The 144,179-nt window shown below is 38.5% G+C and overlaps 3 protein-coding genes and 1 long non-coding RNA gene across 4 annotated transcripts; 3 read left to right on the forward strand and 1 right to left on the reverse strand.

Annotated features, from left to right (window-relative positions):
* Positions 1-1,447: 1,447 nt before the first annotated feature.
* LOC125231050 lies at positions 1,448-73,875 on the forward strand. The gene is made up of 5 exons (XM_048136394.1): positions 1,448-2,171; positions 6,281-6,748; positions 58,399-58,517; positions 62,065-62,158; positions 73,607-73,875. The coding sequence occupies exons 2-5, from the start codon at positions 6,596-6,598 to the stop codon at positions 73,766-73,768; spliced, it is 528 nt and encodes a 175-aa protein (XP_047992351.1). The 5' UTR covers positions 1,448-2,171; positions 6,281-6,595; the 3' UTR covers positions 73,769-73,875.
* LOC125231051 lies at positions 69,049-71,404 on the reverse strand. Its single transcript, XR_007177587.1, has 4 exons — positions 71,180-71,404; positions 70,846-71,093; positions 70,251-70,404; positions 69,049-69,113 (listed from the first exon to the last, which is right to left on the reverse strand). It is a non-coding gene; the product is annotated as an uncharacterized LOC125231051 (long non-coding RNA).
* A 29,322-nt stretch (positions 73,876-103,197) lies between the features above and the next one.
* On the forward strand, positions 103,198-105,679 carry LOC125231350. Its single transcript, XM_048136796.1, has 4 exons — positions 103,198-103,303; positions 104,031-104,214; positions 104,623-104,725; positions 105,626-105,679. The coding sequence occupies exons 1-4, from the start codon at positions 103,213-103,215 to the stop codon at positions 105,677-105,679; spliced, it is 432 nt and encodes a 143-aa protein (XP_047992753.1). The 5' UTR covers positions 103,198-103,212.
* A 3,461-nt stretch (positions 105,680-109,140) lies between these two features.
* Positions 109,141-120,112, forward strand: LOC125231469. Its single transcript, XM_048136947.1, has 5 exons — positions 109,141-109,331; positions 117,280-117,460; positions 118,623-118,676; positions 119,352-119,513; positions 119,983-120,112. Exons 1-5 carry the CDS (start codon positions 109,223-109,225, stop codon positions 120,020-120,022), a joined length of 546 nt encoding a protein of 181 aa, XP_047992904.1. The 5' UTR covers positions 109,141-109,222; the 3' UTR covers positions 120,023-120,112.
* The last annotated feature ends 24,067 nt before the right edge of the window (positions 120,113-144,179 follow it).

The raw sequence follows: 144,179 nt of genomic DNA on the forward strand, positions 1-144,179 counted from the left end.
TACCTATGTAATTCATTCGACGACAGTCGAACAATACAATACTGATACATACCGATAATATATCGATTTCAAAAGTGACATTTCTTTAAACCAAAAACGTCACTTAAATCTTTAAAGCTTCATTCGAATACAATAGTCAGATTCAAAACCCATTCAGTGCTAATCAAAAAAATATAATATAATCGTTATGTCTCTACGACCCATTTTCGCTACATACAGGAAAATCCATGTTATCGGCTACAACGTAGGGCTACATAAAAAAAAACGATAAACGCCGTGCGTGCGCGGGTGCTACGCCGCCGTAGCACGTAGTCCTATTTTCCATGTTGTAGCGAAAATATTGAAGGCCCGTGAACAGACCTCGCGGGCCTTCAATATTTTTTATCATTATAAATCATATTTTAAATTGTATCAATGCCAGCAAAATGGACAAATATAAATAAGATATGGATCGGTCAAAAGTTTTTTGAAGAAAACCGTATCATTACCTATTCTAATCCATCTATTATCGTAAAATTTATGATCATTATAAAAATAAAAAAACTACCATATTTGGTCTCCGTTTTTGGTGTAATTGTAATAATTTCGTGCAATGGTAAATATTTCAAAGCTCTGTCGTTCAGCCTGGTTAAAAAATTGCTAACCTGGCTATTTTGGCTAACCCAATATTGTATTATCAGAACAACAAAAAAAAACATTATCTCTGTATCAGAAATACTATAAACTAATTTTAGAATAAGTACATTATATTTATAATAATCTAAACATTGTAGAACATTATATTTGTAATTACTCGCCAGTCGAAATTGGCCCCTGTAAGTACATTACTTAACATTTATTCGCCTCTTATTCAAAAATTGATTTACAAACATCTATTTATTAACATCGGCGTCTGTTGTTGAACACACGGCAAAATTTAATTAACGTCTAACATTTTGGTTTCGCCGCCGCCAGGACTAATTAGTCAGGTGTCAACCTGGTTGCCCGGAGATGCTCTACAAGCGAACACGAGCGTTTCCGCACAAAATATTCGTATTTCTCTTTTATCTTTATCCTTATTGGAGATAATAAGTTTTCCGTTCGTACTATATAACTCACAGTCACTGGCAAATGGCAATGTTTCTTGCTTATATAAGAGGACAATTTAGATGTCAGAAGAACTATACGCATGAGTACACAAATACAACGCGAGGGTTTTGTATTAGGTTCATTGTGGGCCCACTTATTATTATGCATGGAATAAAAAATATTTCAATTTTAAGTAAAAGTCATCTAATTAAATTCCTTATGTCCTATACTCGCCACCGTTAAGAGATTCGCTCGTATTAGCGCTTCACAAACTAGAGACAGAGATATATATTTATATAATTAATCTCCATCTTGCTATGTCAAGGTTCTCAAAAGCGATATGTTAACTCGTAAAGTGCATCGCTAAGAGGGGGAGAGATTAGCGAAACCATTAATTTCGCCAGGATTTAAAATGCATTTCCACGGATGTCTGCAGTAATCTGCATAAGATCTTTATAGCCGATCCGTCGATAGCTTACGGTGCGACGTGGTACTTTGTAGGGGTCCTTGACGGAAGGGTGAGATTAGGGCTCTGTATTTCTGACACGTCAAGGGCGGCGGCGACTGTGTTTGAAAATGTTTAGAAGTAGGTACCTAGTCATTCCCTGCTGTGGTGCGCAGTGGACAAAAACGGCCACTTTCGAACATCTGCGAACCGCATCTGCGATGCACCACAAAGATACCGCGGGTGACGTGTTACGTGTCAGAACGACCGAAGCCTTAGTGTAAAGGCCTGAGTGCACGCTCACATTGGGCGCGCAGCGGGGCGGGGCGTGCGGCGTGCGTGTCAAACAATTGAAGCTCATACAAGAGTCCTGAGTCGACGCTGCATACACACGCGCCCGCCCTGCCGATCGCTCCGCTCCGAGACTCAGGCCTTACATTCAGGAGGTTGCGTGGAGCTCGGTTATAAGGCCGCGACGGGCCGCCGGAGCGGCAGAGCGTTGCCGGCGCTCCTCCCGGTGCCACTGTGTTGCCTCTGTCGAACAACTCTCGCCTCCTAGGCGTTTGCGAACTTCGTAAACTTTTCCCGGGCTTTGCCGTTCATTTCCGCGCGTGGATTACAGTTGAGCAGAGTTACTCGTATCCGCTTGCCTGATTTGGTAAGATATCGATGTAGAAAAAGCATGTTTCTGTCTAATTAAAAGTTATGTTACTTTTTTATTTGTTGTTTTTATTTCGTATCTTTTTTAATTATAATCTAATTTAAAGTATTTGTGGCGTGACTTTTTGCAGACACTCACAGTGTTTATGTATTTTCATGTAAAGAAACATGTCAACTTGGAGTTAAGTATAGTTACTTTCTACAGTTAAAAGCTGCTACATCTTACCTACATAAATAATTATCTACAAATATTGGACAAGGATTTAGGTAAATAATTAATGATGGTCTATTTATTTTTCGATCTCTTTCTGATGTTGCAACAAAAGTACTTTGATTACACACCAAATTCATGTGCAGTGTTGCATAGAGCTGGGAAGATATTACGTTATGCTTGAACTGTAAAGAAAGTAAAAAACTTTTCATCACATAATTTACATGTTCGTAGAACTCCATATCTGGAAACTATGAATTTGAACAATACTTATATGTTTTAACGCCGAAAATTAAGTAAGGAACAGCGGCGCAAATCTCGTCTGGGGGTAAATGTAACTGGTCCATTTTTTCCATGTTTTGCAATGTTTGCATTATTAAACAGAGTGTCCACCGGTTATATATGGTAGGCGTGTTCAGTGGATACATGTCCATCTCCAATTCTCCTTCAATTGCTCAAAGGTTAACTGGAAGAGATCCCTTAAAGGGATAAGTTCGCTTTTGTACTAGATATAAGCTCTTTTTCTTGTGCGTTGTATTATTTTCTGGTACAATAAAGTGTTTTACTACTACTACTACTACTACATGTAGATATATACATCATAGTGTAATAATGGAAAAAATGCATTAGTTACAATTGCCCCCCAGTTGAGATTTGCCCCGCTGTACCTTACCTAAGTTATTAATTTATTTTTAAGCGTAGCAGTTGGTTAGTACCCAATGAAAATGATTCACAAATATGTAACAGTTTCCAAAGCGGGTTTTGACTTTACCGTGATGTTTGTTTACGATTTACGCTGTTTGTTAAGTTTAGTATGCGTAATAAAATTATAGTCCAATTACCATTATGATCGTAAGAATCGTATCAAAAAATCAAAAACTATGTAATAACTTGTTAAATATCCGAATAACAAGAACACCTCTTCATAAAATTCCTCTTCATAATATAGTTTTTTCTGTTATCGATGGTGTTTACACAGTGAAAAGCAAATTAGAACGTAATCCTGTTTTTGCTAAGCACCCACTCAGACGGTTGTAAACAAAACCTATGGCACGTGAAGAGAATAAATTTTGAATTGAATAGAGTCTGGTTTTGAAAACAAAACCCGCTTAATTTCCTCCGCTTTTCCTCACGACACGCCAGACGAGCACTCCATCGCTTAGCCTGAAACGCACTTGATTTTATAATAAAAGCCTGTTTATTCCTTGTTTGCGTCGCGACGCTCGGGAAAAAAGAAGCTAATACCATACCGCGCTTGCCTTTCATGTCAACACAGACTAGCATCCTAGGTGCCTATTTAGATTCGCAAGATAAGATACCAATATCATTCATACACCAATAGATCAAGTGCTAGTTTTATGATATTTGTATCGAATTTTCAAAAACTGAATAGGTATGCATTCAACGTTTTTTAGTACTCCATTCTATTTATGAACGTGTAAATAAAATTGTTGCTTATATTCTTGAGCACTCTGACGGCAAAGACTCCGTTATAAACATCAATCGAATTTTTTAACACTCCTTGCGATCTTTGATCTGTGTGATGCCGAATTTTATTTCGGTGGCCTTATTTTTAAACGAACAGGCTTTATTACGTTTATTAAGGGATCTTTCAATTAATTGGGAAAGCTTCTTATTGACGCTCGACTGACTTGATCTCGCGAAATTATTTGATAGGATATCTTTGAAGGCCTGCGACGCGGGAAAGTAAGTATTTATAGGTAGTGTTGCTGATTCCCTTTATATTTTGAATTTTAATGATCATCTGAATAGAAATCATAAATAATTTTCTTAATAAGGGTAAGTTATTAAGTAATAAGTATTATTTTATAGGTCACACTTATTAAAACATAAGTTTAATAAGGTATTGTGGTCTGCTTGAAACACGGTGAGAAAAGGGAACCACCGAAAACAAACGGTGAATGAAAATCTGAAAGTTTTGATGGAAATTATAATAATTAAACGCTGCAAATGCGTCGGGGGCTGTCTCATCAAAAATGTATAGAATTCCTATGATTAGCATAAAAGTCATTTTATTGCCTCGGAAGACAAACAGAATGGGATATTGGCGGTTGGAATGAATCCAAGACGCTCGCTTCTACCAACTGGGCTTTCGGACTACATTCAAAGCTCCATTGCGATTATTGTGAAACTGTAAATTTAATATTGGTGGTTTTTATGAGAAGTAGTAGTCAGTTTGCAGCTATGTAATAAATTTACATTTAAACATTAAATTTCTCCTACTATGTATTAAGGGCTACAGATTTTTTATTCTTTATTAGGAAGGCGACTAATGTAAAACCTGTCTGTATTCAAGAAAAATACTCACAGAGAGTTTTTATTACGAAAATTCTACTTTCTTCGCTCCTGAATCTTAAAATAGTCAAGAAATTCGGAAGAGTAAAGCGAAGGGGCTTTATTGTGTCACACAAAACTTTCTCACCTATATCAAACGTAAAGCGTCTTAGATTTACTTTTCTAGGTTTCTCGATTATTATTATTATATTATATTACGAGTGAACAACATGAAAAAATCGTAACCAAGATTCATAATTAAGATTTTTTTTAGTATTAATGGGTTTTAAATTAGTTACTTTGAAAAGCAATAAAACTTAACTCGTAGGAGTCGTAGGTACACATATTAAATGGTTGATAGTTATTATACCATTGTAAAAATAACAAACTCTCTACCTCTGGCTTGCCTTGGCTGGCCGTCCAGAGTGGAGTCGTTAGGGCTATATAGTACGCCTCTCGACGCCCTTGAGTTCTCACACCGGTATTGCCCTTGAGCCATCTTGGATGTTGTTTTTTGTAGGGGCCCATCTTGTGGGGACGAGTCACCGTCACCGTGTGCCGGAAATAAAATTGGATACCGTTTTATTAGGCAGGCGTCCGGTTTTTTATCCCATGGCGCAGTATTTAGTTCATCACTTTCATCAAAATAGCCCAGTTCATTTTAGATTCCATTAACTCTCAAATAGTCCTAACACCCGGGCGGGTGCTGCCTCTGCGTGTGTCCCATGATACGGGCAAGGACAGCATACGCTTGCGTGTACCCCTTACATTTCATTAAAGTGTCAAAAGGGCCTCTACGCGTTGGCTTCGGCCCCGCGCACGCCTCCCAAAGGTCCGGAACACCATAGTTCCGTGATGGGAAAGACATACAAAACATGTGCATATGCATCCTACCTAGCTAGGTATTCTCGACTTTACGTACATACCTACTTTGTTTTGAAGTATAAGGTACATTATTTGTCTTTCAAAATACAATCTTGCTAAGTACATTCCATAATTTATTGTTTACGCAGCAGGTAATAATTAATCACCCCAAAACGCAACCTTTAATCCATTAACGTCATCTTTATCGACCCACTGTACCTAGTCTCTCGGGTCACAATGTTGGTACGAATCAAAAACCAATCTTTTAAGACAAGTCCCGCACTGACAGTCAAATATAACTGGGTGGAACATTAATATTTAAGGAATCCCGAGATACGGGTGAAACAATACTTCGATGTTACTTCGCCGTTATACAGTAATTCACCCTTATTTAAACACCCGGCAAGAATTTTAATGAGTGACGCCGAGTTTGGCGAAGAATTCAATGAGCTTGCCGTAATAATGTGGAGTAAGTTTGCGCATTCATTAGTCTTGTTGTTTAATATTCATCAGGACGCCACAAGTAACATTTTTACTTAGAGACAAATCCCAAGTACTCGCGGGCACAAATTACATGTAAATTAGACCAAGTTCGAGAGTACTTCGCGGCTAGGAGTTGACTACACTAACTAAGGTTTAACAAGATTTGAATGTTTCTTAAGTTCCCGACGTCCGTAATGCTACTATGTAAATAAGTTAAAGGCTTATTGTAATGTTCGAAATTGTGCTTGTTTCAGATGCTAAGTCGGACGTTACGCTTCTTCAGATTTTCGTAGACTAGCAGTAGTAGAAATCTAACCTAGTCTTAAATACAGTATAGTACAAAGCTATCGAACTTAGGGTCTCGCGATAACTTACTTTTGAAGTACGAGTAACATAGGTAAACGGCTTGCCAAATCGCCTCTATTTTCCGTAATATATTACAAGATAGTGTTTATCGAGGAACGTTCGTAGTTTTATAGAGGAAAACAATGCCAGGGGTTCTCATAAAGCACCGATATCTGGGTGGTTGTGATTGGTGGGTAGCGTAGGCTGGGTAGGTAGGTGTCGTGATGTGCGAAGATAAGGAGGAGATGCGGAGCGAGGCGGCGCGCGCGGCGAGCCCGCGCCGGCTGTGCTGGCAGCGCCGCCCGCCGCAGCCGCTGCCGGACACGCGCGGCCTCTGCTGCGCCAAGCTGCTCCGCAAGAACGGCAAGCCCAAGAAGGTAAGTAATTTGGAATAGTTATGAACATTGTTAACCTGTACAAATTGAAATTATTATTTATTCTTGTTGTTCTAAAATTATTGATGGGAGAATAATATCCAATTATTTACATTAATAAATGTACATATTGAAATTAAAACAAACCACAACTCTTAACACTTTCTAAACCGGGCTCTACGCGGCGCTACGACATTTTCGCTACATACGGGGAAACCCATGTAATCGGCTACGCTTCTACGAGCGGTGTACCCGACAGTCGGGTTCTTGGTAGCGAAAGTGTTAATTATCTAGCTGAAATCTAAATAAAATAGGTCCTTGAGACATTGTACAACGGATTCAATGACATTTCCTCGCTGATACTGCTGCTCGCTGATACTAAAGCTGATACGTTATGCGACGAAGCGTTAACGGGATAGAAGTAGTTTTTAAATGAATGTAGAGTAAGAAGATCCTTACTTTCCTAGTTACCTATATATCGGATGTCGGAAGGATTTCAAAGCCAAAAATCAAAGACGGCGGCTTAAATGTATGAGATACCGGTCCTACATCCGATATCGGATCGGAAAATGTGAAAACGCACTTGGGCTTTAATGCATTTTTTAACGTTGTCTTAAACTTCATTCGGTAATCTATTTTTCACTCACTACACCAACAAAACTATTTCATAAAATACCCAGATCAACGCTCTATCCGATCAGAATTTACTTAGTGGGATAACAGTCCGGGCAGGCAATTAAGTCCCACTATCAATTAGGGTCCGCGACATTGCGACCCGGAATTCACGGGTGGATTCAGTCAGACCCGGACTAACGCAACGTGTCACATTTCAGTCCGTCACCTACCCAACCAAACTCGGACGTGAAGGTCACGGTATTTGTAATTGGGTTGTGCTATGAATTTGAGCCCATTATAATAAGGATGATATATAGCTTTTATGTTTTTAAATACATATTCTGAGTAAAATTTCTTCTTTTTACAAAGAGCCCTAAATGATAGACAGAGAATGATTGGTAGCAATAACATGATAAGTAGGTACTTATCGTCATAATTTTTTTTATCACCGTATGGGTGTATTATTTGCTTTTGAAGTAAATATAAATAAAAGCAAAGCTATTCGATCGATCATATAGATGTAGTGCGAAAAGGGTTTCCTTCGTATTATTCCGGAAACGTTCGTATTTGTCATGCTAGTTCAGTTAATGTCAGTACATTGTACTGAGACTAACTGAAATAGCATGACACGTTCGTACGTTTCCGTAACAATACGAAGGCAAATCTTTTCGCACTACATCTGTACCTTCTTGTAATATTATGTTACAGTATGTACATTGAACCTACGTATAATACGCCTAAATAATGGTACCTATAGACCTAAGTAACTTTAAGTTACAAAGTTACTTACTCTCTTAAGGTTACAGTAAAACCACAATATGTACCTTCCACTTCTAAAACCACAATATGTCCTTTGTTTGTCTTTTAAAGCTAAGCAAAGTTTCCACCCGGGACGCAATATCGGCGCCGATGCGGTCCGATACCCCATTAGGGTACCTAGCCAACGTCACAACCGCTTACGCTTCGTAAGCGTATCGTCGTAGCTACTCTCTCTTCTGCAGTGGCGCGACAGATCCAGACTACGTTTCAATCGCTACGTTGCGTCAACGATTGTCACTTCGGCTAAGGTTGCAGGCGACAAATAAACGGTTGAGTAACAATATTCATTACTTGGAGTACTTCTTAGGGCTCAAATAAACGTCAAACTTGAAGTTAATCAAAATCTTCACGCTTCCCTCGTTGGATTTCTGCCATCAATTTTATCTTTTCCTACTTGCAAGTCACAGTACCTTTTCATGCAATGCGTTACTTCGTATTGTTTTTTTTTAATATTAAGTAAGAAAAATGCATCGGTCGATTTCGACAGATAGACATAATTATGTTGTATATTCCTCTGATCATGTTCCACTTTCGGGGATCAAACTCGATCCCGCCAAGGCAATTACAGGCAAACATTAACGCCAAGCTCCGGTGAGTTCCGTCAGTCAGGTATCCATAATATTTCAAGGTAGAGCGGCTCCAGTCTAATATAATCGAAGTTTGAAGGCGGCCGGAAGTTTAGGTCGTGGCGGTTGAGCCGTCGGCACTTACGCCAAACTTGTTTGTCATAATGTTTTACGTAACCCGTTCAGAAAGTTACTAGATGACGTAAATTTAAAACTACGAGTAATTGCAATTACGATCTACGTTGTAGATATTCGTTCGTTAATAGCGCTCCGGGCGTACAAAAAAGTGGCCAATCATTTAAGTTCTGTAGCACAAATGAGTTATATCTCTCTGTTGCATTAAACGCGCTAGTAGCGTCCAGGAAACAATATAAATAGCAATACTAATTGCATCACAAATTATTTGAAACAACTGCTACTTATTTATGACATAATCAAGCTTAGCTAAACACATCTTTTGATCAAGTTGCATAGTGGCACGTCTTACTACAATCATTTCTAGCACAAATGAAGTCTCACCGCCAACTTCATTAAGAGAAATGCACACGGCTGCGGGTTCTCGCAAAGTTATTTGACAACCGCATCGACTTATTACGAGTTCAGACAATGTGGGGACAATATATGAACTCTATGAACACCGCTAAGTATTATAACTAGGAAGGCAAATAAGTTGGCCGCGGAAACCGAAACTTTAGATCAAATTAGTTCTGACGCTGGGAGTTTGATTAACCCCCCCCGGGAAAGCGTCAACATATATTAACATGGACTTTGCAATTATTTTGACGATGCTACACTGTGTGTGAGAACCCTTGTGCTGGTTATGTAAGACACAATTTAGGCACTTTGAGGGAAAATAATCATTATTAAATTCAGTATGATAATCTAAATGTAAGTCAATAGATAATATTTGCGCATAAATTATACATGGATAATGCTGTAACTGTACTTAAATGTAGAAACTGCAAAGGTTCGGTTTGGTTAGATAGTGTCATTTGAATATCTTCGTGGTTTTACTGCATGGAAATTGAACTGAAATGTCTTTCCCTTGAAAAATAATGTCCTAGACAATTTATGTAAAATGTATTAAAACTATGAGCGCGACGTCATTTCTTTCTAACTTTAAAACACTGCCACAGCGATTTCAAATTCAATTTATTCTTAAAAGAACCCCGAAATACTGTTTTTCTTTTGAACCAAACAGCATCGGAGAGTGGTTGCAGGCACTATTTGCAATTCTAAGTTTGGCAGAGAGGTTTCAATCCTACTAATGTGTCTACATATACAATATGTACACGTACATTACAGTCCCCGTTCATATCTTACCCATCATAGGTACTTGCATGGCGTGCTGAGACGCTGCGCGGTGCAGGAGCAATGTTTGCTGAGAGCCTTCTATTTCATCGATTTAAAACAGAAAACCTACGGACCTAAGCCCACATCAAATACGTTCTAGGTAGCATTTATTTGAAAAACAAAGAACTAAGTAAATGGAGGGTAGGCAGCGTGCTTCAATAAATGCTGCTCTTTGTTTGTTTTTTTTTTTTCAATCGAAACAGTGCCGCGATCATTAAGACTTGAAAAATGTTACGACAAATGCGTCAGCTATGAGACAGGATGAAAAATTATCTGAAAAATAAAATGTGAACCTCGGCTCACATCTAACCACTGAAGTGATTAATAACAAACCATATTCGTCGGCAAACGTCTCATTTACAACGATGCACGTGCTTGTTCTAGGCCTATCTAAGTTTACAATAATTGCATTTGTTCATTAGTATGTCTTGCATTCTCCATGATTTTTTTTTAAATCAACAGTAACATTTTTCAGAATAAGTATGTTCAGTAAACGACAAAGAATGGGGCCGGCAACGTGTCTGCAGAGTCGAACGTCATCGTTACCGCCCGAAATATCAAACCGCTCTTCAGGGTAAAGAATGACAATAGCGACTCAGCAGTTTGCCTCGCTCCGTTTTAATGAGTCAAACTATTTGCTTTTATCTTTGAATGAACTTTTATAGTGACGAAGCATATTTTTCCTCAGTATTTTACCAGTAAGTATAGTAAAATTACTAACCAAAAAACGTTTTTTTAATGGGAAATTACACGAAAATCCTGGGGTATATTTTAACGAAAAAACTGACGCAGTAATTAATTTACGCGTGGCCACCAAATTCGCCCACTTCATTAAGCTTTGCATAATAATTTATACAAAAACTGATTGGGCTGTTTAAAAAACGCTGGACTTAATTTTGCAGACGTTAAAATCCTTTGTCAACTCAACGCTGATGAATAAGTTTTAAATTAGAAAAAGTTAGGGTGAAATACGCTTCCCCAATTTGAGTGACGTCCATGAAGGAGAAAATGTAAGCCTGCAGTCATTCCACGAGTAGGGACCCTCTTTAACAACCTACTTTTAAAATGTTCAATATATAAAAGATGCTCAAGAGTGTAAAATATTTACTCCTACGTAGTCATAATTTGACTACTGACGTATATCTGTACTTATTATTTTATACAGTCATTTTCAATAGTTTCTGGTATAGAAAATGAAATTATTATAAACCAGCTTCTCAGCTTCAGAAGAGGATAGGGACAAACAGACCGACAGAGTTACTTTCTAATTAATTTTATTGGATATAATAAGCAAAGAAATCTAGGTACATATCTACGTAGTATATGTAACAGTGTACATAACTAGGTAGGTATTTAGTTGACCTACATTACAAATTCCTGCATATTTTATATCCATTGGGAATTTACTAAAGCATAAATAAGTAAAATGACCCCGACCTGCCCGGAAATATTCATTTCATTTACATAATCGGTAGATAATCCCGCTAGCTGATATATAATGCCTGTACCTATATTCTCAAAGTGTTTCTTCAGCCCCTTATTTAAGTACAAAGTTAGAGGATTAAACCCCTTTCCTTGTTCAGTTACCTCGTTACTTCCACTGATCATTTTAAAGTCGAAGGAAGGATACTCGGGATGGTGTAAGAGAGCGTACTTTTCGAGCTATATTGCAGTGAGCGGAGTAGGAAAATCTTTAAAAGTGACTTAACGATTTTAGAACCAAAGCCGTAACAGTATAACGTACAGCTATATTACATAAACTAGTTTATACTAAAGAACCTATAACCTTTCTCAATAAGTACATAATTGTTACATAAGTAGGTAGAAGAGCATTCGTTTATGTATACATATTATTTAACAATCATAGTTATGCTCCCAGGAAAATTCTTAATTCTTGAATCTCATAACAAAGTCCTCTCGTTGGAACTGCGCGGTCTACATTAAGTGGTATACGTAAGCTATAACAAAGTTTTTACCGATTTCGATAAAACAAAGGTCCTTAAAACCATTTCCTCGAACCGTTCGCGGTAAAAACGTAGTTAAGAAATAATATTTGGTTTGAGCAGAGCTCCGTTATAAATGGGCGGCGAACAGGCGCGCTGAGGGCAATAACTCAGCGCCGAGCGGCGTTTAAGCGATCCGTTCGCAGTTTATCCGTCCTCAAGAGCTAATTCTTCGTGGCCACTCGCGGGATATAAAACCATTTTACTCGCTTGCCAAATCACTAGGCCTGCACTTGTTGGAATTTTGATTTTTTGCCCGGCGATGTACGGGCTTAGATTGACAACACGAAACTAGAACACACGTCGTAACCCTGCTGTATTTAAACAATGCTTCTAAGATATGTGAGTAATATTTTCTGCAATATGATATTAACCATCTCTTGAAACTGAAGTTTTTTTTTTTTTCAAAATGAACGTTATTTTAACACATGACTTCCAAATCTAAAAATATTTGACGTATATTCAAGTTCGAACGGTACCGAGCCAACAGATATAGTAGCTGTTCGAAAAAAGAGTTGGTAATATGGCATAGGTATTTATGGGAAAGCCTGAATTATTTCAAGTGTATAATAACAATACAAAATCATGACGTGCTTATCGTAAATAATCCACGCATGATTGAACAAAAAAGAAAGCATGACGCAGACGACGGGCGTCTCGTCGGTGTCCGTCAGAAGAGGTCTACAAAAATATTGAATTCCCGCGATATTCCTGCAATTTCAGCGCTGGCATGTTAAAATGCATCTCTCGCAAGTTAGCCTTGATGCAAGTTCAAACATTCAACTTGTTCGGCATCTTATGCTAACTACTTTGACAGTTCTTTCTGAGAGCGATCCGGAGCACCCAGCTGTTCCACTACTTTTTATACATCTTACAAGCTTTCTTCGGGATATTGAATGGGATAAAGAAGATTGATTTTAAGGGAAACTTTGCCTTCTTTTACGTTAACTAGTATTGATGGGAAAATGGAACAGATAAAGTAGATAGGTATTCAAAGTTTTAAACTATATACCTAATTCATATTGAAATGTTTCATATTTGACAATACAATTGAAAACTGAAGCACATCACGCCCAAATGCAGTGCGAACTGGTATTATCTGTGGCAGTCGGCTTATTCGAATGTGGAATATTCCGACAATCCCCGTCCATCACTGTGTAGGATCAGCGCTAAACCCAAATAGTAGCAAACGGTAGATCTACATCGCGTCGATAACACCCATTGTTTCTCCTTTTTGTATCGAGAGAGTTTTTGTATCTAAACGTTTGTGGAGATTCGTTTGCATAGCAATATCGGTATCCGTGCTTGACGCGAGTGGATGGCGTGAACCAATAAGCTGCATTCCCGCACGACATGTATTTCCTGCAATTGGGATAAGCTTTTAGTCGCAGAATTGCTGTCGGGCTGTTTACGTCAATGGATACCGATTACACGCTGGAGTGTGTACTTATCTGTTCTTTAACTTAAGTACATGTATATTTAAAAAAAATGTTTGAGTTATGTTTTAATATTTACAATTGATTATTTAAAATTAAAAATAGGTACCACATACATGATCAAATTTACATAAGTACAGAAAATAAGACTAAGGATAAAACGTATTAGCTAGCTTATATCTCAAATAGGGCCTTCAGGCGTTGCACCAAGGATGCTAGCGACATTTTGAATTACATTGGGTGTTTATTTTTTCTATAAATAAATAATAATGAAACCATATGTTGAAGTTAACGGTAATCGTTTTAAACTGCAGTGGGTATTTACTTTGAGTCCTAAATAATTACTTAATATTTTGTCGCTACTACTGATAATAATGCAAAAAAATCACGAGTCAGATCAAACGTATATTTAAACAATTTAGCACAAAAACGTACAAAACAGCTATTCGCGAAAAACATAAAGCCAACATTGTAATAAATGCGCAACTCCCCTGGCGATTGACGCCCTGCCCTTGCATTTAGATGCTCCTGAAATAAGCCGGCTTACATGAAGAAGACACTTTAAATCACTATTTGCGACCATTCTGCCTCCCTCATGAGCTTCAACTTTTTACATTTTCCGTGAATATTTTAAACTTGTAGGAGTTTTAGGAATTGATTTACATAAATAGGAATTAGAGTTTCTTGATTATGTGTGGTGTGAGTGTGTGTTACACATCGCAGGTCGAGTTATTCTTCAACCGTGCCTTCGTGTGGCGCAAAATTCTCGGATTTTAAGTATTGTACTTAAACGAAAATAGAATAAATACTTCTTCTTCTTCTTTCTTGATACTTATTTAATTCGTTCTATATCAATGACAAAAACACAGAATAGACTCTGAAGCTGACGATTCTCGAGACCGCCGTGTCATTAAAATTAGTTACTGCATTGAGCCTGAAAAAAATTCGCATTCATCAGGTAGGTTGGTGTTCCAAAAGATCAAAGTTCCAAACCTGAAGATTTAATTTTTTTTCTTTCTTTCTGAAATAAGCTTATCATCAAATCCGCAAGTATTTCATTCCAAAGTTAAATAGTTGGCAGGCATTCGAGTCGTGTATCTTTCATCCAGTCCCTCGGGACCGTCATCAATATGGTGGGAGGTTGCTGCGAAATTGAAATCGTCCCGTCGTCTACGTGACGCTAAACCTACCTGTCTAGTGTTTAAGAAATATCAAAATAATATTTTTCCCGAGATAGCTTTCGAATTGGCTCTGCACTTCACACACGTTCTTTGAGGTGAAAATTGGTATTTTATTTCCCCGGTGCTTCACGCCGTGACTCGAGATTATGAACCGAAAAAGTGATTCTACTTTAATACTCACTTTGTAGTCTTTGTCTGCTTTTCCTAGTCTATTACGAGGCAAGTCACTAAGATCCGATATCTCTCAATAGGTAATCCTATCGGTATTCCTGCAGGATTAAATCCGCAATACTTATCTAGGAAATTCATTAAGCCGTCTCGAAACGAAATCTCGGGTATTGGGAGGGTATTGCGCGCTGCCATTATCCCATCGGACGTTGATGGGTGCAAAGCAAACACTCACTACTGTCAACCCTCACTCAAGCCTCTAGCCGGCACCGGCACCGACCTAGGCGTCCTTGCAATCGCATAGCGAGCGCACGCGAGTCGAACAACTAGTCTAACCACAATTGTACTTTTCATTTACTAGGGTGGTCCAAATCTTGACGTCAAGTATTTTTTTTAGATTCCCCACATCATGGGCTATTAGAATATATCCCATGTATATTAGCCGATTTTTTGTAGTTTTCGAGTTACGAGTTTTTGAATATTTTTCCTTGAAAAATATAAGTACATTGTGCAACAAGGGGAGGAAGTTGAATATTACTAACGAGAGTAAGTTAAAGACTCGAGTTAGTAATATTCATACTCCCGAGTTACACACAATGTTTTTCATTACACTCGCAATGTAAAAAATATGTAAATAGATGTAAAAAAGTTAAGTACGGTACAAGAAATTTCATTATTCCCTTGGGTGAACGATTTTTCTATAACTCACGCTCCGCCTGCGTGCAATAGCACATTTAAAGTGCGGGTGTGATGAAAACTTATTAAAAAAAACTGTTGCGTTTTTTTTCTAGTTTCGTTTTGCAGAATCATCACTACAAACAGCGCATTTACTGAAAAATAAATCAGCGTCCTAACTTTGATGCAAGTCGGGAAAAAAACCAACTTCAAAGTTTTACGTTCAAAATAGGAAGTGATACCTACTACATATTTTGAACGTAAAGTGAAGCTGGTATTTATTTATGCAAAACGATGATTCTTGTGGTCAAATTACACTGGTTCGACTGAGCGTTCAAAGTCCCTGCAATAGGAAATATTTGGATTTCATAGCATATTCAGGGGTATAGACGACGCTATTAGGCGATATAAATGTCGAAATGGAATGTGCCTTAAAGTCGTTCGAATTTTCACCAGTAAATGGAGTTGAGGTTACGTAATAAATTAATTGGTAAGTACCTACTTAGCGATAGCACTTTATTTGAAACGACGCTCGTTTCGTCTTGAGTTACACAGTAAATTATTTGTACAAAATTTAGTGGTAAAAATGGCTTACGCAATCCAGGCAACAGGACTTAAAGATCCCGTATTAAGATAGCAAAAACTCATATTTTTTTACATTTTGTCAGCGTCTAGTCCACTTTATGGTTTTTTTACAAAATTCACTTCAAAATAAATGTAACTATACGTAACTACCCACTAGACAATATATTCATAAAGGGCGCACTTCTTTTAATAATATAATTTTTGTAAAAACTCGTGGGGCGCAAACTGCTAGTTTGTTACTTAACCGAATGCTTTACCTTGAAAAACGAGGTTCCGTATTAGTGCGTTTTCACATTATATCCGAGACCGATATCCCATACATTACAGGCTCCATCTTGGATATTTTCTATTGAAATCCTTCCGACATCCGATATCGGATCGGATAATGTGAAAACGGCCTTAGGGTCCATGTTTTTTAACTAACTAATTAATAACGCCCTACAACCCTGTTTGCAACAAACAGAGATTGACATTACATCCCGTCACTCATACCAACCGCAAACTATTCATACAGATTTAATAGCTATGCAATTTAGTTCAAATAGTCAGATGTCAGTGTCTCTCGACGCGCCCTCATTTACTTTGATAAGTTCACTCGTGAATTTTGATGCGTGAAAGGAACTTTGAAACGTACCTACACATAATAAGCAAGCGAAAATTACGTTGTGAACGTTTTTGATTGTTTTAATTTTAAATTTGAACATTTTTTTTTATAAACTTTAATGTAAAGTAAATGAGTTTTTCCTTGTCCTATTATAAAATGACGTCGAACAGAAGGGCTCAAGAAAAGTTACAAAATTTTATTAAGGCAAGCGGGCCTGTCCAGAATGTAATTAGCTTGATCAGTCACGTTTTTTCATCGAATTTCTTTTATACTATCATGGTTAGAGGAACGGAGGAGCAGTAATTAATTTGATTGAAAGCCAGAGCGATCAGAATTGCAGATGAGCCACTCCGATAGATGACTGCCACCGTGCCACTAAGCGTCTACGTGAATCGTGGTTCTAAGCGTTATTACCAATATTACTTATTTATTTTTATATATTAGATAAAAATTATCAATAGATAAAAAAATGCAATCAAAAGTTATTTAAATTGCATTTTATCGCAACCTTCTTTCCGAAAAAAAGACCTCCCCGAGACTTATACAGAAAGATGTAATAATTTTAGCCAGCAATTGGTTAAAATGCATACTTATAAAAAAAAAACTCTGTACCTAATGGATGTACATAAGACAATCTCACTTCGTAGGAACATATTGACTAAGCAATGAAAATGAAAGTACACCAATAGAGTTGCGTTCTCTCGTGAAAGTTACGGGCTACGTTACCTGTTATTCCTTCCTTCCCTTCCCTTGTCCCGATGCGTTCGGTCAATAATACGAGTAGCTATAGTACTTACTGTGATGTGGTGTATGCGTTCGTACTGGTCCAAAATCACTTCTCGTGCACAAACTTCCTTTATTTAATAAACAAGTGCGGCCCTCGATAAAATCTTTACATGTGTAATAAAAATTTATGCGGTTCGCGGCGATACCCTATTTTGCATTCCCACGCGGCGCAAAAGTGTTTTTCATTGTCCTCGGATCTCCCGTCGTGGCAGACAGACGGCTCCTTTTTGTAACCACTGTTCCTGCCACTCACTGTTTGTAGGTACATAACTATTCACCATGTCTTTACTGGATTTGCGCCTTCGTCCTTTTTTACGGGAAACTATCGCATGGGCCGCGCTGCGAAGTGAGCGGACTTACAAACTTGGGGAATAAAGTACAGATGTTCCTTTGTGATCGATCTTTATTGTTGATTGATTTTGAATAGAGTTTTTTGGGCCATGTGTAAGTGAGGACTTTTGTTTTAGTTGACGTACCTGTTTTATGTCTAGGAATAAACAAATTAATATTTACGGTTAAATCTTAAAATCGACCGACACGACACACATATATGTATAAATATATAAATTATAACACACATACATACATACATATAATCACAAAAAAGCAAAAAGGGGTTGAAAGAAATCCAAATTGTGTCATTGCATTGTAACATAATCGTATGTGTTTTGAAGTTACCTCATGTTGAAGCAAAGTAAAGTAGCAAACACCCTCACCAAATTGGGATAAGTAATTAATGTAGGTAGAATTTTGCAAAGTTCACTAAAATTTGTGTTTTTGACAATGAGTAGGTCTCCGTAACCTACTGTCCCTGGGTGTAGACGCCAAATAACCTCGTGTTTATCCATTCTTTAGAATGTTTGAAGCTGCATTTTCTCCACCTTCTTATTTGAACATTTGTATGCAGTTTTAGACAATACAGTATCATATATGAATGTTAAAAACGAAGTAAAACTCGAACTCCAATTGACAGTAGAATACTAACAAAAGTAAAGTATCCACAAAGTATCCAAGAATACTTACCTGTTGTTTTGAAAGGAAAACATGTAATTCGAAATTCCACGTCATATATTGGAAACTTTCATCGCGTTCATGTACGAGTAAATGGCAATTCCCTTTAATAGTCTATTATTATATGATTGGACTAAAAGTGTTGTTATGACATGGGCATAATTTCCCGGCCGGTGCCGGTGCCGCTGCCGATGCCGGGCCGACGCTAATAAGCGGGGCCCATTTGTATGCGGCGGCGGGCTGAAGGGTTTGGCAATCGCGACACGGCTACATTGTCTTTGAATTTTTTTCGAACCTTAAAACTCGTTATAATTCAGGCCACGTGGCGACCGCTAATGAAAGACTTACTTAAGTAACTGCGCCGGAGACTGGAATTAACAAGTTCGAAATACAATTTAGTCCTTAAACGAAGTTCATTTTGACGGCGGTAAAGTGGAAAAGTTTACCCGTCTTCCTTTTTTAAGGGCATGAATGTAAAGTTTTTACGTCTTTTACGGTAAGGTGTAGTGGCTAAAAGGATTTAGTCGGAGCTTCCTTTGAGCTGAATTTGCAAGAAGCGTGTTTTAATTCAACTAGTATGGAAGCTTGGCGTTTTACGACCGCTTTAATAAATGCATTATGTTGATAGGTTTTTTTATTGCCGGCATTCGAAAGGTGATCTCGATAAAAGGTTTTTTAATGAGGGTAAAATACATCAAGAAATTTGACGCAAAACGAAATCGTGTTTTAATAAAAAACTGATGAGGGCTATAAATAAAGTCACGTTGTGGCACAATACTTCATGTTTTCATTTGGTCAAGTCGTTAAATAAATAATAGTAATTTGTGTAACAAGGCCGGCTGTAAAGCTCATCTGCGCGGCAATTAAGAAAAGCTCGGTTTTATTCCGCCCGGTGCCGGTGCGGCGTCGCTCGCGCCCGCGCCGCCGCCCGCGCCCGCGCCGCCGAGTCGAGCGCCTGATTGCTAATTTCGCGACAAAGAACGCCATTACTCGCCTGCGGCTAGCCACGAATAAAAAATCTTGGATACTATTCGTCAACCCTAATCAACATTATTTTTCTTTAACCAATTTTACGCTGTGCTACATTAAAAAGTAGGGCAATGTTTGGAGATTTTTTAACGCTGCTAACTGCATTACTGTTGTGGGTTCGTTATTGCCACCACCGTACTTCCTTAAGTAAATAAGTAAGTAAGTATAGTATGACGAACAGTGCTACAAGATATTTCACTGAAGATAATATAAAATATGTTTAAATTTCTTCGATCAATAGTTGTCTTAAGTGTGCCTTTATAAATGGACATCCCCTGAAAGGCGCTAAGATCCTCAGTGCGAGGTTAACAACCGGCTTCAGATTTTAAATTTGTTTTAACAGCACTGAATATTTAAAAAGTAAGGTGGATGTAAGTCACCGTTAATAACAAAGATTTTAAGCTTCAAAAATATTTAAAATTTAAACAAAAGTATTGCTTGATTTAGAAGATTTTCAGATTATGAAAATATAATACATTTTACACCTAGCCAATGACAGATTTTCCCTTACCGTGCGTTTTCACATTACCCGATCCGATATCGGATGTATCGGATGTAGGACTGATATCCCATACATTACAGGCACCATCTTGGATATTTTCAATTGAAATACTTTCGACATCCGATATTGGATCGGATAGTGTGAAAACGGACTAAGCGCTAATATGCTTGCGCTATTAACAACCAATACCAGTTATAAAGAAACAATATTTTATTACTTGTGACTATCGACTCAAATCACGAAAACTACTCTCAACTGGTCAAAAACTTATCGAAATAATCCCAATAAACCTTACAATACTCGCAGGAATGGATTCAGCCTGTTACATTTAATAGCTACAAAGTAGCCTCAGAGCCCGCTTGTAGCCGCGAGCTACGAAAAGTCGTAGCGACAGGCGCCACAGACAAGTCCGCAAGCTACGAATATCCGCCAACTTTTAAATTACCTCAAAATATGAGTTCTTCGCAATACCCCGAACGGCGCTCAACAATACAGTATCCGCATAATATATCAATCGGATTCCAGTGAGGACGAAAACAATCACGAAGTAAACATGTTTGTCTTCGTATTATTAAGAAACTGAATGGAATACGAATTGAAGCTTTGCGGTCGGATGTTGACAAAATTATCAGTAACCAGTGAACTCTAATCAGAGCATCGTTGTTGGTTGAGAAATACAATACCCTGAAATTGTGATGCAATTCATTAGAGGAAAACAAATTACAGAGCTCGGATTATGGTGGAGCAAAGACTAATTATATGGTAAGTACCTATCTTCTATACTGTGAATTATACAGTTCTGTTGGTGGTTTACGTGCCTTTAAGGCGTTCGATTTACCTACCAGTAATTTTGACCTAGGTTCCCTATTATTGTGGCATGTACACCTACCAATAACATTATTTCCTCGCACAATAAAACGGTACGAGTACCCATCATAGCTATCATTTAAAAACGTTAGGGGGAATTTTCTGGAAAATGCGAATTTACCCTCGATTTACATTCAGGAAGGACGCTGGGCTCGAAGGGACCAAATTGAATTCCTATCCATTCTCAGGCACAGTAGTCCGGCCAAAAATCTACATTAAACAAATTTTTCTGCGTGAAGTTTCCATACGAGAATTTTATTTGGAAATAAATGCCCGTTTTATTGCCATGATTTTGTTCCCTGACCGAATTGTCTCATAACAAAAATGTTCAGGAATATTTTCGATATTTTCCAATGGAAAAGAAGTAGAGTAGAGAACGACCGAAAATAATGTTTTCCGATGCGGATGAAATACTTACAAGTTTTTCCGTAAAACTCCCTGATACTACCATCTGGATTCCATCTCAACGAAATGAATAACAATTTTCGCGGAGTTCATTTTTTGAATCAATTTTTGTCGAGTTATATTTTCTTGTTTTACCTAGTGAACACCCAAAGTGGAATACAATGAAAATTGCAAATACTGTAAACAAACAAATTTGTCTTCATTGGGTACTTTGTAATCTTGCAGTTTTAAATGTCAACCATTATCTTCTCAGTTTATTTGCCTGTTTAAATATAGTGTGTGTTAAATGGCGAAATTTGAATGAAAACAACCACCGTAAAAATATTAAGCTATCAAGATAAATTCTAAATTATCTGACAAATTTGTTTACATTATGTTTCAAGTAAAAGCCCATCTTTATTTTTTTATTGTCTCCTGTTTACGGCAAAACTGGTAGCAAGGTGTCCCTAAGCCACTTTTCAAATTTAATAAAATGTTTATTTTTCTACATAATTTCCAATATTGAATTTGAGTATATTTAAAATAAAGTTTTAGTTTAATATAATGTAGTTTTCTGAAGGAGAACCATTGAATAGATGCCTTATTACTTATTATGTACCTACCTCTATTCAAAAAATTCAATATTTTTTTGTAAAATGCAAAAATGAGATATCCGTATTACAGTTTTATTAGATCTAGGCTGCAAATACTACTTTGACTAAAAAAATACATAATTACTAAGTTTTATGAATCGTACGTATTATTGTTTTATTTGTCCATGTTATTTGCTCCATACATCTTAAAACTGTCCAAGAATCGTTGCAACCGAGATTTATCACGAACCGGACATAAAGGAGTCGCGCATGAATTTTCGATCGCGATACTTCGTCCCGACGATTTGTCTAACGCGAATGCTCCATTGCATTGTATCCGACCCGACACAAAGGGGTGGATAAATCACATTACGGACGCGTGAATTGTAAATTGAACATTAGTTGTTACCTCCGGCCTCCAGCGGTCGAGAGATCCGGAGGGATACACAACTATCCGCTCGGAATTTTTACAATTTAACAGTTGCAATTCCTGCACAAAGCAGATGTAAATGAACACAAATAGAGCAACGCTATAGCTAATGAATCATCAATATCAACGAGGCTCTTTATGCAATTTGGCTTGTAAATTGATAGGCGCGTTTAGTTAAGCAACCTCAAATTGCCAGCAATGCTGATGATTCAAAGGGTGCTCATACTGCTGCCTACATTTTGTGGTGTGGTTTATCGGTATTTCACCGCAAAATGTCAACATCATAAATGTTGTTATTGCGATTGACTAATAATGATTTACTCCATTATTTTGCGCTTTTTGTTACGCTGCTATTAGTTAACATTCCGGAATAAAATATAAATGAATTATATAGTAAAATAGCAAGGTTAATTATTTTAATGGAGACCAAGTACTATTGTGAATGGTTGGCAATATAATATACTTATGTGTAAATTCTATAAACTGGCAAGGAATGTTATGCTCACAACGCTTTATTATTAGTACCTAATTCCATATAAAGCATACATGCGCGGAACTTCTACGACGGTTACGAACAGTTACGTATGTTCGAAATAAACACGTTATAAAACTCCTGACACATCTTGACAAACCAGGGCCCTTCTTCAGGGGTCGCGATCCTCAGCTTCTGTTTTTGATAGACACAATACACACCATTTACAAATGTATGATTTAATTTTATTTTCGTTTGTGAATAACAATACCGAAAGTTTACGAGAGTCGTCGCTTCGCAAAATAATCAAATTAAATATTAATCACGAAATAATAAGCACAACCGCCCAAATTAATTACGCGTGTAATTTTCACAATAAACACTGCTTAATACAAAAATAATCGACACAATAATGAATAATGAATAATTTTCATTCGAACTCGGACCAAAATTAAACAATTGGTACGTAAATTACCCTTCGAGCGCCGAAAATATTTCAATGAAACGTAAAATGCGAGTGGTGAAATAAGTGTTTGCGGCTACAGGGTATAAACAGTCGGTACACACTTACACAGGCCTATTCGAACCTACACTAATATCATCATGACTATAGTGTATAGCATTTTGCTCATGATTGCACTGCGCACAGTGAGATCTTTTAGTTATTGTTTTATCATAAATCTTGAAACTTAACAAATACCAGAGCCTTGGTAAAATCTAAGAGCCTGGAAACTTTAGGTTCATGGGGTCCTAGGGCGTACAAGTTTTACGCAGAAATCGCAAAGCGTCTGGTGGTATAAGCTAGGTAGGTATTAAGTTTTATGTATGTAAATTTGTTTATGGAGACAAATTATTATCAATGAGCTCATTCAGATATCGTTCTAATGTCAGTGCATGTTTGAATTGGCCCGATACTGTCAGTTATTTTCCTGCAATCAGCCCAATACCGATCAGTAATTGGCGCCCAGCGGGGACCTAACGAGAGAGATTGTTCGCTGATGCCACAAATACTGCGAGCCCTCTATTAAGCTGGGATGGGGTGATAAAAATAATGTTGTAAATATACTGCGAATGGTTACGGGCGGGGTAATGTTGTCTAAATCATGTTTCCTTCGATATTGTGTGGTTGGTGGAGAAAACTCATTTTGGCGGGACAAATGTTTTCGCGTATCAATTTTGTAATGTACCTAATTTTGATAGAGATTGCTTTTTTCTCAGTTCTGCCGTGGTTATTCCGAGTGCAAATAAAGGTTCCGAAAGCTATTGAAAAATTATTAAATCAAACTTATCAAACCGCCGTCAATAACGTATTATTATGCCACTTATCTTATACTTTGAAACGAGCAATTCTTATATGCAAACTTTATGCATACATACATATTTCAAGGATCTCGATTTCACCTAAATTTGTGTTTCGAGGGTAAAGACTCGATCTAGGATCTTTTCATCTCGCGGATTTTAGGGTTACGTTTTCCGAAGTCTGGTCTCCCAGATATTGAAGTAATGATGTTATTAAAAAGCTCTACTCAGTATTCTAATAAAAATAACACAATGTGAGATAAAACTGCGTATGGCGTCTGTGGCTCTGTGCCACACTTGACGCTTATTCGTTTGTTGCTATAACAGAGGGCACTCTTTTTATTTTACCGCCCTCGATACGACTCGTTGGTATCACACATAACTTTTATTGAATCCAATCTACTTTTATATGCACATAGTATAAGCGTGACTATCACTGTATATATGTTGAGTTATATAAATTAAGGTACAGCGGGGCAAATCTCCACTGGGGGGGCAATTGTAACTAGTAGGCATTTTTTCCATTATTACACTATGATGTTGAGTTCTACATGTATCCACTTAACACGCCTACCATATATAACCGGTGGACACTCTGTATAATAATGCAAACATTGTAAAACATGGAAAAAATGGACCAGTTACATTTGCCCCCCAGTCAAGATTTGCCCCGCTGTACCTTACGTGTTTTGTTCACTCGTTGTAATGTCTGAGGAATCATATATCGTTTCTTGATGACCATAGTATCGTTAAACTAAATCATTAGTAAAAACTTAATTCGAATTTCAACCTTTGAAATAACAGTCTACGTTATAATTTGAGGGGTTCTTAGAGTGCCACAATTCTCATAGCATAGGTACCTGTGTAATGGGTCATTTGATTATATTACTACTTATCATTAGGTACATCAGGTACATGTAAAGTTCAAAATTTAATATTATTTATCATAAAGTTTTCTAGTCTATTCCGGCCTATTATAAATAATACCTAATACTTACGGCAACCGACCGGCCGTAAGTACCTCTATAAGAAAGTGTCACAAAAACGTTCAATATGTTAAAATATCACGTAGCCTTAAGCCTTAAATAAAAGATTTGAATCGTTCAACATTCATTCTATGTAGCGAAGCCCATAAAATCCGGTCTGTCGTCGAAGCCAACTTATTTACTAAAATCGTTGGTAATATTGCGGGACGAGCGTCGTTTGTTTCATTTCCTCGAGAAACGGGCATGTGCCGCCTATATGTGGCATTCCATACCTATAGGGTCCCTTTGCTTCATGTACAATAAGGTCTATTAGATAAGTGTTTCTGTTAGGATTTCCAATAGCAAAATAGTCGAACGTTACGATACAAGTGCGGAAAAGAGAAGTTCAAAACGAGTGCCGATAAATTAAGTAAAATACGACAGAAGGGAGTTTTAAATCGACACGAGTTACGAATGTCTTCTTCGCACGTGTATTGTAAAGGTAGCATTCGGATCCCAGCAGTCGCGACCCGGCAGCCGCTGCCCAGCAGCCGCGACCGGGTCGCGCCGCACCGCTTTGTAGGGATTTATATGCGATAGTTTCCGACGCAAGCGACCGAGCAGCGCGGCCCGGCAGCGGCTGCTGGGCAGCGGCTGCCGGGTCGCGACTGCTGGGATCCGAATGCTACCTTAAGACGTTTTTCAGTACATATCGACCTTTTAAGTTTCGAGTGTTTCGACGTAGTGCATAAGCAACATGTTTACTGAAAAAAATCTCATTGCACATTTATTTTATTTATTTATTTATTTTATTTTATTTATTATCTACACTTACAACTATTTTTACAGGCTAACCTAATACAATAGTGTAACTATTAATAACTATTATCTAAAGTATTTCATTACGTCTACATATATGATATTATATCTAATGCTAATTTAGTAAATTCATTCAGAGAACATGAGAACAGGCAGGCAATTATGGTCGCGCGATAAGTGATAAAATAGCAGGCCATCCCTATCGCACTATTTGTAAGTGCGATAGGGACGGCCTGATATTTTATCGTCTATCGCGTGACCATGCTTCCCGTGCAGGTCAATATGTTCCGCTATTATGTTGAGGGTCCGCACATGACCCTTTAGGCGAGGAAAACCACAAAGTTGATATCGAGTCGAAGCGGCATCGGCCCGTATTGCCGCATCACACTCATTCATTTCCAATTTAGTTTTGATGAGTGCTATAACAACATAGGGACGCGCGCCAATATTTGGCTTGTTTTGATTCGTTTTGCGATGCATTTGACCGTGCGACCACGAATATCATTCGGCAAAATTGAAAATATCAAATATTACATTATACAGGATTTACTTATACCTAAAGATTACATGGCATAAATATTTATTTTGGATGTCACTCATTCATTTTCAATTTAGTGTTGATGAGTGCTTTAAAAACATAGGGATGCGCGCCAATATTTGGCAGGTTTTGATTCGTTTGGCGATGCATTTGACCGTGCGACCACGCGAATATTGCAAAAATTGGAAATATGTTTTTTTTTATTATTATTATAAATGGGCTTACTCTTGGCCACAGACTAGCCAAAGGCAAAGACGTGGCCTACGATGGAGTGAGCATAGAAATTTTATATTCTTCTTTTAGTTACAACCAAATCAATAGGACTCATATATAAAGTTTAATATGGAAATGTTAGAACACTGAATAGGTTACCAAGCAGATGTGAAGAAGCGTTAATTGTAACTCATTTGAATGTTAACGAAATGCGCATGATGTAGCCATACTCAGCACGTTTCGAGTGTTGCCAAAACTGATAAAGAATAAACTGGTACTAAGTTAGGTATATGTGCAAAGTTGGGAAGAGAGCGCAGCCAAAAATCTTTTGTGCCGACCCGGCATATTGCTGGCCAAGTCGCACTGAGATTGATGCGTGTTGTTTCTTGCTAGAAAAGTATGTAGTTATAGCTACGTAAGTTCCATTTTTGTAGTACATACCTATAATAAAGTTACTTTATTCTGCTGAACAATTACTTTGTTGCCGTGCCCCGTGATTTCAAAGATAACAATTTGAACAACAACAATAAGTAAACAAAGAGACATATTCTCTTATTGATTGCAATGTACCTAGAATCTTAGAAGATACATGCGCATATAAAGTATAAAAGTTTATCATTAAAGTGACCTATAAACAATGCAAGCCGGTGCTTCGCATTCTGCCCGCAAAAGAATACAAAAAATATCAGATTTAGCACGTATGAGGCGGCCCATTTGAACGAATGAACGAATAAATGAATGAATGGGTTCACAATGCAAAAGGAACGCAGTTTCACAGCCCGCTGCCGGCTGGGAACAATTGAATTATATTCAGTTATTAAACCTCTGTCCTGAACGGATACACCTGATGTTAATATGAGTAAATCGGAATATTTTGAATTTTGCCATTGTCATAGTGTCACTAACGTGCGAGAGTCGGTTTTGATAAACGAAGCACCGAACGCAGGCACATTTTACCGATCATAATTTATGACAGGTGCCAAAGCCTGTTATGCTAGTCTATCGTAATCTCTCGAGTTTCTGCATCGTGAATTTCCTATAAAAGATAAATTTAGATACATGTATCATTGGCATTTTGAAAAACAAGAGCTAAAACACATTTGAGACTAATTGAATTCCTAAAATTTATTCTATGAGCTATCGAAAAGTAATTCGGATATTAGAGCAGCAATTCCCGTCAACTTTGTACAATGCCACGTCAGCAAATTTTAATTGATCCTATTTTAATAATTAATTGAGATACGGTTGTACTCACGTTATTATATCGCTATTGCTGCGACATGTTTCGGGCCAATCGGAGGCCCCTCTTCAGGCGTATAGGAGTTCACGCGACGGCTAGACTCCGCAAACTGAACGCGCCGCTCGCCGCTCCGCCCGCTGCGCGCGCGCTGATAGGACGGGGGAGGGGGGCGCAGAGCAGTCTGCTGCTGTAGTTGTTGTGTAGAGTTCTGGCAGCGCGATTGTGTCGACCGATGGAGGTAAGCACACTGCACTCACTGTGTCCACACGATTGTCAAAACACATTTTCTGCTTCACATTAGGTATAACCGGTTTCCATGCTGGTGGCAATATCCAGCCTCCGTCCCGATTGAAATTAGGGCGGCGTCCGATTTCAATGGCCTCGAGAACTTTGCGTGGTACAAAACATTTCTCCCGTACCAACAACCTTGCTCTATCGAAGCGTATAAAATGGGACGCGCCGGTATCGTACGCGTGCTCTGCCACTGCGGAATTCCTGGTGTCGATGTTCTTCACGCTTCGTATGTGTTCCGACAACCTCGTGGAGACATTCCTTCCAGTCTCGCCGACATACGCTCTACCGCAGTCACAAGGTATCTCGTATACCCCGGGCTACCCAGTGGGTCCTTATCTTTAGGAGAGCGCAGCACCTGCCTTACCTTTGTGTGGGGGCGGAAAATTGTCCTCATGCTAAACCTACGGCGTAATAGGCGTCCAATGGTATCCGTTACCCCTTTAATGAAAGGCAAGGAAACAGGCGCTCTCTCGACCGTATGTGTTCGCCGTAACGTGCTCGCACTTGCCGCCCGCTGACTCTGTCTCCAACTGTACCCATTCATCTCTAACACCTGCCTTACATGCTGCAGCTCGCCTTGCACGTACTGCGGGTCACAGAGCCGTAAAGCCCTGTTGATGAGAGCGCGTGGCACCGAAGACAAATGCGCAGGGTGATGGTGCGAGTCAGCTTGCAGGTACCTGTCGGTGTGTGTAGCCTTTCTATGCACCTTATGAGTCAAAAGGCCACGTTCGTCCCGCTGCACTAAGACGTCTAGAAAAGGTAGAGCCCCATTACACTCTTTCTCTATAGTGAACGTAATCTTGGGATGCTGCGCGTTCAGGTGGGCAAGTAACGGGTCTAGATCTCCGCCTGTCACTACGGCAAACACGTCGTCGACATATCGCCACCATAGCCTAGGCTTATGTGGGCAGCTCTCCAACGCTCTCTGCTCAAAATTTTCCATAAAAAGGTTAGCCACCACTGGAGCTATCGGAGAACCCATTGCGACTCCTTCTATCTGCAAGTAGTATTCACCCCGCCACACAAAATATCCACTAGTGAGGCAAAACTCTATCATCTTCATGTACTCGGTGAGAGAGTCGTCGTGTTCGGCCATTCGTTTTATCAACTCTATAGTTTCCGCTACCGGTACATTAGTAAATAAGGAGGTTACATCAAAGCTCACCATTACCTCATCTTCCTGCAACATAACTCCCTCAAGTAATTGCACAAAGTGCGTAGAGTCTCGTACGAAGCTAAACGTCTTACCAGTTAGAGGTTGCAGGAGACTCGACAAAAAACGGGACGCCTTGTAGGTGGGTGAGTCTATCTGGCTAACAATGGGTCTCAGGGGCCAGTCATTTTTATGGATCTTGGGCAGCCCATAAATCTTAGGGGTAGTGGGATTCAACTGACGCAACTTCTTAGCCTGGTCTTTCGCAGATAGCGCGCCGATTAAGCCGTTTAACTTCGATGTTACGCGCGCCGTAGGGTTGTAAGACACTTTCTTATACGTGCTTGTATCTCCTACCAGCTGCGTAACCTTCTCCTCGTAGAGCGCCGTGTCCACAACTACAGTAGCATTACCCTTATCCGCCGGCAACACCAGGATGTCTTCATTTTCCCGTAGTGCCGAGAGCGCTAGTCTCTCTTGTTTGCTGATGTTGGGCTTAGGTAACTTACTCCGGCGCAACAGCGAGGATACATCCTGTCGAAGGCATTCCGCTTCCCTGTGCGGCACTCTATTGCGCACAATGGCGTCCTCTATATTCGCAACGATTGTCTCTACTGGGAGAGACGTTGGGGTCAGAGCGAAATTGAGACCTTTCGACAACACACTACGCATGTCAATCGTCAATTCTTGTTGCGACAGATTAACAACACTCCTGCTTTTTGCAATATCCTCTCCCAATAACTCTCCGGGCTGTGATTTGCTCAGTGTTTTTGTCAGGCGCTCAAACTTATTCCGGTGTGTGTTAATTGTCATCGCTTTGATCTTCTCTGCCCTGTTGAATGTCATTGCGTCAATCTTCACCCATATATCGCTACGTAAACACTGAGATAAGCCGATATGCAAATCGAACAACTCTTTGTTTATCACTGATATTTTACGGCGATAATCCCGGACTACCCTCACTATTAATTTGTAATTCGCCGTTCTAAAGAATGTTTCGTAATCCCAAATGCACTTCACAACTTGAATACGCGCAAATTTTGGCACTACACCATGATCCCGGCACCGTATCACATATTGTAGACCGCATTCGAGTTTGTTACGTTTTATTCTTAACGCCGCGAACCGTTTCACTCGCGTTTGCCATACCTCACCGTAAAGGTTTGCAATTATACACGTTAAACTTCCGTGAGACATATTCAAATAATTAATTGAGATACGGTTGTACTCACGTTATTATATCGCTATTGCTGCGACATGTTTCGGGCCAATCGGAGGCCCCTTCGGATCGGAGGAGGAGGAGCAGACTGCTCTGCGCCCCCCTCCCCCGTCCTATCAGCGCGCGCGCAGCGGGCGGAGCGGCGAGCGGCGCGTTCAGTTTGCGGAGTCTAGCCGTCGCGTGAACTCCTATACGCCTGAAGAGGGGCCTCCGATTGGCCCGAAACATGTCGCAGCAATAGCGATATAATAACGTGAGTACAACCGTATCTCAATTAATTATTTGAATATGTCTCACGGAAGTTTAACGTGTATGATCCTATTTTGTTACCAACATTTAGTAATATAATTTGACTTTCGTAAGATATATACAGGATAATTGTTATAATTAAGAAAATATAGATACTAGAGAACCTTAATGACGAAATAAAACTTAATAAAATCTCAATTAATCAACAAAATCTTGGTAACAAAATAGGAATTAATAAAAACAAATTTAACTTTTCCCTTAATTTTTGTACAAAGTTGACGGGAATTGCTGAGAGATACTTTTAACTACGAGTATCAACGTCGTTCTGAATATTAGAAATTATTATTTAAATTTCCTTTTCTCAAACATGCAATGAAATATTGTCTTTACGTTCCTTAAAATGGGCTGGGAAGTATCGCTTTTTGGGCGCAACAACTCGAGAGGACTGTAAAGGGATTTCATATTATTTTTTAGGCCTAGGCCTGCAAAGTAACTTTTTTTTATAAAATATTGTCCTTTAGAGCATTTTTTTTATTTCATTGTATGTTTGAGAAAAGCACTATACATGCCTCGGCGGGAAAACGGATTCCCGGCCTCGTATCCTATCCGGCCTCGCTCGCACGCTCGCTCGGCCGTATATACCCACTTGGCCGGAAATCCTCATTTTCCCGGCCTCTGATGTAATGTACTATTACATCCAATTTAAACATTTACAGCAAAAACTAATTACAGAGGTAAATGGGATTGTCGATGTCGTAAAGTAATAGGTAGGAAAAATATAGCAATAAACTTAGGTATTTGCACTATTTGCCTTGTTAGGTATTAGGGGTACTATATTATTTGAATCATTACTATCAAGTAATGATTCAAATATTTCAAGACTGACAGAGTTTTCACACAAAATTGTGAAATAATGTCTTTTTAGTTCTGCATACTTTTCACGAATATCTCTGTATAAAATTACTAACAGTAGGTACCATCCATGTACCATCAAAGGATCACCCTGATTTCACAGATTTTAAATAATATGCGACTTTCTGATTTTCCCACAACCGCCGTCAAAGAACTCTCTTCCTACTGTCACTACGTAATTTTAAACCGGAAAGTTGTAGGTGAAACAACAAAGTATTGATTACACAAAAAGCGCATTCGGGATGTGTGAGATATCTCAATTTTTCCGTGCGGCGCACTCCTTTGTTCCATCGGCACTTAGCACCCTTTGTGCATTAAACCCGCCCGCGGCGTCGACACCAACCCTCGGTGGCGAACTGTACAATTACCGGGACCATGTACTTGGTGTTATCGTTTGACACTGTTTTGAGCTTTAGAATAGTGTGTGAGTGGGGCCACAATACATTTGTTATTTCATGAAATATGACGTGTCCAGTATAAAATGAGCTAGAAGTGGATCAACATTTAAACAATTTATAATAATAATAAGTAGTTTTTTTGATTTTTGAATATTCCTTATTCTATTTAATTGGAATATCCAGATACTTACTTAACCTACTACTCGTAAAGCAGACATTACATTCTGTTACAGACTGAGAGTACTCGTAGGTAGTTCTGCCACTAATAATATTGACTTTCATTTCATTTGAATTTGAGCCAATGTGTACCTTCCATTAATAATAGAACTCAAGAAGAAGCGGTTTATAATCGAAGCATAATATTTTCACTATTATTGACTCATTATTCAGATTTGCAGTGGTAAAAAGCATGTTTATCCCAATTGCTTACTATTGTAATTATTACTGTATCAGTGAAAAAGGGCGCGTATATTTACTAGTAAAGTATTTGTTAAGTATAATTAATATACTTACATGGTAAATATTTTTATGTATTATACACACAGGTACACAAAATTGAGCTGACAGAAGAATAGGTAGTTTACTGTTATTTTTATTTCCTACTCGTACCTTTAAAAGTAGGTAAGGGAAGTCATCTATTCCATTTCAGATAAATATTAAATATTCTTGCTCGAAGCTTACGTTGCAAAAATTGTGGAGTCCGAAGTTGTCCGTCGGATGGCGGTCCCTATTATTGCAAGGGTTCCGCGGGGCATCGCTGGCTCATCGCCACGTACTACGCCCCGCGGCAAGTGACCCTCGATCTATTCCCAGAGAACCCTATAAATATTCCCACAGCCCTATGAGGTGTAATCAATAGAATAAGCTTTTATAAAAAATATATAAAAACGCGAGAGCTTTAATAGAACATTTTTTATGCATACAAGCAGAGAGCAGTTTTCCATCGTAAAATACGTTTTTAAATTGCAAAAACCCGGATAAAAAATATTGAAACTTGACTCTACGCAATACTATATGCACACCTCTTTTTAGTTTTTTATTGGTATTCCGGGATTCGGTGAATCGGTCATGATATTTTTTGTCATGCATTTTGATGTCATATCGCGCTTAGAAAACATAATATATACACTCATTAAATGATTACTCTTTCAGATGATTATAAAATCTTCTAATAGTTAACGTCATAACATCCTTTGACTAACTTTGAAAGTAACTTTCAAATTTCAATATCCAATATCCGCTTCTGATATTACCTACTCAATTTGTGTTTCGTTGAAAATTACGGCTTACAAGGAGCAGTCCTGGCATTAGATTAGGAAAAGCGGGAGTCTCAGTGCAATCGCGAAGTTTATGCATGCGTTATAAACCGTTATTAGTTGGCAACTGCTTGTTAACATAGCTTTGTAGTAGCATTACAATATCTGTGATATGCTGATGCGGCGAACTTTGGATGCCGGCGGGGCATCAATGTTCCCCTGCCACTTAATATTTATTGGGCCAGTATGAAGGGCCTTAAATATACTCTTGGAAGATGCTATAAACAAATGGGGAAATATATTGGAGTCCCTTTTTTTAGGAAATATGCCCGGTCAGACAGTCATTTTACATTGAAACTTTAGAATAAAAAAACCGGCCAAGAGCGTGTCGGGCCACGCTCAGTGTAGGGTTCCGTAGTTTTCAGTATTTTTCTCAAAAACTACTGAACCTATCAAGTTCAAAACAATTTCCCTAGAAAGTCTTTATAAAGTTCTACTTTTGTAATTTTTTTCATATTTTTTAAACATATGGTTCAAAAGTTAGAGGGGGGGCGCACTTTTTTTTCCTTTAGGAGCGATTATTTCCGAAAATATTAATATTATCAAAAAACGATCTTAGTAAACCCTTATAAATAAAATAAATAAATAAATAAATATTATAGGACATTTTTACACAGATTGACTGAGGCCCACGGTAAGCTCAAGACGGCTTGTGTTGTGGGTACTCAGACAACGATATATATAATATATAAATACTTATATACATAGAAAACATCCATGACTCAGGAACAAATATCTGTGCTCATCACACAAATAAATGCCCTTACCGGGATTCGAACCCGGGACCGCGGCGTAGCAGGCAGGTTCACTACCGACTGCGCAGACCGGTCGTCATATTCATTTTTAAATACCTAACCAACAATATATCACATGTTGGGGTTGGAATGAAAAAAAATATCAGCTCCCACTTTACATGTAGGGGGGGGTACCCTAATAAAACATTTTTTTCCATTTTTTATTTTTGCACTTTGTTGGCGTGATTGATATACATATTGGTACCAAATTTCAGCTTTCTAGTGCTAACGGTTACTGAGATTATCCGCGGACGGACGGACGGACGGACGGACAGACAGACAGACATGGCGAAACTATAAGGGTTCCTAGTTGACTACGGAACCCTAAAAAGAGGGACAAGAATTAAAATAAGTACTTTTAGTTAAGGTTGCTGAAGAGGAACCTAAACAAAATAAGTTTCGTTATTCTCATCGTTAGTTTGGTCACATACTGTCGCCACCAGGCCAGCTCAAGATACCATAAAATTGTATTATTGATATTATTATCCAATGTATATAAGTAACACATGCAAATTTTTAATATTAACGGAAACCGAGAAGTGGATCAAAATATGCAACTTGCAATATTTGCATTTTGCAGGTTACGTAAATATCTAAAAGCTTGTAAAAATCTTATATTTATATCCCTAATACCACTCTAACAAAAATCAATATCCATCTCTGGAATCCGGAAAGCAGAGGGTTAGAGGGACTACGCAATTCCTCTCGCGTCACCACTAGTTGCGGCCAATTATCTGATAAGCCACTTCACCCTTCCGGTAGAGCTTCCGACTGCTAGCTCTACATACTGCCAACGCGTCACCATGGCAACGAGCGCAATTCCGCTTGTATTTTGTTTTGACATAAATATAAATAGCGTAGACCTTATTATTTGTACTTATCAGAAAGATAAATAAATATGGAGTCTGAAACAAGAATTAGGCCGTTTTCACATTATCCGATCCGATATCGGATGTAGGAAGGATGTAAAATGTAAGATTTATGCGCTTCCAGGTCTTTATTTATGAATTTGATAGATCATTATTACTAAAAAACGATATAAAACGCAAAAATTGCGGATTTAATCCAGATGGCACTATCCTACGACAGTTTTTGTCCGAGGCACCATCGAACTGCCGATATCGGCAGGACGCTTCCGACATTTTTGGCATGCCGGACCCCCCGCTAGCTGTCGGCCGATAATATTTGTATGTGTGCGTATATAATGTAGGTATACGTTTGTAGTAGTGTGCGTGACAAAAATAGCGTCTATTAAACAGTTGTTAATGATGAATTTCTGTTGAAAAAAAAAGATTGGTATTCATCGGTCCGAATTGCGGATACTATTTTTTTCATCTTTTAGTAGATATAGTTAAATGTAAAATTATTTATTTTATCTGCCACTCTTGAGTATTTTTATGATCGTTATTTAAATTTTACAATAAAATATTTGAAATGTAGTGCGTATAATTATTAAATATAAAAAAAATTAAAAATTTTTTTTGATATAAAATCATACTTCATTGATTTGGAACAAAGCGTTTTATCGGACCGACATCCGACACTATCGGAAGCGTTTATCGGGTGTAGGATGTCGGTCCGACACCCGATATCGGATCGGATAATGTGAAAACGGCCTTATAATTATATAATATAGGATTTTCAACTAATAAGAATCGTACCTCGATTTTTAGCGTCACCTATTAAACTACTATCGTAACTACACTAATGATGCCTACAAATTTATTTTTTTCAAAATGTGTATTGACGTGATGGCATAATTTTAAAACAAAGAATAGAATAGAATAGAATAGAATAGAAAACGTTTATTTGGTGAAAATATACAAGTAAAACAACAAATATACAAGTAAAAGAAATATGTCATTTGTTGTTATAAAAAATAAAAACACGCAAAAATATTTGGGGAAAATACGATTTTTGCCACTTTCAGGCTGTGAAACAGCGCCATCTAGTTTTAAGCCTAAACGGCCCATACATTTATTTTATTTCAGGGGTACGCTTTTTTGTATGGGCTTTGTCAGAAATATTAAAATGTGTTGTCTAAATTCTTTTCAAAGTTTGTATAGTGTAAAATACTACTTATATAAAACATGGCTATCAACTATTAGATATTTTCGCCACATGCCTCAATTAATTAGGGTTTGAATGATGAAATTAATTTGTATTTTACTTATATTAACAATATTTATGGCAACAGCAAAATACATTAGGGAAGTTTTGTTCGTAATGAGTTTCATTATTCAATATGCAAAATTAGTTCAATTTTGATTTTCTAAATTGCTTAACTTTTGGCGAAATAACACTCAATTTAGAACAGTCTTGTACAAAACCGGTATATGTTTTATTAACCCTCATTCTCCCTCCCGCCCGTCCAAAACCAGCAAATGTTATTATTTCTTCCAATTTATTTCGGTCTACCCTCAATTAAAAGCCTCGGTTGTCTAAAATTGATTTGTTATCTTCTCGTTTGTAGGTAACGCAATTGTCTGGGCAGCGAACGTCTAGTTAGTTTTATTCCCCTGCCGCGGCGGCTCGAGATTCTCGACAACTTATGAAACTCCCCAGTTCGAGAATTCTTACGTACAGTCGGTATCAATAGTGGCGGATGAAACAACGCATCTAAAGTATGTGACAGTTTGCGGTCAAAGCCTGTAATTATAGCCGTTGACACTCCGTATCATAGTTATCACTGCTTTATTTTTTTATTTTCTTTTATGGGATAGGAGGCAAACGAGCAGACAGGTCGCCTGATGGTAAGCGATCACTACCGCCCATGGACACCCGAAACACCAGAAGTGTTAGAGGTGCGTTGCCAGCCTTGAAGATGGGTGTACGCTCTTTTCTTGAAAGTTTGAAGGTCTTCTCTATCGCTTTTCCGTATTAGTGCGACATACACCAAATAAACATTGACCAATACGGGTAGATCAATTTTATTTGTTGACCTCAAACTTATAAAAACGGCTATCGGTTTGTTTGGTGATGTTTACCTCTTCATCGACACTTCGCTGGGTCATCAGTCTTCCGTGACCACGGCCAGTGCAACTTGGCCGATCGGAACAAACGTAAAACAATGATAGTTTATCTTTGACCCGTGAGGAACTTTATAAAACGCAAGAATTTAAACTAATATTTAAAGTTTCATGTTAGTGTTAACACCACCACGAAGTGTCGACGATTGAACTCTTGGCTACAGGACCTAAATACTAAAGTCTATCCTATATGTAAATAGTAGATACACGCCTCTTCTCGTTTAGCGGTTACTGGATGGTAAAAAAATCTGAAGCGTTGTTTGATTCGCTACTTTGGCTGCTGACTGTACCTATTTATTTACTACGGGGTACCAGTTTCAACTTCTTTGCCTAGTTTCCAAATTGTTTCTCACGAATTGGAGAACAAACGAAAGACTTCTTTATTTCGTTATAGAAATACCTCTGGCAGGTAAAAACTACGAGTAGACTTAGTTACTTGTTTATCTGTTTTGTGTTAAAAACTTTTTCGACTTTTCCTTCAGTTTAAAGGTGGTGTATGTTACCGAGTGTGTTATTTGTTCTATTTCTTTAGATTCATGTCTACAATATAACTAAACTTCATAAATATACGTACTTACTTTAGATTTATTTATTAAGTTAAATAAGATAAATATTGTTGAAGATTATATACGTTTTCATTTGTTAGTCTCGTTAGTCAGCTAAATTGTATAACCCTTTGGATGGTATTTATTTCTTAGTATTTATGTAAGAACCTACGAATTTCACTACTGTTAAAAGTAGAAAACCCACACAAATGTTTCATTTATTGTGGAACTCAAAGCCACTGCACAATTCAATTAAGATTATCAAAAGCTATTGAAACAAAATCCCGTTGATTGACGCCGGGTATCGTTGTAAATCTGTATGCAGTATCAAAGCCCGCAGGTACCTTTGTGTCCGCTGGACAACCGGGATTCGGTTAGGGGTCAGCGACACAAGCTCTCTGGCACAAAGGTTCGTGTTTAAATGTCTTTATTGGATACCTTCTGTATCCAATACTGTGTGATTCTGATTTAGAGGACAAAATAGTATTGGGTCCAATATGGGAAGCTCGAAAAGGTAACAAATGCCCAAAATATCGGACCGAGTTTAATTTCAAACAATATTTTTCACTTTATACTGTTCCTAGTTTTAGAATAGTAAAATATAGGCTCCATGTCCATATTGTATAATATTGGCGTACCGTGCACCGTGCTCGTACACATTTCGTTTCAATGTTATATCTGCGAATAGCCAGTTGAACATTTTGGATCCAATCACATTCAATAAAATTAATCCCGTCTGCCTAGCCTAACTGACACTCGTTTTCAGAACGACGAAGAAACGCGTTCTCTTCCATGTTAGTGTAAAGCAGCTCACTTCATCTCAAACAACCGGCTATTTTACATTTGGTCTCTCTGGTTTCATCATGAATGTTTATCTTTGGTATTGTTAGTGTTATTTTCTATTATAACTTTTAACAAACGAAAGGAATCGGCAAATCAGCGTTCTACATTTCACGGTTGCACTCGGGCCTTTAGCCACGAACAGCACGAACACAACAGGACAACCGGAACCAGCCTGCCGACTCATCCTACAAATTGGCAGTTTAGGTTGTAGCCCGGTGCCATCGGACGAGGTGCGGGTGTTTGTACACAAGCGCTGGACGCCTATGAGGAATTTAAAACGATAATGGTTGCCTGGTTTCCTATCAAATCAATATTATAATTTTTACGCTTGAATAGGCCTCTTGATTTCAAATAGGCTCCATTTGTGCTACCAGAGAAAACGCAAAGTAATTATGATATCCAAGAAATTATTGATATTTATTAATGTTATTTTGTTTTTATGTTCATTAGTAAATCATAATTAAATGAACCAAATTGGTTCATTCATTTATGTTTTAGTAGTAGTAGTAAAACACTTTATTGCACAAAACAAAAATGCAAAAACGACTATTTTATCTGCTTTTATAAATCAAGTACCAAACGGTTTGATACCTTTTCAAAAATCACAATCAAGTATCGTTCAAAAGAAATAAAAATAAGTTCACACCTTAACAAATTGCAATTACACACTCTCAGAACTATTCGAGTTACGTGCCTCGCAACCCGTTAACGTGTTACAAATAGCGTGCCAGGCATTTTGTAACGAACAGTTCAGCTCGCGAGTGGAGAGGCTAATAAAACGTAATGAAAGCAACACCTCGCGCTCCAAGCTAGGTTAATTAAATTCTCGCATCAGTATACCTAGACAACGTCACAATAATGTAGTAAGCGTATCGTAATTAGCTCTCCCTATCGCTCTTCTGTAGTCGCGTGATCAGAGCCAGACTGCGTTTCGACCGCCACGTAGCGCCAACGATTGTCACTTTGGCTAGGATGGCTGGCTTTCTAGCCAAGAGTGCAACCGTTGACGCTCGGTATCGTATCATAGTTAACTATCTCCTCTATTGCTCTTCCGATTCCGTATTGGCGCGACAGATTCTGTGTGCGTAGCCGAATGCACAAATGTTCACGAAACGCTTACTATAATATCTCTTTCGTAGCTATATCTATCTCTATTGCTCTTGCGTATTGGCGCGACAGAGCCAGACTACGCTTCTGCGGCGCTTCGCATCGCAGAAATGCCATTCGGCTACGGGGCCTGTTGTGTATAATTCGCCACGGAGCATCAAACTTCTACATTTGGCTAGTGGGCCAGAATTGCTAAACCTAGTTAAGTCTAGTATTTTACAGGCCTAACAACTGCCAATCAAAAAATCAGATTAGTTCGATTGCTGACATAAACATGAACATTTTTACAAAATATCATATTTTATCGGCCGCTACTGAAATATCGAAGTTATCATGATACTTCAATCACATAAAAATGCGAACCAAGAATCGATGTCCGTGCCAAATCTCTCACAAATTACGACTTGTGGGTACTCATGTATACCATACCGTAACCCACATAAATATTGCGAAAGTTCCCATGTCGCATATGAAAAATTCTTCGCCTATGCCATAAATCAATTTCTTACAAGCGCAAGGCCTAAGTAAATGTCTTTAATCGAGCAAACATGGATGTAATATAAAATATAATGTCAGCACAAACTTCAATATAAAAGATAATGTCAGAACAAACTTTGTCCCTCGGACGGAGGAAGATTAAAGTGGACAGTGACAGCTTTACACAAGCTAGTTTAGTTATACCTACGTACGGCAGTGCGTAATAGTTTTCCATCGTAGTTTTTCGAAAACGTTCGTATTTTTCAGTATACGTCAGTATATCTTGCACTGAGACCGACTGAAATGACACAAAAAACAATAATTAACTACAACTGTAATCTGAACCTCTACAATGGGTTTTCAACGTTTAAGGATACGTTACTTGATAGTAAATAACGCCCCCAAGCGGTAACTTTTTTTTTCATTATTATGGACTGGGGATCGATTTTTGAATATCGAACGCATGAATTCGCCGTTCGAAAGTCTGTGGAAAACGACGTAATGCTATTTTTGAAAAAAGGACGGCTAGTAATTTTAAAACTAGTGGTAATGGCCACTCGTTTTCGATTCTGTTAGTAGAATTTAAATCGCTAGTAGTGGAGATCTTATTGAACGAATTTCACGAAATCGAATGGCCGAGATTCAAAAATCGGCCCCCTGATCGGCGATTGACCCTAGTCACACCTGATGGAAAGTGAAGACAGAGTCTAAGATGGAGATCACCGATTCAGTAATAGCCTATTCACTCTTGTTTTAAAGAGGTCTGAGGTCATATTTTTCTGGGAACGCCGATGGTGGGAGCGCATTCCATTCCTTTGCATCACGATCGGACCTGTGCTTGGTATAGGGAGATGAGCTGATTCGGCGTGAAACCGCTTCACCTTAAATAGGATACCAAGTTTTTGGCTGCGTTTTATTGAACTTGCTACAGCCAAAAATTACGTACATTTTCTGTGACATTTATATTATTAAGTTAGGTATTGTGAAATATCAGAAACACGTGGTAAGTATATGCTTTGCAGCTTAATACATCACGTAACCTGTGACAGCGAACTACTTACCTGTTATTACTGATGATACTGCCATACGTAGGTGTGTTTATCCAAGCTCTTGATTAGTAAATGGGTGTTATGTGATGTGATAGTTTACATGGTGTAAAAATTCCGGTTTTTTATAAAAGGACATTTCATAAGAGGTACCACGTAAAATTGTTTTTAAGTGGATAGGTATTGTTGAGACGAAGATTAAAATTTGTAAAGCAGATAGACTCTTAATATCAACGTGCTTTCCTTTTTAACAGAGATTTTGCTTTGCGTCGTTCACTTAAAATAGAAAAAAAGTGTTAGTTTTCATAATAGTACGAGTTCTTAACCAGATGTACAGTCCGGTCTGGCAGAAAGCATGACACTTGGCATGTATATAGCCTATAGGTTTATAAGAAAATATGGAAGTAGAAACACGCCGAGGTGTCAATGTTTCCCCTCTTTCCCCCCACTTTTGTATCCCTGATTTCAGTTTTTTAATATTTCCATGAAAACCGTGAAAGCTACCAGCACGATATCCAGGAGAAGTATATTCTTCATAAAATTCTCTACAATATTGTCTTTGGAAGTATAAAGCTAGAACTTATAATTTTCAAACTATGCTTTTACCTGTAGCGATGTCGCTTCACAAAATTGTTCCTTGGGTCAAACTGATCCGATTTAGCTCAATAGTCATGAAATCGCACGTCACTACCCCCCACAAAGACAAGGGGAAAGGGCCGGTTTCCTCGGTGAAATCTATGCATTACTTCTTTTTGCTCTTAGTGACTAGAGCAAATCGTATATCATTTTCGTGTAATATAAGGACGATTTAATCATTTCTGGAAAAATCGTTGCACCTTTTCATACAAAAATAACAATAAAATAATAATAAATCTATCTATCTATAGCAGCCTCTAAAGCGCCCGTCTTCGGACATAGGCCTCCTCTCCATTTCTCCACGCTTGTCGGTCCATTGCCATCCGCATCCAGTTTTCGCCAGCTAGTTGGCAGATGTCATCTCTCCATCTAAAATATAAATATCAAAAATTTATTACTAATATACGTAATTTATTATTCGGGCTAAAATAAAAAGCCACACAAGTTTAAATAAATACCAGTCAGTGAATATCGTGTTAGTTTATTCCATAATATAACTAAACAACTTGACCCACATCACATAGGATAACTACCGGGCAATTTCGTAAATTACGAGAAGCATATATAATGGGCAATGTGGTGAACTACTCGGGTGAGTACCTTTCGTACGGCTATCTGTAATCTGTAATGGCAGCTGTTGGGGCGGAAGTATGTTTTCATTTATATGTATAACTTGATGACGAATTAGTGTCAATGGATCAAGGAAGGAGATGAGGGCCGCAGCACTCTAGTTTTTTTTGTATGCGTTGACTTTTCCTTCCATAGATGCGTTTGGTAGACACGATATACCTACCAGCTATACTAGTATACAGGACGACCCAAGACTATGGGGCATGAAGGGAACGAGAGAAGACCTTATGTTATTTTTAAAAGTTAGTAATTCTGCATTCGAAGATTTTTCTAAGAAATACTTGATCTGGGAATCGAACGGACTTAAATGTAAAAAAAATATCGTAGTGGTGATATCTGATGCCAGTCGAAGGAATGACAAAAAATAATAATTATTCTTAAGTAACAGTATTCTAACAGAAAGGAATGATAAAGTTAGTTCTAATCTTAAAATAAGCATAGTAAAAGAAATCAGGAAAAAGAAATTTCATCATGCGTCGATTTGCGGGCACGTTCTTGCATTGTTACGACGTCAAGTATAAATTTGCGCTCTATCCTTCGGCTACGCACGGCCGCGTCTGATGCTACGCCGTAGGACGCTACAGTGCTCGCGCGGATGAAGCAAAATAAATGTGTGCTTTTGTTGACAATATTTTTTTCATTTCAATAAGTAAGCAAATAATCAGTTTCTATTAAGGAACATCATTTCCTGATTTCGTAAGCATATAAACTAAGAGTAGGCAATACGAGTAGAAAATCGGGAAGTTTTCTTTCTTGAAAAGGCAGCAAATTCGGGAATAAAATATTTTTGTAAAAACGCACATATTTGAGTCTATATTAATTATGTTTTCCAAGTAAAATTTCGTATCCCAGATATTATAATTAACATAAGTATGGTAGATGTTTCAAGTCGATTGCTCAATTGAGCCTTTGAACAGCAAAACTTGTTAACATGCCATAGTATCTACCTATTACATAAATGATATCACCGAGGTATTGAACTTAGTGTTACCTATGTGGCAGAACTATTGAACAGCCTTCACTGTGTTACGAAGTTAGCATCGGCAGTAGAAGGCGGCGTTAATCAAATCGCGATAATCGTCACGTGCTTACCCGGGGCCAATTACCGCGGCTCCGGAGCCTCCACCTATGGCGCCTGGAAATGACTACACATTTAAGATTAAAATTGTAGGTATGTACCACATAGTTAATACATTATATAGTTAGTTTTTCAAATAACTGAACTTAGTGATTCGTGTATTTATTAAATAATCGCGTGACTAAATTGTGTATTTTTAAGGAACTCTTTCTCAATTTTTATTTATAGATGACAATTAAGTACCTAAGAATTTAAATCTGTACTTAATACTTAGCCATAATAATTTGGATAAAACGACTCTTAGGTATTCCAAGTTTAGCTTATGAACCTATATGGGGGCGTTTTCCAAAATAAATCTCGAATATCGAATTTCACCAGATCTGGACGTGTTCAAGACTCAGAATCTCCTGACGATAAACAAATGTGTCCTATTTTTTTTCCTTTTACGTAACGATTTTAGTATGAACTTACTTATGTGCGTGACGTATTGGAAACTCGAATTTTGTATGGAAAATTTGGGACATATTTTTTTATCGTCGAGATCGAATCAGCTCGTGATTCTGAGAAGAATGAGCCAAACACGTCCAGATCTGGTGAAATTCGATATTCGAGATTTATTTTAGAAAATGCCCAGGGACATTTGCTAGATAAACCTCAGGAGGGAGTTAGAATCTTATCATTTATATTTTATGATTACATAATGGCACATACTGTTTTCATTTTGCTCTGTGCAATGAGAACATTAAGACATATTGTGCTTTTTAACGTTCTTCTCTGGGTGCAAGAACTGAGAACATATAACATCTAAAAACTAAACAAGATACCTAAGGGACTATCTACACACAGGCGACGCACGTCGTAAGACGCGGAGCGGACGCCAGCGCCGCGCCGCCTGAGTGTAATTTAAATAAAAAACCGGCCAAGAGCATGTCGGGCCACGCTCAGTGTAGGGTTCCGTAGTTTTCCGTAATTTTCTCAAAAACTACTGAACCTATCAAGTTCAAAACAATTTTCCTAGAAAGTCTTTATAAAGTTCTACTTTTGTGATTTTTTTCATATTTTTTAAACTTATGGTTCAAAAGTTAGAGGGGGGGGACGCACTTTTTTTTCCTTTAGGAGCGATTATTTCCGAAAATATTCATATTATCAAAAAACGATCTTAGTAAACCCTTATTCATTTTTAAATACCTATCCAACAATATATCACACGTTGGGGTTGGAATGAAAAAAAAAATCAGCCCCCACTTTACATGTAGGAGGGGTACCCTAAGAAAACATTTTTTTCCATTTTTTATTTTTGCACTTTGTTGGCGTGATTGATATACATATTGGTACCAAATTTCAACTTTCTAGTGCTTACGGTTACTGAGATTATCCGCGGACGGACGGACGGACGGACGGACGGACAGACAGACATGGCGAAACTATAAGGGTTCCTAGTTGACTACGGAACCCTAAAAACGTCTCCTTAGTACATTTTGTATAGGAAAGACGTAAGACGCGCCCCAAGCGACGCGGGCGCGAGTGTGAGTCGCCGCTAAGTAACGATGAGACTACTTGTAAAGAAGCATCCGAAACAGCGCTTCCTGCATCGCAAGGGCAGTGGCGATGGCGTGGCAAGTGGCGAGCACTAAACGCAGCGCCTGGCACGAGGCACGGGCTCTCCAGAGTCGAGGGCCGGGACGTGACGTTCGACTCCCGGCGCGATCTGCATGCACTGCAATCGGGAGAAACATCCAAATTGGATTTGGATGCAGTTCTGTAATAAAAAAATGAAAGGTGTAAGTTTTTATCGGATTGGCTGAATGAATCGAATGTACAATTGCAGACGAAATGGACGGAAAATATTTGCTTCTTATTTAATGCTAGGTATGTCGTAATCCCATGGACGCCTGAAACTCTGAGGGAATTTTAAATGCAGTAGGTATGTCGACCCTTTACAAACTTTTTACATCCCTGTTTTGAAAACCCCACAGCACTCAAGATAACCTGGAAAATGCTGATCAAGATAAAATAATGATAAGGACCATTAACCTTAACACATTCTCCCCTTTGAAAATAAATTAGAATCTGGCTCAGTCAGTTCGAATCCCGGTAAGGGCATTTATTTGTGTGATGAGCACAGATATTTGTTCCTGAGGCATGGATGTTTTCTATGTTTATAAGTATGTATTTATCTATTTAAGTATGTATGTATATCGTTGCTTAGCTTCCATAGTACAAGCTTTGCTTAGTTTGGGGCTAAGTTGATCTGTGTGAGGTGTCCCCAATATTTATTTATTTATTTATTTAAATAAATTCAATATTGGAAAGACGCATATATAAATATTTATCAACCATGGATGGGTTAATGAACTAAAAACAATTTGTTTCCCTCATTTATTAACTTCATACATAATTACTACGATCATTAAATATCATAACTCTTCAAAAACATAACGAATACGCGGAGTTAAAGTAGTTAGGAGTTTCGAGAGCCCCTTGTTAGAGCCGGGAAATGCAATTATGTGCCCGGCGTGACTTCTGCTCGAATGTTGGGCACAAACATATATTATCTGCTTAGATCGGATTAAGTGGGTTATCTTTTTAGTCGCTGTGTGTATTTACCTAATGTATAACCTTGCCCACTTATTCATAAAAAGTTACGGGCCTCTTTTAGTTAAAATATGTTTCATCCAATCCATACCTAAACACGATGATTATACTCGCACGTTTATCCACCTCGCTGACAGAGATAAATATCACTCAGTGAGAGAAATCGAAGAACGTACACATACTGGGCCTTGGCCTTTGAGCTGTCATAATCATAAATGATAAGGTTAAGTCGCATACTTGTGTCTAATATGTCTGTTCCGTTGCTTTTGATACTAGCTGCACGTTGCACAAGTGTCAGAACTACGCTGAGCATGCGAGAACAACAACGCACGCCGATGGCCGTTAAACGAAGTAATTAATCGAGCAGATTGCTCCGTAATTGGACGACTCTTGTCGCGCCGCGCGACGCGACTACGCCGACAATCCGACAAGCCGACAATCCGACAACCCCGACAACTCGACCGACATCAAGCGCCATTGAATATTAATCGTCCTCGACTCGAGATTTTTTGTCTGCTATCGTACCTGCACGATTTATGTGTACCGTTTTTAGTCTAACGACGTCTTAACGTTGTCGATTGTTATTGGGACGATTTATGGGGCTATACATCTTTGGTCATGATTTAGAATCTCCGATTCGGACTGCTTTGGTTTGGATTGCTACGTAGGGAAAATTAATATTATAATAATAATGTAGGTAGGTACCTCAGTAGTTACTATTGGCTACGTGCACGACAATTACGCCCACTACCATGTGAGCTTGAAGTGGAAAATGTCAAAAAATGACATGTAAACAAACATATATTTTAGCGATTTTTCGTTAATTTTAAATAAATCGAATAACAAGAGCTACTATTTCAAGTGTAATTTAGGTAGATAGATTATAAAGACAAGGATATAATAATAAAAATCAGCATTTCCAAAGCATTACTCACGGTATAAACTTCCAACCCCAGACCACAGAAAGAGGCAATAAATTGGTGCTGGCAGGGCATGTAAGGAATCTTGATGAACATAGGAGTTATGGTAGAAGTTCTACGAGCGAGTCATATGGTATTCGCCAAACCTCCGTCCCGTTAATGCCATGTAAAACAAATCTAAACGTAAGTACCTAGTCATGTCCGCGGCCGCAAAAATATCCGACACGGGCCTATTCCCAGGCTAGGCTTGAATCTTTAAGCATAATCTTTTACGGTAGGAAAAATACTAACAGCGTATTGAACAATATTAGGTAAACAAAGCTTAAATATAATTTATTATAATGTTTTGTTTTGACATGTCACTTACGTTTTCTTTTTACGGTAGCTATCCATTTAGTTCTTTGATCCAATTTCCAGTGTGCTCTAAGAAACGCATAGAACGTGCAACGACTATTTATGTCATTATTTTTACAAAATTTACAACGAAACAACATTGGTGCCCCATATCAACCATTACACATTGTATTATATTTTATGAGTTTTGATAGATGACAACCACAATCAGTGTCGGTTTTGACCACCGCAAGCACTGCGATCGCTTTGCTTACCCCCTCCATGCACTTCGCACGAAGCCAATACCTAGTAACTAGGTAATATAAGATTGTTATTGTAATTAATGAATATTAATTTAACACTTTAAGTTCTCGCGCTTTGTACACATATTTAAAGTCACACACAGGTCGAACGCGATTATTTAACATTATTTTTACCTTTTTTCCCAACGTTTCGGCCAGGTTGCACTGGCCGTGGTCGCGGAAGACTGACGTCCCAGCAAAGTGTCACCGGAGATGTAAACAACACAAAACTACCCGATATTAATTTATATAAATGTTCGGGGTAGACAAATAAATATAATCTACCCGCTTTTAGTTATTGTTTATTTCCCACCGCACGACACACAGCACTCACAACATCCGCGCACTGGTCCGAAGATAGATCTTTGGTTTGAACATTTGAATCACTGGTTGGGGACCGTCATTCCGTACCAAAGTCCGGGTGTCTACAAGATAGATTGCAGTTGTGGAAGTGCGTATATTGGCCAAACAAAGCGCAGCGTTCAAGAGAGGGTGAAGGAACACATAGCGGCAGTTAAAAATCGCCATATACACAAATCTGCAATCGCCGAGCACTTGCTTACTGCGGAAACGAATCACTGGATTGAGCTACACAAACCCAAAGTTCTTTCCACCGAGCGACACTATTATCCCCGGATTGTGAGGGAGGCGATCGAAATTAAAAAATATCCTAAAAACTTTAACAGGGAAGACGGGTATAGATTATCGCCAACATGGGGACCAGTGATTCAAATGTTCAAACCAAAAGATCTATCTTCGGACCAGTGCGCGGATGTTGTGAGTGCTGTGTGTCGTGCGGTGGGAAATAAACAATAACTAAAAGCGGGTAGATTATATTTATTTGTCTACCCCGAACATTTATATAAATTAATATCGGGTAGTTTTGTGTTGTTTACATCTCCGGTGACACTTTGCTGGGACGTCAGTCTTCCGCGTCTTCCGGTTGGGACGCCATCTTAGCGGTTTCGTGTCGTGAATAATTTATTTTTCTTTTACTCATTAATGTTATTTAAAGTGTGTTTAGTATATAACCTTTTTATTTATGCCGCTGTACTACCTCATTGGGTTTAGTGCGGCTACTGGCCTGTCAATCAAAATTACATGTCTTGTCAACTACTACAAGTCAAGTCAGTGTCACCAAGTGAAAATACGAGAGAAAGCAAAACAGTCAAATACTAACATAATTATATCCGTACAACCAGAAATAGCAGAGGCCTCTGCCGCCGCAACCGTCGCCGCATCACAGGTAAGCCCACTAGCACCATATGCGGTAGTACAGCATTACTTTTTTCTTCATATTTAGTACAGTCCATTGCCCATCTTTTAATATTTGCTGGCTTTAAGCCACATTTTCTGGCCTCCGATCCGGAATTTAAATTTTCCCAAAATTTTGAACCTTTTCTAAATTTATTTTCCCCAAAAACCCCCTGTCTTATATAGGCTAACTAGGTTTCTTTCCCTTGCGGATCGTATTCGCATATTAACCCTGTGTTTTCCTATATTTACGTGGTTTACGTTATTCAATTCAATTTTGCATCCAATTTGTCATATATTTTGTCCGTGACAAAACAATGGCGGAAGGCGAGGTGCAATTGTTATTGAAAATAAATACTTTGACACTCAAAAAAGAATATTTATTTAACAAAATACAAAAGGCCTATGATGTATCCAAAACGGTGAAATTGGATAGTCTCGACTCGGTTCAAAATTACATGATCCAGTTTGCAGAACTTGACGACGCACGTTGCGATTTCGAAAAAATCGTCATGGAGATTATCACGCTGGAAATGCAAGCTAACCCCAAAGCTAAACCTTCAACCAGCTCGTTAGACAGTTTCGACGAGTTGTATTTCGCATGTAAAAAGGTAGCTTTAAACTGCAACCGCATAGTCCAGGAGCCAACACGAAATTTCACTGAAACGAAGGATGACTGTTTAGCTAGACCGCTTTTACCGAAGCTGACTTTATTCGAATTTGATGGTCAGGTAGAGAATTGGGCCACATTTCATGATACTTTTGTGTCCTTGGTTCACAATCGCAAGTTCGAGAACATAGATAAATTTCATTATCTGCTGTCTTGTGTCAAAGGCCCAGCACTGAATATAGTCAAGAGTCTTCCGATCACGTCTTATAACTATCCATTAGTCTGGCAAAGTTTGCTTGATAAGTACCAAGATGTCAGAGCGTTGACCGGCAAGTATCTTGATAAAATGCTGAACTTTACTCCTTTGACAAAAGACAGTGCCGCGAATTTAACGTCTTTTGTGGAAACTTTCGATCATTCTTTGAAAGCGATTCACGCCTTGCAGATTGAGAACTTGGATGACTATCTGTTTTGTCATCTGGCACTTCGCGGACTAGACGGTCATACTCGGAAGTTGTTTGAAGAAAGTCGTGATCAAACTAAATTACCTACTTTCGCGGAATTAATCAAATTTGTGAACAAACAAATTAAAGTATTGGAACATATATTTTCTGGTACTAGCTCCCGGACTACAAACAATCAACAAGTCAAAGTGAAGTCATCTGTCAACTTTACACAACCAAATAATAGGCCTGCCAGTTATAAATATTCGAACGCGACCTCGTCTTCGCAAAAGGTTGGATTAGCTGTCTCTCGTAATGATACTCAAAATAATTCGAACCATAACAAACTTATGACTTGCCTGCATTGCAACTCAAATCATCTGATTTATCGTTGTGAACAGTTTCGTAAACTGTCACTTCAAGATAGGATTGACCGTGTCAACGCCTTGAAGCTATGCAGCAACTGTTTGAAAAGTGGTCACGAAGCGTCAAGTTGTAAGAGCAACATGACTTGTGGAGTTTGCTCTCAGCCTCATCATTATTTGCTACATCGGGATGCAAGTGTTCTGCAGGCGCCGGCCGTGCCGACTCTGCAGACGCCCCGCGCTGCCGTGCATGCAGCGGGGTCTACGCCGCCGCGCTCCGTGAGTGTGACGCCCGCTCCAACTGGAACTGAGAATCTTCATTCCGTGAGTGAACATTCAGGTTCCTACGGTGTAGTGTTGGGGACTACGAGGACTCTAGTTGTTGACGTCACTGGTCAACATCAGAACTGCCGTGCTGTTCTAGATACTGGAGCTCAAAGCTCATTTATTACATTAAATTGCGCTCAACGTTTGGGCCTACCTCGCAATAAATGTCCTTACACTGTGTCAGGACTAGGAGGTGAACTTGTCAAAAACTTTGGCATGGTGACATGCGACTTGCAGCCGTGTAAATCGGACGTTCCGAGTTTCCAGGTAGAGATGGTCGTCGTAGAGAAGGTGTCATCTGAAATGCCAAATGTTTCGTTTCCACCAGAAGTTGTGGAAGAATATAAGGACTTTGAATTAGCTGATCCTTTGTTTTTCGAGAAGTCATCTGTGGATATTCTACTGGATAATGGCGTCGTATCAGAGTTGATTATGGACAAGCCTACTACAGTCAAACCGAACATTCCCAAAGTGATTGAAACAATTTTTGGTTTTGTCGTTAGCGGAAGATTGTACAACGACACCGAACAACAAACGGAGAGTTTCCATTTGACGATTTCTTTAGAGAAGACTTTGGACAAAACGCTGCGTGACTTTTGGGAAGTAGAGGAATTGCCGTGCAAACCTGTGCTCAGCCCTCAAGATCAACTAGCTGAAGATATCTACGTGCGTGATCACTCCCGTGATGAGGGGGAGGTATATCGTGCCGCTGCCGTTTGTTCCTGATGCGCCAATACTCGGAGACTCTCGTGCTGCTGCAGAGCGTCGACTGCTGGCAACGGAGCGCAAACTTGCGTGCTCTCCAGTGCTGCAACAAGCCTACAATGATTTCATGCTGGAGTATGAAAAACTGGATCACATGGAATTGTACACTGGACGCGAGCCGAGTAAATATCTCATACCTCATCACAGCATTTTAAGGCCAAGCAGCACTTCTACACCTCTGCGCGTCGTCTTTGATGCTAGTGCGAAAACGTCAACAAACGTCTCTCTTAATGACACCCAGCTGACGGGTCCAAACCTATACCGTGATATAGGTGCCATTATAACAAATTTTCGATTATTCGAATACTGTTTTGCAAGTGATATTTGCAAAATGTATCGCGCAATTCTTGTGCGCGAGTCTGATCGAAAATATCAACACATTTTATATCGATCGTCCGTCGATGAGCCGATAAAAGTATATGAATTAAAAACAATTACATATGGCGTAAGTTCAAGTCCATTTCTAGCCATACGCACTTTGCTACAATTAGCCAGTGATGAAGGCGAACGTTTCCCTTCCGCTGCTGAAGTTGTACGTCAAGGCATCTACATGGATGACATCCTGTGGTCATGCGCGACCTTTTCTCAAGCATGTGCATTACAGGACGAATTGATTAATATGCTACAGTGCGGAGGACTCGTACTTAAGAAGTGGTCTAGCAACTGTGAACAATTATTTGAGCGCGTTCCTGCTGAGCACCGTGAAACTACTGTCACTTTCCAGAAGGACAGAGATGACGTTTCGATAAAGCTTTTAGGCTTGAAATGGTCTCCGGTGTTTGATTCGTTCAGCTTTTCTATGAATAAGAAGGATACCGTCAATACTAAGCGCTCTGTATTGAAAACACTTGCGTCGATTTATGATCCAGTTGGATACATTGCTCCATGCACATTTGTTGCAAAAAGCATTCTTCAGGACCTTTGGAAGGTGGGTCTCGGCTGGGATGATCCACTTCCTCAAGATGTATGTGAACAATGGTTGGCGTTTATTGAAGACCTACCCCGACTATCCGAGTTGCAAATTCAGCGTCATATCTTGCTTCCAAATGTAACGGAATGCGAACTAGTTGGATTCAGCGACGCGTCTTCTCGAGGGTACGCTGCCTGCATTTATGTCATATCACGACATCAGTCAGACGTTAAGTGCAGATTGCTAATGGCAAGGACAAAGGTGGCACCTGTCAAAGTTCAAACTATCCCGAAGATGGAACTTATGGCTGCAGCTCTTCTTGCAAAACTTATGAAGTATGCCTGTGAGAGTTTAACTCGGGTTAATGTGACTAAAATCACAGCTTTGACAGATTCGTCTATTGTCTTGGCGTGGCTACAAACTGACGCTTATAAGTTAAAAACATTTGTGTGTAACCGTGTTACGCAAATCACAGAGTCCATACCTCCTCACGCGTGGTGTCATGTGAATAGCGAAAACAATATGGCAGACGTCGCCTCCCGAGGTATTTCTCCGTCGCAGTTCGTGGCTGATAGCTCTCAGTGGTTTGAAGGGCCCGCCTGGATGTATGGCGATCGTGAGAATTGGCCTGTGTCTCCGTTCGTAAACAAAAACGAAATACAAATCCCAGAGATGAAATCAAACACAAATACGTTTAATTTGCTATCCCAACAAACGGGAGAAGAAGACAAACTGGGATTTGTTGATCGCGTATGCAATCAGTTCTCTTCTTATTCTAGAATGCAAAGGAGCATCGCCTGGATCTTGCGTTTACTGCGACGATCCCGCGGTGACGTTGCTATTTGCAACCAAGTCTTAACGACTAAAGACTTGAATCAAGCCCATGATAGCTTGATTAAATTAGTACAAGCCGCTTACTTCAAAGAGCAAATCGACTCTTTGAAAAGGGGTATCACGTACATCCCTTCGTTAAGGAAGCTTGCACCCTTCCTTGACGATCGTGGCTTCCTCAGGGTGGGGGGTCGTATCCCGCACTCTGACCTACCATATAATGCGAAGCATCCTTTATTATTGCCGAAGCAAAGTAGATTTACGAAGCTCTTGGTTGAATATTTTCATAAAATATATTTGCACACGGGTCCGCAGAATTTACAAAATATTCTTAACCAGAGATATTGGATCTTGTCTGCTCGTAGCCTTATTCGATCAATTCACGGAAAGTGCAAGAACTGCTTTAAATGTAAGCCAACTCTGCTTCAGCCTAAAATGGGTGATCTTCCATCAACTCGGCTGCTGCCAAATAAAGTGTTCGAGCATGTAGGTGTAGACCTGGCCGGACCTTTCTACATAAAGGAAAGTTTACGGCGCAACGCGAAAATAGAGAAGGCTTATTTAGCGGTCTTCGTTTGCTTTTCAACTAAAGCCGTGCATTTGGAAACGCTGTCCTCTCTATCTGCTGATTGCTTTTTGGCTACTCTAGATCGATTTGTGTCTCGACGCGGCCTCTCGGCGTGCTTTTATTCCGACTGTGGAACGAATTTCACAGCAACTAGCAAACATCTTGCCGATGTTCAGAAATTTATGTCTGACAAGGGCAACCAAAATGATATTTTGAACGGCTGTGCTCAGCGCTTGATTAATTGGCAGTTCAATCCTCCTAGTGCTGCTCATATGGGTGGTTTATGGGAGAGCTGCGTGCGCATTGCGAAATATCATCTCGTGCGGGCTGTCGGCGACAAAGCCTTGACGTTTGAGGAACTCACGACAATTTTCTGTAAGATTGAAGCCATTATGAACTCACGACCACTATGCGCACTACCGGCTAGTGATAATCCCCGTGAATTTAATGTCTTAACGCCTGGACACTTTCTGATAGGCAAGAGTCTTACAGCGGTGCCAGAATATGATTTGCAGTCTGTACCTGTAAATCATCTATCACGTTGGCAATATTTGCAAAATTGTTCCCAACTGTTTTGGAAGAAATGGAGCCAAGACTATCTAAATACCTTACAACAAAGGTCAAAATGGTTCACCTCGCCTCCCAATATTAATGTAGGAGACTTAGTGTTGGTCAAAGACGATCGAGTTTCTCCTTGTAGTTGGCCGCTTGCAATTGTCCAACAAACTCACCCCGGCTTAGACGGCATTGTGCGCAAGGTTACTCTGCGCTCTAAAGCCAACAATTCTTTCCTGAGGCCTGTTAATAAACTGTGTCCTCTACCCTATACTTACTAAATTCCCTCTTTTCTTTACATGAACTGCTTAGATTCTATTTCTCGCGCCTCAGAATGCGCAAATTCTGTTTCCTTTATTTCTTTATTTTTCTTATATTTAATGAGAAAGCCACATAGTGCTTTCGGTGGGGGGTGTTTAGTATATAACCTTTTTATTTATGCCGCTGTACTACCTCATTGGGTTTAGTGCGGCTACTGGCCTGTCAATCAAAATTACATGTCTTGTCAACTACTACAAGTCAAGTCAGTGTCACCAAGTGAAAATACGAGAGAAAGCAAAACAGTCAAATACTAACATAATTATATCCGTACAACCAGAAATAGCAGAGGCCTCTGCCGCCGCAACCGTCGCCGCATCACAGGTAAGCCCACTAGCACCATATGCGGTAGTACAGCATTACTTTTTTCTTCATATTTAGTACAGTCCATTGCCCATCTTTTAATATTTGCTGGCTTTAAGCCACAAAGTGTAATATTGATAGCTTATTATGCAGTAAAGTAATGGTGTAGTGAGAAGCTGATGAAGAATTGTTCTCGAAACGCGTTTAGCCTCTTTTTTGTCGTAAACGGCCGGTAGTCCACGTGCTCTTGTAAAATCTAGCTATCAATTTACAAGTGCTAAGTCACCGTACAATGTCGTACTTACTGTACAAAAATTACTAATATTAGCTCATATCACCTTGACACTGGCGAAATAGTCCCAATGGACTGAAGCCATTTAATTTTAAAAACTGAACTGAACTGAACTGTCAGTCTTCCGCGACCACGGCCAGTGCAACCTGGCCGAAACGTTGGGAAAAAAGGTAAAAATAATGTTAATTAATCGCGTTCGACCTGTGTGTGACTTTAAATATGAATATTAATTTGAATTGACGGCAAGGGACCTTTGTCCAACAATGTGATACCGTCATAGGCTAGTAAAAAAAAAATGATTTAGGTAAACATTTCTGAGGATCATACAAATTGTTACAAAGATCTACACAAGTAGGTACACATTTAAGTAACAACCTGTCGTTCTGAAGAAAGTAGGTATTATTATTGTTGACATTTAAAATATTCCGCAATAAGTAAAAACAGATTTTCCACCCTCCGTCAAATCAAATACCGTGTAAGTATTTCAATAAATCCGTCCCATTGCATCAATTAGCAATACAACCGAGTATCTACGTAAATTGAACAATGAAACCCTTTTAAATCCATTAAACGGTCGCCGGGGACACTCGTCAAAGGGACAGGGAGCCGCTGCCGCTGCCGTGCACGACGTCGTGTGCGGAACTCAATCATTAGTGTGCTCACTCAATGTGAAAGCGATTTCAGCCCCGGACTCCCCGCCCCTTTGAAACTGGCGCAATATTGTCGAAAGCAGGAAAACTCTTTACGAGAAAAAAAATATTGGCCAAGTCGCGGTGAAGAAATGAGAATGTTGGGAGCCAATCGAGCGAGCGAGTCTGCCGAGACATGTGGCTTTTGGCTATCGGCAGGCGCGGCAGGAAGCGGCGGCGCGGCGTGACGGCGGCGGCGCGAGCCCGCTCCCATCGCCCGAGGACGCAAACTCGCCGCCTGAAACAACTTCGTTACAACTCTGCACTGTTTTGTTCTGCCCTGCGATATTAGTTTTCCTCAAAAAGCTATTTTTCAACTCACCGTCGAAAGGCTTGTAAAGTTTTCTAATTTAGTTAAATCGTACTAGACGGTTCGGGAAGCTCAAGCCTGCTAGATTGAAGACAAATTGTTATTTTAAAATAATGTTTGGAAATTAACCTATGATTGCTGAGATAACTTGATTTCAAAAGGCTGTCCAGAGTGCATTAAGTCTGAGAGGTGCGACTGAATGGAGCGTTGAATAAGAATACCTTTTTAAAAATCTAAGGCTGTTTTTTAGATATCTAATACACTTTTAATGAATTTAATTTATGTAAAAGCCGGCCTAATCAAAAGTTTTTTTATGGACACTTGTAATTTTGTACTCTTTAAGATATGCACGTAAAACTTCGAGTAAAATGAAAGAGTATAAAGCTAGTAGACTAAAGGCGACTAGAAAATCCAGTTGCTGGCTTTAAATTATTAAGGGGGAGTCACTGCGCTCTCTGTAATATTCCATATCCCGTGTTAGAAGGCTATTAGTACCCAAGAGCAAGATCATAGGAGGTTTATAATGGTCGTATAAGGCGATATAGAGAAGATGAACGTCGTAATGAAAATCCTTTGTTTTCCACTTTTCTTTATGACTGCGTAAGATATTTTGTATTCTGTACGTTGCTTCTGAAAGTAATTTACCCTCTTTATATCTACCTACGCACATGTATGGTTCACCAAAGTAACTAAAATTACATTAAAGAGTTTAGACTAAGTACTTAATTCATACAAAGGTTTGGTAAAGTAATTATAATATGATTACTACATAAATCAACTTTGAATGATGCATACCTAAATAATCCGACTCGACACGAATAGACCAGAAAATGTTTAGTGCCTTAGAAACCGAGTTAGGACTTCAGCATCCAAATGCCAAATTCAAGCGTTTGATGAAGATTGCCAACATAAAATAAAGCACTTACCTGAGTACTTGGTGCAGGTGCTTTCGAGCGAGGACCAAAGACCCTACTCAACGTAATGCCCCTTCTTAAAATCTGGGTTGTGACCTCAACTTACACAATGGGATAAAAGATTTATCATCACTTGAGTGGAAACTTTTATTTTCGGGTTTAGTATATTCAACGCTAATCACACGTTGTTGTTTTTTTTTTTCGAGAAACCCATGCTACAGCTACGCCGTAGCGCGACGGTTAGCGCTCAGCGGTGAATATGAAACCCTGACATAATCTAAGTTTAAGGGAAGAATGCTTGTGTTGGGTCAACCGCGTTCGAGGGAAGCCAGTATTACTGCCAGTAGTACAGTCACGGACTTAAATTGTTGATCCACTTCTAGCTCATTTTATACTGGAACGTCATAGCTTAACTATGCTTAACTGTGATGTGTCCAGTATATAATGAGCTAGAAGTGGATCAACAATTAAAGTCCGTGACCGTACCTACTGTGTAACGGTATAACTTGCCAGACGTTCAGATGTATTCTTTAAGTTACCACCAATCAAACTGAATCTGAATTATATGCCTATTTGCCTAAGTAGTAATGGTATATAGTAACCCCCTTATTTATAAACGTTCACTAAAGTTATCAAGCCGATAAAGTTCGTTTGTCCCTTTCTATCACACCAATACGCCGAAAAGGGACAAACGAACTTTATCGGCTTGATAACTTTAGTGTGCGTTTATGAATAAGGGGGTTAAACTTTATTATACAAGAAAAAATACAGACATAAAAAAAAGGTTTAGTACAAAGTCGAATTAAATATGTAAGTATGTATAAATATGTACCATTCGCTCTGTTCAGGCCGTTTTTTTACACATAATCATACATCGGGGTTTTCGGAGCGGGAATGATTTGAGAAAGAGTAGAGATAGACAGATAAGTTAGTCTAAGAAAATATCATATTATGCCTAATGAATAACTGCGACGCGTAATCGCAGAAATGTAGTCTGGCGCTGTCGCGCCAATACGCAAGGGCGATAGAGATAGATAGCTACGAATGAGATATTTTCGTGAGCGTTTGTGCATTCGGCTACGCACACAGGAATTTAAGTACGTATTATACACTTATTTTGAATTGTATTTAAGTATGTATTTTCTAAACGGCTTTTCTTTGTTACAGGTGCTGTTATTCCCCGAGGAGGGCTGGGCGCGGAGTGCCTCCTCGTCGTACTGGACGCTGCAGCCGTGCTGGTGGCGCAAGAGTCGGTGCAAGGTCGTCGAGGTCGCCGGCACGAGAAGGTAACAATATTCAAAACAGAAATGCAAATAATAATTACTTATTAGTGCCACAAGAAGGCATCAAAGCAAGCTTTTCAGAGCAAAACTTTACCATGAAAGTACCTACGTACGCATAGTAATGCGCAGCGTGTTAGTTTCATTTAGAATTTTTAGCATAGCAAAGTGCAGTTTTGTACTTATTGCACAAATAATTTTTCACCTCAGCACTAAAGAAAGTATACGTAAAAAAAAGACCTGTGGAGATGGATTAAGATAAAATGTTAGTATTTAGTCCAACTTGATGAACAAACTGGCAGTCAAATTGTGTTCTCAAGTATTGTCTCCAAAGGCCTCTTGCCATTGTTACGGGACGTAACGGAAATAATAAATAAGTACTAAAAATTCCGCAGAAATCTCTTGCATCTTGCAACCCTCTACCTGTAATATAACTTTGTGACAATTTTAAATTTAATTTTCATAATTTCCCCTAGACAGAAAACATGGACAAAAACTGCCGTATATTATTAATAACATTACCCAGAAAACGCAGCATTAAAATGCAGCAATATATCTTCTTTAAAAGGAAACAGTTTATCATGGTGCAACATTAACCGTATTTTTGCAATTAACGGCCTCAGGTGGGTTGAGCCGCCACGCGCCATGTTTGAAAAACGGGCGGAAGCGAGGGCGCCACTATCGCCCGGCGCCCGCGCTGAGAAGTGGTGTGGACGTGCCGTAAATATTATATAAAGGTGACCGCTACAGAACCTACATTTTGTAACCAAGGAGGAACATTTTTGTTGGAATCTTACGAGTATATTCGCGCAAATGAAATATCAAATAATAGCGTATTTTGTTTCTAAAATCAGATTATACATACAATCATATGCCAATGCCTATGTGAAAGGATAACATACCTATGTCTGCGTGTACACAAAGACTATAGCCATCGAATGTTGAGAATTACTTTTGAAACTTTTGGAATCTGGTAGGTGGGTAGTTATTTAGTCTATAAAATATCCAAACTTCCAAAGTCACATAAGTATTCCAAATATATTTTTTACCAAATTACGAGTAGGTATCTAAGATGACAATACATATCTTACCGCGCGGATACCTATTCTAAACGACACTCGTCTATGTTCAATAATTTTATAGGCATTGTGTAGGTACTTTTATTCGTAGGTTCACCTTAAACAATTGCCCACTAAACGATGGAAATAACAACACGGGGCTTAGTTTCGTGAAATCCCAATTTATTACGGTCCATACAACATATTATTATTCAGATTAGGCAATCCTCATCCCTGCCCTAAAAATTACAATTTTGGAATTAATTTTTATAAGCTCGGTTGAGTCGGTTTCAGGATTTTTCACGAAATCCTTTTATCGGGGGACGCATTGCCCCAATTATTGAAAATCCCACATATGAGTATACCTTGTAAACCCTTTGATTTTCTTGTTATTAATTAAGAAATTCACCACCGAGTTGCCGAGAGCATTTTGCTCTCTCGTAACATAAAGATTAATGAGGCAAACAACCAGATCATTATTTTTAATTTGCCGCGAGGTTTCATCGGCGGTAATAAACAGACAAACCTTTAAAAATTTACTTACCAACACAAACAAGGTGTCATGAAACTATCTTTAGTTGGCGGTTAAACCTGTCCTCGAGCTGTAATAGAGGCGTTAAAAGAATTTTCAGAACAGCCTCGACACGGGACTAAACTGGCCCGTTAGCGTTAACGATTATTGCTGCCCGCCCTCCTATTTTAGCTAAATGACTCGTATTTCATGATAGAGCGGGAATCTTCCACAGGCTACATTTATTTCTAGAACACAAGCCAACACGACCAAACTCAGTAATTGATATTGTTTTAAACTGAAACAAAACACGACTTAATCCCCACAAAATTCCGGCACATTGTCGGCCATAACACTCAAGAAAGTAGTGCCAAAAGGGCGCATAAAGGTTTTTAATTTGTTCTGGCGAATTTCGGGGAGGTGTTTCGGCAGGAGTATAACAGTGGCGGACCATTACATAGGCCGTTAGGGCAGGCTACGTGGCGCCCTACTAACTGGGATACGTGCCGCGGGTACCAATGCTGTATAGACAACAGAAATTTATCCGGGACAAAAACTGACGGGACCTTGGCTATTTTCGGGGCGAACAGTTGTAACGAAAATGGTTTTTGTCCATAACAAGTGGAGCAAAGAAACCATAACTGAAAAAGTACCTACGTTTACAATGATATATTATCCGTTTTATTTTTACATAGATACGAAAATTTTTACTACTTTCAAACAGCATTTGTTCCGAAATATATTGATTGAACAATTACACGCCACATATTTATAATGGGTATTGAAGTAGGTATACCTACGTTCGCATACGCTCATGTTTAAAAAAGTATCTACATATTGTACCTATATGAAATTTCCTGCAAGTCCAGCAGAATATGAATTATCGTCTAATCTAAGTATCGTCTTCCTTAATTACACACTTTAAAAGTCATTGACTTCTTCAATAGAAGTGTAAGTTTCATTTTTAAGCATTTATCATATATTGCTATCACACGTAAATCTCTGAAGAAAATAAACGTTCACTCGAAACAGGCTGCAAGGCAAAACACGACAAGAAGTCAAGTAAAAACGTCGTATCTGAATAACAACTATCACGTTATATGCCTTTTTGATTTAAGAACGTCATTACATGGCCTGTATTCGGCAAGCGTACACAGCGCAAGCCATCGTTCGCCTAGGATGGACCAGTATAAGTATTTCCTCTAGTTATGAAGACTTTTTAAGGTCCTGGGGGTCATATTTCCTTTGAGGCGAACCCTCGCTTGCATTCTTGAAGCAAGGCTAGGTGAGATAAATCAGCGCGTGTCGCCGCGGTCGCAGGTAACCGCTTCCGCACTAATTCTCGCTCGGAGACAAACGGCCGAGCCAACACCTCCACTTTAAAGGCTTAAGTCTGTCCTAAATTTATTAAGAATGATGATCTTTGAGATTAGGTATACGGTCGTTTCATTAAAAAACAAGGTAAATAAAATTGGTACTATCAACGCTGATAAATCCTGAGTTATTTGCAGATGTAAGTAAAGGAGTCAAAGCCATACGGCATACGCAAATAAAGAAAGTAGTAAATTATACATGCTGGGCTGGGCACAGCACTGTATTCCATGGGAAGATAACAATATCGCAGTATCATATTTACACTTCGTATCACTACGTAAAAACTACTGCAGTTTGCATGCATGCGACTAGCATGCATTTTGGTGACAGAAAATTATTTGCTGTGATTCCTCGGTAAATGCAGCGCCTTACCAACTTGTCAAAAATGTTGATCTTAGCCTTACTACTTAAGTTAAAATAAGCAAACCTACTGAATATCTTACAACCTTTGAATCCTGGCTCCGTAGGCTCTGTCGCGCCAATAGGAACGCAAGAGCGATAGAGTTACGAGTAGATACCTACGAAAGATATATTATCGTGAGCGGTTGTGCATTCGGCTACGCTCACTGTCAATAACACTATGCCTCCAATTTGTGTTATTTATTTGCAGGCACAGCACACACGCGCGGATGGTGGTGAGCGGCGGGAACGCCGTGCACGTCGTCGGCACCTTCAAACACCTCGGCACTGACGCCGACTTCAAGGTAAACACTACATTACTGACGAGGTCTATTCGTAGCTACGGTACATACCACTTCCAACCATAGTCTAATCGTAGCTAAGGTACACGTCACTTCATTACTGTCTAATCGTGGCCTATTCATATAGCTAAGGTAGGTACACACCATTTCATTACTGGCTGTCTAACCATGGTCTAACCGTAACTAAGATACACCTCACTTCATTACTGTCTAATCGTGGTCTAATCGTAGCTGAGGAGATGTCATTAGATGCGTTAGGTATTGGGTATATTGACTATGTTTGCGTTTAAGCGATTAGTCACAGGCACTAACTAAGTTTGCTTTAGTATTCAATTTTCATCGCAATGAGATAGTCATAGTCAGGGCCTCTAGCCAAACATACAAATGTTGCAATGATTCCGTGCATACACAACTGGCTCTGTCACACAGTATACGAGTATACGCAAGTACGATAGTCAGAGCTAGGATACGCCACAATACGCGGCGTCGTATTTGTACACGAACATCGCTCATAACGCCGTAAGCGCCATCGACAATAAGGTCCCTTTACCCAGATAACGTCACATGGAACTTGTCTAAACACTGGGGTGCCATTAGGGGCGTTAGATGTCTCTTGACTATGTTTGCTGTTTGAGCTACGATTAGCCGCTGAAACTGAGTTTGCCTTAGTCTTATTTGATTTTCATGGGTGCTTTAAAGGCAAACGATCATACTTAACTAGATACTATGTACCTAGGTACGTTTAGAAGAAGGTGTCTGTGACTGATCCTGGCCCCGGAGCCGAATGGCACAAACGCTCACGAAACGAAACGCTCGTAGATACCTATCTCTATCGCTCTTGCGTATTGGCGCGACAGAGCCAGACTACCTTTCGCGGCGTTTCGTTTTCGTTTCACGTCGCAGAAATGTCATTCGGCTACGGCACCTGATAATATTTCTCCATTATATTTCCTAGCTTCATTCTTAGCGATTTGTTTACATGTTGTAGCTGGGCTCCACGTCACAGCCTTGCACGGATATTTAAAGTAGGGAGGTTTAAAAATCCCCTACTGGCAACACTCCTCAGTTCCCCGATCCATACCGTGTATCCCGATATTCATTCTGTGCTTCCGTGCTCATAGCCTTCGCACGTCACACGATTTTATTAAAAAAATAAATAAAAACTGTTAGCTGGTTGTTATCAACCATGTCGAAACGAAAAATGTGTGAAGAAAATGACGACATCGGGAGGAAGATTAAATTACTGGAATTACAATTACTACGAAATTCCAAGCGACAAAGAATCATGATTCATTCTGATCACGAAAATGAAGGTGAGTTTGTCAATAACCTACCCTCAAAAAATATTTTTTTCTTTTTATATGTTACGATACCCTCATAATGGTGATATTTTATTTTTTATATTATACATATCGTATAAAGTAATTTGTAATGATGTTAAGTGTGTAAGTAGCTCGTAAGCTACACAAGCCTGCACATATTGAAATTGCTAGTGTTCACTCGTGATGCGAGACGCCAACTGGGCCATCTCTTTCACGCAAAAATGTCCAATTATGATGCGAGACGCCAACAGGGCTATCTCTGTCATATATTTTAAATGATTAATCCCTACTTTGTATGTGTGATGCGAGACGCCATCAGGGCTATCTCTTTCACAAAATACATACAGAACTGATGTCGCATAACGCGTATTAAGACAGACTAATTGTTTTAGGATCAGATAGCGATGTGTCAGAAAACCTCGATCGAGGTGATTTATGTGCCTTCGCATCCCCGCCGCGCGTCGCGCGGGGCCCGGCGCCCGCGCCCACTCCCGCGCCTCGACCGCCATCGTCTCCCGCGCCGCCACCGCCGCCACCCGCGCCCGCGCCGCCAACTGTCACTAATGCGCCTTCGACTTCTGATCCTGTGAACACACAAGACTCTACAGATCTCGATGATGAGATTCTAGAAGTGTTAGGCGACGCACCGAAATCAGAAATAAAAATGGGGAAACCGACACATAAAGATTTAGCATCGAGATGGCAAGAGATTCTAGATAAAGGGTTAGTCAAAGAGACTAAAGATAAATTAACTGAATCCTATCTTATTCCTGAAAACTGTGATTTATTAGTTGCGCCATTGCTGAATCCGGAAGTGAGAACGGCGTTAGCGGAAAATCTGGTAAAACGAGACAACGCCATTATGATGAAACAAAATCAGATTGCCATAGCGATTGCCGCTCTTAATCAAGCGGCCGAGTTAATAATTGCTAAAGAACGACACACCACCTCTTGAAACCGATTAGCGACGCTTGCAGGCTCCTGTGTGATAGCCACTGTTCGGATACTAAGACGAGGCGCGGATTCGTCATTTCAGCGATTAACCCTGATATGAAAGATGTACTTAGCGAAACCAAGCGCAACAAGTTTTTGTTTGGAGATAATGTATCCGAGAAATTAAAATCTGCAAAAACAATAAAACAGTCCGGAGCCGACCTGAAACAAGCAAAAAATGTTCGTTCCAACAAATTTCACATAAATAACTTCGTGAAAACGGATCGTTACAATGGCAATAATCGTTTAAACTGGAAGACGACGCCTCGGAAAATAAGGCCGAAAGCCGACTACTCGTACAGCGGGAGGAGTCGCCAGTCGCAGCGCAGCGAGCCACGCCACGGCCACGGCTCTCAACGACGGGGACCGCGGAGCGCCCGGCCTGGAGGAGCAGGAGACGATAGACGCAGAGGTAGCGTACGCCGGCCGGCTTCGATATTACTTGTCACAGTGGGAACAAATCACGGACGATCAGACAGTTTTATCATGGTTACAAGGATATAAAATTCCATTCACTTGTACACCTTTTCGTCCTGATGCTCCAAGTGTTTATCCGAAATCAGATACTGAGCATACTGAATATTCTAAAGCAATAGGGTCATTGTTAAAAATGCAGGCTATCTCAGAATGTGATCACGTAGATAACGATTTTTTATCAAGCATATTTCTTGTTCCAAAACCAAATGGCGACAAAAGGTTTATTTTAAATTTAAAATGTTTAAATAAATTTATAAAACCTCAACATTTTAAAATGGAGGATTATAGGACAGCGTCAAAACTAATAACCAAAAATTGTTTTATGGCATCTATTGATTTGAAAGACGCATATTTTTTAATCCCTGTACATGAACATCACCAACGGTTTCTTCGGTTTAAATATAACAATAAGTTATATAAATTTAATGTGAAGTACATTAAATTGGTTTATGTACTGTTTTCACTTAACTGTTTAAACCTGTTATAGAAAACTTGAGATCGAATGGTTACATGTCAGTTATCTATCTAGACGATATACTTTGCTTTGGTAGAACTTACTTAGAATGGCAGGAGAATGTAACTTTTACTAAAAATATGCTTGAAAATCTTGGGTTCATAATTAATGTTGAGAAAAGCTGTTTGGCACCAAAACAGCAATGCAAATTCTTAGGATTTATATTTGATTCAGTGAACATGACACTTAGTCTCCCGGAGAATAAGAAAGCTAAAATACTAGAACAATCAATTAAGTTTAAATCACTTACAAAATGCAAGTTACGCGACTTTGCCGCGTTTATCGGACTCCTGACATCCGCCTGCCCAGCCGTCCAATATGGATGGCTGTACACTAAACAATTTGAAAGACATAAATATCTTTGCCTTTTAGAAAACTCAAATTACGATCAAGTAATCTCGTTGCCTAGTAAATTTAAAGATGATTTTAATTGGTGGATTGACAATGTAGGGTCCAACAATCCCTTTAGATTTAACAAATTTAAATTGGAGATCTTTTCAGACGCTTCTTTAAGCGGATTTGGATCATTTTGTAATAGTCAGGAAGTTTACAGTTTTTGGAAAGATAATGAAAAAGACATGCATATTAATAGCCTAGAATTAATAGCTGCCCTTTTTAGGTTTAAAGACATTTGCAAAACACGTGTCAAATTGTGAATTGTTACTAAGGATTGATAATGTTACTGCCATTTCTTGTATTAATCGCATGGGCAGTATTCAATACCCACATTTAAATAGCATATGTCGCGACATCTGCAGGGCAATTATGGTCTGTCATTAAATATATCTCTATCGTCTACCGAAAGTGGAATTATATTGTAGCTCAAAGCATACTAAAGTTATAAATCGGGGTTTAATAAAATGAACGCGTCGATAGATAAATGATAAGTGTGTGAGTGACCACTGTTGTCTTTTATAAAAATCCGTTTAATAGCTGCCTTTATTTCATTGCGGGATGTGTTTTGGAACAATAAAATGCACGGATTTTTCAAATTGACAGCTGTGACACCTGTCAAAGTTTGATTTGACATATTGACAAATGTCACATACACCCGAAAAACATAGAAGTCAAAGATGAAAGTAAGTTGTGTGTTGTAAAAACTAAAGGAATTCCACCAAAAATGGTAAGTTTAATGAACTAACAATACTTAGTATACTAATGGTAATATTTGGGTTCTTGTAGTTTGTTACATTATTAATTGCTTTTGTTATATTTTTCAGTTGATGCAAGACGGACAAGCGGGCAGGAGAATGATAGTGAAATATTTAAGAGGATACGTAATATATAACTATAATAACTATAATAAATGTCTCTTGTTAATCATATATATATTTTCCCAAATCCAGTTTCTAATAATTGTTGCAGGCTACCATTGCATAGTTAAACATGATGTGGCTCCTTCTTGTCATACTTTCTACAGCTGCAGAAAAAGAAAAACAATGTGACACTGAACCATACTTCACTGAACCATTCAGCCAGTGAGGTGTAATTGAACTAAATGCCATAAAACCAACTTGTTTGAAATAGTTTGAAATAGGTCCAGAAAAGTTATAAGTGTGAGTGTTACTTTTGTAATAATTAAGCCCTTTAGCGTGCCTGCGTGGTGACGGGTTAAGAATTTTACCACCCCCTTTCTTCCCGTGGGTGTCGTAGAAGGAGACTATGGGATATGGGTTAAATTGTGGTGTAGGCGAGAGGCTGACAACCTTTCACTGCAATGCCACAGTTTCGTTTTCTTTTAACCCCTTATTTGCCAAGAGTAGCCCTGAAGCTTTAGTGGTTTCATGTGCTCTGCCTACCCCTTTATGGGATACAGGCGTGATTGTATGTATGTATGTTAAGTCCTTTATTCAACATCGTGAGGAAACCGGACTAATCCCAATAAGGCCTAGTTACCCTTCGGGTTGGAAGGTCAGATGGCAATCGCTTTCGTAAAAACTAGTGCCTACGCCAAATCTTGGGATTAGTTGGCAAAGCGGACCCCAGGCTTCCTTGAGCCATGGCAAACGCCGGGATAACGCAAGGAGGATGATGATGATTCATAAACATTTAACAGCCCCTCTAGCACAACTTGCCCTGTCGCGCGCGAGTCCATACTTGAAGTCGCGTTTGATGTATGGACTCGCGCGCGCGACTAGGCAAGTAGGCAAGTTGTGCTAAAGGGTCTAATGACTAGTTTGGCTTAGCGCATAGTGACCCTACCTTCTAAGCAGATATTCTAGGGATTGTATATGTATATTTGTCCCGGAACCATGGATGTTTATTTTGAATATTATATACTTACATCATATGACTTATTTAAGATGGTTATTCATCATTAAAGTTACCATAAAAGGTGACCTCTCTAATTTAATTTATTTTGTTTTTGTTTCAGTCATGGTATGTATATTAGAAAACACTCAAGATATCGAGGAAACACAAAAAGTTGATGTCGATCTAATCAGAGATATTAATTATTTTCAATTTTAAATACTTTTATCAAAAACTATTTTGTATTTTATTTCAAATACTATAAAGTGGATGTGTTTTGCATTTTTTTAAACTTTAAAATACAAAATTCTTTTTTCACCACACCAACTGGTAGAAGCTCTCTTCATTCTCCAAAAAACGGATGAGAAGGTTGAATTTTATCCGCAAGATTGCAAAGTTGTTTCATACAGATTTTAACTTGTCCTAAGCTGGCTGGTAGATTTTGCCTTTTAAGTAGGTATGGTGTTTTTGAATCATATCATACCTACTCGCATATGTTTAATAAATTGATGATTTTGATTTAGGTACAGTTAGTATTTCCTCGTATTGCTGTGGTGAAAAAATTGGTGTTTCCCTCGGGGCAAAATTTGTATAACCATTGTGCCTTGAAACCCTCGCAACGCTCAAAACTAATAGAGCTGCACCTAAGAAAGGTTACTTGTTAGATTAGTTTGTTTGTTTTTGCACTTCTTCGTTACTTTATATAAACTGTATTAAGTTGTGAGTGTTGTGACAATAAAGATTATTAATTCAATATTTTTATACGACATACATAAAAAATATGGAAATATATGGAGAATGGCTCTAATTTCCAGTTATCTGAACTTGTGAAAGTTTTAACAGTGCAGAACTTAATTTCAATGACCGAAGAGCTGGCGACTTCCTCACACAACTTATCAGCATTGCGGTACAGCGAGGGATACAATGCCTTAAGGGCCTATTTTAGACATTAGATTTAGACAAAGATTATGTACATTTCTATGATGAAAAATAGTGTACAAATGCCAGTAATAAATGGTACCTATTTTCTTTAATTTATATTTTTCTGGGTTTCGTAACACAACAGTACAGTACATTTTAACTCAGAACCCATATACAAATGTCTTAAGTAGATTTTACACCTACTGTACCTGAAATTTACATACTAATGTTTTTTGTCAAATAAAAAAAATATTTTATTTTGGAAATTGTATTATTTACCTATTTCAATATTCTCGCCGGCACAGAGGTGACTATCAGATTTTATTAAGGCTGTATGCAGTGTGATAGTAAAACAAAATAATGTCCTAAATAATTGTTTATTGTGTACGCTCTTGACAACAGCCAGCAGTTGCAGTATTGCATCATGCTTAGATAGGCCGAGAGGCACCTCTTCCATAGTTCCTCTTGAACCACGAATTTTCTGGAAGAATAAAAAAGAAACAGGTACAGGCAACCAATCTGAATCCTAGGCTACGGTAGGATCCTTTTACAGTAAAATTCAAACTGACTTATATACCAAATAAAGCACAGTATCAATAAGAAGGGGTTCTAGAGTGGTCTAGGATGCTAATTAGTTAACTGTAAATGTAAGCAGCAGTTTAGAAATTATTGTCACACAAGAAGTCTATTTTTAGGTTGTACCTACTTGGTTCAAAAAATGTGGCAAATTATCAATATAAAAAGAAACAGGGACAACGTGTCTGGTGGGAGGAGAGAGTAAACTTGAAAGTGAGTTGATACCTTATATAAAGGGAACATGATGTTTGAATTGCCTTAACTGACCTAGATAATAACTTTATTTTCATAAAATAAATGATGGTATATTCTGTGAAAGCGTTAAAACTACAGCATACTCCTATACAATTGGAATCCACTGGAACAGAATAAACACACTGTAACAGTGTAAAATTAATCATAAATAGTTATTCGCCATTGTGTGAGTTTGTCTAAATTTATATCTAATTTTAATTTAATATAAACAGTTTAATAATAACGCGCTGGTGGACTGGCGGTGAGAGCCTGCGACTTTCGATCCTGAGGTCGCGGGTTCGAACCCCGGATCGTACCTATGAGTTTTTCGAAACTTATGTGCGAAATGTCATTTGATATTTTCCAGTCACTTTTCGGTGAAGTGAGGAAACCGGACTAATTCCAATAAGGTCTAGTTTACCCTTCGGGTTGGAAGGTCAGATGGCAGTCGCTTTCGTAAAAACTAGTGCCTATGCCAAATCTTGGAATTAGTTGTCAAAGCGGACCCCAGGCTCCCATGAGCCGTGGCAAAACTGGGATAACGCAAGGAGGATGATGATGATAAACAGTTTAATAAAAAGGATAATTGCAATCAAGTTTACAAATTATAAACCTGCTTAAACATAGCTACTTAAATCATTTATGGGGCAATACATATCCTTTGTAAACAAGGTACTAAAGACTTTCATTCTCAGAGGTCAAACAATAGCTACCTACCTATCTCACTACACAATCAATAGGTACTTATAGTGATAGTGCTAATTATTTTTTTATGTCTAATGGTTTAGTAGGTACTCAAATGACTTACTTGCCTTCTGTTGACAGCAGATATGTACAATGTCAATTGATTGAGATGCTGGGTCATATCACAGTAGTCTACCAAATGGATGAGCCATAATCTTGTCTAGTCTTGTGTTGGTAGTTGGCACTAGCTCTGCTAGGGTGGATAGGTAATTAAGAACCTAAAACAAATTAGTAAAATATGTAAAATAAAATAAAAAAGCCTTGTACAAGTAGACAAATACCTACTATTCTGGTAATTTGGATCCAATTTAGTCCCATAGATCTATCATTAAAACAAATAAGTAATCAGAACAGCTGCAATTTTTTCAAGTTGATATTTCTCCTTGGGATATGAATAAATAATTATTTTGCCAAAGTAATAGCTGATTTTGTGTGTTTGTTCAACAGATATATTAGAGTAGGTATGGCAAAGATACTTTTGAAGTGCTTTTGATAACAATGATGATGCTATGTGGGAGTTTTGTGAAATGATGATGTTTGCTTGAAGCAGCTCTGTCTGTCTCTAACATACAAACTTTTACATTAATATTAGTTAGGCATCAAGAATGTATTTACTTAACTAGATACACTGCAATCATGTCAATTTTAAGTAGCTTTACCTCAGGGCACTAGGTAATCCATCATGGTTGTTAGATTTGTGATTCTCGGCGTTAAGTTGGGGAATGTGAAATGCACTGTCGCCTCCTTATGCACTCTGTAAATACTTATTTATGCCATTTCTTATGCATTTCTTCATCGTACTTATCAGACGGGTTGCGAGCGTCTCTTGAAGCGTCCGTGTATTGGAATTTTCGACAAAATTTTCTTCTACAGCGGCGTCGAGTAGGTATAGCATAATTTGACTTTCCTGCAAAGAAATTATGTGAATAGTATACATAGCCGAACTTTCTAACTAATAAACTTCCAATATAATCATGGAAAACGGATGCTTACCGGATATTTATACTTTAAAATAGATCGATTCACTAGTTTTACTTCGACGATAAAGCTTATCGTGACCTCAGAACCACTTAGTTAAAATTAACTCCCCAAACTGTCAAAATGGGACGATCTGTCAAATGTATCCAACGAGCATGTTATGCGAATTGACGTTTATCAGCTCGGTCACTTACTGCTATAAATGTATAACTAACTTCATACTCTAACGAGCCAGCATGTTAAGAGAGATATATATCGAAAATTACTGTCATTTTATTGAACCCTAACTGTCAAATTATCTCTATCACATTTCCATGCTTCGCCCGCTGGCAATGGTGTGAAGACAGAAAAATAATACTATTTGCGTCTTATATAAATACTCATGAAAATATAGAGGCAGACCATCTTTCGCGCAAAAAATTTACTGATACAGAATGGGAGTTATCTGATGATGCTTTTCAAGTGATTGTAAATACCTACGGCTATCCTACAATAGATTTGTTCGCTAGCCGAAGCAACGCTAAGTGCCGCCGGTATGTGTCGTGGAAGAACGACCCAGACGCCTGGGCAGTAGACGCATTTACAATCACGTGGAATAATACCTTCTTCTACGCATTTCCACCTTTTTCCATCATATTAAAAATCTTACAGAAAATTATATTAGATAAAGCCGTAGGAATTTTGGTTGTGCCATATTGGCCTACTTAGCCCTGGTTTCCAATTTTGAGAAAAATTGCCACGTCGAGTTTCATACATTTTGAACCAAATCCTAACTTGTTAAAATCTCCTTTCAGATTGTCCCACAACTTGAACAAGACGCTTACATTGGTTGCCGTGAAATTGTCCGGAAATCGTTATCACAGAAATTATTGAACGATACGTCCATAGAGATTATAATGTCATCCCTTTCAGAAAATACTTACAAGCAATATGACAGTTGTTTAAAGAATTGGTTAATTTACTCTAATAATCATTGTATAAATTATTTGAAGCCGTCTGTTACCGATGTTATAAATTTTTTAGCATTTATTTATGAAAATGGTGCTCAATATGGTACAATAAATTCGCATAAGTCTGCGATTTCTTTGTTGTTAGGTCCGGCATATCTAGAAGACGAGCGAATTAAAGATTCATGAAAGGTGTATTTCGTCTAAGACCGACTGCCCCTAAATATGATTTAACTTGGGACCCTGGTATTGTTCTTCGTTATTTATCAAATAAAGGGCCAAATGATTCACTTGATTTAGAAAATTTATCAAAAAAGTTGTCAACATTATTGGCACTTGTAACCGCACATAGAGTGCAAACTTTGACCTTGATTAAATTAAATAATGTTAGTATTATAGATAATACAGAGGTCTTAATTAGGATACCAGATCTAATAAAAACATCCCGCTTAAATTCAACACAACCTTTATTAAAATTGCCATTTTTTGATCAAAATCCAAATATATGCCCAGCGAGATGTTTGATTTCTTACATTAACAAAACCAGGTCTCTGCGGTCAGGTGATCATGACAATTTATTCATTAGTTACAGAAGACCTCACTCGAAATTATCATCCCAGCGACTAAGCCATTGGATTAAGGACACACTAAAACAGAGTGGTTTAGATACCACCATATTCGGTGCACACAGCACCCGGCACGCGGCTATATCCAGAGCCAATTCGCTCGGCATAAACTTAGATGTGATTCGAAAAACGGCGGGTTGGACTCCGTCCTCCTCCGTGTTTGCTAAATTCTATAATAGGGAAATTGCAGTCGACCACAAAAATCAATTTGCTCAAGCAGTTCTGTCTTGTACTTCACACACTAATTAAAATTGTTTAATAATGCTAAATATAAATAAGATACCTAGTTTATTTTTTCGTTTCGAAATAAAATGTTGAAATATTTTTTCTTTTTTGTATTAATATTATTTCTCTCAACATCTACAACATGTAAACAAATCGCTAAGAATGAAGCTAGGAAATATAATTAATGATCAAACGAACTTACCTGTACGTGAAGTTCGATCATAATTATATGAGTAGCTTCATTCGACGCGATTATTAATAACCCTCCCAATAAATTCCCACCCCATAAAAAAAAAGGCTTTTAACGAATATGAATATCGGGATACACGGTATGGATCGGGGAACTGAGGAGTGTTGCCAGTAGGGGATTTTTAAACCTCCCTACTTTAAATATCCGTGCAAGGCTGTGACGTGGAGCCCAGCTACAACATGTAAACAAATCGCGTCGAATGAAGCTACTCATATAATTATGATCGAACTTCACGTACAGGTAAGTTCGTTTGATCATTAATTTTAGATCCTGATTTCCAGATAGGTGAATTGCATGTGACAATTGAATATTAGGCACTTATAAATTGATAGATTTAGTCATCCAATGTGCGTGGAAAATTAGTCAAATTGATAAAATTCAATTTTGTCAACAGTTATACCTAACGACGAACGTGACGCAGGCGGACTTCAACATGGGTTACACGATGACGGGGACCCTTGAGCGCGGCTGTCGCTCCACGAACACCTTCCAGATGACGCACTTCGCCGTGCTGCGGCGCTGCGACCACGACCCGCACCATCTCAAAAACTCATAGACATGACGGCATACTGAAACATTAGCTACACCGTCATTTACCTGACAGAATCTCACTTGCACACGAGCAAGTGAATGAGCCACCGAAAAAGACACCGCATTTCGTTGACAACAGCGCTGCAAGCATCTCTTAGATTAATTTCAGATACAAATTCCAGCAAATGAGTACCTACTTACCAAAATTCTTACTATACCTGTTCCTCACAAGAACAAGATCATTACTGTTTTTGCTGTTGTAGACAAAGCGAATCTTAATTCAATTATAGATGTAAACATTCCTGTGGTGTAAACATTTATTCTCAGGCTTTTAAACTTTGTCCGTCTGCCTCGTGTGGTAATATTTATTTTATGTTTATATCAAAAATTGAAGATAAACAATTTTGACATACGTCAAAGCCCATCAAAACTGTCTAACTTTAGTTACGAAAACTAACGAAATTCGTTTACCGAAACTACTACATTTAGTTCGGCAGTTTCGAACCCGGAGCGGTATTATTGCGCACGTGGAAAGGTCGAACATGCGTGCGTCCTTTCTGGCTGATTAGGCGAGCACACTCGGACCCTGCCCGGCGCCCGGCACGTTACCTGAGGGTAGCATAACCCGTTGCAACACTGCGCCCCACCCTCCCCTCCGCTCGGTAGGCTATTAGGGCTAACAGCATTTGTCCATTGGAAACAAAATGAATAATTCGAATCCAATAGCTAGCAGACAGCTCGGTAATGATAATGGATGAAGTCTGTAGGTACTTTTAATTATTGATCGTAACTGCCCAGGGTTGTACCTATGAGTAGCGCGCTGTTTAGAAAAAAATATTAAATTTGAAAGATAGGTGCGTTATAGTAATATTTTAAAATACTCAATCAAATCTGAGATAAAAACCTAGTTATTGTAACTCATGATCTCGAAGGATGTTATCCTAGTAATTCTTAAGTTAGTGCATAATTTTAGGATTATTTATAATGCCAAGCAATATTGTGATCTCGAATTTCAACCGTTTGAATATAGTTAATATTACAGCATTTTGGCTAGTGTATTAAAATGTGCTATTTATTTGTGAATTGTTTTAATATTTGCAGCTATTGTAGATGTACATATAAGGATAACTGTATAAATAATAGTCGTAGATGTATATTTATTTTTGTATAAATCCATACTAATTAGTTATGATAACGTGTCAAGTAGAGCCTTCCTTATATTTGTTTGTTTCCGTGTTTCGCTTTTCTCGTGTAGATTTTTAATATTCTCATTGTCGTTTTTCCTGAAATCTTAGGTAGTCTTGTAGTAGTCAAAAGTCCTCATGGACTTTTAATGAATCTGGTATTGTTTCTTTTATATTTCAAGTGAGTCATAGTGTTAAAAATAGAGTAGAAATTCAGAAAATAAAAGAATTGGGGCCGTTGTCATGTGTCCAGATTAAATAATAAGTGCAGAGTCAGAAGTACCTGGTTGTATTAATAAATGTAATGAAAGATCCTCTACACCATCTTACTAAACCCAATCCACAAAAAGTCTAGAATGATATTTTGAACTGCCATACCTATTTATTGTTATCATTCCACTACCTACAAGGAACATACTAAGAGTTCTCCATAATCATTTGTAAATTACATTTTGTATATTTTTAACCTATAGGTACCGGATTTGTTAGTCAGACAATACCTTCCTATATCTTCTTAATTACAAAATTAATTAGTATTAGATTTTTACTATATTTTTATGAACATAATCAAAACCAAAAAAGCTTAATTCCATGTTATACATAATTAATTGTCTGTATGTACCTACAATCGTTAGCAGTTTAAATACGAAGTTTTTAATTAAATATATCTTTCGTTGTAGATGAGATCTCGCGGTTTGCTTGCAGGAAGACTAATGCCGGAAATTTAAAGGCTTTATCGTCGCAGTCGGAACCTTTCTCATTGAATAGACGCCACGCCATAGACGGCTAATTTATTTCTGGGTCATTCTCTGAGTGTACCTGTCTGCGGTTACGTCAAATTCTCACAAGAATAAATATAGATCGCGGTAATCAGGACATAATAAACAGATTTGTTTAAATTACCGTTTTAATCTTAGAAAGAAACGTTTTTGTCACAACAACCTTTGTCCTTTCCTTCAATTACCTATATGACGGCCATGACATAAAATATTCATAAAAAACTCTCAAGAATTGCAAATTACATCATAGCCTCCTTCTTTTACCACTACCACTAAGCCCTTTGTACTTTTTAAAATCGTAGAAAACATTCTAGTCTTAAATATTTCGTGATCCAGTTCGGATTAGTATTTTATATGGACTATGAATAGGATATATGATAGTGGTTATGTATAAGGGTCGAATAACACAAACGTCCAATATCGCACTCCCTCCAGTGTTTACACACATCATTTTTGTACAAAGTTGCGAGTATTTTATTGGCTACTATTTGATTATATACTTATTGCCTATTCACTAGGATATTTAAGTCCTTTCGCAGAGTCTACTAACGTGTAAAGTCAAGTAGGGTAAAACATTACGTTCGACTAATGAAATAAATTCTAGACTAATAAGAATAATCTTCCTTATATTATACATATAAAGACTACCAATTTACGACATTTTTTAAGGTTCACCCAACAACTCAAAATTTTCTATTTACCTAATAACAGTAAATTTGAAACAGCCAATTATTTATTGATAATGAACATCAATGCAAACAAACCACCCTCTAAAACCTTTTACAGATCAAATTGAAACAAGGTTACCTAAGAATTAAGATATTTTTTCTCAACGTTACAATTAGGCACTTAAATAAAAAATAGTATGTTTCGCTCGACTACGTTTGACTGTGAAATGAGATGTGTCAGAATATGACAAAATTTTTACAATACGTAATGTAGAATTAAGTCGACTTTTGAACTTTTAATGATCTTAATAGGTGTGCATTGTGCAATATAAAGTAGAACTTTTGTCCACATTAGTAAAATTAAAAGTCACATGAATTGTATAGTTCTATTATTATTATTACATGGTTTGCAAATTACCGGCTCTGATCTTTTGTTATAAATTGTTTAAGTATTCTACAAGCGCAGAATGGAAGTAGCTCATAAAGACATGGAACCTATGTTAGTCACGCGATATTTTACGCCATGCTCCCCGGCAGAACCACACTGTCTTTCGGAAACATAAACATATCAGAAAATATCTATAAAATTCTAGGACCATTTGGAAAAATTCTATATGCCTAGTTTTTGTGTAAATCTAATGTTAAAGTGGTTCTGCAGCAGAGCTTCCTCCCAGCAGAACCACCAAGATATTCTTCTAACTACACATGCTATTTACACGTATACCACATCAAATAATTCTATATTAATGCTATATTTATCCAGATTACTATATCACTCTTTTTATCTGAATACACAAATTTATAACATGTCAAAAGTGTCAAACTGCTATGTATCAAGCGCCTGCACAAATCATCGTAGCAAATAATGAGTACTATATCTTTGCAAAGCTTTGCATCAAGGCGTTGTTCAGTCTATTTAGTTTGACATATCGTAAATTCGTGTATTCGGAATAAACAGAGTGATTTAGTAAATTAGATACATATAGAATTATTTGGTGTGGTATGCGTGTAATTAGCATGTGTAGTTAGAAGAATATCTTGGTGGTTCTACTGGGAAGAAGCTCTGTAGCAGAACTACTTTGATATCAGATTTACACAAAAACTAATTAGGCATATAGAATTTTTCCAAATGGTCCTAGAATTTTATAGACATCTTATAGATATTTTCTGATATGTTAATGTTTACGAAAGACGATGTGGTTTTGCCGGGGAGTATGACGTGATATTTTGTACAAGGACTATAATATAGTCACTATATCTATGAAACATATAAACTTTTGCTCAATTCTATCCTCAAACGACACTGTCTTATCTATTCATATTTGATTTTAATTATAATTAACTTATTACCTATTGAAGTTTAATTATTACTGAAAGCAAGTGCCAAAGACAATTAGGGAGCTTTTACTGTAAGTTTCAATTAATTAAATACATAACTATGTAAGTATTAAGATACGTTGTAAATATTCGCTTCATTAATGTTGTATGTAATTCGTAAAAGTATCGAAATGATTGAATAAATTGTATGAAACGGAAACGTTTTTATTATACCATTCCTTCATATCATAACGTTTATTCCCACCACTCGGGGTATATTGCACCATTTACCTACATTTGACAGACAACAGCAGTCGACGTGAACTGCAACTTCCATAAAATTTTGCGAATGCTTTAAGGGCCTTCTCACCTAAGATGCGTGAGCAGGTTTTTTTTTATGCATAAATCAGCTGAGCAAAATCCGTTTTCACTAGTGCAATAGCATACTATTTTGACAAGTTAAACATGATTGTTATCACATCAAAAATATCCACATAGCGCATTTCTGGTGAAAAGGCAACCTGAACGGTAACAGGTAGTTTGGTGCAACTGGCCCCCAGTATTTGCCAATTTATTACGGCGTAGCAGTGAAGCCGCTGTAGGTAGGTATGTACCTACTGACAGACAACCTATGAAAAATAAATCGAATCGATCGTGTGACGAGCCATTGGAACGATAGCGGCGCTGTTATGATTCGAACCAATTTCAGAAACAATGCCACGCAAACAAAACGAACATCAAAAATTCAACGAAAACTGAATACTCAAACACTGGTATGCTGAAAAGTTGATGATGAAACGTTTGTTTTTCGGTATTAACTGACATGATCAATTTTATTAGTAGTATTAGTACCTATTGAATTCGAAGAGAGGGTCACTAGGTGTACCACCTACCCAACATACCCACTAGGCAAAATAGGACCACTAGCCAAGAGGCCGGATTAGACCAGGAAAAATAGCTTGATCTGGACATAATTCGATAACCGTAATTTTCTTTTTCTGTCGTATAAAGTATCATTAGTGATAGTTAAAATACAAATTATTAATCAAATTAGGGTTCTGATTCAATTTAAAAAAAAATAAAAACGAACTCTGAATATTTTTTGATTTTATAACTAAAGTATTAAATGTAATCCGGAAAAAGTGCTTGTATTATCTTGTGACACCTGCATTTCATATAAAAACATCTAATTTTTATAAATAATTCATACAGAACTATCATTTATAAAGAAGGTTTAGTAAGTTACACATTTTCAGGCGTATTTCACTAGAAAATATTGTTAACCGTAATCCTGCAATTTATTATGAATATAATATTACGTGTGTTGATAAATTATTAAAACTTATACCAATACTTTTGGCGCTTGTTCAAAATCTTAAATATTGATAATTTTAGGAAAGGAAAAATACCTAACTAAATTGAAAGATGGTAAATTTTGCCGTTAATATATTCTTAGTACTATACGAAATCAATTAAACAACAAATATGTAAGATTCATTACTTAATTGATATTTTTCTTACTTGCGCTTTAATATGAACGTTATTACCTGCAGAATAAGGTCGTGCACAGAGTAGGTATAGCTAGTATAGTAGTAGCGGGAACGGGCGGCGAGTCGTCAACACGTGTTTCGCTCGACGATATCAAGGGCGCCGCGTTTTCAAAACGCTTCGATAACAAATATTTCACCGTCCAGTATAAGAGAGCTCCCTTATTACAAGTGACAAAAGTCATACAAATCAATTAGTCCGATAGGTCACGTTAAACTGGTCAAGTCGTTAGCTCAATAATAGTACCTATCGAGCTTGACGAGATGCTTGGATCACAACAACGTTATATGTATGTATGAAAGCTTGCGGCGCTTAAGACTGTATTCTTTCGAGTCGTGTGTAACGTATTTTGGCGAGGCAAATTTGAAGCACAGTGCGTGTCTGTCTCACTCACTCTTACGGTAAACCTAATGAACTGTTTCACTTTCAGAGGATTTTTGAAGTAATTTGGGTAATGTGACATTGTCGCGGTGAGGTCTTTCCGGTACAAATTTATCGGTGGATCTTTTCGGATTTGTGGACGATGAGCCGATGCGATGTCGCTTCATTTTGAAGTGTCGACTCTTGCGAGGGAGTTCTTAGAGGACCGCGAGGAGCGCGTGTGACTGTTGAGTTTTTGAATGATTTGAAGTTTGTGAATGATTTTATTTTGTGTGTATTTGTGTGGGCATGAGGTGTTTGTGTTGCGAGAGTCAAATCAATAATATGAGTGGTACAAATTTTATTAGGGGGCCTCATGTGTGAGAAACTCAACACTCGAATGCTGCGTAACAATGCGAGCCGAAATCGCCTAATCGGAAGTGTCCGACTTGGTATCGACTAATCTATACACGTTGTAACATGAGAAACCAGAAATCAAAACCTGGTTTCTGGTATCTGGTACCCGGTAACCGGTAACCGGTAACCGGTAACCGGTATCCGGTATCCGGTATCCTGTATCCTGTATCCGGTAACCGGTATCCGGTATCCGGTAACCGGTATCCGGTAACCGGTATCCGGTAACCGGTAACCGGTATCCGGTAACCGTTAACCGGTAACCGGTGACAGGTCTCCGGTATTCGGTGACCGGTAACCGGTAACCAGTAACCAATGACCGTTAACCGGTATCCGGTAAACGGTGACCGGTAACCGGTAGACGGTAACCGGTATCCGGTAAACGGTAGACAGTAACCGGTAACCAGTATCCGATATACGGTATCCGATATCCGGTTTCCCGTGTTCGGTTTCCCGTTTCTGGTTTGGTTTTGGTTTTGGTTTTAGTTTTAGTTCTGTTAGTTTAAACAAAAACAAAACTGAAAACGAAAACGGAAACCGAAACGGGAATGGAAACGAAAACCGAAATCGAAACCGAAACCGACACCGAAACCTACACCAAAACCGACACCGAAACCAAGACCAAAACCGAAACCGAAAAAAAGATTTAAGTTCCTAGAAGTAAAGAGTGACAGAGATAGCACTATAATCATTTAAGTTCCTGGTAGTAAAGAGTGACAGAGATAGCACTCATGTTAGTCAAACTCGTGGTATGTGCACTTCCCGCACACAGTAAAGAGTGACAGAGATAGCACTATAATCATTTAAGTTCCTGGTAGTAAAGAGTGACAGAGATAGCACTATAATAATAAAATTTATGTTCCTGGTAGTAAAGAGTGACAGAGATAGCACTATCATAATTAAAGTTCCTGGTAGTAAAGAGTGATAGAGATAGCACTCATGTTAGTCAAACTCGTGGTATGTGCACTTCCCGCACACAGTAAAGAGTGACAGAGATAGCACTATAATAATTTAAGGTCCTGGTAGTAAAGAGTGACAGAGATAGCACTATAACAATTTAAGTTCCTGATAGTAAAGAGTGACAGAGATAGCACTATAATAATTTAAGTTCCTGGTAGTAAAGAGTGACAGAGATAGCATTTTTGTTATTTAAATTTCTGTTAGTAAAGAGTGACAGAGATAGCACTATTGTTATTTAAATTTCTGTTAGTAAAGAGGTTAGTGGTTTATGGACTACTATTTGGACCCCCAATGTCACGCTTTTTTAATCCTTTAACATGGATTGTAATATATGAATGACGCCTAAAGATTGAGAGAGACAGCAATATTGTTCTTCAAATTCGTGGTAGTGAGAACAGGGTGCGTAGCCGTAGCCGAATGGCACAAACGCTCACGAAACGAAACGTTATCTATCTCTATCGCTCTTGCGTATTGGCGCAACAGAGCCAGACTGCGTTTCGTTTTCGTTTCGCGTCGGAGAAATGGCATTCGGCTACGGGGCCTGAACAGAGACAGCACTATGTATCGCGCGGCCGCCGACTACGCAAGTCACCGCGTAATTATAATAACCGTTCGGCTCCTTTTTAGATCGTGTACAGTCAACAACACAGCTGGCAAGACAAAGTGCCAAAAATATGTATAGAGTATTTTATTTCCTGTACAAGTGTTGGTACTTGGTACATTAAGGTGTGTGTATACATATATTTGGCACTTCATCTGTATTTACAGCTGAGTTGCTGACTGTACCAATAACGATCAACTATGAACTTTTGTGGTTTGTTTTAAATAGTTCTATGCAGATATAGATTAGAATACCTATTCTATCGGTACTTTTTGTATAGGTTATTATAATAACTGGACAAAATAATTATAATCAGTGCCGGCGCACTCCGCGATCACGATTCTTTCGCCGAGCTACAAGGCCTTGATATGTAGGATGTATTATTTTATCAGCAACAAAAATATGTGATGATATTGAATTAAGGCAAAACAAGACATATAAACGCTCTCCATTATTTCCTCCCTGGTTTATGAAGCTAGAACAATGATTTTTAACACATACGAAATTCGTACACTGAAATAAAGTGATGATACTATAAATATACTCGACATTCAAAGTCGATAATCTAGTGACGTGAGAAGTTATTGATATAATAGAATTTTGCACAAAATAGGCTCACCCTTTGATGTTGAAAATGCCGCCACTCTATAAAACAAACAGACCGCACACGAGCAGCCGACATTAAATTCTATTGCACGGCGGGAAGGTCGAAAGCCGCGCCCGCACCTGGGCGTAGGTAGCGAGATCGGGTGCACGTGCGCTTACCTTTGAAATCGCCGACACGCAGGTGTCGCCGTTCGCCCTCTCTTTTCATTTATGTTTCTGTTTCAATCGGTTAGCCGTTTGCCGGCCGGCAATAAAGGTTGTTTTTTAACCGACTTCAAAAAAAGTAGGAGGTTCTCAATTCGACTGAATGTTTTTTAGGGTTCCGTAGTCAACTAGGAATCCTTATAGTTTCCCCTGTCTGTCTGTCTGTCCGTCCGTCCGCGGATAATCTCAGTAACCGTAAGCACTAGAAAGCTGAAATTTGGTACCAATGTATCAATCACGCCAACAAAGTGCAATAATAAAAAATGGAAAAAAATGTTTTATTAGGGTACCCCCCTACATGTAAAGTGGGGGCTGATTTTTTTTTCATTCCAACCCCAACGTATGATATATTGTTGGATAGGTATTTAAAAATGAATAAGGGTTTACTTTTACTAAGATCGTTTTTAGGGTTCCGTAGTCAACTAGGAACCCTTATAGTTTCGCCATGTCTGTCTGTCCGTCCGTCCGTCCGTCCGTCCGTCCGTCCGTCCGTCCGTCCGTCCGCGGATAATCTCAGTAACCGTTAGCACTAGAAAGCTGAAATTTGGTACCAATATGTATATCAATCACGCCAACAAAGTGCAAAAATAAAAAATGGAAAAAAATGTTTTATTAGGGTACCCCCCCTACATGTAAAGTGGGGGCTGATATTTTTTTTCATTCTAACCCCAGCATGTGATATATTGTTGGATAGGTATTTAAAAATGAATAAGGGTTTACTAAGATCGTTTTTTGATAATATTCATATTTTCGGAAATAATCGCTCCTAAAGAAAAAAAAAGTGCGTCCCCCCCCCCTCTAACTTTTGAACCATATGTTTAAAAAATATGAAAAAAATCACAAAAGTAGAACTTTATAAAGACTTTCTAGGAAAATTGTTTTGAACTTGATAGGTTCAGTAGTTTTTGAGAAAAATACTGAAAACTACGGAACCCTACACTGAGCGTGGCCCGACACGCTCTTGGCCGGTTTTTGATCATATTAATATTTTCGGAAATAATCGCTCCTAAAGGAAAAAAAGTGCGTCCCCCCCCCCCCTCTATATTTTGAACCTTATGTTTAAAAAAATATGAAAAAAGATCAAAAAAGTAGAACTTTATAAAGATTTCTAGGAAAATTGTTTTGAGAAAAATACGGAAAACTACGGAACCCTACACTGAGCGTGGACCGACACGCTCTTGGCCGGTTTTTTTGTATGTATGTTACTCGATATCTCCGAGAATCGTGGACCGATTTTCAAATTTTTTTTTTTTTTTTAATCGAACGGGTATAACCCCGAGATGGTCCTATTGGCACCAAGTCGGGGTCTGATGATGGGATCTTGGAGAAATCGAGGGAACTCTTCAAATGTTATAGGCACATGTAATGTTTTTAGTGTATTTTTAATAGGTACACCAATATTTACGATTGATGGTAAAAATTTTAATGTCGCTGAGCTGATGATGGAAGGTCAACTCCTCAATGGTTAGGAGTTAAAGGATAATTCTTTCACTACTGTACGTATATAATATCAATAGGAACCACTAAAATCAATAAATAAATAAATGTTTCTTTAATATAAAACCGCCTTCAAAAATAAGCGCGTTACAAAACACGGAGAAACTAAAACGCAAAAAATAATAAACCTTTGAATTCAGATTTCTTATCGTATTGCAATAATCTAAACATCCAAATTATAAACAAATCAATTATTTTTGGAGTCGGGGCCAGCCTGGGTATGGTTGGGTGGGGCAAACAGGCATGAGGGATAAGAAATCTGAATTCAAAGGTTTATTATTTGCATTTTTATTTGACATTTTATAAACTGTACGAAAAAGATCCGGATATTCATGCAACTTTTCCATGGTTTCGAAATATCTGTAATGTTCGGATAATTTTCGCATAGGGTGAACCCAATATCTCCTGTGCCTCTGCATATTGAGAATTTCCAGCAAGGCAAACGCATCTTCATCATCGGACGAGGAAGACGTTTCCGCAACGAAATCAGCCTGTATAATGACGCATCGAGCCGTGTTTTCACCTCTTGTGTGTAATTTAGATTGCGTCCGCGCCCCGTCCGCGCCTCGTCCTCGCCACGCCCGCGCCACGCCACGTCCGTTGTGTTTATTTTAGACGTAAGACGCGCCCCCAGGCGGCGCGGCGCGCGCCACGCCGCCTGGGGCGCGTCTTACGTCCTTCCTATACAAAATGTACTGAGGAGACGATTTTTGAATTACACTCAGGTGGCGTGGCGCGGACGTCCGTTGCGCGCCCCGAGACACGCGACGCTCTGGTGTGGCCGGTACCTTACGTCCCTAACCTATTAACCGATCCGCCGCGGTGACGCGGCCGGTGCGCGGCGCGCTCTCCCAGGCCCGCGCCCCGCGCGCTCCCCCCGGCCCCCGCGCGCTCCCCCCGCCCCGCGACAGCCGCTCTACGACAACTTTGCACCCTTTTAAATTACTGACATTTACAGTTTCTTAAGCGCGACCTTCACAGTATTAATTTTGATAAAATCATGATTATAGTACACAAAAACCTGGTCTTAAGCAAAAAAATCTCAGTTACAATTTATACCTACTGAGAAATTCATGTTTATTTAAGCGTTAAAAATATATGTTTAAGATCGGTGTTAAATGTCTATATATACTTAATACAATGCAAATTGATATATATATCATGGTCACCATTTTTACCTACCTAGATATTCACATTAAATGAAAACGGTAAAAAAAAGTACACAATCAGATTTATTTTCTGTGTAATATCGCTAATAACTGATCGCATCTGAGTGCACCACAAAGTTAATCTAACAAAGTTTTCGGTTAACTATTTTGCTGTTAGCGAAAAGTGGGATAATGTACTTTATCTCATGATTTTTATAAGATATGAATACGATCGTCTTTTTTTTTATCTATGTACATAATTACTATTTGATGCTTAATAATAATACCCAAAAAAATATCAAAAAGGACGAGTTATTGAATTATGTCCAGGGTACCTTACTTTTACTCCACTAGATACGCAACTGGCCCTGTCGCAGCAATACAGAAGAGCGACAGAAAGAGATAGGTACTTAACTACGAGACGCCAAGGAGCGTCAACGATTTCTGGGGTCTGGGTAATCATTGAAGAAGCATTATGGTGATGTAGGGAACAAATCATTTTATTAAATATTTTTTGATTTGTTTTTTTTTAAGTAGTAACACTACTATATATATAAATTATAAACTGAAATAGATACCATACACTAAAAAAAAGTGGGCTTGATCGCTTTTTCTTTAGTGTATGGTATCTATTTCAGTTTATAAGCATTATGGTGGGTAATGAAATTAGCTGACATTTCTATTAAACTTTATAACTATTTCTGCTAGTAAAAATGAAGGTTGCTCGTTTATACTTAGGTAGGTATTAGCTACCTACGTAGTTTAGTTTAGTTGGTAAATGCTCGTATTTTCTGCTACATTACCTCGGCTGACGTACGAGTATCAAATCACAGCGAATCGAGTAAACAGCCGCTAGAACCGCACGAGATCTCGCTCGCGAATTATTCTCGGCTCGAGCACCATCATCAGCAAATCAAATTCACGTTACATTACCCGTTTCTGGCAAATTGCAGGAAATCCAAGCTAAAAGCAGTTTCTCTATGCAAATATATACGTAGGTATATTTCAGCCGAAAGCCCGTCATTGTTCTCTGTTGTTTAGCCTCTCGAAATGTCATTAGTACCCCGATAAGTTTTTCCCGTCAACTCGACACTCCGCTAACAAAGGACGCAGATTACACCACCTACTGCTTTATATCGAGCTGTGTGACAGACAAAGGCGCGACAGATAAACGCACTAAGATGTTTCCTCCTAGACCCGTTATTCTCGTTAAGATCGCACGATTCCCTTCGAGCGGTTTTCAGTTGTTGCAGTACTTTTCCGGCATAATTGCGGTAATATATTCACTTATCTCGAGCGGTAATCCTTCCCCAGGTGCGTCTCTAATTCCCTGTTATCTTGCGTTAATTTCCCTCGCATAATCGTCTCGCAAATTGATTGTACTGCCCGCGTTCACGAAATTAAATTAAAAATATTTCGCTTCACCGCTAATGGGCATGAAAAAAGTGCTCGCATCATTTTTCACGAGCGCGTCGTAATAACGCACAGATTACGAGGGAAACTTTTGGAATAACGTTAAATCGCTGACTGCTGACTTTAATATGTCAGCTTTTGTCCAGTCGGGGGAAATGACCCGCCGCTCAACAAGTGCTGGGGTAAGTAGGGATTAATGATGATTTTGAAATGATAACGTTTCAGTATTATATAAAAAGAACTTGTTCAAATAAGGATCCCGTATTTCTGAAAATACTGAACAATAAGAATATACTCGGCGCCTGTGCAATTGTACTGGGATTTTAAGGGTTCGAAGTAAATTCGGTCTCAGTTCTTCATCCAACCGTACCTAATTACTCTCTCATTTAAAAACGACTATCTAGATTGCTCTGAAATGTTGTACTTTAGTGAAATTATGCTCTATTTTGTTTGTTTTTCTTTAAGCTAAAACTTAATTTGCGATCTATACACTTACACGGTACGACAACTCGCATACGAGTACATTGCGGTACCTATTTGATTAGTGTACTGAAATGTATTCGAGCGCCGTGTAAATAGGCCCTTAAGCATGTTCTGGTTAGCTTTCAGTCTCACTAACTTGATGTTCAGCGCCGCGTAGCCACTACAACACAGATGTCATATATACCATAGATCAAGCAAACGTATCTACTTAGCGTGTCAAATGAACTCAGTGAAATCCACTGAGTTGTCCGTCTTTAATCGCAGCTTGCAGCTTTCGGGCGTCAATTTTTGTAAGTTGAAGTCAATCAAAACATAAAAAATGCCTCGTTACGTGATATTCAATTGCAACAACACAAAAATTATGAACAATCTAGAGCCTGAGACATATTTAAAATTACAGGCAAGAAACAACTTCAGTACAAAATTTGACACGCTCGGCCCCTATACAAATAGATGAACTTGTTTCTTCTATCTAAATAAAGTTCTGTGCACTACAACAAGAGTTAGCGCCGTTAAGAGCGCTCCGCACGTTATCCGCGGATTAATATAATTCCCTAATTTATACGCGACAAGCTCGCGTTCTATTGTTATCGGTACAACCGCGCCTTTCAATTACACACCCAAGCCAGATAAATGTACCTACGCTAGTAGGTACCCCCTTCAATTTAAGAGGACAGTAACAGTTGTCTTACTGCGTACATACTTACGACCTTTTTTATTCTGTTTAAGTGTACTTGTATGTACGCATATCCTATTGCTTTGTAACTTGGTTAACCCTCGAGGTTTCTGTGGTTACTTAGCATCAAATTCGTTATGAAATAAAATATCACTAAGGAATAAAAAGACAGCACCACTGAGTTTCGTGAAAGTTTTAATTGGCGTTTGAGAACTAAGAGACAGTTAAAATGAAGTTTAAACTTTTTTTGACTGTGCGATATCCGCGCTTCCGGTTCGCGAGGCGAAAGCTTCGTAACAGATTTTAGCTTTGAACGTGAATTTTATATTTGCTTTTACTGGATCGTATGAGCGTTTATTGGGTCAAATATAACTTTGTGACTAAAAGGTCTGCTATATGTAGGTACCTACTAAATAGTGATGGATTTTGTTAGACTGTAATACATTTTTGTTTCAAAGTTACAAGACTAAAGATCATTAGATCAGTTGTATAAAAAAACCAGTTTGGTGGCTGGCCCCAAAAGTCAGAAGTTCATTTTTAACCATTAGGTTACCTACTGAATGTCTTATTTCTATGCATTGATTCACAAAACACAGTTAATGCTTCGAATTCAAATCATTTATCGCTGAACAGAATTTGAACATAGCATAATTTAGACGTTCCTCAACTCATACCACCGAGTACTTAGCATGTTCAAAATTTAAGACATCGAAACTTCATTCGAGTAGATATTAATACGACAAGTTGGCAGTATCTTCGGGAATAATTGGGGTGTAACGAGGCACGTGTTATTGCATTATTTGCATCTACGACTGCTTGGATTTAGAGCATGGAGTGCTCAACTCGTATTTACGCCGGCAGTTAGCCTTTACTGCGTGCGTAGCCGAATGGCATTTCTCCGACGCCAAACGAAAACGAAACGTTGTCTGGCTCTGTCGCGCCAATACGCACGAGCGATAGAGATAGATATCTACTAGCGCTTCGTTTCGTGAGCGTTTCGTGAGCGTTAGTGCCATTCGGCTACGCACCCTGGGGCTGAAATTATAATACGGCCAGCTTAGTATGGAGTGGGACCACGCGATATACAAATGCATGCAGTGCATACGCTACGACTGAAATATGAAAGTGTTTATCGTAGTTATGCAAGTCTAGATACTTGTTGTTAAATACATCATGATTTTACACAATTATTTGCTTTCATATAGATACGTATTTCTTAGGGGTTTTGTTATATTTTCATATCTTAAGACATGGCTCAAGAATTATGGAAAAGTACGCGTGGCGGAATTCATATGTACCTACTTTAATAATCGACATCAACCATTTTTGTTAATATTCCTCTCCTTCGTTTGTTTTTATGAATAACACAAGCAACGGATTAATTAATCAATTGATCAAACGATCAGGACGAATGGGAATTGGGCAGCCACAGTAGGCAGCGGCTAGGTCTTATTAACGCGCATCTCCATTTCGAGGCACGTAGCTCGTTGTGTTGCTGACAGTAATCTCGAACACTCGCCAGCGAATGTGTTGGGCCTCGGACCCAAGAGACCGACTGGTGGATCTCCAACACTTTTTGCTTCGTTGCACACTGTACAAGCGAAATCCAAGTGTACCTCTATGGAATAAAGCTAGGATTGCAAAAGATTTGGTCAATTTCGCATGGGAAAGGACCAGCGATCGAAAGGTAGCCGCTCTCCTAGGGGTCAACAAATAGCTTTATTTGTAATGTATATTGAACGTGATTGGTTTATGAAAGAAAATCAACAGATATATTTGTTAAAATGTATAGTTGTCTTTATTCCAGCTTTCCTTATTAGACAAATCTATACAACATTCATTGACATAATGATTTAAAGAAGAAAAAACCTACATTTTATTTGTATGAAATCAATGATACGTGCCTATTTAAATAAAACTATTGTATATTATCAAATTTAGAAACGTTACATTTGTGGTCAGCTAAAGACAAATGAACAACAGAAATATAGGGGAATATATAGGTAAGTACCTGAAAATGTTTTTCTTTCACACCTCACCTAAGTGTACCACAAAATAATTATGTAAACCAAAAACCAAATAAATGTATATCTCTCAGTAACAAGTTTTTCTCACGATATTTGGTGTATCTCACGTTGTTGCCCTTATTTACAAATCCAAGCGCTCCCGCGCCTGGAGGCGTCCCGGAGGAAACGGGGTAAGTAATAAAAAAGATCGCAGGCAATCATATTTTATCGGGAAAGCTATTTTTCGCAGGTGGATCCGGACGGGCGTTTATGTGCATGCCTCAATTTGCTCCCGGCTACACGAAACGACTTGTTAACAATAAGCCTACTACGTAGGCGGTTTTTAGGGATCCGTGATTCGTTTCCTTAAAAGGAAAAAAAGGAAACCTCTAAAGGTTACCTTTGCAGTCCGTCCGTCAGCCTGTCTCCCTTTACTTCGCCAACGCGTGGAAGCATCTACATAGTTGAAATCAAAACTATATATACACTTACAACAACTATATACTTATACTACAAAAATCGTGTTCCGACACTCTTAAGGCAATCAAAATATTACATAGGTACTCCTGTTGGCCTTTTTTTTATTTGTGTTTTATTACTCCTGTTGGCATAGAGCAATGGTCTTACACTACAAGGAAAAATGTGAAAACTATAAATTTGTAAAAAAAAAAAGTTTGTACGGAACCGTCGGTGGAAGCGCTCGAGATTTTTTTGTATTAAGTGAAGGAGTTATTTAAAGTAGTCATTTACATTTTACCCTTTGCCCTATTTACTTTAAAATATGTACCGAATAGCACCTTGTTACAGAAATTCTGAAACTACGAAAACCCGTCTAAAAAAGAGAGCACGGAATGGTCTGAAGAAACTGAATGCTGAATTTTCTTTCTTATAGCGCTAATAACAATAGCATAAAGTGACTCATACTCATAACTTACACCTCCCTAGTGTCTCTCTTCTTGGGCAGTCGCGTAAAAACAAAGAAAACATATAAGTCGTGATGTTTGCAGCCGGACTGGTCACGAAATGTTAACAGTTCATAAACAGTGGCGATATATCGGCGGCGCGCAGACCCTCTATCACGAGTTTCTAACGCTTCAGGCCCCGTAGCCGAATGGCATTTCTGTGACGTGAAACGACACCGAAACGCCGCAGAAAGGTAGTCTGGCTCTGTCGCGCCTAGATATATTATCGTGGCGTTTCGTGAGCCACAATGTATAATGGTTGACTGGTTGAGAATGCCTTTTGGCATTAAGTCTGCCATTTGTACATATTCATTTGGTTGTGCAATAAAATTTAATTAAATATATGTATATGTATTTTCCGTAACGTTTACGGTATCGAGTAACGTAGAGTTCTAAAACGTGAAAAACTCCTGGTAGTAGCACTGTGCGCTGCCCGCTGCCGATTTACGGACGCGTGACCCGCGCACTTGCTGCAAACTGCCACCGACCACGTTGATTAAAACTATAACCAATGATAAACCAGCCGGCGAACTCTTTGACGGCTAGACTACGTAGGTTATCAGATCATGATCTAGATCAGGGTTTCTTTAAATCCCCCCTGGGAGGACCGTAGCACGTTCTTCTGGGGTCTGGAGTGAGCCAGTAAATGAACTTGAATAGTAGGTAATTATTCTCATAGAATTTCTGAACCGTCTTCTGGCAGGGGTCCGTAGAATTGTTTTAATTGTGAAAGTGGCCCGTGGATAGAAAACGTTTAAGAATCCCTTAATCCCCCTCTAGATCTAGATATAGTTTGCGATTGTAAGTACAAATCATATTTGTGACCAACCTATAAACTGAAATAAATAATTAAGTACCATATACGAAAAAAAATGAGACCTAGTCCACCGGTAGCCGAGCCGTGGGCAAAACCTCTTTTATAAAATAATTTGATTTGATAACCCCCCCAGATTGATGCAAGCAGCAAAGCTGTAAAGTGATCTACAGCATATTACGAAAACTGCAGACAGAATATTTGGTACTCATTCCACCCATTGCTATTCTTTAATGAATCATCATCTTCCTTACGTTATCCCGGCAGTTGCCACGGCTCATGGAAGCCTTGGGTCCGCTTTAATGAATATTATACCATTTATACGTAATCTATTCTAGATTATCTAACATAGACATTCCATAAACATCATGTGTATCATGACCGCCAGCAAGGCAGATGGTTCTCTGCAACTTGCCCTTTTTAATGGGTTTAGGACAGGGACGTGTAGATAAATGAAAGGTGGACGATTTTCTCAGCAGTGCGCAGTGGGACTTGGAACATTGTAGGTACAATGTTAAAACATAAAATTAGATTTTCATACAGTATTAGATAAACCCAGTAAGCTGAGGATTCCCCCGGTTACTTACATATTAGAAAAACTACGTATTTTAGCTTCAGTACCGTTTTTGTATAGGTACGTTATATAAGTAAATAAATAAAGGTCTGTAACACTAAGGGTCTGTTCACTAAGGTTGATTATCTTTCAAATATTTTTAATATAATAAACCTTAAAGCAGTATGGATAAACCGAGTTTGAAGTCAAGCTACGCCATTGAAGTTATTCCATTGATCTTGTATTAAGTAAACGTCAATCACATATCACGCACTGCGTTGGTAACAGACGGACTGACGAACAAAATTGTTTACCATCAATCTTATATCACATTAAATATCGTTTAGCGCTTCATCAAACGGACATGAGGCTTATTACTATTCCAGAAATCCACGGCTTGCGTATAATTTATTTGGTCATATTTATTTTTAGATAAAGCTACTAATATTTTCTCCAACCTATTAGATTGTCTGGAAGAGTTCGCTTTTTAGTTTGTTTTTTAAAACGATTCATAGGATTTAAGACGATACAATACAGGTCAATTCTCCATACAAACGCTCTCGACTATTTCCTCCCTGGTTTTTGAAGATAGAGCAATGATTTTTTCAACACAGATTATTATTATTTTTATCTGTGTCGGACTGTTTCGATTTTTTTGCTATTTTTATTTTAAAGGACGCTAGAGCCATTCAAAAATTTCTAAAAACGCCCTTTTTCCATATGACTCACAAAACGGTAATACTCAAGATGAGATCGGTAACAATTAGCCAAAAAATCTAAACGGTCCGACACAGATTATTTCATTGTTATTCAGATTCTAAAATTTCGTCCCGTTTAAATAAGTTTTGAAGGAGGAAACAGTCGAGAGCGGAACCTTGATTTAAAGATTTTTTCGCAATATCTTTTAACTGAGTTGTTCTTAATGGACATTTTTTTTCGATAAATCTAGTTAATAACACTAGTATATTTAACTGAAATTCCCAAATTGAAAGGGGGACTCCTTTACATTTTAGCATTTTCGCTCCCGTAGCGTCTTAGCTTTTTATAATAGGTACCTATGTATTTTCTAGTTTAAAAGTAAAACTGAAACGTAAAGCGAATACATACATAATGCATTTGCATAAAGCATTTGCATGCTTGCAACAATCACACATTTTGCAAATTACAATTTTATTTATTTATATTAATTTAGTCTTTTAGATCCTACCACGGGCATGTTGATAACAACAAACACGGTCGATAATACAAACAAAACCGCCACCAAAACCGCTAAGCTTTTCATTGGAGAATAAATAGTCGGGTAGCGATAGCTTTTGAGGTTTCGATAATATTCACGTTGCTTCTTTTTTGCATATAGTTTTTAGACTATTGATCAAATATAAAAATAATATTTTGGGTCGTCCTAGGTACCTGCTTAGCTCGAAATTTAGGTATTTCTATTTTTAAGCAGTGTTCAGTCAAAGAAATATTCGAGAAGAAATTATTTGTATCTATATAAAAACAACGTGGTTGCCGATGTACATATGCATTTTGGGTCATTTTCATCCATGGGTTTAATGATATTTTAAAAATGTCTAATATTGGCCCTAAAACACCTAACAAAATATTAGAGTTGGTAAGTGAAGTCTTATACCATTCAGGACATTATTATATATATATTTTCTTAAAGTGTGTCACATTTTATCCATTGCTTATATATAAAAAAAAATTTTTTTTAATAAAAACCCTGTCAAAGCCTGAAAAAAAATTTCATGTTAATAAGTTGACGTCTATATTATTATAAAATGATATCAAGTCATCATTTTTAATTTGGGTCACTTTCATCCATGGGTTTTCAATATTTGGCAGAATAAAACGCAACGCAATTTTAAATTTTTGCGCTGTGTGGCGCGCAACCGATAGCCAATCAGGTTGGCGCATGCCGCTGGCGCGACGCCGCGCTGTGACACGAGGCGTAGGTACCTACTTCTCGTGCGCAGTCATACATAATTTAAGATTGCCAGAGGGTCGGGCTTTGGCGGGATTCTCCCGATTTTTTTGTAAGTCTTCCCAATTAAAACTTATACACAGTAGGTAACCTTAAGAACTTTATTACATTAGTAACGAAAACAGACCAATTATAAATGTCGAAAACACGTAAAGGTCTACTATCTAAAATAAACGAAGTAAACTAGCTAAACTATCGTAAATTTTTATTATGGTGCATTAGGGTAATTCCGAATGACAAAAATGCTCTGGTAATTCCGAAGAGGGAATCTTGATATGATGGAAATAATGGTGATTTTTATGTGACTTTCGTAATTAGACGACTTTCGGAATTACCCTAATGCACTATTATTTTACATTTCCCTACGAAATCCTCGAAACTCCAGAACCTTTTGTCCCGATATTGAAGTACCTAATTCGATCCGGCGCTCCTATTCATACACCGTGATTATATTATTGTAACTATTGATTTCAGTTTTTAGTTCCACAATACAGGGTGTAATTTTTATGACGGGAAATATTTATGGATGCAAATGGATACAAAACCCAAAAACAATAAATTGTAACTTGAATATTATTTCCTATATTTTCCTTAATTTTCATTTATAATGGACACGAAGCGCACGGCGGCATAATATATCTGTACACCTTATAAAACAAAGTCCCCCGCCGCGTGTGTCTCTGTGCGCGCGCGTGTGTGCAAACACAGGTGGTGAGACTGCGGTAGCCATTATTGTAATTATTCTCATTATATGGCATTAGTATCCTTTTTACAGATTTTCGACATTACCTCAATTGGTTTCGAATTTAACCCTACCTTAGAAAAATGGTAATCAAAATACGTATGTATTTTTTTTACTTACATTTATCTATCCATACTAATATTATAAATGCGAAAGTATGTCTGTTTGTTTCTCCGTCTTTCACGGAAAAACGGAGCGACGAATTGACGTGATTTTTTAAAGTGGAGATAGTTGAAAGGATGGAGAGTGACATAGGCTACTTTTTGTCTCTTTCTAACGCGAGCGACGCCGCGTGCAAAAGCTAGTGTAATATAAAGCTGCAACACGACTGACATTTTTCAAAAAACAGCCAGAAGGAGGTTCCGCCGGTGGCAGTGTTTGGTGTGGCCGTATAGAGGTTTGTCCTGCAACCCTGTAAAAATCCGACCGTCGGTCTACCTGTTCCAGGTAAAAAAATGTTGGACGGCCTGACCAAACGGCGGGAAATAGCCAAGGGGTGTTCGACCAAATGTCATAGAGGACCCTGGGTTGTTTTTGACGCTGCCATTTGTTTTTTCAAAATGACCGTCTTTTTTAGACGATTTTTCAAGTTTGTCGTAGAGCACTCTAATTTTGGTCGTAGAATCTCCAAGCAGCCTTGATTAGAATGAAATAAAATAAAAATTGAAAAATGCGACAAATGTGAGAAAACTGGCTACTTTTGTTTTGTATGGCAACTTTTAAATCGTAAGAGATAGCCGGGGGTGCTCGACCAAATGTCATACAGATCTCGGAGTAGAAAAAAGTTGTATTAAAAAAAATTCAAAATGGCCGACTTTTTTTTAAATTTCAAAATGGTCCTAGCGCGCTGAGATTTGGCACACGAGTGGACGGCCGACGGATTAGTATACAAAAAGAATATTATTGAAAAATTTCAAATGGCGGCCTTTGTGGGCAAATTGAAATTTGTATGGAAGATTTTTTTTAATAACCATATCTCCGTAACGGTAGGAAAAAGGTCAAAAAAGCTTGAACTACACAATTTCAAAATGACCGACTTTGATTTTGGGAAATTTGACTTTGTCCCCTCTCGCCGCCGTTTTTGACTTTTCCAAAAAAAAAATCTCATTCCTATTTTTGGCCCCCGTTTTTACCACGTGCCAAATTTTACCGCGCTCGGACCGAAGATAAAAAAATAATTCAAAGTCGGCCATTTTGAAATTTTGTAAATGCCATTCGATGGACCTAAGATAACTGTACAACATTAGTTCAAGCACTTTAACCTTTTTCCTACCGTTACGGAGCTATGGCGATTACAAAAAAAAACCTCCATGCAAATTTCAATTGGCGTTCAAAGGCAGCCATTTTGAATTTTTAGAAATTTTCTTTTTGTATACTAATCTTGAGGCGGCTATCCACCCGTGTTGCGACGTACAGACTTGCAATTTTGAGTTTTAAGTATGTTATTATAGCTTACTAGACGACGAAAATTTCTGCGTTCCGGTCTTATCCAGAGGTTCTCAAATAGGGGCCTGAAAATGCGGCGAAATGGTTTCAGTAAAGGATGGTACGGCAGTGTTGGCTTCGTTCTCGACTTGGCGGGGGTACTGCCGTGCCCCCAGATTAAATTATAAGATAGTTAAGTTTAATGAAAAGGTTTATCTATTTGTATTCTTTTGCAGCAGCGTCTCAGCGAATCACAATGAGTTGTCTTGCCTTCGGCCGACCAATCGTATTAGTCTCTCGTATCTAAGTAATATTTAACGAGAGCTGTGATAGGCCTGTTTAAAATTATGGATATATATTAAAATCATAGTTCAAAACGATGGTTTTTGCCATACCTTTAACAGGCTTTAACACTGGCGTGTTTATTTTTGATAGGGGATGATTTTATTATTTCATAGTATAATTCCTCAATAAGGAAATGATGTATCTATTATTTTCGAGATACCTACAGTATCAACCATTTCAAAAGCTTTAACTGTTGTGTTGTGAAAACTTTTTATATAGTACTTTGGAGACTAGTTTCGAAGTCGTGACAGTTTTCAGACGTCCGTGACTGGCATCGCCTCGGCCATTTTGTACAACCGCGTTAAGAGCAAACGTCACCCAGCGTAAAAATCAACAAAACAAATCATGCAGTGATATCATAAAGAGATACCCAAAAACGCTGGCTACGCTAACAGGACTCAGGGTTCAGCATGAGCTAAAGCTTAGGTACTACTTTCCCAAGCGCTTATCATGATGAGTCGTACCAAAACAGCGTGTCTTTATATAATCTCTATATTGTACCAAACCTGAGTTCTACTAGGTACAGCCGAGCCAGTGTCAGCTCAGTGTCAGCTCTATCTTGGATACTGCTCACCCACGAACTCACCGTGACGATTTCTTTAATTACGATGATAATTTGTTTGTTATTTTTCGAAATACATTAACTTTAATGACAATTGGCGTTCATTAATTTTTAATGGTTAATGACAATTAACCTTTTGACTGTGTAATTTTTGTTAATTACCGTTCGGCCAATACTCCTAGGCATTTCTTGCAGCCAATCAATAAATAATATCCTAAAACATCTGGACGACCGAGCTTCGCTCGGTTCTATTTTATTATATCACGTCTTTAGAAAAAAAAACTTATAAATACAAGAACAAAAAAAAACAAAACAAAAAATTAAAACTTAATTTCTGGCCGGGATTCGAAACCCTGACACCTGCAATCTGTCTGCGAACATTAGACCGACCTCGTACGACTGAGCTAAGCGCAGCCGATGTGCGCGGGGCGAAATTAACGACCATATTTAACGTTTACTAACGCGAAAGAAAAACTCATTAAAACTCCATAATTCGCCGTTTTCCGGGACCTAAGGCTACGCTAGATCGATTTTCCAACCCCGAGAACCCCTACATAACAAATTTCAGCTAAGCTAATCTTCGGGTGGCCGTCCACCCGTGTGACAAATCTCAGCGCGCTAGGACCATTTTGAAATTTAAAAAAAAAAAAAGTCAGCCATATTGATTTTTTTAATGTAACTTTTTTCTACTTAAAACCCTGTATGACATTTGGTCGAGCAGCCCCGGCTATCTCTTACCGTTTAAAAGTTGCCATACAAAACAAAAGTGGCCAGTTTTCTCACATTTGTAGTATTTTTCAATTTCTTTTATTTCATTCCAATCAAGGCCTCTTGGAGATTCTACAACAAAAATTTGAGCACTCTACGACAAACTTGAAAAATCTTCAAAAAAAAGTCGGCCATTTTGAAGATTATCCGCGGACGGACGGACGGACGGACGGACAGACAGACATGGCGAAACTATAAGGGTTCCTAGTTGACTACGGAACCCTAAAAACACTACGTGACGTCAGGCGAGGCAAGTCCATTGGGCGTTTAGTGTTTTGTATTCGATATCAGTTATATGACTTCACCACGTTAAATATTGCCGGTTATAAAAAGTACATCCTGTATTTTGCTTTATAATCCTGTATTTTCTACATATAAATTCCTCACCATTTTACGATATAATATGATCTCGTACCAACGTCGATCCCCACATGTACTTCAAAATAAAATATGAATAATCGGCGGCGCGTGTGTTAGCTCATTGAATTATATATATTTTATGTATGTGGATTCATATTGAAAGATAAGCGCTCAGCTACCTGCATAGTGAGTGACACGCTTAAATATAAGTCTAAAGTACTTAGATGATAAATCGCATTATTTTATTTGGCAGTAGTAGTAGTAGATTCCACGATGTATACTAAATAAATAATAAAATAAAATAAAATGCATTTATTTCAGACAAACAAGGTCCATATTTTGTTAGTATAACTTAACCTAAAACATAAAACTATGGTTAACTTAAAAATAATCTTAAATAACTAACTTAGGTACTAGAGATAAGTGGAGAGAGGACCAGTGCTTGATGAGGCCACTGTCCCATCTCTCAGCAACTACGCTCAGGAGGCTGTGGCGGCTATCGCGCACCCTGCGCAGCGTCGCGGCGCAGCGCTTACGCAGCGTCGCATGGAACCCGTCCACATGCGCGTCCGCGAACATGCCGGACGCGCTGCAATGCCGCGGCAGCCGCAACAACACCCTGAACGCGTCATTATATTGTACGCGCATGGCGTTAAACGTCCTTTGCGTGTACCGAGTCCACAGGCTGCAGGTGTACAGCGATGTACAGAAAGCTCGAAATAATGTGATTTTCACTTGCGCTGTACACCTGCTAAACCTGCGAGCTATCATGTTGGCCCTGACGGCCAACGCTCTCCTCTCCCTCTCAATGTCCGCGTCATCACGGAAATCGTCGGTTACCAAGTGCCCAAGGTATTTAAATGATGAAACCCTTTTCAGCTGCATGCCATTCAAACGAATGGGTGGGATGTGTGATGGGCACTTGCTTCCCGCTTTGAACACCATAAATTCGCTTTTGGTCACATTATATTTAAGGTTATGCGCACGGGCATATACCTCACACCTCTCAATAAGCAATCTCAGACCGCCAATCGATGGGCTCAACAGTACCATGTCATCGGCATAGCTAATGTTATTGAAACAAACCCGATCAATATGACAACCGACACGTGTACTGCTGAGCTCACCAATCAGGGCATCGATATACAAATTAAAAAGCTTAGGTGAGGTTAGCCCCCCCTGCCGCACCCCGCACTCCAGACCATACTCGTCCGACAACTCACTACCCCAGCGAATACAATTTCGCTGGCCACCATACCAACACCTGAATATGCGCGTAAGTTCCATAGGAAAATGCACTTCGTCAAGCTTCTTCCACAATAAATCATAGTTAACAAGATCGAAGGCTTTGGATAGATCGAGGAAACACGCATATACAGGTGTCTTTCTTCGTGTGTAGTACTCAACGGCTTGCTTTAGACAGATGATGGCACTTTCGGTGGATAAACCAGGTCGAAAGCCGAACTGAGCATCATGTAACATTACACATTTGTCCAATTGTACATTGAGCAAGCCGTCGAGCACCCTAGCCACTATTGTCGCTAACGATATAGGCCTATAGTTAGCCTTATTGGATATGTCACCCGTTTTATTTTTGACAATAGGCACTACAATGGTTTTGGTCAAATCAGATGGCAAGTACGAGTGACATATACAAAGGTTAAAGAACATTGCCAGTATGCGGGGCAGGTGAGGTCCAGCAAACAGCAGATGCTCGACACTTAAGTGATCGTGACCGGGCGACTTTCCCCTTTTCATATCTTTTATTATTTTTCTTACGTCATCTGCAGTGAAATGGACTTGAAAGTCACTCCCCTCCGATACCCCAAAATCGCGCAGCTGCTGCCGCCGGGCCCCGGTTGATGCAGCGGGTGGAACGCTGAAATGATCCTTAAATACATTCGCAATGCCCTTAGGGTCTGAAACTCCGTCTACGCTTACAGAAAGTCCAGGCCTAGTTTCCAACTTTTTTGTCCTTTTCCAAAAATTTCGAAAATCATTTTTCTTGTGATGTGCGGCAAGTAAGTCCATTTTTATTTGGTCTTGATGATTTTGGACCCATCTGAGCTTAGACTTAAAGATTTTACGACTATGAGTCATTGCTTCAAAAACGGACCCACCATTCGGCTTACCACACGAAACCCAGTCCTGGAATCTAGCCCTGGCCTCCCTGTGCGCTTCGCTTACATGTTTGTTCCACCCTATGACTATCTTTTTTCGGCGGCCGGTACCTCCCGTGGTGACTTTGCTGTGTATCGAAGCCATAGATAACGCTGATACTATGTTAGAGTACATTTTATCTAATATCACACAATGCTCCGAGTTATTTAAGCAGTAGCCACCACAGCAGTTCCTTAAATCGGAAGGAAAATCAATAAATTTTAATACTTCATTACATTTATTTTCGTATTTTTCAATTTCGTCACATGTTCTCTCCCCCCAAGTTACACTTTTTCCCTTAAATATTGCACAGTTATTATTAATGTACATCTTTGACTTAACAATATTAAAATTACATTTAATTACAATAGGATAATGGTCAGAACAATACACATCGTAATCAATGACAATATCTACAATAGCGTCCAAACCAGCCGACGTGGTTACACAGTGATCCAGCCACCGCTTAGATCCGTTCATTTCACTCAGGTATGTGTGCGCGCTCGAGTCTATACCTAACTTAACGATGTCAGCACATATCCAGTCCCGTTCCGCACAAAAACTTAGCAATTCGTCATAAAACAGTTCGTGAGGGTGCGCGTTGAAATCTCCTAATAAGTAAACCGTTTCCACGCAATTTTCTTTCACTATAGCATCCATTGTACTAATACACTGTACGAAATCCTGCAAGTTATCTATAGAGTTATTCGGCATGTAAACACTAAACACTATAATGTGTTTATCACTTAACGTTATATCGATCGCGCTTATCCTAACGTTATCGCACTGAATAACCGACGTAGACGGAAAGAGCTTCTTACGCCACAGAAGCGCAGTACCGCCGTACGGCCTGCCGTGCAGCATTCCCGCCGTCGTATCCACTGCCGAGGTCCCGGTGCAGGCAAACTCGTCACTTACGGTGTTTAAATACGCTAGCTCACTTGGTATAAGCCAATGCTCTTGAATGGCTATTATATCCACCGTATTACACAGTTTTCTAATATCTTCAATAGATCGTTTAATGCTTCGACAGTTAAATGAGCACAGCGTTACTTCACTTAATCCCATAAATAAAATAAAATAAAATTACGTTTGTTTACTTATGTTCGTAGTAGCACTCGTAGCACACGTAGCACCAGACGTAGCACTGGCGGCCATGCCCGGCGCGGTGTCGCGACCGGTATTGATGAGTACATGATTAGATGTAATAAATCGGCGAAATATTATTCCACGCGGCCACAAAGATTCATTTAAAAACATGTTTACTTTTTCTTGACACACATAAAACTTATACGCGTTATAGTTATTGCTTCTGTTTTTCATAACTATTTGTTCTAGTATCACTGTCTCACAGGTTTTCTCACGTATGTAGTCTATAAACTAAATTTATTATTTATAAATTAAATTATTTACTGACGCATGTGGAAAATAGGTATATTAAGTTAAAATTGTTACTCTAGTAGTCTTATCAAATACAACCCTTTCAGGCTTAGCATTAAATAGCGTGATGCGCACAGTTGAAATAAATTTTGGCGTTTTGTACACAACGTGCGGTTTGTCGAATGTCGAGAGAGGTCATTGCCCTTCCCCGCTGCCGCGCCACGGCCGCGCGGTCGGTATCATAATACCTACACTACCCGCGTCACTGCGCTCGCTTGACTTGATCGAACGCAAATATTAATACCGTATTATTTTTCGAAGCATTCTATTAAACTTACCCAAATTCACGTATCTTATTTATCTTGTCTTTTTAGTTAATAAGATAAGAACTCTAGTAACTTTAATATTTTTTTGGAATGGTAAAAACCTATTTTTGCTAAATTATCGCAAATTTTATCAAGCACTGGAGTAGGAAAACACAATTTCAGTTTATTTATATATTTAAAGGAGGCAATGCGACGTTTCTTATTTTTTTTAACATGAATATTTTTTTGTGTCTGTTTCGCTAGGTATGACAAATTGTCATATAGCACTCGAGTAAATTGACCCAAACTACGTATACACGCTAAAAATATCATTCTAAATGCAATACAGTTACATTTTTTCTCTCGAATATTTTTTTTACCACATTAGGTCAAATTAAAAATTATAACCACAAATTACCAAATTACTAAAAAAGCACCCTAGGAATGTGACCCAAAACGAAATGTTAAATTTATATGTTATCAATGTATTTATAAACGAAAACAAAATCGACTTTAATATTTTTTTAACTTAGGGCCCAAAATATAGCCAGCGCCGCAGGACTAAAAGGCATGAACAGCAAACCCTAAACACCGTAGGTAAATATCGTGGCGAAATTTATCATAATAATATAACGAAACGTGACCCGGCACCTTCGAAATTACAACGCAAGCAATAATTCAATCAGGCCTGGCTTAACCGGCTCTCTCCATGTTTACCCAGCTCCCTTCTACGACGTTATCCCGTACTATCACTGTATCATATTAATTGAGATTCATGTCAATAAGGTAAATAATAGAAATCCTTGCACGACGTTATAATTGAGTAACTGAGTTACACCAAAGTTGCCAATTCCAAATTTGAAGACGTGGTTTCACGCCTTAGAAAGACTGAATCTAAATTAAGTGTATTTGATGAAGATATTGAATTTTACTTAATTAATTTTAACCCAACTCATTAGGTATAAGTACAATAATTCATGTAGGTTATATGTATTCTGCGACTTTTATACAACAGACAGGTTAAGAGGTGGTTGATGCTTATCTAATATACTTAATATATATAAGTACCTAATTTTAAAAGAAGTTTACTAAGAATTTTATAAACGAAATATCTTCTAAAGATAATTGTTGAAATAAAGAAAGAAATTCACTTTCCGCACGAGCGAGCCATATCACTTGTGTTGAAAAACAGAACAAATGCTATATAGTTCCGTTGAGCCGCTCGTATCGACTGGTTGTGCGATGGCGTTAGGGATAAAAACGCTCATTTTTTTCGCGGCCGTCACCCTCCTTCGCCCCGGCTCCTGCCGAGACGAGGATAGGATCATGAAAGGTGATTTAACCCCTTTTTTAACCGAATACCGCCGCTAAATCTCCGACGAAATGTTGAGTTTATCTCGAACAATGTCCAAGTCGGGACTATTACTGTAAGTCTAGGCTATCGCGGCACTCTGGGGAGCAGTAATGGACCTGCGGAAGCGGCCGGGAAAGAACAATGAAAGTCTAGTGTCCGCAACTTGATTTAGGGGTCTTGGACACCTAATAATGTCTGTCGCGTAAAAAGATTGGAGAGATCGTACGTAAGTTAACCCTTAGCTTTAAGATTTAAGTCTCGGTAAAGAACTTTTGGAAGATATGTTTATGCTTTTGGGAGCTTTTCAGTAGGTACAACATAGGTAATGTTTGCTTCTAATATTTTCAGCCAAACATAAAGATTGGTTAAACACGCGTTAGCTAGCAGCTTAACTATTGTCCGTAGATACTTAGTGGGTACCTACTCATTTTTATACTAACGAAAAACAAAATTCCTATAGTACCAAATTCCTATAGTACCAATTTCTGATAGAAAAATTCGAATTTTAATGTGCACCTAATTAGTAAACCTGATGTGAGATCCTCTAAAACATTTTTACACCACAATCGGTCAGAATATTGATTTTTGAGATTAAGTTAATACCAATTTTAATCTTATGAAGCAAGCAGGGTGTACCACGTTTCACCTAAAACTATGTTGTAGATTAGTAAATTTCATCAAATTCATTAATATTCTAACATTACAGCATGCTTCTGGGCTTACGAGGTATACGAGCCCTGCTTCGGCGGCTGCGCAGAGGTATCGTGCGACAACCCGCGCAACCACCTGCGGCCGTGCTACCCGTACTGCGAGCCCGGCTGCGTGTGCCAGGAGCCGTATGTGCGTGACGACCGCACGCACCAGTGCGTGCTGCCGCAGGACTGCTCCCCGTGAGTACAACCCTTTAGCTACCTGCAGCCCGGCTGCGTGTGCCAGGAGCCCTACGTGCGCGACGACCGCACGCACCAGTGCTTGTTGCCGCAGGACTGCTCTCCGTGAGTACAACCCGTACCTGAGAGTACCTAGTGGCTACACTGCAATGCGGCTGCGTGTGCCAGGAGCCCTAATACGTGCGCACCGGTGCGAGCTGTAGCAGGACTGCTCCCCGTGAGTACAGACAACCCACACGGCAGCCTGGCGATAATATTCTTATTGCAAATAAATGTATTCCCTTCCAGTCTTTAACTACATAACCACACATCATCATTTAGAAAAATTGCCAAATTTTGAATTCTGGCACTACATAGGTACATATAATATATTATTCCAGGGTAATTTATTGGTTATTTGATTTACAGGACTCAAATGGGCATCCCAGTGCCAACAAGACGATCTGAAAAATACAACACAAACAACGGCAACTACAATGTTAAACGGCACTATGCGAAAAAAGAAGACGAGGTGATAGTTCCAGAATTAAGAGATAACGAAGCAGTTTCGATTAGTCAGACGAACCCACATGCGAAGTTCTCATCAGATGTTTCGAGGATGGGAAACTACTTTAACATAGTGATAGCCCCTCCGCCTATACGGGCGCTGCAGCCTAGGAAAATAATGCAGAGTGAAATTCGCAGAGCGCCTAAACGAGTGTTGTAGTTATTGGAAATGCAAAGACAATACCTTAGGTACCGGCCACATCAGAGCGTCGCGTGTCTCGGGGCGCGCAACGGACGTCCGCGCCACGCCACCTGAGTGTAATTCAAAAAACGTCTCCTCAGTACATTTTGTATAGGAAGGACGTAAGACGCGCCGCCAAGCGGCAAGTTAAATAGGATCTGAGAAATGTAGAAAATTTGGCGACGGTCAGTCAGCACCCAATATCGTGACAGGGCGCAGTGACCCCTGCTAAACCAAATTCGTAATTACTTGGTCATATAATATCATACACCAATAAAACTTATATTTTTAGAAAGCGCATGAAATTTCGCGTAAATTTTATAATAACATTAATTGCGGTAAAGTTATGGTTTATTAAGTTAGAAGCATTTTTAATCTGTATATGTGCGACTCATGCTCGAAAAAAAACTCATGTTTTCAAATATTTTGTAAACAGCTACCTTTATAACTATAGTTATTAAAAATAATTATAGTAGGTTTAATTTGCTTTCAAATGATACCTCTTACATATGGGCGCGTCTTACGTCCTTCCTATACAAAATGTACTGAGGAGACGTTTTTTGAATTACACTCAGGTGGCGTGGCGCGGACGTCCGTTGCGCGCCCCGAGACACGCGACGCTCTGGTGTGGCCGGTCACTTAGATGCCCAGTGTGCAGGGCGTTATCTATTTTTTTGCCTTAAGAGTCACACGAACCGCCGCCAGAAATCCGGTGCTGTGGATTGGACGGAAGAATAGTAACTCTTTTTAGGCAAATGCATTTTAAATGAAGATTTGAGATGATGAGATTTGAGGTAGGTAACCCATTTAAGGGTAAATGTAAGTAAATGTTAAATGAAATCTGAATTGAATTTTATTGCTAAAAACTTTTATCGAGAAAAAAGTGCTTAAGTAGATAAGATTAGTATTTTGTATGTACAATAGATAGATAGATAGATAGATAGATCTTTATTGTTCAACCGTGTTACACAGGTGTTAATTCATTACATTAGTAGGTTACAACGGTGACCCAATTCGGGTATACAATTATCACTTAAAGCTAAAAAACTATACTAGGTATACATTATTAGCAATCATGTCATGGCGAATCATAATTATCAGTCATATCTTTCAAAGAAGTCTTTTAAGGTATAAAATTCATTGTTAATTAACCATTTCTTTAAACTAGGGATAAATTTGGAATTTTAAACTAGGGATAGTTCTAGGCGGCAAGGTATGTCTGACTCTTAAATAATACCCTTTTTCCTCTCACTAGCTCGGAAACACGTGTTTTGTCCTTTAATACCAGCGGGTAAAAACGCATTTTATCCACTAGTGGGTAAAGTACTTTGACCTTGAATAAAGTCAAATTACCTGCTTTAAAATTGATAAAAGTAGGTGAATCTAGTACCTAATAAAGATGATGACCAACTGTGGAACTACTGGAAGCAGTGATAAACGCATTTTTTGCGTTGTAGTTTCCTCGCTATAGTGAGGGGAAAAGTTTTGTGTTATACTCGGGTGCAAATGTATTTTACTTCTCATGTGTTAAAAAACTCGCAATAGGATCAGGATTCTTCGCTCGTGGTTCAACTATAGAATCCTTTCACTTGCTCGTTTTTCAATTCCACACTCAGCGTTAAAATACAACTTTGCCCCCTTGTATAACAAATAACTATTATTTTTCCTGGGTACTTTTTAAAGATTTTTAGATTTCAGTTCTATTTTAATATTACTACTATTTTGATACTTGCATGTGTAATTGTGTATTTTTAGTGTGTACCTTTTTTAAATATAATTAAATATTACCTACTCTTTCTTGAAAAGAAGCTTAGAACATGGTACACAATCAAATTGTACATAATAAATTTTCGCAGGTTTTTTTTATAAATTATATTCAATAAATAACTTGGATGAGCACGTATGAAGCTACTTAGTTACTCATATGATACTTGATGTAATAAAAGGTGAATAACGTATAAACTTGTTTTATTCTAGCACAATAATTTAATAATCACAGTAAAATAAAATAAAATAAGATATATTAAATCACACATTCAAAGTCTGTTATTTATATCGCCTAGCATCCCACAGCGACAGCTCAGTAGAAATATTACAGCTTATATTAATAGGTACAAAAAAGTAATGGGGATACATTTTGATATATTCTCCAAAAGATCATTAGAAAACGATCGAACTGACTAACAATATTTTAAGAGAACTGTTGAGAAGGTTCATTTGTAGAGGGGAACCACCTAGCAGCCGGACGTCGTTGGTACCGAAGCATTTTACCCAACACAAGCGGACGCCTATTTATATGGAAGTATCACTGGCAGGGTCGCCACGTGATGTGGGGACTAAAGGACAAGTCGCTTGTATTTATTGGGTTGGCACAAAAGTAATGACACACTCTACAAAACTCTATACATTTCCTTTCTTAAGTTAATTGTTTTCGATAATATTCTAGTATGTTGTAGAACATTCTAGGTACTTCTAATGTGAGGGTATATAAAGCCGCCCTCGTGATTGGTTTAGTTAGATTGAAATAAAATGGATGAGTGACAAGTTCGAACACTTTACTTATACGAGTACTTGTTAGGCCACAGTGCGCGGGCTGCGGCTGACAATATCAACACTGCATTGGGCGCTGGAAGTACAAGCCATGCCACGGTGTCCAGATGGTTTGACCGTTTTAAATCAGGAGACAGGAGCCTTAAAAGTCAGTCACGCTCAGGGCGACCACCTGCATTCAATGATGACGATTTACGCCGCGAACTACAGTCGAATCCTGATGCTACTACTCGTGAATTAGCGGAAGCACTTAACTGCAGTCACCACGCTGTGGAATACCATCTGCATGAGCTTGGGTATCGAAAAGTTTTGGCTCGATGGGTACCGCACATCCTTACCGACGCCAGTCGTGCAGTCCGTGTCGCCATCTGTCAATCACTTTTGCTGCGACCCCGACGTAAAGAGTTTTTGACTGATCTGGTTACGGGAGATGAATCATGGATTTATTATGAGAAAGATACACGTCGTGCTTTTTGGCTGCCTCGAGAAGAAACGCCACCAACTCAACCGAAGCTGAGTCAAAAGAACCGCTTAAAAGTTTGCTTTGTTGTTTCTGGGACTCGCAAGGCATGCTGTTTCATGAACTATTACACAATGAAACTGTTAACGCTAACAAATATTCAACACAGCTCACCGAACTATCTTCTGCTATCAAGAAAAAACGACGAAGACGAGCCACTGTAATTTTACTACATGATAACGCTCGACCTCATGTCGCATCTACCGTTCGCCAACAGCTGCAGAACTTGGGCTGGGAGACGATACCCCCCACCTTATTCTCCAGACCTCGCACCATCAGACTTTCATTTGTTTAGAGCCTTGAAACGGCATTTGCGGGGTAAACAATTCAATGATTTCCATGATGTACAGGTGGAGTTGAACAACTTTTTCGAGGCACAGCCATCAGAGTTCTGGGCGAAAGGCATCTAAACTTTGCCGAATCGTTGGCAAGAAGTCATAGATGCTAATGGTGATTACATCATCGACTAAGCTTTTTGTATTGTAATAATAATAAAAAATATAAAACGTAAACCAAGTGTCTCATTACTTTTGTGCCAACCCAATAATATAGGTTTACTCTGCCTTATGTTACGCAATGGTTTCTTATACATATAGAGTAAGGTGAAGCAGTGTGAGTGAGGTGTTACACTTACACTACAGTATTTAGACGTTGTCTCTAGTGCGTACCAAACTACACTATACAGGTAAGTATTTTAATTACGACAACGTATACAAACACACTACGTATACAAATTTGTAAGCAGGGGGGTCAACTTTTCTCTGCAGCTGACTGTACCTATCCTCAAAATTGATACCTACGACTATAATGCGCCAAATATGTATAGCAAATTCCTGCCTCTGAAAAATATTATATTGTTGGCTCAGGAAAGCATAAATAAGTAATAAACAAACAAAGTTACTATCGTATTTACAACATCAGTAAGAATTAGTAGAAATAGAAATAAGTACCTAGGTAAAGGAGAATAAACCCGATATTCATTATTCCGTTCAGAGCATTGATTAGAGTTCAGTCAAAGCAAAATTTGTAGTGCCGATAACACGTTATCAGATGATACCTGCATGTGCGCTCATGTTTTCGTTTTTCATTTCAAGAAAACGAACAAACATCACATCCGTTATTTGTGCTCGAACTGAAACCACTGTGAAAAAATCGGGCATATCTTTTTCTAAACAAACCTCAGAGCATTCAGCGAATTAGAGTAAAGTAGTATGGTGCTGAACAAACGGTGGCCGCTCAGACACATTCTACACGAGTTAATGCCTACTAAAACTAAACTATCGGACATGCGTTGCTTCTTGTTATTAGCCTTTATTTTATGTGAGTGTTGTTTTTATTTTAATTTGCGGTAGTAAAAGTTGGATGCAGGTAATATGAGCTTGTCGTAAACTTGAGTTATTTTCCTGGGGTTTTTGATTAATAAAATAAATGTTTTGGCATGGCAGCAACTCAATTAAGTACCTTCTACTTATATATCATCGCCTAACAATCAAACCTTATACATGTTGATTTTCTTGAAGCGGAATTTTATATCATTAATTGATTACAAGTATCAATAGCGGATGAGTTATTACTGTAGGAATTTAATGACCACCTGTGTCGTTGAACGCTACTAGTACCTAGACTAGTAGTTGGACAATTAAAAATTTTTAATCTAGGATTGTATGTTTTTTATCCTAGTGGAGTAAAAGTAAGGTACCCTGGACATAATTCAATAACTCGTCCTTTTTGATATTTTTTTGGGTATTATTATTAAGCATCAAATAGTAATTATGTACATAGATAAAAAAAAAGACGATCGTATTCATATCTTATAAAAATCATGAGATAAAGTACATTATCCCACTTTTCGCTAACAGCAAAATAGTTAACCGAAAACTTTGTTAGATTAACTTTGTGGTGCACTCAGATGCGATCAGTTATTAGCGATATTACACAGAAAATAAATCTGATTGTGTACTTTTTTTTACCGTTTTCATTTAATGTGAATATCTAGGTAGGTAAAAATGGTGACCATGATATATATATCAATTTGCATTGTATTAAGTATATATAGACATTTAACACCGATCTTAAACATATATTTTTAACGCTTAAATAAACATGAATTTCTCAGTAGGTATAAATTGTAACTGAGATTTTTTTGCTTAAGACCAGGTTTTTGTGTACTATAATCATGATTTTATCAAAATTAATACTGTGAAGGTCGCGCTTAAGAAACTGTAAATGTCAGTAATTTAAAAGGGTGCAAAGTTGTCGTAGAGCGGCTGTCGCGGGGCGGGGGGAGCGCGCGGGGGGCGGGGGAGCGCGCGGGGCGCGGGCCTGGGAGAGCGCGCCGCGCACCGGCCGCGTCACCGCGGCGGATCGGTTAATAGGTTAGGGACGTAAGGTACCGGCCACACCAGAGCGTCGCGTGTCTCGGGGCGCGCAACGGACGTCCGCGCCACGCCACCTGAGTGTAATTCAAAAATCGTCTCCTCAGTACATTTTGTATAGGAAGGACGTAAGACGCGCCCCAGGCGGCGTGGCGCGCGCCGCGCCGCCTGGGGGCGCGTCTTACGTCTAAAATAAACACAACGGACGTGGCGTGGCGCGGGCGTGGCGAGGACGAGGCGCGGACGGGGCGCGGACGCAATCTAAATTACACACAAGAGGTGAAAACACGGCTCGATGCGTCATTATACAGGCTGATTTCGTTGCGGAAACGTCTTCCTCGTCCGATGATGAAGATGCGTTTGCCTTGCTGGAAATTCTCAATATGCAGAGGCACAGGAGATATTGGGTTCACCCTATGCGAAAATTATCCGAACATTACAGATATTTCGAAACCATGGAAAAGTTGCATGAATATCCGGATCTTTTTCGTACAGTTTATAAAATGTCAAATAAAAATGCAAATAATAAACCTTTGAATTCAGATTTCTTATCCCTCATGCCTGTTTGCCCCACCCAACCATACCCAGGCTGGCCCCGACTCCAAAAATAATTGATTTGTTTATAATTTGGATGTTTAGATTATTGCAATACGATAAGAAATCTGAATTCAAAGGTTTATTATTTTTTGCGTTTTAGTTTCTCCGTGTTTTGTAACGCGCTTATTTTTGAAGGCGGTTTTATATTAAAGAAACATTTATTTATTTATTGATTTTAGTGGTTCCTATTGATATTATATACGTACAGTAGTGAAAGAATTATCCTTTAACTCCTAACCATTGAGGAGTTGACCTTCCATCATCAGCTCAGCGACATTAAAATTTTTACCATCAATCGTAAATATTGGTGTACCTATTAAAAATACACTAAAAACATTACATGTGCCTATAACATTTGAAGAGTTCCCTCGATTTCTCCAAGATCCCATCATCAGACCCCGACTTGGTGCCAATAGGACCATCTCGGGGTTATACCCGTTCGATTAAAAAAAAAAATTTGAAAATCGGTCCACGATTCTCGGAGATATCGAGTAACATACATACAAAAAAACCGGCCAAGAGCGTGTCGGTCCACGCTCAGTGTAGGGTTCCGTAGTTTTCCGTATTTTTCTCAAAACAATTTTCCTAGAAATCTTTATAAAGTTCTACTTTTTTGATCTTTTTTCATATTTTTTTAAACATAAGGTTCAAAATATAGAGGGGGGGGGGGGACGCACTTTTTTTCCTTTAGGAGCGATTATTTCCGAAAATATTAATATGATCAAAAACCGGCCAAGAGCGTGTCGGGCCACGCTCAGTGTAGGGTTCCGTAGTTTTCAGTATTTTTCTCAAAAACTACTGAACCTATCAAGTTCAAAACAATTTTCCTAGAAAGTCTTTATAAAGTTCTACTTTTGTGATTTTTTTCATATTTTTTAAACATATGGTTCAAAAGTTAGAGGGGGGGGACGCACTTTTTTTTTTCTTTAGGAGCGATTATTTCCGAAAATATGAATATTATCAAAAAACGATCTTAGTAAACCCTTATTCATTTTTAAATACCTATCCAACAATATATCACATGCTGGGGTTAGAATGAAAAAAAATATCAGCCCCCACTTTACATGTAGGGGGGGTACCCTAATAAAACATTTTTTTCCATTTTTTATTTTTGCACTTTGTTGGCGTGATTGATATACATATTGGTACCAAATTTCAGCTTTCTAGTGCTAACGGTTACTGAGATTATCCGCGGACGGACGGACGGACGGACGGACGGACGGACGGACGGACGGACGGACAGACAGACATGGCGAAACTATAAGGGTTCCTAGTTGACTACGGAACCCTAAAAACGATCTTAGTAAAAGTAAACCCTTATTCATTTTTAAATACCTATCCAACAATATATCATACGTTGGGGTTGGAATGAAAAAAAAAATCAGCCCCCACTTTACATGTAGGGGGGGTACCCTAATAAAACATTTTTTTCCATTTTTTATTATTGCACTTTGTTGGCGTGATTGATACATTGGTACCAAATTTCAGCTTTCTAGTGCTTACGGTTACTGAGATTATCCGCGGACGGACGGACAGACAGACAGACAGGGGGAAACTATAAGGATTCCTAGTTGACTACGGAACCCTAAAAAACATTCAGTCGAATTGAGAACCTCCTACTTTTTTTGAAGTCGGTTAAAAAACAACCTTTATTGCCGGCCGGCAAACGGCTAACCGATTGAAACAGAAACATAAATGAAAAGAGAGGGCGAACGGCGACACCTGCGTGTCGGCGATTTCAAAGGTAAGCGCACGTGCACCCGATCTCGCTACCTACGCCCAGGTGCGGGCGCGGCTTTCGACCTTCCCGCCGTGCAATAGAATTTAATGTCGGCTGCTCGTGTGCGGTCTGTTTGTTTTATAGAGTGGCGGCATTTTCAACATCAAAGGGTGAGCCTATTTTGTGCAAAATTCTATTATATCAATAACTTCTCACGTCACTAGATTATCGACTTTGAATGTCGAGTATATTTATAGTATCATCACTTTATTTCAGTGTACGAATTTCGTATGTGTTAAAAATCATTGTTCTAGCTTCATAAACCAGGGAGGAAATAATGGAGAGCGTTTATATGTCTTGTTTTGCCTTAATTCAATATCATCACATATTTTTGTTGCTGATAAAATAATACATCCTACATATCAAGGCCTTGTAGCTCGGCGAAAGAATCGTGATCGCGGAGTGCGCCGGCACTGATTATAATTATTTTGTCCAGTTATTATAATAACCTATACAAAAAGTACCGATAGAATAGGTATTCTAATCTATATCTGCATAGAACTATTTAAAACAAACCACAAAAGTTCATAGTTGATCGTTATTGGTACAGTCAGCAACTCAGCTGTAAATACAGATGAAGTGCCAAATATATGTATACACACACCTTAATGTACCAAGTACCAACACTTGTACAGGAAATAAAATACTCTATACATATTTTTGGCACTTTGTCTTGCCAGCTGTGTTGTTGACTGTACACGATCTAAAAAGGAGCCGAACGGTTATTATAATTACGCGGTGACTTGCGTAGTCGGCGGCCGCGCGATACATAGTGCTGTCTCTGTTCAGGCCCCGTAGCCGAATGCCATTTCTCCGACGCGAAACGAAAACGAAACGCAGTCTGGCTCTGTTGCGCCAATACGCAAGAGCGATAGAGATAGATAACGTTTCGTTTCGTGAGCGTTTGTGCCATTCGGCTACGGCTACGCACCCTGTTCTCACTACCACGAATTTGAAGAACAATATTGCTGTCTCTCTCAATCTTTAGGCGTCATTCATATATTACAATCCATGTTAAAGGATTAAAAAAGCGTGACATTGGGGGGTCCAAATAGTAGTCCATAAACCACTAACCTCTTTACTAACAGAAATTTAAATAACAATAGTGCTATCTCTGTCACTCTTTACTAACAGAAATTTAAATAACAAAAATGCTATCTCTGTCACTCTTTACTACCAGGAACTTAAATTATTATAGTGCTATCTCTGTCACTCTTTACTATCAGGAACTTAAATTGTTATAGTGCTATCTCTGTCACTCTTTACTACCAGGACCTTAAATTATTATAGTGCTATCTCTGTCACTCTTTACTGTGTGCGGGAAGTGCACATACCACGAGTTTGACTAACATGAGTGCTATCTCTATCACTCTTTACTACCAGGAACTTTAATTATGATAGTGCTATCTCTGTCACTCTTTACTACCAGGAACATAAATTTTATTATTATAGTGCTATCTCTGTCACTCTTTACTACCAGGAACTTAAATGATTATAGTGCTATCTCTGTCACTCTTTACTGTGTGCGGGAAGTGCACATACCACGAGTTTGACTAACATGAGTGCTATCTCTGTCACTCTTTACTACCAGGAACTTAAATGATTATAGTGCTATCTCTGTCACTCTTTACTTCTAGGAACTTAAATCTTTTTTTCGGTTTCGGTTTTGGTCTTGGTTTCGGTGTCGGTTTTGGTGTAGGTTTCGGTGTCGGTTTCGGTTTCGATTTCGGTTTTCGTTTCCATTCCCGTTTCGGTTTCCGTTTTCGTTTTCAGTTTTGTTTTTGTTTAAACTAACAGAACTAAAACTAAAACCAAAACCAAAACCAAACCAGAAACGGGAAACCGAACACGGGAAACCGGATATCGGATACCGTATATCGGATACTGGTTACCGGTTACTGTCTACCGTTTACCGGATACCGGTTACCGTCTACCGGTTACCGGTCACCGTTTACCGGATACCGGTTAACGGTCATTGGTTACTGGTTACCGGTTACCGGTCACCGAATACCGGAGACCTGTCACCGGTTACCGGTTAACGGTTACCGGATACCGGTTACCGGTTACCGGATACCGGTTACCGGATACCGGTTACCGGATACCGGATACCGGTTACCGGATACAGGATACAGGATACCGGATACCGGATACCGGTTACCGGTTACCGGTTACCGGTTACCGGGTACCAGATACCAGAAACCAGGTTTTGATTTCTGGTTTCTCATGTTACAACGTGTATAGATTAGTCGATACCAAGTCGGACACTTCCGATTAGGCGATTTCGGCTCGCATTGTTACGCAGCATTCGAGTGTTGAGTTTCTCACACATGAGGCCCCCTAATAAAATTTGTACCACTCATATTATTGATTTGACTCTCGCAACACAAACACCTCATGCCCACACAAATACACACAAAATAAAATCATTCACAAACTTCAAATCATTCAAAAACTCAACAGTCACACGCGCTCCTCGCGGTCCTCTAAGAACTCCCTCGCGAGAGTCGACACTTCAAAATGAAGCGACATCGCATCGGCTCATCGTCCACAAATCCGAAAAGATCCACCGATAAATTTGTACCGGAAAGACCTCACCGCGACAATGTCACATTACCCAAATTACTTCAAAAATCCTCTGAAAGTGAAACAGTTCATTAGGTTTACCGTAAGAGTGAGTGAGACAGACACGCACTGTGCTTCAAATTTGCCTCGCCAAAATACGTTACACACGACTCGAAAGAATACAGTCTTAAGCGCCGCAAGCTTTCATACATACATATAACGTTGTTGTGATCCAAGCATCTCGTCAAGCTCGATAGGTACTATTATTGAGCTAACGACTTGACCAGTTTAACGTGACCTATCGGACTAATTGATTTGTATGACTTTTGTCACTTGTAATAAGGGAGCTCTCTTATACTGGACGGTGAAATATTTGTTATCGAAGCGTTTTGAAAACGCGGCGCCCTTGATATCGTCGAGCGAAACACGTGTTGACGACTCGCCGCCCGTTCCCGCTACTACTATACTAGCTATACCTACTCTGTGCACGACCTTATTCTGCAGGTAATAACGTTCATATTAAAGCGCAAGTAAGAAAAATATCAATTAAGTAATGAATCTTACATATTTGTTGTTTAATTGATTTCGTATAGTACTAAGAATATATTAACGGCAAAATTTACCATCTTTCAATTTAGTTAGGTATTTTTCCTTTCCTAAAATTATCAATATTTAAGATTTTGAACAAGCGCCAAAAGTATTGGTATAAGTTTTAATAATTTATCAACACACGTAATATTATATTCATAATAAATTGCAGGATTACGGTTAACAATATTTTCTAGTGAAATACGCCTGAAAATGTGTAACTTACTAAACCTTCTTTATAAATGATAGTTCTGTATGAATTATTTATAAAAATTAGATGTTTTTATATGAAATGCAGGTGTCACAAGATAATACAAGCACTTTTTCCGGATTACATTTAATACTTTAGTTATAAAATCAAAAAATATTCAGAGTTCGTTTTTATTTTTTTTTAAATTGAATCAGAACCCTAATTTGATTAATAATTTGTATTTTAACTATCACTAATGATACTTTATACGACAGAAAAAGAAAATTACGGTTATCGAATTATGTCCAGATCAAGCTATTTTTCCTGGTCTATTAATAGATCATTATTACTAAAAATCGATATAAAACTTGTACTATTATATATTCTGTGATAAAACGCAAAAATTTCGGATTTAATGCCGATGGCACTCTCCTACAACAGTTTTTGTCCGAGGCACCATCGAACTGCCGATATCGGCAGGACGCTTCCGACATTTTTTGGCATGCCGGACCCCCCGCCAGTTGTCGGCCGATAATATTTGTTAGTGTGCGTATATAATGTATATATAAGTTTGTAGTAGTGTGCGTGACAAAAATGGCGTCTATTAAACAGCTGCTAATGATCGAAATTCAAATTAGTTGAAAATTCCCATTGAAAAAAAAAGGTTGTAATGCATCGGTCCGAATTGCGGATACTAGTTGTTTCATCTTTTAGTAGATATAGTTGAATGTAAAATTATTTTTTTTGCCTGACGCTCTTGAGTATTTTTTATGCTCGTTATCTTAATTTTACAATATAATATTTAGGATATAGTGCTTATAATTATTAAATATAAACCATTTTTTAAATATTTTTTGATACAAAATCATACTTCATTGATTTGGAACAATGCGTTTTATCGGACCGACATCCGACACTATTGGAAGCGTTTATCGGATGTAGGATGTCGGTCCGACATCCGATATCGGATCGGATAATGTGAAAACGGCCTAAGGGCGCCCGCAGATTTAAAATAAGATGTTTGACGAAAATTCGTATAAAAATACCCCAGCAACACTGTGAACATGCTAACGTGTCCAACCTTGACATATTATATGAAGCAACAACTCCACCCTGTTTTTTTATGAGATTAAAGGACATAATTTATCAGATAAATATTATGAATGAACTTACCAGATGACATCGTGGCCCAGGCGACCAACAGCTACGACTACGAGGAGCTGGAGGGCAAGCACGCGTTCACCGACGACCGGCGGAACTGGAGGAAGAAGGCGCTGGACCAGGGCAGCGACATCGACAACGTGATCCGGGGGCAACGCCGCTACGACACCGGCGGGAAGAGTGTCGAGATATACGAGTAGGTGGGCCATTTTTTTCAAAGTTGTCCATCCCACTTTTTTTGGATTTGGAAATTTTTATGTGGTTTCCACCCAGAATCGCGAGGTCTTTTAATCCTAATAAAGTGTCCCAAGGTTTTTTCTCATTCCGTTACCATTTTTTCATACATTTTGTATGGCGGTAACAGAATGAAAGGTCTAAAAAATGTATGGAAATCTTGGGACATTTTTTTCTCCTATCAGAATCGAAGACTTCTCGATTCTGACTAGGAATCGCGTAAAAAATACCCATTTTAACTATAAAACTCCCGTGAGACTCATACATATTTAAAAATATTTTAAGCGGGTTACTCACGTATTAAGTCGATATAGCGTTCGACATGTTTCGGTTCAATTTCGAGAACCTTTCTCAAGAGTAGCGACCCCGCGTTTACATGAGTAACCCGCTTAAAATATTTTTAAATAAAAATACCCATGTTACAAAAAAAGTGGGGTGGACAACTTTGAAAAAAATGGCCCACGTCTCCACACAACGTCTGTTCTAGATAAGCAAGTTTCAGCTATAATTGTTGCTACGAGGAGCTGGAGGATAACCCACGGAACATGGCAAAATTCTGTCGATCAGGGGATCGATTTTTGAATTTCGAACGCACGAATTCGCCGTTCGAAAGTCTGTGGAAAACGACATAATGCTATTTTTTAAAAAGGACGGCTAGTAATTTTAAAACTAGTGGTAATGACCACTCGTTTTCGATTCTGTTAGTAGAATTTGAATCGCTAGTAGTGGAGATATTATTGAACGAATTTCACGAAATCGAATGGCCGAGATTCAAAAATCGGCCCCCCGGGCAGTGATCAAGGGCAATGCATCAACGACGCCGGTGGGAAAAGCCCAGCGATATAAGGGCCACCGCATAGGTACCTACTAAAAGTTTTGAGCGTCGGTGTCTAGTCAGCGCTATGGAATGGCGATACTGAACAATAGCGCCAATATTACTTGGGGCACATAACAGCAACTTGTTTGGGTTCAATGAACCTTACTTAATAAGTTGGTATTAAAATTAACTTTAGCAAAATTTAATATTTAAAATCCAATTAACTAACTTATTTAGTACATACCTAACAAAAATATGTACCTACGTTGGGCATTTACCTACGTTACAACTTGTGTTTCTTTTTCAGAGAGAAAGAGCAGAAAACGCCACCAACAATGAATTGTGATAGACCGCGTGAGAGGTAAATTTAGTATAACGCTACACTTTGTACCTACTTTATGCTGAAGTTTGAAAAACTAAGTTTGGTTAAGCATTTCATCAGACGTAGGATTGTCGCATCACTTTATATCACACTTTGCAGTGAGTTACTAAATAAAATGTTTCAATTAAATCTTATATCCACAAACAGCTTAGCTTAGTAGTAGTGTGTACCACAGCAAAAAGGAGTGTACAAGTTTCTAATGGGTTGGCAACGCGCACGTGACACTCCTTGAGTTGCAGGCGTCCATAGGTGTCGGTGACCACTTTCCATCAGGCGGACCGTATGCTTGTTTGCCACCGACGTAGTATTAAAAAAAAAAACAGTTGCAACTTTCTGCATAGCCCAAGTCTCATTGGAAATCCTATGAAAGGTGAACTGCAAAACGAAGTCAGACGGAGCCGACTTTTAAATAGTCGCATTTGTTATAATTGCTACAGATGTAGTGCAAAAGGTTTCCTTTGTATTTTTCCGGGAACGTTCGTATTTGTCATGCTAGTTCAGTCAATGTCAGTACATCTTGTTCTGAGACTGACTGAAATAGCATGACACGTTCGTACGTTTCCGTAACAATACGAAGGCAAATCTTTTCGCACTACATATGTACACTGGTAATACCTTTAGGTACCATTACGTATAGCAAGTGTCCGTTGGCAGGTACGAGCCATGCTTCTCCGGCTGCGCGGCCGTGTCGTGCGACAACCCGCGCGACCGGCTGCGGCCGTGCTACCCGTTCTGCGAGCCGGGCTGCGTGTGCGTGCCGCCGTACGTGCGCGACGACCGCACGCACAAGTGCGTCATGCCCGAGGAGTGCACCAAGTACGAACACCTTTACCAAGCCGATCGGTTCAACGATCTTTACTTACAGGGCTTCTTTTACCCTCAAAGGATCCGGTGGCCTGTTTTTAGGACAAAATTAAATAGTTACGGCAACCGGCAGACTTTTCCGCCGGAATCAGACCTTGCATGGGAGCTTGAAAGTTTTAAATAAATGTCTTATTTTGAGGACACTGGGTCGTTATTTCACTTGTCCTAAAAATATAAAATAGAATGAGCCTTACAAAGGTATGTTAATCAAAACGAATAGCATACCTACGGCCTACGAGTAAGGTATTTAATTGATGTAAGTAGGTAGGTACATTTTTGATCGAGATTACTTGTTTACTTTGAGATTGTCGGATTCACCAACATGTTCCAAAATCGACAGCAGCTGCAGTAGGTTTATAGCCATAAGTAGAGTTGTATTCACGTACGGAAACAAAATTTAAACAACATGTGTTTGTTACAGGGGCTTAAAAGGAGTACCAGACATAGGAGAAGAGGCATAAGAAATGACATATTGAAATAGCATTGTACCTGATTGGTACAACTAGCGTTAAGTAATGTATTAAATAAATTAAAACGTATACAAAAATGACTACTCTTGATTTATATAAGATCCTTCCTCAGTATTTAGCCACCAATTATTATTATTTATTAGGTACAGTCAAGTGCAAAAACATGTACCGAAAACATCGTCTCATAAATATGGTACCTATACCTACTACGCTCTTATTACACCGAACTAAGGTGCTATGGGACATATTTTAGACTAAGATATGTACCTACATTGTACACCCATATTTTTACACTTGACTGTACCTATATTACATACAAGAAAAGCTCTGTGATATTAGAACAAATTCTGTGTTCTAAAGCTAAAAAGACTGTGTGAAATTTCTGTATACATATGTATACTGGATACGTTGTATTTCTGGACCTAATTTCAGGATAGACATGTCAGTATTTCAATGCTTAACTAGGAATATTATAAACAATCGTGAAATTCAGTTCCTTATTTTTTAAGGTTCCGTACTTCAACAGGACAAAACGGAACCCTTATAGGATCACTTTATATTCCACCCGTCCATCCGTCTGTCAAAAACATTTACTTCGGAAATTCCTAGGGTATCATCGGATTGATATCAAAACCTGATACTCAAGTCTACACTGTATCCTGAAACTGTGAGAGAGCGATAAGGCCGTTTATTAAGCTTACAATACATATAAATGTTTTTTTACTGTAAGTAATTAATTATACATTAGGCACTACAAAGAAGCCGGGACATAAGGGGTTGCCGGCCGAAGACTTATAGACGGATTGGTCTCAGGCGGGCAACCCCATATTTCCCGCCTACAACAAGGTACGAAATAAATAAAAGTCTACTGAAAATAAATATTTCGAAGGGCTGTATCTCCTAAAGGGTGCGTCGTAGCGCAAAAATAATCAAATTTACATTCTTCTTTCAATGACCCCGTACACAACAATACAAAAAAAAATAGAAAATGAAAAAAAAAAATTAAGCATCAAAACGCACCAAACATCAAATATTGCCTCGGCCCTGTACCAGTTGCAGGCGCCACGTCTGTAAAGCCCCTTATAGTTTTTTTTTTTTTTATGGCTATAAATATCTAGATGTTACGTCATAACTCATCATATTATCTAGATGTTATGTTAAGTCACAATCAGTGACTGTAGAAAAGAGTACTTTGCCGGCCTAGCCCTATAAGATTTGTTTGTATGAAATTCTCTTGTCGTAAACGCACCTAGTGAAACGTCATACTTCGCGGCCAATTATAATAAGGCACATAACATCAATAATTCATACCATGTTTGAGAAAATATATGTTTTGTAAAGAAAATCTGTTTTATTTTGAATTTTCTATACTGTCCATGTACCATGTGTCCATTAAAAAAAAAGATAAGTACTTAATTTCAATTTGTACGGAACCCTGGGTGAGTGAGTCCGACCCGCAATGACCAGTTCTTAAATAGCATATCTTTACCTAGTACCTACAGTGTAACAAAATCTAGCGTCCAGCAAGATCATACCGTACATACCTAAACACACGCCTGTATTTTCGAAACGGGGTAGGCAGAGCACATGAAAACGGTTTTCAGTGCCACTCTTGGCAGGCAAGGAGTTGAAAGAAAAGGAAATTGTGATACAGCGACGGGTTGCCAGAGCATGGCCCACACCACAGAGGAACCCATATCCTACAGTCGACTTCAATACCCTAGGGAAAAAACTAAGAAAACACGTTTTAGTGTTATCTATTAAATCGAACTAAAAAAAAATTATTTTTTTTGGTGGGTGGAATGCTTGAAATCAAAGTGTAAGTATTATTTTATTCGTTATTGTTTGCAATATCAGAATTATTAGTAAAATATAATAAAGCACCCCACTCTTTTTGATTTTCTTTGATTATTTGTTAATTTCGTATTAATATCGTATATTAATTTCGTATATTAATCTTATTCTACATTCGTTAGTAGTGGAGTAGTAATATATGTAGGTATAATTGAAGAGGGTCACACGAAATTTAGTCATAAAAATATTAAAAAAAAATGAAATTTGGGATTTAGAACCGGTTTAAACATTCACAACTGGTCTAAAACGTAAAATGTCTAAAACGTAAAATCTATCTCTATCGCTCTTGCTTATTGGCGCGACAGAGCCAGACTACCTTTCGCGGCGTTTCGTTTTCGTTTTGCGTCGCAGAAATGCCATTCGGCTACGGCACCTGGTGTCCTTCAAATGGCCAAAGGCCAAACTGCACAGAATAGGAGGAGTTGATATCGCTTTAAAGTTAAAGATAAAACGGAATAAATATTGTGGATATTTTTCATTTTAGACCATTTGCTACTAACCCGTAAATAACTAGGTACTTAAATATAAAAATATTGATATCTGTATTTAAATATAATTTGTGGATTTAAGACAATGACATTAAATAGAAGTCGATTTTCTCTGAGAACATAACTTGTTGCATGAAGTTTGTAATCGTCGACTGACCACCTGCCATCCTTAGACAAACAGATTCCATTATCCTATTCTATTATCATTTCAATGGGTCCATTGTGACACCCCAAAAGGAAACTAAGAAACTCGCCATTGTATTAACTATTTCCAGAAACTCATTTGTTAAATTTTGTATGGGAAATGTTAGTAGTTATTTTCAAACGCCGAGTATAGTGACACATAGTGAAATAAAAATCGTTTAAAACACTAACAATATGGAAATCTCAGTGAAGAATAATATACACCAGCGGGAGGACTTGTAGTTTTTGGAATAACATTATGACAAAGTTATTTAGTTTAAACTTTTGTATTTCGTCCAAATGATTTTTTTAATATTTTTTTTATTATACGCAATATGTGATGCAGTTCCTGGACTTCCTGGACATTATGGTAAAATATTATCATATTATACTAACTGGCTTCCAAGGAAATCTTTATCCACGTGAACGTACCAAAAAAATCTTTTAAATTCTTACCGGCCCCCCAAGGCCGACTTTTGAATTCCGTGTGCTCGATTTCGTCACTCGCAAAATGTTACTTTTTCAATATAATCTGTAGGTAATTTAGTAAGTACAATTTAAACGCCTAGAAGCGGAGACATTAGGTACTGAACGATATAAAAGAAATCCGGCGGTCGAAATTTTGAAAATCACCCTCTGTAATTAAAAACCTGCGTGTTACTTGTCAATTTACGCTTTCATGTGTGTTTGGGTTTTGTAGAGTGCGGTGTACACGGAAGGTTTGAGTATTGCCTGGACAATTTCCCGGGCTGCGTCATCGGCTGCCACTGCTACCCAGGCTATTACTTCGACACAGACTCTAAAATATGCGAGCCCAAGTAATGTTTACATATTTTTTTTCGTAATTAATTTTTAATCAGAATACAAATGTAATGCTAACATGAACATAACTTTCAGCACTAAATTGACACAAGACTATAGACGCCACTTGTCACCTGCTGGATATACTGGATATGGACAAGGTAGCGCCCTAGCACTTCCAATAGTACCGCCGCCCCCGCCAGAGGTCCCCAGCACGCCCGAGCCCGCTCCGGAAGGGGACAACGGCGACCTCAGCGACTGGCTCTACAACCAGTTCTTTAAAACAATAGAGAGCCAGGTCGTCAACAAAACAGACGACGAGCCCCTGAAGCCGGGGACGAGAAGGAGCAGCGCTCCGATGGAACCATTTTTCTCGAGAAGACATAGTAGCAAAAAGAAAAAGTCTAAAAAACGCAACTCGCGTAAAAAGACAATCAGGGACGATGAGGAGGACAGCGAGGAAGATTCCAGCGGTTCCGACTCCTCAGAATCGGACTCCGACGAGTCGAAAGGCGACCTGGGCAGCTGGGAGCGTTTCGAGTGGGGCCCGCGCCCGCCCTCGCCCAATGGCTCGCCCGACCTGCCCAAGGATGGCGCCCACAGGCAGATAGTCATGTACAGCAAGAAGCCTAAACCACCGCTGCCGTCATTTATTTTCCTACCAAATATGGGAACTGCATTTTACCCACCAATAGGTCTACCTGCTCCAGCTATACCTATGTACCCCATGGTGCCCATCCCTCCAATCCCTCAAGGTATTTTTTTAGAGTTACTTATTTATAATGTGTTTTGAACCTCATCTTACTCTTCAAAGTGTTTGTGTTGTAAGTAACCATAATAATATTTAAAAAGATGGATTGGTGCCGCAGTTTTGACCACGATCCGAAATTCTTGTTAAGCGGATACCAGTGCTTTATATCAATCAATCAATCAGCTCGGACTCCAACAAAATAATAATATCTGAAATGGTAAAATGGATGCATGCATAAATCAGACTTATCATGTATTATATAACTTTAATAAAGGTATAGCCGGGCAATTTCGACCGGGGGTCCAATGCAACTGATCCATTTTTTTTTCATGTTTTACAATGTTTGCATTATTAATTAGAGTGTCTACTTGTTATACATATTTTGGCACGCGTGTTCAGTGGATACATGTGGAACTCAACTTAATAGTGTAATAATGGAAAAAAGACCAGTTGCAATTGTCCTCCAGTTTAAATTTGCCTCGCTGTACCTTACACAAATCGAATTGTCTCAGCTCCATCGAATAATAATGAAAATGAGCAAACGACTGCAGCGGCATCCACGCAGCACCCAGCCACGTCAGCCCCGCCGGCGACCCCGGCCGGGCCGCCGTCGCCGTCGCCGCCGCCGCCGCCGCCGTCGCCTCCACCGCCTTCGCCGCCGACCACGGAGCAGACAACCGAAGCACCGACCGAAGCATCGCCCGTGCCCAACGAAAACAATAAGAAAGTCCTGCGAACTCATAAAATGCTCAATACATTCGTAAGTGACATTTATTCTATATAACATAAAACACATTAATTATGTATGCGTATAAGCCTTTATCAGCATTGTCAGTATCATTTACCAGCTATATTTTTAAATTATCTCTTTTCACAGCACCCACCAATAAAAACCCGAAACAAACCACCACCCAGAGCAGTATTCAAACCATCACCGCTACCACCATTGCCACCTATGGACTATCCTATGAAGCAGTACGTCCCGGAAGACAACTACGATGACATGTTTTTGGGAGACAATAATCTTATTTTCGACCATGGGGACAAAATGGACACCGGCAATGACTTCAAATATATAAGTGAACTTATTCATAGGAACCCCAATGAAACCAACAAAGTCACATCAAGATCGCCCCTTGTGCGCATCCCTCTGAAACATGAACAATTTCAGCGCTTAAAGCCTAAGAGAAGAAGGCACCCCATCGCGCCAGGTCGCCTCGACTATTCCACCCGACGTCTGTTAGACTCGACAAAGAACAAAGAAGACGACACTTATTACAGTACATTAGGAAAGCAAATAGCAAAACTTATAAGAGGATTGGAGACTGAACATGACCTTCAACCTGACCTCAAAATTAAACTAGCTGAGGATCCTAAAACTAAAATAGCAGCAGATGACCATCCTTTTTTCAGTGAAAGTAGTTACGCGGCGCGCACTTACTGGGAAAGATTTGTACGATCTCCACTGGGAATGAGATTGAACAAGATGACAAAATACAAAGATTTAATAGCCAGTAATGAAAATTTGTTTGAACTAGAAAACCAGGTCCAGGAAGCAACGTCTGCACCCAGTTTGAGTTGGGAAGAACTTGAAAACGTTATCAATACAATGGGGGCAATACGAAATCAACCTGGCACAAACTTAAAAAACAATTACGATAAGTTGTCCAATGCCAGTCTTAATGTCAGCCTGCTGCCGCGGTTTACTGCAAAAACTAATACTACAACTCGAAAACCGAAAACAAATACTACCGATCTTATGTTTTTCGCAGAATTCGACAAGGTTATTGACAAATTAACCAAATCTAATAAACTTCAAAAGTTGTCAAAAATAATGTTTAAAAATAACACACAAGAAATTACCAAAAGGCCTAAAAATGAAAATAACATCACAAAATCACATTCAGTAATTAAAATAGCCAGACCTGTTTACCTAAACACAAATATTAATGATATGCACATCGTTGTTTCCACACTCAAACCAATAATTTTAACGTCACATAAAAAAGCTAGAAAAACAACCGCGATGTTAGTAAACAAGAATCATGATAAAAATGATATTGAGTATTTCAATGAGATCAACAAACATCCTCATGTGGTACAGGCTTCCACTTTCGTAAGGTCAAAAAAGTATTTCTTTGACAGTGGCACCAACACCGAATTTCAGTTCGGAAATTGGGTTATGGCTTAGCACATAGAAAAATGTTTGTTCACCGCACCAACTGGTAAAGATCAATTTTGCTATTCGAAAACGAATTGCATTTTATCCACAAGGGTGCAAAGTAATTTAATACAAATTTTAACTTGATGACTTGATCTGGCAGGTAGAATTTACATGCAAATAATTATTTTGAATCATAAATATTGAACGATAGATTGATATTTTATAGTCAGTAATTTGTTCGTGTTGGTGTGGTGATAAATGTTGTGTTTCACTCGGCGGCAAAGTTTGTTTAACCTATGTGCCTTAAAACCCTCGCAACACTCAAGATTCCACTTTTTGAACCACGCGCTACGCTCGCAGTTCAATATTGGAATCTTTCGCTTGCTCGGGTATCAATATGGGTCATACGTGCGGTTAAACAACAACTTTGGCCCCTTGTAAAACAAATCACTATTAATTACCATTCGAAAAACTTAGAAGTTATTGTTGAGTTAGAATAATAACAGCAATACTCAAACACGGTGCGCTCGATGTAATCCAGCGAATGTTTACGATACACCACTGATACACAAACTCGGAGGAACATGCCAAGTCCGGCTGCAGTGCAGTGGATACCCGCACAGTTCGCTACGTCCTGCAACCGAGCTTTCCAGTTTTCACCAACTATTGCTGCAAACACTAGCGGGTTGGTAAAACGCTCAGTGAGTAAAGAGGAAATGTAGGCAGCGAAGTAGGAAGATGTCGTTCCGCGTGAAAGTAGGAATAAACGGTAATCCTGTTGTATTCTTCACAGACAATTTAATTCCCGTTTCATAACGCGAGACGTGAAGCGGCGGGGCTACACCGCGGCGCGGCTGCATCTCGTTCAGCTTATGTACCATCAGCAAGTTGTGAATTCGAGCGCAAGGGACGCGATCACGGCGCTTGCACTGCTGCTGGTATTCCCACTTCCATTATAGCCAACTTAATCTCCTCGATACGGGATTTCCATATTTTGAACTCGCTTCTAACGTTTCCATTTAAGTCGCAAGTTTTGAGCCGATTATTATAATTGTCGACCGATGTAAGCATATCGAATAGCGCCGAACTAAAGCTGTATAATATATTGTCGCAATAACAGTTACCTGCAGGTCGCATCGACCAATTTAGATGAGTTCAAATAAATGGTGTCGTTTGAACGGGTTTTAGAATGTAAATAAAGATTTGAATAATGTTATTTCTTTTTATGATACGATCCCACGTACACATGTAAACGACTTATGCCGTAGTAAAAAGACATAAGTAAGTACATACTTGAATACATCATCTTTTCCTATGCCAAATTCCATAAAAGTACCGATTTCGAACTAATAAATTTAATCATACTTTCGAATCTCTCGTTACAAAGTTTGTTTATTATTTTGCTTTAATTACATAAGTAGGTACGGTGACTGTGGCTAACCGTACCTATGTACCTATGTAATTAAGCAATTACATAATGAACGGGCTTAGGTATTTGTTGCGTGTCACCGTATTATTGTCCTTCGAGAATAACACGCTTACACCAAGACTTTTTATTTTATTTTAAGTGTAATAAAAATAAAATTGGCTGTCCATCGCTGTTAAACATGGCAACGCTAAGAACGTTGAGCTCCTTTCCTTTGCATCTGAAGGGACTCAGAGTATTTTTTTTTTGTATAATTACATATTATAATTATTAAGCTAGCTATTAAGTTTTATGTTTAGTGTTAGTTTATTTATATAATTATGTAAATAAATAATTCCCTTAATAACCTTAATGTTCTGTATCCTATAAAAGACCTTTTTACATACTCTTACTTATCTTAAGTGCCTCATGGAAATATATCCACAAGGCATCGGGCATCACATCATTACCGAGTAATTTAGCGGACAAGTGAGCAGCACGTGCAGGCGCGGTTAATTGGACACTTGTGTCGACGGACACTGCCACGCTCACTTAAGCCACGGCAGGCATTTGTGTCCACGATCGACAAAACGTCCCATTTTGTGTCGACGGACACTACGCACTCACTTAAGCGACATCATTTGAGTCTACGACCGACAAAATGCCCCACTTTGTTGGTTGCCGTAAAGGGGCATTTTCAAAAATTGGGACCCAAAATTAGTGAAAGTTGTTAACAAAAACCGGCCAAGTGCGAGTCGGACTCGCCCACCGAGGGTTCCGTACAAACTTTCAATGGTTAAAATAATCATACTACTCATACTCATATTCATTTATTCATTCAACGCCACTTTACACGTCAAGATTTGATTTAAAAAAATAATATTCATACAACAATAATATTTAGAGAATAAATAGACAGAAGATTAAAATTACAAAAAGTTAGGCTATATTCACTTAAAAAATGCACAAAAATGTTTTTCTAATTAGGTAAATAAAAAAATTGTCATAAGTGTAGAACGGGTGCTCGACCAGCCAATTTTTTAAGCGATAGGTACTTAAAGTTCGACACACTTAGGCGCTTCAACCACATATTGCGGCAATTTATTATAGACGGCAGGGTCCATCACATGTGTTAATTTGACCGTAAATTGGATTTCGCCAATTTACGGTCGATACCTACTAACTTTCCGGCATTTCGAATGTTGTACTTGGAACACATGTTGTTAGTTTTGTCACAGAATATATGTATAATAGTACAAGTACAGACAGCTCACTCCTTTGATGTTCACAAAATGACGCCATTCTAAATTCTTACCTACATTAACAAACGGACCGCACGCGAGCAGCCAACATTGAATTTTTCCCCTCACTAGCTAGGAAACACGTGTTTTGTCCTTTAATACCAGCGGGTAAAAACGCATTTTATCCACTAGTGCTTTAAAATTGATAAAAGTAGGTGAATCTAGTAATAAAGATCATTTACCACCTGTGGAACTACTGGAAGCAGTGATAAAAGAAAATCTTGCAGTACAAAAGGCGGACTTATGCTTTAAGGCATTCTCTACTATGTTGATCTTTCTTTTATGCGGGGGGCTTCGCCCCCCGAGCCCTCCTTTATGTGCCCTTAAGGGTCTCAAGAAAACCCTATCCCAACTTATTTTAAATACTACGTTGATTTTTCTTTTATGCGGGGGGCTTCGCCCCCGAGCCCCCCTTATTCATGCTCTTCAGGGTCACAAGAAAACCCTATCCCAACTTACTTTAAATACTACGTTGATGTTTATTTTATGCGGAGGGCTTCGCCCCCCGAGCCCCCCTTTATTTCCTCTTAAAGGTCTCAAGAAAACCCTATCCCAACTTATTTTAAATACTATGTTGATCTTTTTTTGTCCCCCGAGCCCCTCTTTACTTGCTCTTAAGGGTCACAAGAAAACCCTATCCCAACTTATTTTAAATATTACGTTGATCTTTCTTTTTTGGGGGGCTTCGCCCCCGAGCCCCCCCTTTATTTACTCTGAACGGTCACAAGAAAACCCTAACCCAACTTATTTTAAATACTACGTTGATCTTTCTTTTTTTGCGGGGGCTTCGCCCCCGAGCGCCCCCTTTATTTCCTCTGGAGGGTCACAAGAAAACCTTAACCCAACTTATTTTAAATACTACGTTGATCTGTCTTTTTTGTGGAGGGCTTCGATCGCCCCTGAGCCCCCCTTTATTTGCTCTTAAGGGTCTCAAGAAAACCCTATCCCAACTTATTTTAAATACTACTTTGATCTTTTTAGTAGTTCCAGTTCATATCTTCCGGCTCCATCATCAGACCTTGAAACCTAATCGTAGTCAAAGTTCATTACAAGACTTTTCTAAGAAACCCAAAAACTACTATGATACGATGTTCTATCATGTAGTTCCAGTTCATATCTTCCGGCTCCATCATCAGACCTTGAAACCTAATCGTAGTCAAAGTTCATTACAAGACTTTTCTAAGAAACGCAAAAAAAGCTATGATACGATGTTACATCATGTAGTTCCAGTTCATATCTTCCGGCTTCATCATCAGACCTTGAAACCTTACCGTAGTCAAAGTTCATTTCAAGACTTTTCTAAGAAACCCAAAAACAGCTATGATACGATGTTCCATCATGTAGTTCCAGTTCATATCTTCCGGCTCCATCATCAGATCAGTTCAACAGTACCATATTATTGTACTGTCATCAGAACTACATACAGCTGCCAATTATCATTACGCTACGATCCTTGGAAGATGGTTAAATTAGCCTCCGTAGATTCCATTACATAGTTAGTTACATACACGACGACCTAATAAAAGCGTGTTAATATTAATATTAGCGCCATCTAGCTGAGCCCTCTTCTGTGTGGTACTGAGGTAAGTACGTTTTATTCTTAAGGCTCCAGTACACTATCAAGTTTCTAATAGGGTGGCAACGCGCTTGTGACACTGTTTGAGTTGCAGGCGTCCCTAGGTTACGGTGACCGCTTTACATCAGGCGGGCCGTATGCTTGTTTGCCACCGACGTAGTATAAAAAAAAAAAAACTATGTCCTGTGATGGGCCACGCTTTGCAATGCACAATTGTAGGCCACGATCAGTTCACACAGTGGCGCATGTCTCATTGCTGGCTGGCAAACCACTTGCGATGGACATAGAAGTAATTACGGCTGTGGTTATTTATTTATAAACTGTTTACAAGTATTACAGGCTCAGATTGATATAAATCAATAAACTTTAAAAGTTTCTTCATTGCTCCACGGTAGTACTGATATCTTGGGCGATCAAAAATTCTAGTTCTAGCAACAAAAAAGTGCACAATCCCGGTCAGGCGGTCGGTGACAAACTAAACAATGGCCGATTGTGTGAACACCACAGGCCACGCTACGCCACGATTCCTTTGAAGTGTGCCCAAAAAACCGACAACTCCCCGATTGCGCACCACGATTGACAATTGTCCGCCATCATACACCATTACCCCCTGTACACAATGGCGATGGCCTGTAGTGGGCCAGCATGGGCCATTGTGTACTGGAGCCTTTAGACTTTATCTGTCTATACGGAGTTATATATGTCTTTGACTAGAAGTATAGGTACTCTAATGAGTATTATTGTATTTAGCGCCGTCTCTCGGCAAAATTTACTAAGTAATTTACGCGACTTGAGACTTGTGCGAACCTTTAGGCATGGAAAGTCACATGAAAAGTTGTCGAAACTAATAATAGATGGCGCTGCATTTAAATTTCTTGACTGATAACTCTAATACTAAATTGAATATACTCTAAGGTAGAGCAGAGTCTAATACCTCCGCTTTACAAAAGACCGCAATCAAGTAGCACTAGACTTTACTCATTGTTGTGTTCCTGCCGGTGAGTAAGGCAGCCAGAGCTCAACGAGGGTGCGGTACTCCTTCCTTCCTTCCCCCTCCTTCCTTCAGTCGTCGGCACCCAGGCCCCTTCTAAGTACAGGTTTGTACAAGTTTCTAATGAGTCAAGTCGGCAACGCACATGTGCCACTCCTTGAGTGGCAGGCGTCCATATGTAACAGTCACCGCTTTCCATCAGGCGGACCGTATGCATGTTTGCCACCTACGTGGTACAAAAAAGAACTCTCGACGAATTCACCTTAAACATTAAAAACTAAATCAAAATCGATTGATTCGTTCGGGAGCTATGATGCCAGACAGACATGTCAAGCGTCAAACCTATTATTATTATAATATTTTTGCGTTGGTGGTTAAAAACAAGAAACCTCCTTCAAAACTGATAATAAAACACAACTTTCTATGAAAATCGGTAAAGTGCGAGTCGGATTTCGACATTTCCATACAAAAAGGTCATGAGCGCCTGACTACACTAGATTTGTACTTTAAAGATTTTGCGTATATTTTGGAAACTATAAGAGATAGAGCAAATAGACTTCAGATTTTGGTTGTCGGTGGCACAATTTTTTTGTTTTCGTATATATACACCATTTTTTGGACCTATTAGGGCAATATTATGGTCAGTGCAGTTCTAAACAGTCGTAAGCGCCTCTTTTTTAGTAGGAACTTAAGTCATTTTGGCAAATGCTTAAAATTTTTAACAATTTCTAAACAGAAATGAATTTCTTTCTACCTGTCCATGGCGCTTACAAAATTTCAAAACATTTAGTAAGTACTTGCAGCGGCAGTGAGTGAAAAATCTCAATTTGAGTTTTTTTCTCTTAAGTCCGACTTACGCATGACTGTAGATTTCTAATAGGTTTTCCTGTAATCTACAGGTAGAGGGCTATCTCGTGTATTTTTTTGAAAATTTTACGCTAAGTAGTTTCGGAGATAAGGGGGGGGAATGGTCATTTTTTGCTTATTTTCTTAAATTACTTCTAAATTACCAAAATAAAAACTATAAAAAAAATATATTTGAGATGCTTATAAAATGCTCTTTCATTTGATATGTAACACAATATAGTTCTAATAACTTTGATTTTTAATTTTCAATTTTACCCCCCAAAAGTGCCCCCTATGACCAAATTTCGTTTAATTTCATTTAATTATATTACATGTCCGTCTTTGGGCCACTTGTTTACATACATGTGCCAAATTTCAAGTAAATCGGTCTAGTAGTTTCGGAGAAATCGGCTGTGACAGAGGGACAGACAGACACGCGAGTGATCCTATAAGGGTTCCGTTTTTCCTCTTTGAGGTACGGAACCCTAAAAATTAACTCAATGTCAGTTTTGTGACGACAATTAAGCATGAAATTTCAATAAATATTGCTATTGTGTTAATTACATACACTAAAAGCAATAATCTACATTTAGAACATAAAAAAGTTGGTTTTTAGACAAGTTTTACTCTTAAATTGTCATCACAAAACTGACATCGAGTAAATTTTTGTTAACAACTGTCACTAATTTTGGGTTCCAATTTCTGATCATGCCAAAAGACACTTTGAAAGACACTATTCGTATAAAGATCGTCAACAAGCAAATCTCATCAGTAACTAAGCGACAAAGTACTGATTTTCGCCGGCCACGGACGTTTATTTATATACATTTAAATGGTGTATTTACACTGAGAGAAATTTGCATTGTGAATTTAACAAGTTCGACTTGTTGCGGTTTAGTAGTAGTAGTAGTAGTAATACACTTTATTGTACAAAGATAAGAACACACACAGTAAAGAAAAAAAGAACACACACATCATTTGTACAAAGGCGAACTTATCCCATTAAGGGATTTCTTCCAGTTAACCTTAGAGCAGTTAAAGGAGAATTGGAGATGGTAGACGTTCCTAAGCTAAACCTATACCTAACCTACAAACTACAGCAATATAGACGTTATATCATATAAATAAATACGTTATACATAATTATAATACAGTTTTATGACTACCCTACATACATACACAATCTACCTAACCGCAAACATCTTTTAGATTAAGATGCATCCGAAAGCCATAACTTTTTTAAATTCGATTTTAGCGATGCGACCGATTGACACTGTCGAAGGGGAGGTGGCAATGAATTCCATAATTTGACAGAGTAAACAGTAAAGGACTTGTCATAGGATCTATGTTTGTGAGGTGGGATAGACAGGGTGAGATCTGCACTGGAACGAAGGCGGTGCCCGCTGCCGTCTGCTAAAAATTTAAATCTCTCAGAGAGATAAGGGGGAGAGGAAGGAGAGAAAAGAACATTAAACAGAAGGGAAAGAACATGTATGTCTCTGCGACGTCGAATCGGCAGCCATTTGAGTTGTGAGCGAAAAGAAGAGATGTGGTCAAATTTGCGAAGGCCAAATATGTACCTAATGCAAACATTTTGCAAACGCTCAAGTTTGTCCAATAGCTCCTCAGTGAGGTCCAGAGTTGCAATGTCCGCATAATCGAGGATGGGAATCAACAGAGAGTGGGCTAACATAGGGTTGCAAAAAAACGGTTTTTTTTCTGGCTTGAAAAAAAACATGAAAAAAAACCGTGAAAAAAAACAGTTTTTTTTCTGGAGTATGTTTTTTTTCTAAAGTACGAAATCTCTAAATTTGCAAAGTAGTTAATACTTTTATACGTTTTTTTAGACTTAATGTTAACTATTAAACGAATTTAATCGAATAACTTTAATTTCTGGTCTTATAAAAGTAACATTTACGAAATCTGTAGTTGGTAGTTATCACTATTTACTGTTGGAAACACCGCCGCCTCTCCACGCTACACGCAGCATCGGGGATTCCCCAATAAACGTTTGTATACTGAATGTTAATTGAATTAAAATGTACGTTATTGTTATTGAAACACGTTACAACTCACGAAAAACCGTTATTGTCGTATTATTTGTTCATCTGAAAAAAAACCATATTTAGAAAAAAAACCATGGCGCTCGGTTTTTTTTCATGTTTTTTTTCACAATTCTGAAAAAAAACATTTGGTTTTTTTTCTATTTACAACCCTAGGCTAACATGACTTTCGTGTGGACAGGAAGGAAGCTCTGGAGACGGCGAAGCGAGTGCAATGATGCAAAGAGCCTCCTGCTAGTTTCCGTCACATGGGGACATTTATCCGTTTGAATCAGCCAAACGTATGTTTAAAACAAAATGTGTCAGGTTGTTTTTATAAAATCGACTTGTTGATTCAAATATATTGCCGATTCAAATGACAAGTAGCTTGTTGTTTGAACCAAAGAGCACGTAGGTGCTATTTTAACCAAAAAACTTGTTGAACGAACATGAAAACTGGTTGTATTTTCTCTCAGTGTACTTAGGTCATGGTGCCATTTTAATGGTGTATTTTATGGGGTTTGTACGCTATTTTGGCAAAAAACACATTAAATAAACTGAGTTTTGACCTACTTCCTGGTCGCTATATAAGATGCCCAAGGCTGAAAAACTAGACAATACACGAAATACACGTAAAAAAGAAATGTAGGCGGATTCCCACCGGCTTTCCTAAAATTGGTTACTAGTAAAGTACCCAATGTAAAAGTAGGTTTCTTTTTGCTCAGTGTTGCCTAGCATAAATTTACACCAGCCGCTACTGGTACCTATATTCTAAGATTTCACAATCCATGTACATAAACAAACCAAACAATGCTATCTGCCAGTCGTACTTTCATAAAAAAAAACATGTTTCGCGAAATGAAAGCAATCAATCGTTCGATTCAGTTTATCGCAGGCCGTATTCTTATTCTGCAGGCAGCTGACTGACAATTTCTGTCTGCTTTATTTGATTCCCTTAAACATTGAACGAAGCGATGTTTGGAAAACCCTTTTATATTTTGCGATTTCCTTTTTTCACGGAAGCAGAAATCAAAAAACTTTTTCAGTACAGATGGTGTTTTTTTTTACGCACTAGTGCGAGAAGTGGTTCATTATATGCCAGGTCGAAACTTTGGAGGCTCATACTGAAAAACGTCGTACGATACACGTGCAAAAAGGAAATTCGTAACTCGTGTCGATTTAAAACACTCTCTTCGATCGTGTTTTAATTTATCGCCACTCGTTTCGAACTTCCTTTTTTTTCGCACTTATATGGTAATGTACTATTTCCTAAACAGTCTTAAATTTATATTTCATACTGCACTGTAATATTACAGATTCTATTAAGTGTCAGTTTAGCGTAAACCCTATTGATGGTTTGTTAGGTTTTTTTTAATTATCTAAGAATTAACATCAAGTTTTATAGTTTTACTGAATACTTTAAATTATATCCGATATTTAGAATCGTATACATGTTTTTAATTGTCTGTGTTCATTAATATAACACATTTTTTTATTAAATTGAAATTGAAATTTCTTTATTGCCACAGAAACGAATTAACAAATTAGCAAGTAGGTACAAAAAAACTTAACTAATACTAAATTAAATCTAACTACTAAATTTAGACTTTAAAGTTTAGTCTTAGTTTCTTATATAATTATGTAAATATGTTAAAAACTAAATTAAATGTGTAACAGAACAAGCGTCTATGACGAGGAAATGGACTCGTTATTACATATAAAACTTACGGCAAATCAACTTTTCCTTGGCTAACTTTTTGGTGCATATTTTCTTTGGGATTTCATTGGATATTTTAACAAATAATATCTGTGATGGTTTATCACATGTATAGTCACGTCTTCACTCATAAAATTCACTGTTATTCGATGTAAAACAGGTTGGAAAAACATATTTATCAACAAACTACGTTCACATGGACGGAATACTGACACTGACAGTTGTCAGCTGCGTAGCGTTCCGATATTATGTCTTGATTTCAATCACAGGTCATGAAAGTTGATAATGATTAGTAGTATACTTTCTGGATGTGTTTAATGTAGCATTTAGAAACAAAAATGATATTTTACTGCGTATTTGATCTACAAAACTAACTAAAACCCTTTAACAAAAAAATATCTGCATACCTATACTAACCGCAATACATAACTCTTCGTCGCTAACTAGGTATCAATAAAATTATTCCTATATCACTTTGGAACACGTGCAGTCATGCAGATGTTACTATTGAGAAGCAAAAACGTACGTGCTGAGCTGTCTTGGACATTAATGCCTAAGGCGTACGACTTAGTAAACAAAACAGTTACGACCTTTTTCTTATAAGTGTAATTTAGCGGCTATCCATTGTTATTTGTCGCCAGTAGCTCTTTTGTCGCTCTTTTGTCGCTCTTTTGTCGCTCTTTTGTCGCTCTTTTGTAGCCCTTTTGTAGCCCTTTTGTCGCTCTTTTGTCGCTCTTTTGTAGCCTTTTTGTCGCTCTTTTGTCGCTCTTTTGTAGCCCTTTTGTCGCTCTTTTGTCGCTTTTTTGTCGCTCTTTTGTAGCTCTTTTGTCGCCTTTTTGTCGCTCTTTTGTCGCTCTTTTTGAATCTATAAAAGGGTCGGAGGGAGCCGACGCGCGTCATTCTTACAATATCCACAAGACTAACAGTGTCTCTGGCTTTCGTGTGTTATACTGGTGAGTAAAGTTGTTCTGCTATTATTTCTCTGTTTGTTTTTACTTGGAAATTATTCTAAGTGATTGTAAACTTTGAAATTGTGTCTTTGTTTGATTGTGCGAGGACAATATCGTCGTACAGTTGAACTTGGACCTATGGTGGAATTGCTTTACTGTCAGTTGTGGGGTTATTTTAGTGTTCTATTTATAGTGTAGTGTTACATTTAAATTGATGTGTATAGTGAAGTTTTCTGTGCTTTGTTTCTTGAGTGCCGTCAAGCAATACAAAGACTGGGTCGATGTATGGCTGGTGCTTGGAGATAAGTTTGTGTTTGGTTTTGTAGGGAGTAATTCTTGCAAAATTAAGCTTAGATTATAGCACGTAAAGGAAACTTCACTCGTTTGTTTAGTTGGTCAGTAAAATTGAATTTAGTAATTTTCTATGGGGTTATTTTGTGAAAGTTATAAGCCAGATCATTGTTTGTGACAGACTGTTGTCCGGCTAGGCGCTTCTTCCCTTACGGTGTCAAATAAGAGGCGTTTAGGGGTCTTTTTGTTCCAAGTGGAGGGCTTGGACGCTTTTCTATACTTACAAAAGCGTATTTTCTCACCGGTCTCAAAGAGTCCAACTGTTAGATGGAAGTGAGGACTTTCACGATTGACGAAAGGCATTAGGAGTAATCCTTGCTCACAGAAGTCGGCAGTATTTGAGGCTGGGGTCCTATATATATTTATATTTATTTACTCGGTGCTCTAGTCCATGCTGGCGTTGGTCGCTGGGGATTTCGGTTGTGATCGATCCACATCTAAGTAAAGTTGATCGCAGCTGGGTCTCTCATGTGGCTGGTACTGGTGTGTCCTAGAATACTGGATATATACACGGATAGGGCGATCTACTCTCTGCTACCCTAGCCCGCGGGCAAGAGCAGAGGGGGGGATAAGAACACAAGCCTATAGGTTGCCTATCTCAGCTTCGCTGGCTGAACTGTACAGCTTATGGTAGGGATACACTTGTGCATATTTTGAACACAAGATCTATGGTAAGTGACGGTCTGTGTTTCAGATATGTTAGAGTAGGGAAAACGATAGGAATAGGGTAAAGTCACACACTATTTCTATGAAAGTAGAGTTTTTTTTATGATTGGTCTTGGAATATAATTGGTCAACGTGTATTGTGGAGAAATAATTTAACTACTACTACTTATATGGTTTAAATGGACTTTAAATGTGGTGTTTACTATCTTAAAATATGTGGTAAAACTGGTAATTTATAAAAACTCTTATTACTTAATTTATTTGAGTGAAATTAATAATTGTGGTAGCAATTTCTGATTCTTCGTGTAGCATCGAGCCAGTGAGTGTTGCTAACTAGTTTTTCAAGGTAAATTCTATCAAGTTGGTTAGGGAAACAAACTATACTTTGGAATAAAAAGCATAAGTTTGTTATAGGGCCCAGTGGCATGCGAGCGCCGTCCACTGATGACAAGTCAAAAGCTTCAAGGAGTTACTAGACTTACTTACTTCGTTCTCAGTGGTAGCAACTACTCGGAGCCTTGATGATACATTAGAAGGATCGAGAAGTTATGGTCTATTAGCAGTATTGGGGAACGGGGGGTTTAGCTAGGGACAAGAAACAAAACAAAAAGGGGGTTAGTTTGTAGATAGATAGCTCTTCAGGCTTACTTGCTTAGGATCCTGATAAAGTGGTTTGATCAGGTCAGGGGTCCTATTCCACATCGCAAGTTCGTACCCAAATCAGGACCACTAATAAGGCGTAGTGGATGATTAACAAAATATTTTTTAATATTTATTTCATGTATGTTTCACTCACTAACTTTTATTCTAAAAATTTCTTCATTACGTCATTAATTTTCTCACTCATAACTTTCTAGGCCTAAATCTAATAAAATACTCTTCTATAACACTATATTATTATGCTACAATAACCTTTATTCTTCTTTAAAATATAAATAAATAAAATTTTAAAAATTAGTCAAAAATACAGCTGATACTCATTAAAGGATCTAGGTTATCGCGGTTCACATCGAAGGGTTCTACTTATTCACGCTAGACGATCACAAGGCCAAATTTAAGGGGTATATTTAAAGGGGGGTTAGCTATAATGTTGGTTAGTCAAGTAAGTAAGTAGATAAGTAAGGTGAGCGGAGATTTAGTTACAAATGTAGCTATTATTCTATCTTATATTAAACAATAATGTGGCAAATGGTTTTGGCGTCAGCATGATACTGAGAATGCCAGCCCACATGGGTAACGCTTCAGCGCTGTTTTTCAGCCAGAACCACATTCCCTTCGCACCTCCACAATTAACTTTACATACAGAACCGCTTTTTAAGTTACTTTATACAGTAAACAAAGAGTAAATAAAAAGAAACAAACATTAAAATATAGCACTTATTACTTTATTATTCATCTTTAATTATGATTTTAATTCCGAATATTATTTTATCACTCTCAAGTTGCTAAAACTAGAGTTTAACAAAATTATTCGTCAGAATAAATGTTCAATGCGTAGATTAGTTCAATTTCTTGAGTTTCAATGCTCCAATATTTTATCAAGCCAAACGTTTAGATTTCTTTTATTTCGTTTCCTCGTCTTTATCTTCTCGCTATGTTTTCTAGGGAATGTGTTTTTCTAGTTTAACACTCTGAATACTCTACAGTATTCAATTCCAACCAGTATTAAAATGTAAGTACCTAGTTGGTTAAAATATACTCCATTACTAGAAGTTTACTTAGGAACATCATAGTAGAAGAGATGTCATTACCAGGGAACAGAAAGCGGATGGATTCCTTTAAGAGAAAAATCTAAAATACCCAGATAATTTAGATCTTCACAAAGGAATGAAATTTTAATTCACTTTGAACGTAAGTACATTGTACAAGCTTTCAAACAAATGTTTTGAAGAAATCAAATATATGTAAGTACATAAATTGAAAACAGATTCTTAATTTATATAAGCCAATCACACGTAGGTACAAGAACTTCAAAAGGAATAATACATTTAAAACCGATCACAACATGATCATTTACCATCTAATTCTAATTATATGCATTCAGCAATCTGTATGCTGAATGTTCCAACGTATTTACTTGAAACGTTTGAAGTCGTCTTTTAAAAAACGCATTTTGTGTCTACTATATTTAAAATAAAACTATTTTGAAAGGCGTCATCCATATATTACGTCACAGTGTAAGGGGGAGGGGGGGGTCATACTAAATGTGACAAGCCCTGTTAAAGGGATACAAAAAAGCGTGACATAGGGGGGGGGAGGGGTCCAAAAACCTGAAATTTGGTGTGACGTAATATGTGGATGATCCCAAAGCGGCCGACATTACTTGGCTTTACCCTTCTTCTGTGCAAAAAAAAACGATATGCCCCGGTTTTAAGTTATGTCGGAAAACGCCACGAGGCATAAAATGTTTCCAATCACACGGTGAAGCAATAAAAATCACGTTGGAGAGACGTATGAAGACGGGCCGGGGCCCGGCCGTCTGTTCTAAATCGGGCAGAGCCGCCGGAATACTAAGCAGCCTCCAGGCATGTTGGAGCACCGCATTATTCCTTAAACACTAAACGTTCGCCTGCTGACATCACAAATATCACTAAGTTTTTTTTATAAGTAGATAAAAACTTTACTGTAGGAAACGCCATTTCTTTGTCTGAACCAATTCAGAGTTGAAACTCATGAGCTTCAAAAGCGCTTGTCACGACACTCGTGACACAGATACAAGCTACATACGAAGACAGCAGACGCAAATTCGATAGCATCAAGGAGGCGCAAATCACTTATTATTTCTATTTATGTGACAAATTTTAGAACACATAAAAGGACAGATATTTATATGAGGACATAAAAGAGGATTCAGACCACCCTCCCCAAAGACTGTCTTCCTCTGAGGAAACCGACCACTCAACTACCACCAGTAAATTTTTAGGGTAAGGTACAACAGGAACCCTTATGGTGCGACTCTGTCCGTCTGTCACATTCCTAAATATCTCGAGAACTACTAATGCTATCAACTTGAAATTTGGAATAGTTGTGAACATTGTAAACCTCTACTAATAGAAAGTATTTTTTTTTATTTATTAATTTTAATTGTAGAAAATGGCCAAAAATGGGGGGCAAACTGTAAATTTCAAGTTACTAGGGTATCGTTAGAAAGAGCGCAAATTGAACGTAAATAAACTGTTTTTATAATTTTTTTGTTGTGAAAAAAAAAAAAATTTTGAAGGAAAATGTAAAAAAAATACCGCCCCCCCCCCCCCCCCTCCCTTACCTCCGAAGTTTATTATGAAAATTTTAGGAAACATTGGTTTTATGCTAAATATTACAGGAAAAATACAATCGTGCTTGTATTTTGAAAACATTTTTTTTTAATTCACAAAAAACTTTTCAGATTTTTACTTTCAATTTACCCACCCTTGCGGATGTATAAATACGAGATGTTATGTAAACCATCTTATTTCCAATAAAGTAAAAACGGTTTAAATCGGTTAACATTAAGTATAAAGAATTATCCCTGAAAAACCAACATACTGTACAGGTCGCGTAAATTAGTTAGCGAATTCACCGACATAAAGCTATACACAATAATGCTCATTAGTACCTATACTTTTGTCTTCTAGTCAAGTCATTAGAGTTATATGAAAACATGAGATTATTTTAATTAGGTAGTTTGAAAGAAAGTTTGTACGGAACCCTCGGTGAGCGAGTCCGACTCGCACTTGGCCGGTTTTTTTTAGGTATTTACATAAAATGTGCTTCAAGTTTAATATAGGTACGAGTAACTAGGTAGTAGGTAGATCAAAACAAATTGCGACTGCAATTGCAGGATTCCGACTATTGTGGGTAATGTACAAATAATCCATATACATATCATATTATCGACTTTAACACATAGCATTATAATGCCAGCATTATAATGCCACCGATTTCCGAGTTTGTCCTCTACGAATAGGCACTACAAATAGATAACCCACCGAGCTGGCACTGCACTCGGCATTTTAAAGCATTATTCCCCATACAACCATTTCAGTCGCAAAATCTTCAAATCAGTAACTAACTGTCAAATGTGACATAACGCGTGGTAACGGCGTGCAAACAATGCGACCGTATTGATACAATAACAAAATGTAGTCGTCGTGTGCACTCGTTATGGTAACAAAATGTGTACGAATTTGTGGCTGTCAATGTCACTGTCAGAATGACTTTTAACGACACTTTATTAGTCGACGTTTGCACACATAACGGTAACAACATGTGGACGAATTTGTGGCTGTCATTGTCACTGTCAGAACGGTTTCTGACAGTGACATTGACAGAATTTGTACACACATGTGTAGGTCTGATTACCGAACTGCTCCTAAACCACTGTATCCGCAAATGACAATCTGAAATACGAAGGTTTCTCAAATTGTCTTGTGAAGTTGTGGACTGGTTGCTTTGAATCATTTAAATATGAGCGAATTAAATAATAATAAACGACGACGACCATTTAAGCACTCTTCGACATTTTATAGAAATGTGGGAAAGTTAAGAAAAGTGCAGAATGATAATACAAATAGATAAGCACTTTATAGTTACTTAATGTATTAAATATATAATTTTTAATTCTTATTGATAAAAATGAAGTGTAGTGTTGCTTTACACAATAAAAGTAGGAATCAAATGAAATAGAGTATTTACTGTGATATTAATAGAATTTCTGTTGCGCAATGATAGTTTTTTCAGTACAGATGCTGCTTTTTTTAACGCAGTAGTGCGAGCAAATCAAGCAATGATTCATTTCTTGTCTGGTCGAAACTCTTAGCTTAGATTTAGGTACTGAAAATCGTCGTACGATACACGTGCGAAAAGGACATTCACAACTCGTGTCGATTTAAAACACTCCCTTCGTTCGTGTATTAATTTATCGCTACTCGTATCGATTTTCCTCTTTTCCGCACTCGTATCTACAAGTATTTTGTTTGGGTTACAAAAAAAACACATTATTTACTCTACTACGTTTTATTTATGTCTCTTTAACATTACAAATTTGTAGACACTTATCTATACAAAAATCTTGACAAAAGAAGTACAGATCGCTGAAATTAATGTCGATAGTAATATTAATGACAACTACTTCAACAAGTGTCAATTGTGAAATGCCGCAAAATACTAGCTGCTCTATAGAAGACCATATGATCCCCGATCCTTTACAACCCAGCAGCTCGGTACGCACGTTACAATTTTTTTTAAATCTTCTTTAGTGAGGGCAACTGAGTACGACGGCATATTTAATTGTTTATAAAGTTTGAGGATACCTGAAAAAAATTAATACAAGAAGCCATTCTGCTTTCGGTCACGCGTGTACGCTGCGACCATTTTGCGACCGTTTGTTGACCGTTTGGTGACCGTTTGGCGACTGTTTTTTACATGGAATATTACCGTCTTAATCCATATTTTAACAACTTTATTGGTTTTCTAGGCATTATTTTTATTATTTCAGTATAGTATATGCACCAGAGCACTAAAACTTCACCAATCAATATACATAACACGCAAACACCGAGTAGTCAATAATATTATTACTGGTTAAACTGAGGTAAATTGATGGCGCGTTGATAAATTTAGACTTATTTTATGAAATCACTCGAGCAATTTAATTGGCCATGGTAATTAGCCCACATTATATTACAAATGCAAACAATATTTATCTTTAACAAATTCTTACGCCATTACATTTTAATGTCAAATGATTTTATTTCTTTTTTACTTTGACGTCTCTGACAGTCGCCATTTGAAAAGAATGAAATGAACGAATGATTTTGGGAAAGTAGTCGCCAAACGGTAACAATGTGTGCACGCGTAGTGCACACTTCTGTCACCTCTGTGACCATTTGTGCCTGTTACCAATCGTCCCCATTTGGGTCGCCGCGACTAAACGTCGACCGTACTGTGACTAAGCATTGAGACCCGAAGACCTGTGTGTACACAAAATAGGAGGATTTGCGTAGGAACGGCGACCGATTATGGTTATATGGGTCACTTCTAACCTAATCCCGTAGCGCTACGCCATAGCTTTGTAGCAAACA

The sequence above is a fragment of the Leguminivora glycinivorella genome, chromosome 11, assembly GCF_023078275.1.
Source record: "Leguminivora glycinivorella isolate SPB_JAAS2020 chromosome 11, LegGlyc_1.1, whole genome shotgun sequence".
Classification (NCBI taxonomy): domain Eukaryota; kingdom Metazoa; phylum Arthropoda; class Insecta; order Lepidoptera; family Tortricidae; genus Leguminivora; species Leguminivora glycinivorella.

Coding starts and splice junctions, on each gene's coding strand:
- LOC125231469 (XM_048136947.1), top strand. CDS start 109,223: ATGGTGCTGAACAAACGGTGGCCGCTCAGACACATTCTACACGAGTTA. Junction 109,332..117,279: donor GTTATTAGCCTTTATTTTAT/GTGAGTGTTGTT, acceptor TGAACTTACCAG/ATGACATCGTGGCCCAGGCG. Junction 118,677..119,351: donor TGTGATAGACCGCGTGAGAG/GTAAATTTAGTA, acceptor GTCCGTTGGCAG/GTACGAGCCATGCTTCTCCG.
- LOC125231050 (XM_048136394.1), top strand. CDS start 6,596: ATGTGCGAAGATAAGGAGGAGATGCGGAGCGAGGCGGCGCGCGCGGCG. Junction 6,749..58,398: donor AGAACGGCAAGCCCAAGAAG/GTAAGTAATTTG, acceptor TCTTTGTTACAG/GTGCTGTTATTCCCCGAGGA. Junction 62,159..73,606: donor GCACTGACGCCGACTTCAAG/GTAAACACTACA, acceptor TTTTGTCAACAG/TTATACCTAACGACGAACGT.
- LOC125231350 (XM_048136796.1), top strand. CDS start 103,213: ATGGCGTTAGGGATAAAAACGCTCATTTTTTTCGCGGCCGTCACCCTC. Junction 103,304..104,030: donor CGAGGATAGGATCATGAAAG/GTGATTTAACCC, acceptor CTAACATTACAG/CATGCTTCTGGGCTTACGAG. Junction 104,726..105,625: donor ATGCGAAAAAAGAAGACGAG/GTGATAGTTCCA, acceptor TTTTGCCTTAAG/AGTCACACGAACCGCCGCCA.